The sequence below is a fragment of the Entelurus aequoreus genome, linkage group LG06 (assembly GCF_033978785.1).
Source record: "Entelurus aequoreus isolate RoL-2023_Sb linkage group LG06, RoL_Eaeq_v1.1, whole genome shotgun sequence".
Classification (NCBI taxonomy): Eukaryota; Metazoa; Chordata; class Actinopteri; order Syngnathiformes; family Syngnathidae; genus Entelurus; species Entelurus aequoreus.
Window position 1 is genome coordinate 85,814,968 of NC_084736.1, and position 144,179 is coordinate 85,959,146.

The 144,179-nt window shown below is 38.3% G+C and overlaps 6 protein-coding genes across 11 annotated transcripts; 2 read left to right on the forward strand and 4 right to left on the reverse strand.

The window, feature by feature from the left end:
• Positions 1-587: 587 nt before the first annotated feature.
• On the reverse strand, positions 588-4,656 carry LOC133652766 (uncharacterized protein K02A2.6-like). The gene has a single exon (XM_062051818.1). It carries the CDS (start codon positions 4,494-4,496, stop codon positions 588-590), a length of 3,909 nt encoding a protein of 1,302 aa, XP_061907802.1. The 5' UTR covers positions 4,497-4,656.
• Positions 4,657-11,973: 7,317 nt separating this feature from the next.
• LOC133652706 (centrosomal protein POC5-like) lies at positions 11,974-42,801 on the forward strand. 2 transcript variants are annotated; one of them, XM_062051731.1, is made up of 16 exons: positions 11,974-12,094; positions 12,459-12,554; positions 16,428-16,569; positions 26,783-26,961; positions 27,239-27,415; positions 29,020-29,124; positions 32,005-32,184; positions 32,303-32,489; positions 35,461-35,645; positions 37,353-37,490; positions 38,575-38,739; positions 38,805-38,907; positions 40,762-40,835; positions 41,710-41,796; positions 41,876-42,046; positions 42,108-42,801. In XM_062051731.1, the coding sequence occupies exons 2-16, from the start codon at positions 12,471-12,473 to the stop codon at positions 42,234-42,236; spliced, it is 2,106 nt and encodes a 701-aa protein (XP_061907715.1). In that variant the 5' UTR covers positions 11,974-12,094; positions 12,459-12,470; the 3' UTR covers positions 42,237-42,801. The 2 variants fall into 2 exon arrangements, with proteins under 2 accessions (XP_061907715.1, XP_061907713.1); XM_062051729.1 differs by having other exon boundaries at positions 12,014-12,194.
• Positions 41,594-47,079, reverse strand: LOC133652707 (ankyrin repeat and death domain-containing protein 1B-like). 3 transcript variants are annotated; one of them, XM_062051734.1, is made up of 4 exons: positions 46,776-47,079; positions 46,364-46,598; positions 43,001-43,132; positions 41,594-42,912 (listed from the first exon to the last, which is right to left on the reverse strand). In XM_062051734.1, the coding sequence occupies exons 1-4, from the start codon at positions 46,821-46,823 to the stop codon at positions 42,854-42,856; spliced, it is 474 nt and encodes a 157-aa protein (XP_061907718.1). In that variant the 5' UTR covers positions 46,824-47,079; the 3' UTR covers positions 41,594-42,853. The 3 variants fall into 3 exon arrangements, with proteins under 3 accessions (XP_061907718.1, XP_061907717.1, XP_061907716.1); XM_062051733.1 differs by having other exon boundaries at positions 41,594-42,909; positions 46,364-47,079; XM_062051732.1 differs by having other exon boundaries at positions 46,364-47,079.
• Positions 47,080-49,910: 2,831 nt separating this feature from the next.
• On the reverse strand, positions 49,911-72,255 carry LOC133652767 (ankyrin repeat and death domain-containing protein 1B-like). Its single transcript, XM_062051819.1, has 11 exons — positions 72,213-72,255; positions 64,863-64,963; positions 64,700-64,798; positions 64,541-64,639; positions 64,131-64,235; positions 53,316-53,420; positions 53,130-53,228; positions 50,580-50,678; positions 50,401-50,499; positions 50,230-50,328; positions 49,911-50,153 (listed from the first exon to the last, which is right to left on the reverse strand). The coding sequence occupies exons 1-11, from the start codon at positions 72,217-72,219 to the stop codon at positions 49,911-49,913; spliced, it is 1,155 nt and encodes a 384-aa protein (XP_061907803.1). The 5' UTR covers positions 72,220-72,255.
• A 4,413-nt stretch (positions 72,256-76,668) lies between these two features.
• Positions 76,669-91,215, reverse strand: LOC133652705 (DNA polymerase kappa-like). The gene is made up of 14 exons (XM_062051728.1): positions 90,838-91,215; positions 90,450-90,569; positions 90,232-90,384; positions 88,789-88,920; positions 88,527-88,677; positions 88,239-88,448; positions 85,303-85,427; positions 85,012-85,178; positions 84,912-84,944; positions 84,723-84,819; positions 83,038-83,209; positions 78,652-79,506; positions 77,296-77,344; positions 76,669-77,209 (listed from the first exon to the last, which is right to left on the reverse strand). The coding sequence occupies exons 1-14, from the start codon at positions 90,967-90,969 to the stop codon at positions 77,137-77,139; spliced, it is 2,469 nt and encodes an 822-aa protein (XP_061907712.1). The 5' UTR covers positions 90,970-91,215; the 3' UTR covers positions 76,669-77,136.
• A 2,534-nt stretch (positions 91,216-93,749) lies between these two features.
• On the forward strand, positions 93,750-142,691 carry LOC133652709 (ceramide transfer protein-like). Of its 3 annotated transcripts, XM_062051742.1 has the most exons (18): positions 93,750-94,374; positions 94,443-94,577; positions 105,220-105,336; positions 115,525-115,632; positions 115,712-115,850; positions 118,992-119,075; positions 119,186-119,343; positions 126,056-126,148; positions 126,236-126,322; positions 130,997-131,089; positions 131,278-131,355; positions 132,853-132,948; positions 134,855-134,987; positions 135,065-135,135; positions 138,546-138,674; positions 138,789-138,918; positions 142,176-142,306; positions 142,362-142,691. In XM_062051742.1, the coding sequence occupies exons 1-17, from the start codon at positions 94,285-94,287 to the stop codon at positions 142,301-142,303; spliced, it is 1,869 nt and encodes a 622-aa protein (XP_061907726.1). In that variant the 5' UTR covers positions 93,750-94,284; the 3' UTR covers positions 142,304-142,306; positions 142,362-142,691. The 3 variants fall into 3 exon arrangements, with proteins under 3 accessions (XP_061907726.1, XP_061907723.1, XP_061907725.1); XM_062051739.1 differs by lacking the exon at positions 131,278-131,355 and having other exon boundaries at positions 93,752-94,374; positions 118,989-119,075; XM_062051741.1 differs by lacking the exon at positions 131,278-131,355 and having other exon boundaries at positions 93,752-94,374.
• The last annotated feature ends 1,488 nt before the right edge of the window (positions 142,692-144,179 follow it).

Here is a 144,179-nt window from a genome sequence, read left to right on the forward strand (position 1 = left end):
CAATGTGGGGTATATACACAGGGCGGGCTTATCTAGCTAAGGGTGGGTCAGAAGCGGTATCATGTTTAGGACATCATGAACTTTAAGACCAACTATTTGAAAAAAAAACTTAGAGGAAGTGTGGTAACTTGTGCTCTTTTTCAAGGACCACTGGAAAAGGTTCTTAGCCGAAATACACTTTATTAAAGTACTGCAGAGTTACTATTAATACAGACACGGAGCCGACGTAACATTGCTGTCTATCGGAGGATCACGTACACCACCCAGAAGTCCTAGGGACATCACATAGTAAAACAGCACATGCGAAAATCATCCATTCCTTATCCTACAGCGACACCAAGTGGGCACTTGGCTATATTGCCGTTGTTCTAATGAGTGCAACTTAATAATGCTTTCATGAATGTTCACATTATAACACTTCTCCCCCTTTAGATTCCAACATTCCCAAAAATATAAATGGACTTTGAGAAAACCCAAAACGGTGGTTATCATTAGCTGGCGTACACATAAACTTAAAGTACTGTCTCAGCAACTGTTTAGCAATATAAACCTGAAAACATGAAAACATGGCAGATTTAAACTTTCAGTCACACATTCAGTCTGTCTGGAGGTTTGCGAGTGCGATGCGACCTTCGCACTACCTCTGGTGACCCAGCAGACACCACTGGTGTGGGTGACTTCGGTGGATCTGGTGTAGGGAGACTGGGAGAGGTCTGGATGTCAGTGTGAGAGTGTCCATCCTCTCCAGAGGAAACAGAAGCCTCTGTCCTTGTCTCAGACTCTGGCGAACCCACCCCTACTGCTGCTGGTCCAGCCCCTGGAAACTCAGTGGAACTGTCTGTCTCTGAGCCTGTATCCTGCCGCAGGCGCACATGGTCCTGATGTCTGCGGAAGATACGTCCATCAGTCAGCTTAACAACGTAGGAAACTGGCCCACTCCTCTTGAGAATAATCCCAGGTAGCCACTGCTGGTTGTTGTTGCTGCTGAAGTTTCTCACATAGACACAGTCATCTGGTTTCAACTGTCTCTCACGTGCATGTTGATCATGTCTTTCTTTCTGTTTTTCCTGCTTTCCCTGCACTTTTGCCTTCATGTCCGGACACAGCAGGTCCAGTCTTGACTTGGGCCGACGCCCCATCAGCATCTCTGCTGGCGTGCGCCCCGTTGTAGTCTGTGGCGTGAGGCGGTATTTAAACAGGAATCGTGAAAGCTGAGTGCTGAGTGAGTCACCTGTCATTCGCTTCAGGCCCTCCTTCACTGTCTGAACAGCCCGCTCCGCCAGTCCATTTGAGGCTGGGTGGAAAGGAGCTGTTCTTATGTGATGAATGCCGTTCTGTTGCATGAACTCACTGAACAACTCGCTGGTGAAAGTCGGACCATTATCAGTGACTAGTGTGTCAGGCAAGCCGTGTACTGCAAACACTTGCCTGAGTTTGTCGATGGTTGTGGGGGCTGTGATGTTGCTCATGATGTGGGCCTCAATCCATTTAGAATGCGCATCCACCATTAGGAGAAACATCTGCCCCTTAAAAGGGCCCGCAAAGTCCATATGTAGCCTAGACCAGGGACGGTCTGGCCACTCCCATGGGTGCAAAGGAGCAGGTGGAGGCATGTTCTGATTAATCTGACACTGCGTGCATCCTTTCACTTTGTCCTCCAGATCCTTATCCAGTCCTGGCCACCAGACATAGGATCTTGCGAGGCTTTTCATCCGCGATGCACCTGGATGAGTCTCATGTATTTCCTCCACAATCTGTGAACGGCCTGGGGGAGGTACAATGACCCTCGCACCCCAAAAGATGCAGCCATCTTGCAGACTCAGTTCAGTTTTACGTTTAGTATAAGGCCTCAACTCCTCTCCTTCTATCACACTGGGCCAGCCTTGTAAAAGGAAAGTTTTTACTTGGGACATGACTGGGTCCCTCTCTGTCCACTGTTTGATCCGGGATGCTTTCACAGGTGTCTCTTCCAGCTTTTCCAGTGAGAAAACAGTCTCTGCTCTGTACTCTATGGCGTACTGGTAGGCTGACAGTGTGAGCGCCCAACGTTGTATCCTGGCTGAGGCCAGCGGTGGGATACATTTGGTCTCACTGAACAGGCTCATCAGTGGCTTATGGTCTGTGTAGATCTTGAATGCGCGACCATAGAGATACTGATGAAAGCGCTTGACAGCGAACACGATGGCCAGACCTTCTTTGTCTAGCTGTGAGTATCCCTGCTCCGCTTTTGTCAGGGTACGTGAAGCAAAGCCAACCGGCTTCTCTGATCCGTCCTCCATTACATGCGAAAGAACTGCCCCGACTCCATAGGGCGAGGCGTCGCATGAAAGTGTTATCTGTTTATCCGGGTCATAGTGAACCAGGAGCGTTGCTGAATGGAGGAGCTCTTTCACTTCCTTGAAAGCTGCCTCCTGCTCCTCACACCACTGCCATTTCGTGTCATTGTGAAGCAACTTGTACAGTGGGGCCAAAACTTTTGAGAGGTCGGGCAGAAACTTGCCATAATAGTTCACCATGCCTAAGAACGATCTGAGTTCAGTGATGCATTTGGGGTTTGGAGCTTCCTTAATAGCTCTCACTTTGTCTTCCACTGGGCAGAGTCCCTGTGCTGTGATCCTGTGTCCCAGATAGGTCACACTTGGTGCTAGAAACACACATTTGCTGCGCTTTAATCGCAGCCCTGCTTCTGAGAGTCTCTTCAGCACCTCTTCCAAGTTAGCCAGATGCTCCACCTCCGTGGCCCCTGTGACCAAAATATCATCTAAGTACACTGCTACATGCGGAATCCCCTGCAGCAGAGTGTCCATTGTTCTTTGGAAAATGGCAGGACTGGATGCCACTCCAAACACCAGGCGATTGTATTTGAATAAACCTTTGTGTGTGTTGATCGTGACGTACTCTTTTGAATCCTCGTCGAGCAGTAGCTGTTGGTAGGCCTGGCTCATGTCCAGCTTTGTGAACAGCTTACCCCCTGCCAGGGTCGCAAACAGGTCGTCTATGCGTGGCAATGGATACTCCTCCAGCTTAGAGACCTGATTCACTGTGACTTTGTAGTCCCCGCATATCCGTGCAGTTTTGTCCTCCTTTAACACTGGAACAATGGGTGCTGCCCACCTTGAAAACTGGACGGGCTTGATGATGCCCAGCTTCTGTAATCGTTCCAGTTCCTCTTCAACTTTGCCTTTCATGGCATAGGGCACTGCTCTGGGCTTGAAAAACCTAGGTGTGGCTTCAGGGTCAACATGGAGCTTTACTGTCATGCCCTTAAGTGTTCCCAGCTCATCCTTGAACACATCACTGTATCGCTGCAGAGTGACCTCTGTTGTGCTTGCATATTTTATTTCATGCCAGTTGAGTCGGATTTTTCTAAGCACATCGCGGCCCAAAAGATTGGGCCCTCTGCCTTTAGCGATCACCAGCCTGCCTTTAGCTTTTTGACCCTCTGCTAAAATGTCCACATAAACCACTCCCAAATGAGGAATGGGCTGCCCTGTATAGGTCCTAAGTTTGAGCTTTGATGGGCGGATGGGAGGCTGGTTAAACCCCCACGTCCTCCTGTAAGTGTCTTCACTGATAACGGAGGCTGTAGCTCCTGAATCAATCTCAAACTTAATGTCCTGCCCTCCTACAGTGACTGTTGCATAGTAAGGCTCAGGTGGTTCTTCATCCGTTTCCACACCAAACATGTTAAAAGAACACACAGCCTCTTTATCTTCTTCATCTAGGTGATGTGTGGCTGCCTGAGCCTGCTGCATTTTTCCCAGCTCCGGCTTGCCCTTCCCCTTTGAGCTTCTGCACTTTTTGGCTAAATGTCCCTTTTTGTTACAAGCATGACAAACAACGTCTTTAAATTTACAGTCATTTGCATAGTGTCCCCCTCCACAACGAAAACACTCCACTTTTCTTTCATGCTTACCAGTCTCTCTCCTGACATGGTGCACTGCTGCTGTTTGTGCTCCTCCATGTCCTTTCTGGATATCCTTGGCATTATTAGCAGCCATCTCCATGCCTTGGGAGATTTCCAGAGCTTTCTTGAACGTCAGTGGTGGAGTTTCCCCCAGCAGGCGGCGTTGTGTGGCGTCATTATTAATGCCGCACACTAATCTGTCACGTAGCATATCATCTAACACTGCCCCGAAATCATAATGTTCTGACAGCTGCCGTAACTCGGCTACAAAGTTAGCCACAGACTGACCTTGCCTCCTGAAGTAGCTGTGGAACTTGAATCTTTGGACTATCACAGAAGGTTTTGGATTGTGGTGGTTTCCCACGAGCGTGACAAGATCATCATATGGGATCTCTCCCGGTTTCCGCGGTGTGGCCAAGTTCCTTATCAACTTATAAGTCTTTGCTCCACACGCACTCAGGAGAATAGAGCGCTTTTTATCCTCTTCTGTAATCCCATTAGCAGAGAAAAAGTGTCCCAACCTTTCTTCATACTCCGTCCAGTCCTCGTGTCCCTCCACAAATTCACCGACAGTCCCATATGTAGCCATCCTAGCTTGAGGCTCCCTCTCCACGCAGCTCTTCTGTAGCTCCGGGTGCCTTTTTTATTTCCTCTTCAAGCTGCTCCTCTGCAGCCGCCGACACACACTGCCGTCCTCCGTTCTGCTTCACTGCTGCGAACTGCGTCTCTCCTCTGTGTTTTTCCTCGGCGCCGTCGGTCACGCACGGCCGCCTAGCTTACCTAGCACTCTTAGCTTAGCTTACAAAACAACAAACCGGAGACACACGAAAAAAACAAAAACCAGTTCACCTCGTCGCCAAAAATATGTGGTAACTTGTGCTCTTTTTCAAGGACCACTGGAAAAGGTTCTTAGCCGAAATACACTTTATTAAAGTACTGCAGAGTTACTATTAATACAGACACGGAGCCGACGTAACATTGCTGTCTATCGGAGGATCACGTACACCACCCAGAAGTCCTAGGGACATCACATAGTAAAACAGCACATGCGAAAATCATCCATTCCTTATCCTACAGCGACACCAAGTGGGCACTTGGCTATATTGCCGTTGTTCTAATGAGTGCAACTTAATAATGCTTTCATGAATGTTCACATTATAACAGGAAGATTAAAAATATGTCTCTTGTTTGGTGGTCATTAAAATACTTTTGGGATAAACAATGTCATGATCTCTGTGACAATTTTGAGGCATTCCTGTGTTTGGTATTCCTTCCTGTCTTGTACTCTTATTTGTGTTCCACTTCCTGTTTTGGTTTATTCTGGCAGTGACTTTACCACTGTTTCAGAGCGCTGTTCACCACACCTGTTTTTGATTAGTGATTGGGGACTCACCTGCTTCTGATCACTAATCAGGAGTGTAAATCTGTCAGTGTCACCTTCCTTGCGGTTTGTTTATGGTGACTAATGTTGAGGGTGTGCTTTCAGATTTTTGCCTTCCTAATACTAATTAAAAGACCTTTTCTGCACTTTGCCTGCCGTCTGCATCTTCGGCCACCAGCTAGCATACGCAACAGTGACACACAATACTGTTATAGCTGTATAAAAGTAAATTTTGCATAACTGGGGACCTTTTAAATCAACACATAAACAATTTGCCAGTTTCGATTCTGTTTACCATTACAGGATCCTGAGTATTCTAATGTACCTGAGCTAAAACACCACGGGAAGAAAACAAAATGGGCTGTGATTATTGTCCTGGAACAGATTGAGCAGACTAAGAGAGAAGAACGTGAACTAAATTGTATTTCCAAAGACAACCCTCAGTGCATTTCTTTTGCTTAAGAGAAAAGGGGGAGAGTGGTTTTAAAAGGTAGTTCCTAAAACATTGTTACAGAAAGAAAGTAGAATCGTCTATCTACAATCAGTTACAAGATAGTTTCCATTTCGATAAAAACAAAAAAAATCCAACAGGTAATAGCACCTTTCCTAGTTTTCTTTCCTACCCACAATGCAATTTTTACCAGAAACATAGAGGCCCCTGTGCCACTGCCTTACTGTTTTATGGGATTTTTGTTAAAACAGTGGATATTCCTTTTAAGCAATTCCTTGATATGTTACATATGATACGATACACCAAGACTTCAAAGATGCTTTATTGTCGTGAGACATACGGAAGCATTGAGTGGGAGCATGGATGTCAACAACATTGCAGAGACGAGCACAATGGAAGCTACACCAACAAAATGCGAAAAGGAATTGGCGCCAACAAGAGGGAAGGGTAAATCGTTTGGTTTGGATTTAAAAAGATACCAACCGAACAATGATAATCTGCAAAACATGACGCCAATAAGTCCTTACTGACGACTTGAACGCGTCTAATCTTTTTTATCACTAGAAGACACGGAATGAAGCACAGCATAGAAACAATGTTAAAATGTGACAGAATACTAACCTCAAAACAACCATGTGATGAAAATAAACACACACACCAAACAAGCCTGACAGAGTTCTTGTCCAAAGGCACCGTCTGTGACAAGCAGTCCCTCAAATACTGAAAGATATTACAGATGCCACCTCTATTTCCGTATAATGATAAACTGCAAAACAACTCCCGACGGTTAATATGACCGTTTTTAATTAGAATGATCGTAAAACCGTGATTGATAACACTTTGATAAACTCACAGACTGGTCGGTGATACCGCTCATTCACTGGAGAACCATGCTAGCGATAGCTCATTACCTAACCTACATGTTAACACGAATACACAAGACATTAACATTCCCCATTAAGAAACGACATACCCCATTATAATCTTTTATACACACATTGTTGTCTGAGTAACTAAACTCTTCAATTGTGTACATAGAACCTACAGACTGTGCGATCTTAGAACGGAGTTATCAATCCATAATCCAAGGAATAATGGCAACAGAACTCGCATGATGTCACATAAATCAGTAGTGATGCACCCAAATCCGTTTTTTTATTTACCATTAAAAGAAACACTCCAAAACCTTTACATATTAAAATGGAGGAATATATTTAAACACTCAAATAAAAACAATACGGCTCTTAAGAAGCTAGAACGATATTTAATATTTCTTCTGTCTATGAAAGTATATTGTGTGTCAACCAATTTTTTTTTTATGAAACCTGGTTTAAAGATTTCATTGTGTGTTTAAGTACTTTTTGAGGACATTCAACAATACCGGGATAGTAAATATAACCGTGGTAATTTTGGTCACAATTAATACATTACTTGTGTAAACATGGCCCTAGTCAACAAAGTCAAAAATAAAGGCAGGCACTAAAAATACTTATTATTTTTTTCAATTGTCTTATTCTTTTTATATATGAAATCAGTGTGTTATAAATAAAAGGGAGAATATGGCGCCCTCAGTGAAGTTTTAAATGCCCTTACCTCCCATCTGCGATTTACACTTGTTTACAAAAGTAATCAAATAGCATTGTTTTAACCTTTGTCTTAAATGTCGACATTAAAATATTACCACCAATACAAAAGACTCATCTGGAGAAACAACAACAGTATTACAGGAAAGTAAACAAAGACAAAACTTACTGAGCTCCTTTGAGGCAGAGGGTGCAGAATTGGAGTTCTTGAGGCGGCTGCAGTGATATTTGTTAATCGTGCACTTTGATATTTCAAAAGTGCATCTAAGGAGAGAAGAGGGGTGAAGGAGTGGTACTACAGTTATCATGTCAGAAAGGTTGAAAACATTAATACAATGTACAAGTGGTAGAAAAAAGATGGATAGATAGTCTGCTATGCATAGTCAGCATAGTCTACTATGCTGCACCTATAATTTCATTAAGGGCCACATCAAGTTATAGCTACCCTGTAAAAGTGAATATATATGAATATAAACATATAATCGCCTCATGATATTATTACACAATTGCCTATGCAATTTATTATACGTTTGTATGTTTGATGTACAAATTAGTATTTTTAGTTTTAATAATAATAATATATTTTTGGCTTGATGAGATAATATTAAAGTTTAAAACATATGCTATTAAATTTTCTGTCAAAATGGCAAGAACAAATACATTTAGTAAGATATTTGATATTTTATGGACACATATTGTTTGCCAAATACAATTAAGTGGCTGGCCAGATCCTTAAGTTTGATCCATGTGCAATATACCATGTATTTTTTTTCTCATATGGATACACAACTTGATTGCCTTTACAGTTAAGTTTTGGTTAGCAGATGTAAAGAAGCAGTAAACTGCAGTGTATTGTGGTTAGAGTGTCCGCCCTGAGATCGGTAGGTTGTGAGTTCAAACCCCGGCCGAGTCATACCAAAGACTATAAAAATGGGACCCATTACTTCCCTGCTTGACACTCAGCATCAAGGGTTGGAATTGGGGGGTTAAATCACCAAAAATGATTCCCGAACGCAGCCACCGCTGCTGCTCACTGATCCCCTCACCCCCCAGGGGGTGGAACAAGGGGATGGGTCAAATGCACACCTAGTGTGTGTGCAGTGTTGGGTTAGTTACTGAAAACCAGTAACTAGTTACAATTACTAGTTACTTAATTTCAAAAGTAACTCAGTTACTAACTCAGTTACTTACATCAAAAAGTAATGCGTTACTGTGAAAAGTAACTATTTAGTTACTTCTTTTTTTCTTCTTTTTTTTTAAAGCTCCCATTAATGCCCTTTTAGCCTTCATTTCAGTACTGTTATTGCACTGGAGAATAATACAATCTGTTGATCAACTTGACATGCATTTTTATTTTCATTTTAACATAATTAATGAAAAACAGTGCAACATAAAAAGGCATTTCTCCTTTCTTTAAACTTGGACCAATGACCATTAATAAAAAACAAGTTAAAGTGCAACATAAGAAGGCACATCATCTTCCTTGAAACATAGATAGTGAAATAAAGCCTGACATCTGGAGTGATGCTGCTGTCTTCCACACTTGGAGCCATGGATTGTAGAATCCTTGTTTTCAGTGGCAGGATCATTGACACAGATGGTGAAGTTTCAGTGCTCAGTAGAGATGTAACACTTTTGAGGGGTTTAGGCACCTGGAGGACCTCCTCTGCCACTCTCACATCATCATCAGACAGGTTGATGATGTCTTTGACATTTGCCTTCAGGGTCTTGTGGGTCAATGCAGAGTATATAGCTGCCTGCTGCTGCAACATATCATAAGTGGAGTTCCACTTCGTTGGGACATCATGTATGAGCTTTATGAGTAGGCAGCTTTAGCATTTCTTGCTTTGTCTTAAGCACATGAGCAGCTGTTGTGCTAGGAAACCTCCTTCCTGATCCATCCTATTGACTGAGATTCCCTTCTGTGATGCCAAATTCACTACATGTGCAAAGCACCTACCTGTGGTCCCAGTCCTGCCTCATTCACTGCAATTATTTGATTTTTGGCATTATCACTTGTGACTTTATCTTCCATTCCTCCACTGCTTGTGTCAGTACCTGCGCAATGTGACTCTCGTAGAGGGGGCGTGTCTTCTCATCTGCCAGACTGCTGTGATAAAGTGAGCGCTTATCGTCACATAGTTCCCCAGGACGTCCACTCGTCTGTCGTGAGCGCAACAGATGATGCTCGGGATAGTTCATCCACAACTTTTTTCTTCTCCTGCTCATAAAGATCTGGCACAATCTTATCGCTGAAGTGGGTGCGCGACGGGATGTCGTAACGTGGCTCAACCACGTTCAGCATGTATTTAAAACCCTCGTTTTGCACAACGGAGTCTGCACCTATAATAAACACAACGATTAAATGGCGCGGGGCGTTCAAGCTCCTCTGTTACTCCGCTCGCCATGACCACGCTGTGTGTGGACTGAACGTGCATGCGAACAACCTTTTTGTTTTGTTTTATATATCAAACCGCGGATCACGTGTGTGCCTCCCCTTCCCACAGCCACACCCAGAGACACACAGACACGCCTTTTTTCTTCTCTCTGGCTTATGACAGAGGAAGATTTAGAAGAACGACACCGCAGCGCATCTGTTTCTAGCCGATACTACATAAAAAATAACGTGAAATAACGCAGTAACGCATCATGTAGTAACGGTAACTGAGTTACTGAATATAAAAAAATAACGCGTTAGATTACTAGTTACCGCCGAAACTAACGGTGTTACAGTAACGCGTTACTTTGTAACGCGATAGTCCCAACACTGTGTGTGTGTGACTATCAGTGGTACTTTAACTTCAACTTAACTTAATATGGCATGTGGAACGCTAAGTTAAAGTATTAATAATACTAAAAATTAGTGTCAGATAGCTATAGCGAGCCACCTCAATGTACAGTAGATACAGCAAATAAATAAAAGTGTGGATTGAGCCAATGTAAACACCTGCTGAGTAGGTTTATCGCTAAAAATGATCTATGACTGTATGTCATAGGGGTGCACAAAATTATTATTCCCGATTTTAAATCGATTTCTCCATCCATCCATCCATTTTCTACCGCTTGTCGCTTTCGGGGTCGCTGGAGCCTATTTCAGCTGCATTCGGGCGGAAGGTGGGGTGCACCCTGGACAAGTCGCCACCTCATCACAGGGCCAACACAGATTGACAGACAACATTCACACTCACATTCACACACTCGGGCCAACTTAGTGTTGCCAATCAACCTATCCCCAGGTGCATGTTTTTGGAGGTGGGAGGAAGCCGGAGTACCCGGAGGGAACCCACGCAGTCACAGGTAGAACACGCAAACTCCACACAGAAAGATCCCGAGCGCAGGATCGAACCCAGGACCTTCGTATTGTGAGGCAGACACACTAACCCCTGTCATACCGTGCTGCCCTTAAATCGATTCCTAATTTTCAAAAATCGATTTTAAAATAAAAACAGCTAGAGCTTTTCTAACCTGTAACCTGTTTTGAAAAAGTGTCTTTATAATTACTTTACCAACTAATACACTGACTTAAGATATATATATATATATATATATATATATATATATATATATATATATATATATATATATATATATATATATATATATATATATATATATATATATATATATATATACAACTGATTGATTACTGATTAGCAAAGCATGTCGAGGCTAATCGCTCAGAAACACGCGAGTCATCAGCTAGCATAGTGCGCTAAATAACTGATGCTTTACCTTTTTCTTTATCTGATTCTTTATTTAATAACTGTCATGTTTACTTTACCTTTTTCTTTATCATGCTGTTCCTTCTCTCCTTTTAGTTTTGTTATTTCATATGCTCTGGTGCCGACCGAGATGCTGGTGCAGTTTTACTCAGCCATCATAGAGTCCATCCTGACCTCCTCCATCACAGTGTGGTTCCCCGGCACCACAGTCCAGGATAAGAATAGACTGCAGCGCATCGTACGTGCTGCTGAGAAGGTGATTGGCTGCAAGCTCCCATCCCTCCAGGACTTGTTCTCCTCCAGGACCAGGAGGCGTGTGGGTCGGATCACAGCTGACTCTTCTCACCCTGGACACACACTATTCTCCCCTCTCCCCTCAGGCAGGAGACTACGCTCCATCCAGACCCACACCTCCCGCCACCTGAACAGTTTTTTCCCCTCGGCCATCAGGCAAATGAACAATAACTCCTAACAGCAGCTCCTTGAATTCCTTGAATCCCTTCTAAGTCTATCTGATAGCTCAGTCACAGCTCTTTTTATTACCAAATATGTGTTATATGTGTTTTATGTCGCACGTTTGCACCAAGAAAAATTCCTAGTTTGTGAACCCGTTCTCAAACAATGGCAATAAAACTATTCTGATTCTGATTCTGATTATTTATTTAATAACTGTCATGTTCACTTTACCTTTTTCGTTATCATGCTGTTCCTTCTCTCCTTTTAGTCTTGTTATTTCATGTGCTCTGGACAGTTTAGTTTGTTTTCGACATTATTTTTTAAAAAAAAATTTAAACAAGGTTTTCTGGAGTCACGTGACAAAATCACATCGCAGACTTCAGCTGCGAACTCCGCCCAGCGGCTGCGCACAGTCAACTCAGCGTTCTTCCGCTTATTGTTACCAGGAAACATTAGTACCAATCGGAGGCGCGCTTGCAAACGCTTGCTATAAGAACAGCCAATCACAGCCTCTGTTGTTAGCGCATGTTGGTTCAAACGATTTAGCAAGCTTTCACCAACTGACGGGATATCACAGGACGCTAAAGCTAATAAGTGCGCTTTTTTGTGTTCATAATAGAACTAAGTGTGACAGTTAGTTCACGTTTGTGTCCTGTCTACATAGGAAGGTTTTTTTTGGGTGCAAATAACAACAGTAAGTTGGATATATGGCTAAGCTAGCCAGACAAATGTTTAAGAGTTGGCAAAAAGTAATTTATCACGCCGTGTTTCTGTGCTGCCCGCCTGTTTAAAAGCGTCATCTTCTTTCTTTTCATCACTTTGTAGCCATTTTACCTTAACATCTTTATATCAGGGTTACTTCCTATTGTTTAATACTATTAAATAATTTACAGAGGAATAGAAATGGCATGTCATGCTTTTCAGTAATTTATTGTAAATGGTTGTTTTTCTGTACCAGCTACTCTTTTAGATGTCTTCAGATGAAGAGCCAAGTGTTCCAATTTTGCCTAAAGACTCGACATATAGGAGCAACTCTGTCTCCTCGCAGTTTCAAGTGAGTAAACACAAGAATATGTATTGGTTTCTTTACAGTAAGGTGACCAAAGGTCCTGTTTTCCCAGGACATGTTTACGTCCTGTCTTGGTCATGCTGTTGTTTTTTTAGAAAGCGATGGATTTGTTATAATTGGCATCGTGTTTAACTAAATTGACCAACATTAACACAGTATTACATAATTGGTTCTCTGACTGAGCTCTTAATGCAAAACACTTGTATCTCAAATCCGATTGGAATGAGAAGAGGTGTCTTAGCATGTTTTGATGCTGCGAAAGTCTCCGATAAAAGTTACTCAAGACTACTTTTTTTTTTTTCCGCTGAGCTTGTATTCTATTTTACTAAAGCATTTAGTGCACAGGTGTCAAACTCAAGGTCCGGGGGCCGGTTCTGGCCCGCCACATTGCAATGTGGCCAGCAAAAGCTTGGAAGTAAAATGCACCAATAAAGCACTTCATCTTTTCTTACTAAGGCCATGTCCACATGAACACAGATACTTAAAAAATGCATACTTATCTCTGCGTTTAAGCCTCTTGTCCACACGCAGACGCATCCTTTTGTCTTTAAAAATGCAGACTTTTGCAAACGCTGGCCAAAGTGTAGAGATCAACAACGCTGATTTGCTGGCTTTAAACACACTATAAGAGGACTTAATGTATGTTTGAACGTTAACATGCTGCTCTTTTCACTCAACAATAATAAAAAAAGATACATCAAAATGGGCTTTGCGACACTCCCGCCGGCGTTAATGACAGTCAGTTGTTTTGGATATGATCGCTGTTAAACCTCCACCTGATGGGACAACTTTGACAAACAAGACTTTTTGCTCTGTGTCATAAGAAATATCTTATGTTTTTAGTCCTTGTTTAACGACAAATCATGAAGCTAACTTGTGTGTCTTGCTTCCATTTTTGTAGATAGTGTGTCCAACCATGCATGTGCGTAAAAAGCAATTAAGCAACTAAAAAATCAACATAATGTAGCGTCCTCCTTGTAGTGTGTACTGATGTTAAAGACAATATACACTTCATTACACATGTACCATATCACTATATCGATGATTAAATACTTTATAATTCCACAAGAGTTTTGCAGCGGCACACGCACGTCCGCCTGCTTTATATAGGCACTTAAACAGCAAAAATATGTAATGTAATGTGAAAAACTCTAAACATTGAATACAACTCAGGTGTGTCCAAACGTCTTCTACTAAGGGTTGCATACTGAAAAGTCAAAGTATGTAGGGGCCATTTTGATTTTTCATTTTGTAAGAAAAAAAAACACAAAAAAAGGACATTAATTATCCATCCATCCATTTTCTACCGCTTGTCCTTTATGGGGTTGCGGGGGTATACTTTAAAGATAAAATTTAGGGTGAGCTTTGTGTTTTAAGTGAAAGTAGATTATTAGTTATTAAATGGATGGATGGAGTATCAAATGTCAGTTTTTCTCATGACATTGTCTTTTTGCTCTTATTTATTTTTACTGTTTGTATTTACCTGTGTAATAATTAATAGTACACATTGTCACCTATAACAAAGCGGACACTAAGCTTTGTCCTTAAATGTATGCATGTATAGCATTTTTTACAAAAATCAAAATACATCAACATACTTTGACTTTTTATTATGCGGCCCTTGTTGGAAAAAGTTGCGACGCCTCTGTATTATTAACATATTTTCCTAACATGTCTGTATGCTTGTCCACTTCATTTATGATTTCAAAAGCAAGTATGTTATCCATCAATTTGTTTATATAAAATGGAGATGCGTAGGGAATTTTGTAATAACATAATGAGTCGGTTACATATTGTAATTCATATATATTCACTGTAACATGTGGCCCTCTGAGAGCAGCCAGAACTACAATGTGGCCTTCAATGAAAACCTATTTGACGCCCCTGATTTAGTGTAACAATTAATCTACATTTTATGATTTCAATGCACTCAACCGTAATCCAAACACAGAAGTGAAAGGTGCACCTTTTTGCAAGCGGCAAAGCGCGCCAGCATGCAGTTGCTGCAGTGATGTCGTCTCACGGCGAAGAGAAAATAGTCTTGTCTTGTTGAGAGAGCGGCTTTCCATGGCTTTGGACCTGGTATTTCCATAATGTTTTTCTTCGTGCATTTATGCTTGCTATTTTTCCGCTTGTGGCTCTACAGTAAATGAATGCCATTACATTTCCCCATGCTATGGAATGGGCCGAGGGTGAAAAAGGAGTCGGTATGCATGCGCGTTAATCAAGCATTAAAAAAAATTGCACCGTTAAAAGTACCTATAGTTAACGTGTAATTATTGCATTAACATTGACAGCCCTAGCTAATTGAAATCCATTTAATTAGTTCTTGGCTCCCCAAAACAACACAAGTTTACTATGTAACATGCCTTTCAAAAAGAAAAACTAATGTTTAGATAAGAAATATTGTATGAAAAACAATACAATAGAATGTACTTTTAACGACTACCGTAGATTTATGAAGTAATGTAATAATAATGTACAGCATTTACCTTGGACAGTGGACTTCTACGGTATCTCCATTCGGCAGCTATAAATGCCACACTTTCCTAGTCGTGACTTGGGCAAAACACTTTTCCCACCTACTTCCAGTGCCACCCACACTGGTTTAAATGTAACGTAGATAATGGGTTTAACCATGTGAAGCGCTTTGAATCACTAGAGAAAAGTGCTATATAAATATAATTCACTTTACTTCACTTCACTGAGGACCAAATTGCTGTTATGGCTGCCCTCAGAGGGCTGCTTGTAACTGTGAATATTTCATGAATGCAAATGTATAGGGATTCAATTATTATACAATTGCTTATGCATTTGATTTTTATTTACACTGTAAAAAAATATTTAGATTTTGCAGTAAACTGGCAGCTCAGTCTCCACAATTTTAACATAAAATGTACGATGTTTTTACAGCCATATTACTGTAAATGGAAAACCTTTTTTTTTACTACAGAAATTCTGCCAGTTTTGTACCGTAAAATATATTGTCATTTGATGGATAACTTGCTCAAGCAGATATTTAATTTTTTTTACTAAAAAAAAAAAAAAGTTTGAAATTTATGATTAGACATTTATATCAATATTTAATTCCTGAGATTTTAAAGTGATTATGTATTTGGTTATAGATGGTATTTTGTAATATAACCGTTTTCTATCCATACAGAGGACTTTTACTAAAATGAAACGGCATATTTGACCAAACTTTGAGTATCATTCGAATATCTCAATGCCGATATTCTAGAGAGACATGCTCCCCATTGGAATTCATGCACCCCTTGCATCTGCGCATGTGTACAAATCAAAGGAATGCGGAAACGTAATTGCACATAGAAGGAATCTTACACGTGAGTACAATCGTTACACTAAATAACGCTATGTATTTTTAATTATTTAATTTATTTATATCTTACACCACAAACTGTAGAACGATCTGATGTACCGTTTATTAGGTTATGGTTTCATGTGAAAAAAAATCAGAAATCAAGTGGCCCAAGGCATGATGGGAGCACTTTAGGTTTCCCAGCAAAAAAAAACCTATAACTTAATAAAATATCAATTGTATTGTTTGTGTGAGAAACATGTACATCAAAAGACAAAATAAAAAATATACAGCGATATTTGCGGTAACAATTTAACTCCACATTATTTCGATTTATACGCATACTCAGATTCAGGGGATGCATAATTTGTAATGTGAAGCACGTCTTGCCAGAAAACCGGCCCCAGTTTCAAAATATAGTCACTCTGCTTCATAACCTATTGCACTGACATTGCACATGTTTATCATGTAAAAAAAAACAAAAACAATCCCACAGTTTAATTGTAGTCATCCCTGTCTCCTGTTTTGCGGACCACCAGGATGAATATGAGGAGCTTCTCCAAAATACTGTGGTCTCACCGAGATTTGAGCCTGTCTCCAACACTCGCGTCCATGGAAGGAGCGCCTCACATCTGTCTATAGAGGGTCGCAATTCACAGAGGAATTCGCAGCAAGTTGGAGGTACTGTAGAGTGTTTATTTCAAGTGGATTTATAAAAAATGGTGGGCTTCCAAAACTTGTTGCATCTTTCCGACAGACCCGTCAATGTAAGATCTTCACCCTTGACTCTTGACCAACCCCATTTTAGAGCTCATGGTAAATAAGTTAAGACCAGTTAAGAACAATACCTATAAATGTTGCATGGAACATGAACCCATTTTATTAGAGGTGTAACTATTCGTTTTCACGATTTAATTCAAATCATAATTCGAGGTTGCCGATACAATTCAGAGACGATAATATATTTTAGAACGATATGATCCGAAACAATAGAGTAATTTAAAATTGATTCAATTACTTTTTAAAGGCCTACTGAAACCCACTACTACCGACCACGCAGTCTGATAGTTTATATATCAATGATGAAATCTTAACATTATAACACATGCCAATACGGCCGGGTTAACTTATAAAGTGACATTTTAAATTTGCCGCTAAACTTCCGGTTCGAAACGCCTCTGCGGATGACGTATGCGCGTGACGTAGCCCGGCGAACACGGGTATGCCTTCCACATTGAAGCCGATACGAAAAAGCTCTGTTTTCATTTCATAATTCCACAGTATTCTGGACATCTGTGTTCGTGAATCTGTTTCAATCATGTTCATTGCATTATGGAGAAGGAAGCCAAGCAAGCAAAGAAGAAAGTTGTCGGTGCGAAATGGACGTATTTTTCGAACGTAGTCAGCCACAACAGTACACAGCCGGCGCTTCTTTGTTTACATTCCCGAAAGATGCAGTCAAGATGGAAGAACTCGGATAACAGAGACTCTAACCAGGAGGACTTTTGATTTGGATACACAGACGCCTGTAGAGAACTGGGACAACACAGACTCTTACCAGGATTACTTTGATTTGGATGACAAAGACGCAGACGTGCTACTGTGAGTATGCAGCTTTGGCTTTTTTTTGCGTATGTACGTAACTTTTTTAAAATATATAAGCTTTATGAACCTTGGGTTAGGTGAACGGTCTTTTGGGCTGAGTGATTGTGTGTGTTGATCATGTGTTTGAATTGTATTGGCGTGTTCTATGGAGCTAGGAGCTAGCAGAGGAGCTAGGAGCTAGCATAACACGTACCGTACCGGACGTGCGCGTCACGTACGTAACTTTTTAAAAATATATAAGCTTTATGAACCTTGGGTTAGGTGAACGGTCTTTTGGGCTGAGTGATTGTGTGTGTTGATCAGGTGTTTGAATTGTATTGGCGTGTTCTATGGAGCTAGGAGCTAGCAGAGGAGCTAGGAGCTAGCATAACAAACACGCAGGTGTTATTATGCAGGATTAATTTGTGGCATATTAAATATAAGCCTGGTTGTGTTGTGGCTAATAGAGTATATATATGTCTTGTGTTTATTTACTGTTGTAGTCATTCCCAGCTGAATATCAGGTACCGTGAGTATGCAGCCTTGGCTGCTAAACATTCGATAACTTGACCGTATGTGCGCGTCACGTACGTAACTTTTTAAAAATATATAAGCTTTATGAACCTTGGGTTAGGTAAACTGTCTTTTGGGCTGAGTGATTGTGTGTGTTGATCAGGTGTTTGAATTGTATTGGCGTGTTCTATGGAGCTAGGAGCTAGCAGAGGAGCTAGGAGCTAGCATAACAAACACGCAGGTGTTTTTATGCAGGATTAATTTGTGGCATATTAAATATAAGCCTGGTTGTGTTGTGGCTAATAGAGTATATATATGTCTTGTGTTTATTTACTGTTGTAGTCATTCCCAGCTGAATATCAGGTCACCCTCGGCTCTCACAGCATCTTCCCTATCTGAATAGCTTCAACTCCCCACTAGTCCTTCACTTGCACTTTACTCATCCACAAATCTTTCATCCTCGCTCAAATTAATGGGGAAATTGTCGCTTTCTCGGTCCGAATCTCTCTCACTTCATGCGGCCATCATTGTAAACAATAGGGAACTTTGCGTATATGTTCAACTGACTACGTCACGCTACTTCCGGTAGGTGCAAGCCTTTTTTTTATCAGATACCAAAAGTTGCAATCTTTATCGTCGTTGTTCTATACTAAATCCTTTCAGCAAAAATATGGCAATATCGCGAAATGATCAAGTATGACACATAGAATAGATCTGCTATCCCCGTTTAAATAAAAAAAATTCATTTCAGTAGGCCTTTAACCAATAATTCTACCAGTGTGACTGAGGGCTGTGAATCTTTGGGCACCGCACGATTCGATTCTTGGGGGTAACGATACGATTCAGAATCGATTCTCTATATAGATAAACAGCTCTGATCAATTTCTACATTACTTAAAAGAAAACTGGTTTTGTTTAGTAAAATGCTTCACAAATACAAATAAGGCAACAAGAGAAGTATCCAGCACTTCACTTTTCTGAAGTAGACATGTACAGCTAATGTGGGCATCTATAGTACAGGCCAAAAGTTCTCATTCAATTATTTTTTTTAATTTTCATGACTATTTACATTGTAGATTGTCACTGAAGGCATCAAAACTATGAATGAACACATGTGAAGTTATGTACTTAACAAAAAAAGGTAAATATTCTAGTTTCTTAAAAATAACCACCCTTTATTCTGATTACTTCTTTGCACACTCTTGGCATTCTCTCCATGAGCTTCAAGCGCACCTGTAATGTGAAAACCATTTCAGGTGACTACCTCTTGAAGCTCATGGAGAGAATGCCAAGAGTGTGCAAAGGAGGCTATTTTGAAGAAACTAGAATATAAAACGTGTTTTCAGTTATTTCACCTTTTTTTGTTAAGTACATAACTCCACATGTGTTCATTCATAGTTTTGATGCCTTCAGTGACAATCTACAATGTAAATAGTCATGAAAATAAAAAACTCATTGAATGAGGTGTGTCCAAACTTTTGGCCTGTACTGTACATCAGCAATATAATTTGCCTGAGTGGTTTGACAGGACAGATTACAAATAAATAAAAATCTATTTTTTTATTATTATTTTTTATTGTGTGTTGATGTATCCTTTATTGCAGTGTCTGCAGCGTCCTCTCCCTGTCTTCCTTGGGAAATGGGCAACTAAATCCTTGCGTACATCCAATGGGAGGTGTGCACATCTCTTGGATGGTCTCTTCTGAGCATTCAGAGGGGTTCCTGATGTCACTGTCTGTATTGCTGGGCTCCCTTTGCCTAAAGATGGCCGTCTTTAGGCCATCTTTGATTTGATGGTGAACTTGCATTTGGCTGTAAATGAGTCCAACAAATCCACACCTCCCATGTATGTGTTGTAGGCACCAACAATGTAAGGCCTCTCAACTTCAATGTAGGTTCTGTTGGCTTTGTCCCAGCGTTGAATCTTCTGCACAGGTTCAGGTCCAGCAAAGGATGACAAGTGTGACGGCCCTGCTGTTATACCATTTGTCAGCACAGATGTGATTCCACTCTGACGTCATAGCTTCCTCTCCCCTTTTTCTTCAAACTCTTCTAGTCTTCAGAGTTACAGTTGGGTAGGTGCACCTGCGTGGCTGTTCCCACGTAATGAATTCCCCGCTCAAGGAGCTTCACTAATAATGGAACACAGGTGAAGTAGTTGTCTGCATACATTTTGTAGTTCTGACCTTCTGGAAGTGTGGAAGCAAGTTTCATCACAACCTCACCTGACAATCCAAGTTCATATTTGGCTCGTATTCCGTTGACACTGCCTTGGTAAACATCAAAGTCACACATCATGCCAGAGATTCCAGTTCTCACCCACACTTTGAATCCCCATGGGTTTGGCTTGCTTTGCATATAATTCTTGATGCTGCTGAATTTCCCCTTGAAAGGAATCATCATTTCATACACAGTTGTGCTCTTCTGGTACCACCTGCAGGCATTTCTCTCTGAACGAATCAAGCCACAGTCTGAGTTTCCATAGTTTGTCTTTCTTTTCCGTCTCAGATACTGTCATGTTGTTTACAAAATGTAATGACGTCAACAGGGATTGGAATCTGTTGCGTGGCATCACATCAGCAACAGGTGGTGGACCAAGTGCTCAGGGTAGAAATGTTTTGGACAAAAGCGTCTGCTAAATTCCCTAAATGTAAATAGATTAATGGCTCTAATCATCATACTAAAAGGAAAACATGCTTACACTTACATCCACACTCCGCATTCAGGAACATTCTTTCCCCAGAACTGAATTGTCTGTTGATATCCTCCTTGTGGACAAAGTCATGGAATTTTAGGTCAGGCTGATCAAATTAACTACATTTTGGAGATTAAAATTTTTAAATCAGTCAAATTTGACCAGAACACAACACAAGGGTAGAATGTATATTATCCATGTATAAAGAAAATACTTCAGGCAGTTGTGTAGTGGAGGGAGTACAACCTGTTTGAGCTCAGGGGGCTCAAACAGCCAGCTATTTTGACTACCACATTCACCCAGTGATGTATAATTGCAACAATTATATAACAAGCTCTAAATGAAAATTGATGCATCTGTTCCACAATAACTACATATGTACATGCTCTAGACCAGGGGTCACCAACGCGGTGCCCGTGGGCACCAGGTCGCCCGTAAGGACCAGATGAGTCGCCCGCGGGCCTGTTCTAAAAATAAATTAAAAAAAAAAAAAAAAAAAAATTTTTTATTTTTTTAAAAAAATTAAATCTACATAAAAAAAACACAAGATACACTTTCAATCAGTGCATCAACCCAAACAACCTCCCCCATGCACACTCATCCACACCCACTCACACAAAAGGGGTTATTTCTTTCTGCTACCAATATTCTGGTTCCCACAACATAGACAACACATCTGCAAGGGACACAGTCCCTGAAGCACACATGATTGTATAGGCTGCTGGTTCACTAACCTTTTCATTAATTACTATTTTTTATGTAATTATTTTTATATTGTTTTACTTTCTTTTTTATCCAAGAAAATGTTTTTTATTTATTTATCTTATTTTATTTTATTTTTTAAAAAAGGGCCTTATCTTCAACAGACCAGGTTGTCAATGAAATTAGATTTGTTTAAAGGGTTTTTTAAACCAGGCCCAATCCAGATAATGTCCAAGTCGGACTCAGCAACACACACCTTCATTCATGTACACAGAAAAAAATTAGGGAACACAACAGATTGCATATCATTTATAAACAAAATTACATTTTCAAAATAAGCATTTATGTACAGTCCAGATTATGTCCAGGTCACTCAAATTAGGGAACACAACAACAGATATCATATAATCTATAAACATAATTATACTTTCAAAATAAGCCTTTGAGGACTTCTCATCTTTTTTTAAATGTTTTTTGGCATCATTATCGTTTTCAACCATGTAACTTTCTAAAGTTAGAAAATACTGAATAAATGTTTTAAAGAAAGTAATACTAAGTGAATATCTGTTTTTGGCCTTAAAAATAAACATTTTACCGAGTACTATAATTAAATTGACTAAATCATGATTGTCAATGAACTCTCCTAAAATAACAGAAACCACATTAAGCTTCATAAACAAACCAATCCTTAAACACATTTTTTCAACTTCCACCCAAAACAAAGACACAATATGACAATACCAAAACAAATGCAGGGTGGATTCAGGCTCCTGACAACAAAATCGGCAATCATCTGACTCTCTCATATTCCATAATTTTAACATTTTCCCTGTGGGTAAGAAGTTATAAATAATTTTAATTTGAAAATAACGATTTTGCACATCGATAGTGGTTTTATAGATTAGTTTGAATATGGCATCCCATGGCAACGGGCAGTCAAAAAAGTCCTCCCATTTTCCATTTGTGTTGTATGAGGCAGCCTTGAAAGATTTCTTTATTAAATAAAAATTATATATTTTTCTATTTATTTTAGTTCCTTTTTGCCAACTAGAATTTCTTATTAGAGTTTTACAAACTAATAATTTAGTAGTTCCATAATTAATTATTTGTTTCCATCTTTTCCCAATTACTCCAGTTAGTTGATAAAAATGAAAAGCTTTAGCAAGCATCACCATACATAGCTCTAAATTCATCATACTTCATAATTTTACCATTCTCATTGATAATATCATTGACAAAAATGATTCCTCTTTCAAACATATTTTTCCAAAAGAAAGGCTTTTCATCTATTACAATATTAGAGTTCATCCATATTAACTGCTGCAAAATATCGTCTCTTTTTTCTGGCACATAAAATTGAAAACACCACTATGAGTGGATTGTTTCCTTTATGAACCCCGCCATGTTTCCCAGCAGACTCTCTGGGAGGGGATCACTTGTAAAAAAGGATACAATTTATTTTGATACAGTACATGTTTTTTGTCCAACAGGACATTTGTGTACCACTCAATGTTTAAATACATCTTTGGAACAATTGATGCTTTTAAAGACAGACACATAGCTTCAAGGTTGAGAAGTTTCAGGCCCCCATATTCATACTCTTTGTACAAAACCTTTCTTTTAATCTTTTCTGGTTTGCCGTTCCAGACAAAATCGAAGACCCTCCGCTCATAAATCTTAAAAAAGTTTTGTGATGGAGCTGGTAATGACAAAAACAAATAAATAAATTGAGGAATAATTAACGAGTTGGCAATAGACATTTTACCATACAAGGTTATGGATTTCCCTTTCCATAATTGCATAATTTTGTCCAGCTTTCTTAGTCGATTATCATAATTTACTAAGCCTAGATCTTCCAGATTTTCTGGGACAACAACACCAAGTATGTTAACTGGTCCATCTGTCCACAAAACAGGCACTTTGCATTCCATTCGAAAGGACGTTCCCTTTAGATTTCCGATCCTTAACATTTTACATTTATCATAATTAAGCTTAAGGCCAGATTGCTGTGAAAATATGTCCAAAAGATTAAGAAGGTTCCGCAAACAATGAGGAAAAATCTTATCTTTGTGACTCAGCCTTTTCTGACATGAACTTCATCAAGAACAAACACAGAACACGCCTCACTGATGCACATCTGCAAGACTCACTCAGAGTTGCAGTGTCAAGTTACACACCAGAGTACAACACACTAGTTAACAGCATGCAATGCCAGGCTTCCCACTAACTGACAAAGAAACAGATAACAGATTTGGTGTCCAGTTCAAAGTGTGACATGATTTAAAAATTTGAGAGTTTACTTTTGTATTTTACATGAGTTATTATTTGTACAAACATGGTGCAAAGTAATTCATGATTTGTTAAAAAATGTTAGTGGCTAGCTAGTTAAAATGGGATATTGTGATTTCACAAGACTGTCTTAGAAGTGATCATTTGAAAATGTTCAATTTGAAAAATGTGCACTTAGAGAAAATATAAAAATAAAGTGTTGCATATTGATATTTATCTGTTTCTATATATATTTATTGTGAGAAATCATTAAGATGATCAGTGTTTCCACAAAGATAAATATCATTAATTATTAATAATAACAGAGTTAAAGGTAAATTGAGCAAATTGGCTACTTCTGGCAATTTATTTAAGTGTGTATCTAACTGGTAGCCCTTCGCATTAATCAGTACCCAAGAAGTAGCCCTTGGTTTCAAAAAGGTTGGTGACCCCTGCTCTAGACATTGTAATAACAACCAAAAAATATGTAAAATACATTTTACTTACTTGAATCTGATGAATCCAGTCCAATGAAACAAATAGATGTTGTTCGAAGGAAACCTTGAGAGGTTGTGTGAGTTCATGGCCAGAAGGCGTGACTTATAAACAAATGTACGATCCAATAGCATTGTGAGACTGAACAATAGGACCCAATGACTATGTAAATGTGGTAATAAATTACAACAATGTTTTTTAGGATGTTTAAAGGTAATGTAATTTTACAACAAGAGGTGTTACAGGGTTAAGAATAGGTACAAATAAGAATCGCGTTTAATCTGAAAAGTGATTTTTTTTTTTTTTTTACAGCACCCCTAGTGACTGAAATAAATACTGGATATTGGATACTGCAGGCAAAGTTTCTGATATTCCTGTTTCTTGTAAGGGAATTGGGTTTAAATGATATAAATTATAGATCCAAACCAGCAAGTAAACAACAATTAATGGCTAATGCATTCACATCTTATTTGAGTAAAGTGAAACCAACACTTTAGGTTAAATTACAAGAGGAAACCTTTTTTGCTCTAATTTTTAACATACAAGAAATGTTCAATAAAAGTACAGTAAACAACATATTAACCATAGATTTACCTACTACTACTGCTGTTGTTGGGCAGCACGGTGGGAGAGGGGTTAGTGCATCTGCCTCACAATACGAAGGTCCTGAGTAGTCCTGAGTTCAATCCCGGGCTCAGAATCTTTCTGTGCGGAGTTTGCATGTTCTCCCGTGACTGCGTGGGTTCCCTTCGGGTACTCCGGCTTCCTCCCACCTCAAAAGACATGCACCTGGGGATAAGTTGATGGGCAACACTAAATTGGCCCTAGTGTGTGAGTGTGAATGTTGTCTGTCTATCTGTGTTGGCCCTGCGATGAGGTGGCGACTTGTCCAGGGTGTACCTCGCCTTCCGCCCGATTGTAGCTGAGATAGGCTCCAGCGACCCCAAAAGGGACAAGCGGTAGAAAATTGATGGATAATACAATATTAATATCAAATATAAAGTGCAACCAACATATTTAAGGTTGAATTAACAGTAGGTTTACCTGAGAAGTTAAGTGCAACCTAGTATTTTCAGGTTAAATCAGCAGTGTTTTGTCCTGTTATTACAAATTTTAATAAAGAGAAAAGTCACAACAAATGCAAACGCAACAACTCTCAGCCATAGCACGATTGCAAAAGCCACAAAAGCATAAAGCTACAACACAACAACTTTAAGCCAAAACTAGGGCTTGGCGATATGGCCTTTTATTAATATCTCAATATTTTTAGGCCATGTCACGATACACGATATATATCTCAATATTTTGCCTTAGCCTTGAATTAACACTTGATGCATATAATCACAGCAGTATGATGATTCTATGTGTCTACATCAAAACATTCTTGTTCATACTGCATTAATATATGCTCATTTTAAACTTTCATGCGGAGACGGAAATCACAACTAAGTCAATTTACCAAAACTGTATTTATTAAACATTTATTAAGCAGTGGCACAAACATTCATGTAAATTCCAAAACAGAAATTGCAAGATTGTCAGAGATATTTTAAACCAAGCTATTAGTGCACTTTTGTGCATGATGTCACTAAGTTGTACCCGGGAATTCCTTTGTGGCTTCAAGGGGTCATATTATGATTTATTTTGTACATTTAAAACCCTTCTCTGTGGTCTACATAACATGTAATGGTGGTTCTTTGGTCTAAATGTTGAATAGATTGTTTTACAGCCCATCTTTGAGCTGCTTTTTGACAGTCTCTTCAGAATGTGACATTTTGTGGGCGGATCTTATTTATGTGCCTCCACTTCAACTGCGTCTTCTCCATGCCCAGTTTGTTGTAGTTTTTAGCGATTCCTATGGAGTCTACTGACAGATTTGAGTTAGAACTATATGCTGCTTTGTATTAGCGATGGCAACAGTGGAGAATGCATGTGCATGTACGAGTCAGTCTGCACCCCAACAAGATAGGGAAAAATAGGAGCTTATTGACTAGAGGGCGGACTACAATGGCGGACATGCGCAAGGCACTCTGGGAAAATTACCAATATATATGGATAATCCGGTGACATTTTTCCCAACTGGTGTACAAACTCCAAACGTCTCATTTGTCGGAAGTCGGAAAGAAGGCAAAATTGTTTTATAAATATCTTCGCAATGCCCCCATGGTTTGATTTCAAATTTTCAGGACTTGTGCAGGTCCAATAGGTAAGAACAGTTGGGTTTGCATAATATGACCCCTTTAAAGTTGGGTTGTGGTTTCATTTTTTTGTGTTGTTTGTGGCTTTTCCAATAGTGCTGTAGCTGAAAATTGTTGGCTTTCCGCTGTATTGTTTTGTGGCATTTGCATTTGTTGTGAACTTTCTCGGCCACCGTAGCTACTGTATCTGCCATTCTTGTTTTGATGACTGATGGCGATGAACCACAGACTCGCAGGCATACTTCAGTAACATTCAACGTCCTTATCAACATAAGTGTTACATTTCATATAAACATTCTTAAATCCAATGTTTTAATTTTTTTAGTATCGATAAAGTCGATTGATTGCCGAGCACAAATTGATGTAGTTGAATCTTAGGAATAATAAATACAGTATCAATGAATCGTAAAACCCCTACATTTTATTTTTGTTTTTCTAGAGCGGCTTAGACATGATTCCAGAGGTATTGAGAGCCCAGACAGGATACAAGATGCATCGGATCGGTCGCAGTCTAACATCAAAGGAATTCTCGAGTTCACTGAAATCGAGCTGTTCATCTCAGAGGAGAACATTGGCAAGATTGAGATCATTCTAGACACATGGAGCACCAAACTAAAGGTCAGTGTTGTCATGTATTGCTCCTTTTCATCCTAATGTATCAAACTGGCCAAAAATACATTATATGGGCTAGCATGTGAACTATATCAACGTCCCAAATAAGTGTAGCATTGAAATGAAAACAATTGACAAACAAATGTAATCTATAAATCTGCCAAGTATACTGTCTTGTACCTCTTTAAATAATTAACTTTGTGCCTGTATTTGTGACAATGTTGTAAACATGGTTTCATTACATAAACATTAATGTACCGCCCCCTGACTATATTTCAATAAGTCCAATATCCTGAGGGAGCTGAGGAAGTGGAGGGTGGCCTTCATAGATCAACACAAGCGGGAGTTGCAGAAGGAGAGGGAGATCCACAACGCCCAGAAAGAGGCCTTGAAGTTGGAGCTGGACAGCCTGAAGGATCTGCTAAACACCTATGAGATTTCCAACAAGAGAAAGGATGAGGTGACCACACTGTGCATCATCACGTAAATTCTCTTTTGTTATGAATACTGTAAATGCTCCAATTAACACCTTAGTTTACCAGTTGAAACTCCTAAAGTCACTGGGTGATTGTTCTGGTCAAAAAAAGAATGGCATTACCGGCCATGGCTGTTGGCCAACACCTAATGTAGCTTTGATTAACAGTGGTAGCTAATTGTGAAGTATCATGAGTGTACATTATCCAGCAGCTTAATATAGCTCTGCACACACTTTAAAATGTTGGTAAATTGTAAACCATTCTGTTGTTTACGATTAATTTATGATGACTGACCAGTTTGCTGCCGACCGGCTGTTACAGCATTAGTTCTGTTGCTGCTGTTTTGTTTAATGCTAGCATTTTAGCTCATTCTGTACATTTTCAACCTAATAATTCAGGATTTTATTTATATGCGCCATCTTGGAAATACTATGTTTCATTGTTAGCAATGCTAAAGTTTTCTGCAAGCATTTTCGCTAATTTTGTACATTTTCAACCTAATAATAAGGGATTCCATTACTCTGCGCCATCTTAAAAGTATGTTAACTGTTCCCATGGTGGTATGCTAACCCTATATGGTAAAGTTTTGGCTGATTTTGAACGTATTGCGTTATTAGGTGCCATTTTGGCAGTATGTGAACTATTCTCATGTTAGCATGTTAACTTAAGTTTTATCCTTGCATATTACAATTTTTTTTTGCGTTTTCTACCTAATAATCGGGATTTTGTCACTCTGTGCCATCATACTGTAGAAGTATGTTAATTGTTCCCATGTTAGCATGCTAACCTTTTGTGCTAGCATTTTAGCTAATATTGCACATTTTCACCCTAATCTGGGATTTTGTTACTTGGTGCCATGTTGGAAGTATAACTGTTCCCATGTTAGCATGCTAACCTTTTTGTGTTAGCATTTTAGCTAATATTGCACATTTTCAACCTAATCAGGGATTTTGTTACTTGGCGCCGTGTTGGAAGTATAATAACTGTTTCCATGTTAGTATTGCTAACCTTTTATCCTAGAATTTCTGCTAATTTTGCACATTGTCAACCTAATAATCCGAGATTTCGTTACTTGGTGCCTTCTTAGCAGTATGATGACTGTTCTCACGTTAGCATGCTAGATTTAGCATGCCAGTGTTTGCATGCTAACTTTTTATGTTCGCATTTTAGTATTTTATTTTACTTTTTTATTCTAATAATAATCTTTCTTTTCTCAACTTGGCGCCACATTGGAAGTATGCTAAATGTTCCAATGTTAGCATGCTAACATTTTATGCAAGCATTTTAGCTATTTTTTACGTTTTCAACTTGGTAACCTTGTGATCAAAGACAGCTCCTTTCCACTTTCTCTCGCACTCCAAATCATCAAGTTGAAAAAATATCTTTTGAGTTGTCAAACTTCAGAAATGATCGCCTTGTTCCAATTAACGCCTATCGCCTTGGCTGGTTAAAGTAAATAAATGCCCCAGCTATAATTGGAGCACATTATGGTAGTTAAAGTCTTGGTCTTTGTTTGGCTGTTGAGTGATAATGATGAAGAATAACACATCTCTTTGTGCATATTGTTTTGTGTTGTACTCTCCCTCAGGTGATAAAGAGTCTGACTCTGGTGTTGGACAGACAAAACGACAAGCTTGATAAGATGAAGGCCTTCACCCACTGGAAAATTCAGTTTATCGAGGCCAAGGAAGCGGTACAGTATACTGTTCATTTATGTCCCAACGAGATACATTAAGTTTGGAGTTATTGTCCATAACTCATTCAGTGCAAACAAATGTATGACTTTTTGTCAAGTGTTAATTAAGTAATTTGACCAACTTTCCTATTTTAACTACTTTGCTGTCAATCATACTGCTTTCATCCATGTAGAGTTAGTCCAAAAATTATTCATTTCTTGGCCACATTTTGAGTTAAAGGGGTACTGTTTGACATTGCCATCTATTCAGACTTATGTATTTGTTTGAAATGCTGTACTTTTGTTCTACATGATGTGAAAGTTTCGATAATTTTTTAATCTTGTGAACGGCCACTTTTGTTTGAGAGTGGGTGAAGGGATTCTTCACATGTAAGAATTATGTATCTTAACTGGAGTAAGGTAGCAATTGAAAAAAATAAGGCTATCGATTATTCTGATAATATATTGATCAGATTGTTCGATTAATCTGAATAAAACCCACTTTAGGGCCTTATTGTGTTTTTTTTAGGGAAAATTGTTGCAATAAACAAAGGTCTTTCTGCTTACGAAAACCTTCATTTTATTTCTAATAAACCGCATCCTCCAACATTGATATTGCACTTTTAACATGTTTGCATCAATGAAAAAAGTAAACCAATAAAAACATCAATTGTTCGCCACCACACTGATCACGTCACCCACACACCACTGCTCTAATGTGCACACTATTGCAGCAGCCGTGTGGAATTCATATCCGCGTATTCAACACGATCCAGATTTTATAATTGTGTATCAATATTCTGGGGACATTCAACTTTAATGATATTTTAAGCCATAAACAAAGGGCATAAAAACGTTTTGGATTTATATTGTTTGTACTTTTTTTGCTTACATTTCTGACTTCAGTCCTCAAAAATTCAATTTTTTTTACCTTTTTGAAGGTGTTTAAATCAGTTAAGGTTACAGGTTTAAATTATTGTATTAACTCATGTTATTAAAATGTATGCTAATACAAATGTATATTTTGATTGAAAACTTGATCAAAAGGCCTTCAAAAAGTTGAAATGAAAAACCTGTTTGATTATTTTTTTGGGGGGCTGATGGTGAAGAAGAGATTTGAGCAAAAAAAGTTAAAAAAATGAATGTATTGCATGTTTTATTTTATGAACCATTGTGTACATTGACTATGCATTGCCTTCTGTCTCAAAATTGATACAATTAAAAGTAAAGTAAGATTGGGCCAGTAAATTAAAGTACAGTATTCTAATAAAGATTAGGGATGTTGCCGTAGCTGAGATAGGCTCCAGCGCCCCCCGCGACCCCGAAGGGAATAAGCGGTAGAAAATGGACGGATGGATGCACTTTTTATTTTGCCTATCATTCACAATCCCTGTGTAAGATACTTTGTACCTTAATTAGATAAGGCACTGTTATTCTGAAATAATGAATTCAAGTTTTAAAGGTGTCATGTGTAGAAATGTGGCCAGAAATGGTACTGCAATCACAGTCAAAACTCTGTAGTACCCTCCCACTGTCCATGACTGAGGGTGCCAGACACGCAGCCGAATCCAAATCCTACTCAAAGGAACTTCAAATGGCAATCAACGAGTCCTACGCTGTAGGTTTTTCTTGTTTATGCTTCTTGTAAGATGGTTTACTAAGTAATTCTACCACATTTTACTGATGTCGATTAGCCAAATGTATTTCTAAAGTTATGCAGCAATAATTTTGTCGGGAGTCGGGACAGATTGTTTGCATTACCCTGCTAAAATGTCTTATTTGACCGCAGGGACCACCATCGAAATATATTATATATAATAATATATTATATATGGCATAGGCGCGCTGCATTCTCTTCCATGTACGCACATCCCCATCTTTCAGTGCAGTGTGAGATTCTATGAGCTAACCGTTATGCAAAAACCATGTTGCGCATAAATCATATAGCCTACTACCATGTCAATACACCAAGTCGAAAATCATTACATGTAATTCATTATATAGTGCCAAGCAAATACCACCCCATATGTGCCTGATGATGCACATACAGTACCAGAAACCGCAATTAGCGGTGCTAATGTTGGAACCCATTTCCTCAGCATATCAGCATATTGAGAACGAAATAGGCACCGACACTACCCATGTCCACATAGGTTTTAATTTTCAAAAATATATTTTGCCGTCAGTTTGAATACACATTGACATACAGGCTAACGGGCATTTATTTCCCCCGTTAGCCTATATGTTGATGTGTCATTGGCCGGGCTAGCATGCTAAGCATTCGTTGCAGGAACATACTAGCTTTGTTAGACAAGATCATAGACTGTATTGGACAATATAGTTTACATACCAAATGTCCATTTCCATTTATTACAAGTAATAAAAAAACGTAAATGCCTGACTTGCCTATCAAGGAGGAAATTAGCAAGTTTGGCATAAGATGAAAAAATCTTCTCCGCCTTCAATCGTCTCCATCTTTTAAAGGCATCCCCGATACAAATCCTTGTTTTGTTCCTGGCTTTGTCATGAATAAGTTCAGAATCTTAACGAGGCCTTTTAGATTTACTAAGGTCTGACATGTTTAGTAACTTTACCAGTGGCAGTAGCTAGACAAAGATGGCGGTACGTAACTGGCAACCTGGATGTGACACACTCACAGACTTTCTAATTGGTCAAACGGTAGAGGGCGGGGCATCGAAATGAAAACAATAAAACATTTTTGGGGCTGTAAATCTAATTTAGAAATGAGCATATCCCAGCTGAACTACAATTATCAGTTATGAAGGTATTCGAAAATAACATGATTTATTAATGCCTTTTGACATATCAGTGCCATTTAATGATGACTTGACATATGGCTCCTTTAAATCATTTGTGGTCTCTGGGTTTTCTTAACAGGCTCACGCTGTCAAGTTGGCGCAGCAGCACCACTGTATGTACCTGAAGAGGAAGATGTGGTTAGCATGGCGTGCAGTCGCTAAGAAAGAGTGGAAGATAAGGGTGGAGCAGGCTTGTCGCGAAAGAGCTGAGGACGTGTGCACCCGCCTGGCTGAGGAGTACGAGGCCAAGCTAAACATGGTGGGTATTGTCACTCGCTATCCTATGAAAAGGACCTCAAATAGTTGAGAAAAATGTTGTCGGCGGACATACTAGTAATGTATCACATATTCATTAAGTGGATTCTGTATGTTCTTAGTTGACTTTAGAGCACAACGAGGAGCGAGAGAAGATGCTGGAAGAGATTCAAAGACTGCAAGTGGACCGAGAACGCAGAGAAGTATCCATGAGGAAAGCATTGATGAGGGGCGTGTGTGCTCTCAACATGGAGACTCTCCAGCTGTTCAATGCCGGGGATGCAGAATCCGAGGAAAATAATGAGCACGGTATGCAATGAAGGGAACTCCTTTGGATTTTGTTGGTAGAACATTTGGTATTTGGTACAATTAGTCATTAAGGGTGGACTATATGGCCTAAAATATATATAGCATTTGATACACATCACAATATATCATTTTGACATATAAAATATAGTAGAACCATTTCAAAACGGGTTACAAAGGCTGCAAATTTGGCTGCTGACGTGACATTGCGTTCTTTCCGGTGTATTATATTGTCAAAACTATTGGTAATCTACTTGTAATTTACTGTTAATTTATGTTTACTTTCTGTTGTAACATGGTTCTATTTACAATTCAATTGAAATATAATAAGCACTTATTATTCTGTTGTTTGGATACTCTACATTAGTTTTGGGCAATAGTACAAATTTGAGTATCGATCCAATACAATGGTAGTAGTTAGTATTGGTATGACCAGTATTGGTCATACCAATCCTGATAATGACACTTCTAATTTTTTAAGATCCATGAATGATTACATTTTTGATTACAATTTTAATCAGACAAAAACACAGGTAATAATATCAATTAAATATTTAGTTTTTTTTATTCCGTTATTGCAAAATAATTAAAACATAAGCAAAAACTAATATTGGCTCCTATTTAAAGGGGAACTGCACTTTTTTTTAATGTTGCCTATTCACAATCATTATAAAAGATCAAAAGTCCGCTAACAATGAAGCTTAAAAAAGCATCCAAATACGGTTTAATATACAGTACACAATGTAAGTTTATATATGTAATGTAGTAACAGGCACATTTATAATATTTAATAACATATTTTGATCATTTTAAACATACACGGCACATTAATTTAAAAAACGCATTATGACGTTCGCTTTTTTTTTTCTTCAACACTGATTATTACTCACTGCAGACTTCATACATCACTTACTGTGCAATGTCTGTTGTCATTAGGATGGCGACTGCTGGGATGTTCATATATTCCCATTTAAATGAAGAATGTCTCATAATCCTCTCGAAGAAATGGGATGGGGCGGGGGCACCATGCGTTTTTTTCGTGTCGTTCTGGCCATTTTCGGGTCCTAAATGGCTGTCAAAAGGTACCAAATTGTCGAAATACCTACTCAGACGTCTACTTTCCAGGTGAGACGCATGATTTAAGATTTACAATACACTTACAGCAGGGGTGTCCAAACTTTTTCCACTGAGGGCCGCACACGGGAAAATTAAAGCATGCTGGGGCCCTTTTGATATTTTTCATTTTCAAACCATAACAAAATAAATGGATTTATTTTCATTTTTTTTACCTTTATGGTTCCTGGGGACCGTAAAGGGTCTAAGTCATTAAAATGTTAAAAACAAGTCAAATTATTATTTTTTTTAAATTTAATGCTTACAATAAATCTCTACAGTAGATCAACTTCAGGTTGATACAAAATAAAAATAAAAGGTTTTATGCCTTTTCTGTCAAAGACAACTTTGTTTTTTATAATAAAACTGAAATACGCAGTATTTCCCCCACTGCCCAAAACATTAAGAAAGCAATGTTTGATGTGAAGTAATTAGAGCTTTAAAAGATCAATAATGCAGGACACTATTGATTTTAATTCATTATTATTTTTGAGTAATCACAGTGAAAAGATAGATTAAATCCCATTAAATATATTTGGGATCCAAAAGGTGCCCCACTCATAAAGTGATATATTTTTATTAGTTGTTTTTTTTTACTTTCAAAAATTAAGTTACGAGATGAAGTTCAGATATAGCTGTCAATTTCACGTTTGAACTAATATTTTGTTTGTTTTATGCTCTTTTGTTAAAGAAAATATTGATGTTTTTGTATGGCAACCACACAATTTATGCAAAATTTTCCACATTGAACATTTTAAAGTTAAATATTTGAAATAATTGCAGCCTTGAATAGGTCTTTTTTTTTTTTTTTTTTTTGAGCAATGGCAAAAAAAGAAAAATAAAGATAGACAAAAGAAAAAAAACAGCCTGCATGGCAGCTTTGTGTCAACATTGCAACTTTTTCTAGTTAGATTTCACCTCATTCCACTTTTTTTAATGTGTTTTTTTTAATTTTTGCAATACCATTTCCAGAATGTGTGGCGGGCCGGTAAACAATTAGCTGCGGGCCGCGAATGGCCCCCGGGCCGCACTTTGAACACCCCTGACTTATAATAGCACTTATAATAACAATATCACTAATACTTGTTAATATTCAAGTCACGAAATGTAAATGAATATTGTTGGCGCTTTTTGAATGGTTATTTATTGGATTTTATGGGCAAAATAGTGGAGTTCCCAGACTTTTATTTACATTTATTCAATATTTAGAATGCATTAAAAAAAATTAATTCGTCGTCATGTCTTTTATAATAATTGTGGATGCTTGCGTGATTCCCCAAAAAGTGCAGTTCCCTTTTTTAGTCTTTTTGTTTTTGTATTTCCTGAGTTTTTGAACTATAAAAAACGATTTTGTGACAGTTAAAAATATCGATCTAATCACTGTAGTATCAACCTTACATACAGTGCTATACTTGGTATCGTTACTGTCAATACTTGTATTGATCTTGTAGCTTAGTGGTTAGATATGCATTTTTTTTTTTAAATCCTCCTACGGTGTGTAGTGTAGCACGTCAGGCTATCTCTTATCCTCTGGTCCTCCAGTGATAACAGTATATGTAAAAAAAAAAAAAATCAGTTAATTTGCTTTCATGGAGGTAAAGATTAGTGACTTGCATGCATCTTCGCACTGTGGAGAGGACGCTACATTGTGCTGAGGTTGCATTCAATGAAGCTAATTTGCGGGAAACGGCTAGACTGTGTCAACGTGCATTATCACTATGGTATTAAACTCTATATTATTTCTATCTTATATTGTTTATATCGCACAACGCTAACTGTCCTCAACAACCATGCATCTGTTGTAAAATTTGGGTTGTCAATTTCTTCGTTTTATTTACAATGACTAGTTTGCTTTTGACAGATCCTGATTCATCTCCTGATGATGATCCTGACCATGATCCTAGTCCTGATCCTGATCCTGGTCCTGGTCCTGGTCCTGGTCCTGGTCCTGGTCCTGGTCCATTGGCTCAGGCCCCGCAACGTCCTGGCCCAGGCCCGGCCCATTTTGACCGCTCAAAGTCTCCCGCCCACCACGACAAGGACCAGGTAGGACAGCAGAGGTTTTGAAAGACAAAAATGTTTCAGATTTCATCACATCAGTTATTTATTTAGCATTTCGGATCTAAAAAAAAATAACCGAAAACTTATTTTTGAATTATTAAACTATCTCTTATTTGGTTTCCTAAATATGTATTAGTCAGCACTGCGCCTTTACTAAAATAATCTCTATGCCTGCTCGATAACGAAGCAGTAGTGCTTTTCACGTGGACAACATTGTAATTGATTTTTGAAACCAATTTATTGTATTTATTCATTCAAAGTTGACGTGTAAACTCATGCAATTAATTACAAAAAATTGCTATAATGTATTAATGTAGATTAATCGCACATTTTAATTTTGATTGCACATGATCCTTCACCCTAACCCAGTGCTTCTCAATTTCTTTTTCATTTACACCCCTCACACCCAACCCTCAGGAAGGAGAAAACATTTTGTGCACCCCCATTCGCCGCAGTAACCATAAATAGTATAATTTCTCTATAAAATTGTTATAAGTACACCCCAGCATAACTTTGTATCCTTATTACCATTAAATAAACCAAAAAAGAAAGATGCGTAGATATTAGGGCTGTGAATCTTTGGGTGTCCCACGATTCGATTCAATATATATTCTTGGGGTCACGATTCGATTCAAAAATGATTTTTTTTTTCAATTCAACACGATTCTCGATTCAAAAACGATTTTTTCCCGATTCAAAAGGATTCTCTATTTATTCAATACATAGGATTTCAGCAGGATCTACCCCAGTCTGCTGACATGCAAGCAGAGTAGTAGATTTTTGTAAAAAGCTTTTATAATTGTAAAGGACAATGTTTTATCAACTGATTTCAATAATGTACTTTTGTTTTAACTATTAAATGAACCAAAATCATGACTTATTTTATCTTTGTGAAAATATTGGACACAGTGTGTTGTCAAGCTTATGAGATGCGATGCAAGTGTAAGCCACTGTGACACTATTGTTCTTTTTTTAATTTTTTTATAAATGTCTAATGATAATGTCAATGAGGGATTTTTAATCACTGCTATGTTGAAATTGTAACTAATATTGATACTGTTGTTGATAATATTAATTTTTGTTTCACTACTTTTAGTTTTGTTCTATGTCATGTTTGTCTCCTCTCAATTGCTCTGTTTATTGCAGTTCTGAGTGTTGCTGGGTCGGGTTTGGTTTGGGAATTGGATTGCATTGTTATGGTATTGCTGTGTATTGTTGGACTGATTAATTTTTTTTTTTTTTAAAAACGATTTTTTTAAAAATGAGAATCGATTCTGAATCGCACAACGTGAGAATCGCAATTCGAATCGCAATTCGAATCGATTTTTTCCCACACCCCTAGTAGATATACTGTACTTACAACAAGAATAACTTTATTAACATTGTTTTTTAGTCCGTAATAGAAAAAAAAGGTAAATCCTTATTAAAACTAACATTTTTAACAGACTTAAACAATTTGATACTGAAAAAAATTAGCTCAATAAGTAAAATTGATTAGCAACATTAATTCAGGAGCACAATGTATAAAAGTTTAACATGCCAAACAAAAATTAATAAAACAATTGTGCTGATTTAATTTTTTTATAAAAATGAGGACGTCAGAATTAATGGCTACAATGAGCATGTTTTGTTGTGTGCAGTTTTTTGAAGCGGGGTTTGAAGCAAGATACTGACTGACTTATTTTCCCTCAGATGGGTCCTGGTGCACCCATGCCTGGCCCTGAATTACCCACCTCCACTTTGCACACTCCAGCACAATACCCTGCAGCGCCGCACGCGCCAGCGGCTCAAAGCCTATTCCCACAAGGGGGCAGCACTGTGTTTCACAAGGTGAGCAAAAGGACATTGTTTTCTGTGAACATTAGGCAAGGCAAGGCAAGGCAACTTTATTTGTATAGCGCTTTTCATACACAAGGCAGACTCAAAGTGCTTCACAGACAACAAAGTGAAATGAAAGAAAATAAAAGCAAAATTAAAATGCAGACAATAAAAATAAAAACAGTGCAGACGTTAAAAGTTAAAAGATTAAAAGATTTAGCTGAAAGCTAAAGTGAACATAAAAGTCTTCAGTCTAGTTTTAAAAGTAGTCAGAGTTGGGGAAAGTCTTGACATCTTCAGGAAGTTTATTCCAGCTATTTGTTGCATAGTGACTGAATGATGCTCTCCCTTGATTTGAGTTTACTCTTGGAACCGCTAACAGATTGGTCTCAGAAGATCTTAGTGATCTAGATGGCTTATATAGTGGGAGCATATCAGTAATATACTTCCGCCCTAGACCATGTAGTGATTTATATGTGAGCAGGAGGATTTTGAAATCAATTCTCTGATGTACAGGGAGCCAATGTAAGGATTTAAGAATTGGTGTAATGTGCTCACATTTTTTGGTCTTTGTTAGAACTCTAGCAGCAGCGTTCTGAACAAGCTGTAGCTGCCTGACAGTTTTTTTGGGAAGACCTGCAAGGAGACCATTACAATAGTCTAGCCTACTGGTAATAAAGGCATGTACAAGTTTTTCAAAGTCTTGAGCTGACATGAGCCCTCTAAGTCTTTTTACATTTTTGAGGTGATAGTAGGCCGATTTTGTTACTGATTTGATGTGACTGTCGAAATGTAAATCAGAATCTAAAATAACCCCAAGATTTCTGGCTTTATTTGAGTTTTTCAGGGACAGTGATTGAAGGTGTTGGACGACTTTAAACCTTTCTTTTGTAGCACCAAAAACAATTATCTCAGTTTTATCTTCATTTAGTTGTAGGAAATTTTGGCACATCCAGTGTTTGACTTGCTCAATGCACTGGCACAGAAGATCTATGGGGCGATAGTCATTTGGTGATTACAACAAACACTAACATACAGTAGTAATAACAATGTACCAATTGGTGTTATAGTCTCTAAATGCTATTGATTTCGACAGGCCAGTGTCCCCACAGCAGTCCAACAAAAAACGGCAAACGTGGCAACAGCTCGTGTAACTGCGAAACATGCTTCTAGTAAGAGTATACGCAACAACGTAGAAGCCATGGCTGTGGCCCCGCCCATGAGCTCCGTTGCAGTAGACCACCATCAATCTGTATCACAGGTAAGGAATGTTTAGAATTCTCTTCCTTTGCTACAACGTAATAAAACGTTTTTCTTCTCTCCAAGCAAACTATGGGTCAGGCTACCGCTGCCAAATATCCTCGCTCCTCCCAGCATGCTTCCCGCGCCACCGGTGCCAGGACACACGCCAGAACACACATCGGCACATGTAATGTACACGCAAGTAGTCACATGACTACACACACACGTTCTGTTCGTATGTTGATGTACCTATACCAGACCTGGGCAAAATACGGCTCGCGGCCCATTAAGATTTTCAATCCGGCCCGCCGGACGTTCTACATAATTTTTTTTTTTAGACCTTTAACATCCAAACTGTCGCCGCCATTATGATGTGCAGTGCTGTTTTTAAATGACTGTAAGTCTTGGACTATAGAAAGTATTTCAGTGGTTGAAATCTGTGCTTTTGGGTGTTATACGAGTTATTACGGTAATGTATGTCACAGCAGTTCAGACGAGGAACAAAACAGAGTGGGCTGGGTTTGTTTTCAGAGCAGCCAGCCCAAAACGCAAGTGTCAGGAACAGATGCGGAAGAAAATTTGTACAACAAATGTCTGCATAAAAGTGATAATATAACATATTGTAGGTGTTTATTACACTTGTTTGTTACATTTTTGTTGTGTTTCTATGTTTCGATATGTCTATCGAGGAGCTGGTCTGAGAAGTTAAAAGAGGAGCGATGTTCATATGTTGTTAATAATGTTGTTAATATTCAGTGTTTTAGTGTTCATTGTTAATATTGTAAATCCCACTTACTTTATTTTCATGTACATTTTGGGTGTCACATTCAGAAAAAAAACTTAAAATTCCATTCCGTTTTTTTGAGGTGGTCTGTCATAACTATTTTAGAATTCTATCGGACATTGTGACTTTTGGTATTAGTGTTCCTGGAAAAAAAGAGACCCAAACACACATACTGTACAGCAGATTTTTACAGCTAAGTGTATATATAATTTATACACACATACACATTGGCCTCCCCAGACACATTTTTTCTCTCAATGTGGCCCCCGAGTCAAAATATTTGCCTAGTTCTGGTCTAAACAGTGTAATATAATACTTTATAGGAGTCTTACTTCAACCTTTTTATTTTGTTTATTAATGTTAATCAAGCCCGACACCAATTGTATTTTTCTTTTATTCTGTTTACAAAAACCACACAGAATATTGATCGGGTCTAACTACTACTAGTGGCCTAGTGGGTAGAGTGTCCGCCCTGAGATCGGTAGGTTGTGAGTTCAAACCCCGGTCGAGTCATACCAAAGACTGTAAAAAAAATGGGACCCATTACCTCCCTGCTTGGCACTCAGCATCAAGGGTTGGAATTGGGGGTTAAATCACCAAAAATGATTCCCGGGCGCAGCACCGCTGCTGCCCACTGCCCCCCTCACCTCCCAGGGGGTGAAGAAGGGGATGGGTCAAATGCAGAGGACAAATTTCACCACACCTAGTGTGTGTGTGACAATCATTGGTACTTTAACTTTAAATCAATTTTATTTTTTATTAAAAATAATTTATTTTATTTTATATAAATGGCTTAATACAACATAATACGAGTCTTACTTCAACTTTATTTTATTTTATTATTTCATCAACAAAAATCACACAATGTTAATCAATTCTTAGATCAATTTTATTAAAAATATTTTTCCATTCATTTTATTTTTAAAAAAATCACAGAATGTTGACCGAGCCTTAAATAATTTTTTATTTTTTTTTTTATAAAAAGTCAATTTATTTAATATAAAATCAATTGTTTACACAAGGTTATATCATACTTTATACGAGTCTTACTTCAACTATATTTTTATTTTATTCATTTGTTTTAGCATTTAATCGCACATATTGTTAATTGATTCCTCGATCAATTTTATTTTACTTGTTTTTTTCCTTTTCATTTATTCTTTACGTACTCATTTATTGATTGATGCATGTCTGCAAATGCAACAATTCTTGCAGCTATTGAAGTATTTTTTTAATGAATATTTGTTTTTTTGACAGATCCTGGTTCTGCCAGCCCGGTTGACCACTTTGACCACCCAGACTCACCCACCCACCCTGAAGAGGAAGACATAGTAAGTCACTATCTCGTCCATTATCACGTTACCATGGTTATAATTAGGGAAATTTTTGGCCTCAGATTCAATCCAATTTCGAGTCCCAGTCCAACAGTATACCATACAACTAAAATGTTTTATGGCAAGTAACTAAAGCAAACACATTTTTATAAAGATTATCTTATTTTAATTTAAATTTGCTAGTTTTGTTGTAAATCAGATTATGTATTAAATTTGTGGTATTTAATGCTACATATATATTTTTAACAAAATAAAGTGTCTAGTGCACAATAACTCAGCAATTAAATTAAATAATTTCAGTTTTGCCCTCAAAGCTTACCGTATTGAGACTTACTCCCTAAGTTTGAAAACAATAACAACCATTTTGTAATAGGAACAAGAAAAAATAAATAATCGAATCATTACTTCAGTATCGTTTATATACTGATAGTATTATATACTGATAAAATACGAGGTATCAATAGTATCGACATCTGGATTGATCATCCCTACTTTACATTAAAACTTTAGCTGTTAGCTTCTTGTGTCGTCCTGCATGGTTTGCTTAGCCACACATCTTCCTCTAGTCCTCCACTGATAATTATACTTGGAAGAAACAGTTTATTTACCGCCATGGTGTTGAAGATTAATACCTTAGAAGCAGCTGTGGATAGATGACGCGGTGTTCTGGCAAGACATGCACCCTCCTGGAATTCATGCAACTCCTCCTGCATGTGTATAACAAAAATACAGAAATGTAATGAAGTCTTCCTGAGTGTGCATCCCTTATAAGATGGTCCGATAAGTTAAAAAAGGCAAATATCAGCCAATGGAAAGAACTCATGATTGAGACTTTGCTAAAACTAGCACACAACCATTTCTTTTTCCCCAGATGGGCATGTGGCGCACCCGTGAATTTCTCCCTTCAGCTTCACACAGTTTATTCCCACAAGGGGGCAGCAGCACGTCCCACAAACAGGTCGAACCACAGTATTTTGCTCTTTGAAGAGTAATCCTGTTGTTTCAGTACATCTTCAAAGGTGTTCTTGTCGTCACAGGCCAGTGGGCGTGTGGTCACCTCCAGCCAACAGAAGGCAGCAAAAACCATTACCGCTCGCATTACAGCGCAACATGTTCCCGATAAGAGCGCACGTAGTAACCTCCGAGTCATGGGTGTGGCGCCGTCCATGTGTTCCATCGTGGTAGAACGCCACCAGCCTACTACACAGGTATGAGTCATGCAGGGTGAAGTATATCTCCGTATTCTAATGCACGTCTCTGTCATACAAGTTCATCGGTGGTCAATCGCCTGCAGCCAGATATCCTCGCTCCTCCCAACCAGGTCCTCGCACCCCCAAGACTTCCTCCAAAGCACACCCTGGCACTTGTAATGTACACTCCATCAAAGTAGTTGACTAATCACACACACACACACACACACACACACACACACACAAAAAGACCAGCAGGAGAGGTCCGTCCCACTTTGAAAACCCCTGACTCACTATGCAACAATTCCAGTTTTTTGTGGGTGGTGCTTAAAACCTTTAAAAAGTGATGTTTGATGTTTTTATTGTAGAATAATGCATTATTTTTTTCAGTGACATTTGCACTGATCAATTCATGTACTGTAGTACCTTGGCTTACTAGCCTCCGCGCCACTAGTAATGTTGCAATAAACCCTTTAATATCCGACCATAAGATGATTTCAATTAATTGCAATGGGGAATATTGATTTGTAGTACGAATATTTATGAGCTCAGTCACAGAACCGATTTAAACTCGTAAGCCGAGGTAGCACTGTACTTGCTGTAAAAAGACAAAATTAACTTCATAACTAAAATGTTCACTTTTATTATATTTTTTAAAAAGTGCATGTAAAATGAGTTTTTTAAAGGAAGCATACAGTGTTTGTTAGTGAGACCAAAGCCATCCTGTTTGTACCTGTCATGTGTTTTTTTGTAATAAATTATTTTAGAGCGTCTTTCTATACTGTACAAGCGTGTCTGACAATTGATGTAAACTAACATGCGCAATCATGAAACTCTGCAGTTTCTGCGGCTGACACTCTCTGATTCCATCCGCATCTGATCTGCTGGACAAAAATAAAGATAAAACAAATGCTCAATGAAACATTTATAGATGTTTTGGCCCGTTGAAGAATATATGGAAAAATTATCAACCTGCAGCTTTGCCATTGCCAGTGGTGGCAAGGGCCTGATAGAGTTCTACAGAAGGACTTTTCCGGGCCAACTCCTCTCCATGCAGCCAAATCAGAAGCATCCTGTTGCCATGTTCTTTGTAACTGTGTTGACCTGTCAACCACACCACACTGTCAGAACAACAAATCATATCAATAACTTGTACTGTTTTGGGCATATTTTCCCATAGGAAGTAATGGAAACAGAAATAATATACTTGGACTGGACAGGTAATTTTTAACAAATATTTTAAAATAATTTTAAATGCAAAAAAACATGACTAACTTTGGTAACAAGTCACATGGCTGTAGATCTAGCCACTATACCAGGGGTGTCCAAAGCTCGCTTTTTATTGGCCTTTGATAAAGTCTATCATTCCATTTTCTACCGCTTGTCCCTTTTCGGGGGCGTGGTCCCTGGACAAGTCACCACCTCATCGCTGGGCCAACACAGAAAGACAAGTATTCACACACTAGGAACAATTTAGTGTTGCCAGTCATTGTAAAAATTAAATTATTATTGAGATATGTCATTACTAATGCTGTCAAAATAGTTTTTTTTTTAGTTTTTTTAATCACTTTCTAATTTGCATTAATCACGAATAATCAAGTATTACTAGTAGTATTGGTTGTTTACATAATTTCAATTAAATGAAAAAAAAAAATCCAATATTTGTACACAAATGCAATTTTACTGCTAGAATACCATTAGATTAGAAGGTAAAGGAGCAAAATAAATTGCGTGATTAATCTGCGTAAATACATGATTAATACAAAAAATTGTGATTACCGTATTTTTCGGACTATAAGTCGCAGTTTTTTTCATAGTTTGGCCGTGGGTGCGACTTATACTCAGGAGCGACTTATGTGTGAAATTATTAACACATTACCGTAAAATATCAAATAATATTATTTAGCTCTTTTACGTAAGAGACTAGACGTTAGAGATGCGCGGTTTGCGGGCACACTCGCGGTGTCCGCGGGTAATCCGCGGGTCGGGCAGATGAATGACGAAAAAAATAGATTTTAAATAGATTCGGGCGGGTGGCGGTTGAACCAATTCGGAAATATATATACATAGTAAATGTATAAAGAGAATCCTACGTGTCCCAGCAACAAGTACCGCAAGTGAGCGCTCCTTCAGCGCAGCAGGGCGCATTTTAGAGGCCAGGCGCTCTCGCCTGAATGAATCCTGGCACTGTAGATGCCATTTTATTCCTGCATAGTGCTAAAAAAAAAAAGTAAGTAGACATACGGTTGGATGTGTTAAACGAATTAGTCTACGTTACCTAGGCTATACCAAATAAGCCCATGTCTAACCTATATTGAGTTCGGTCAGCTGAATAATTGTGATGGTTACTGTTGTTTGGGCGCACTACAATGCAAAGGAAATAAGGCAATTGCGTTGTTTATTGTGTTTTTTTTTTCTATTGGAGATATACTACTGTGTGTTAATTATTTGGCCTCGCTTTCAAGTGAAGCGCATCTCCGATTGGCTACAATGTAAGGCTATTTAGCCTGCTTTGTTTGTCGCGACCGTCTATTTTCATTATAATTCAATTATTATTATTTATTTTATTTATTTTTGTTTAAATAGGGATGACATACATATGTTGTTGTATAATTTAAGTTTGTGCGTGTGATTGACAGCCTAAGGCTTATGAGGAACATTTTTTATTTATTTTTTTATTTCAACTTAAAAACGTATGAGCCTATGCCTACAACATAGGCTATGTGTTTATCTTTATTTTCCTGCCTGTCGTTGACAATGGAGATTGTCTGATATTTTGTCATGGCTGCAGATCAATCAATAAAGGTTCATCTTTGTCGCAAAATTGTTCACTGTTTCACTGTGCACCCTGCCCTCGACTTATAAGATTTCATCGGATTTAGCGATTAGGAGTGACAGATTGTTTGGTAAACGTATAGCATGTTCTATATGTTATAGTTATTTGAATGACTCTTACCGTAATATGTTACGTTAACATACCAGGCACGTTCTCAGTTGGTTATTTATGCGTCATATAACGTACACTTATTCAGCCTGTTCACTATTCTTTATTTATTTTAAATTGCCTTTCAAATGTCTATTCTTGGTGTTGGATTTTATCAAATAAATTTCCCCAAAAAATGCGACTTATACTCCAGTGCGACTTATGTTTTTTTCCTTCTTTATTATGCATTTTCGGCCGGAGCGACTTATACTCCGGAGTGACTTATAGTCCGAAAAATACGGTAATCGCATGAGTTAACTCTTGACAGCCCTAGTTATTCGATATTACACTAAATGTCAACTATAACACTAACCTAACTTAGCATATATTGTTGATGTGCATTGGTTTGCTGTTGATCTTTGATGTACAAAATGACCCCTGCATCTTTCAGTTTTTCTGAATGTGGCCTTCGCTGTAAAAAGTTTGGACACCCGTGCACTAAACAGCCTGTTCTTCCAAAGTTATTTCAAATAAACTTATGAAAAGAATACAGTTGTGACTGTTTCCACTTCAAAAAAGGCTATGCACCAATCTGATAAACGTGGTGGAGATTGGCCGAGGAGACATCAAACTTGACTAAATAGCGGAAGTAAAAGTCGTAACAAGTTTCCGTATGTGACCCTGCGAAAGGATTATTACCTTTGCCAGAGGAGCGCTACATCTCCAACGTGAGGTTCTTTGTCTTTCTGAGGCCAAGCTAAAACAAAAATTGATTGTTGAACTGAGATTAAGCGAGATATGAGGTTTTTGCAAAACGTCATGCACGTTTTTTTCTCCTTCCTGAAAATGGTCAAAATCTGGTTTATGAAAAAATCTGAACCGTTCGGTTGACCGAACCGTTCATCTTGACTAAAGTTAAGATAGGGGTGTCGTGTGGATATAAAATATTGTTGCTTTTGCTTGAATGTCAAGAAGATGACAAGGTGTTTGATCAACAATCATCTGCAACCATCTTAAAGTGCATACTTTCCCTTTTGGTTTACCATAAACCAGAGATTCTCAAACTGTTACGCGGGCTCCATCTAGTGGTACGCCGAATAATCACTTGATTAAAGTTCAGTGTTTTATTTTCTATTCAAACAGTGTGTAATGTTACAGTGGCAAAAAATATTGAAGATAATTGTTAAATAAAACTTCGGCCTTGTTTTTAATAAATACTTGGGCCTACTCCGCTACTGTATTTTAATGTTGGTCATTACGGTGTAATTTGGGAGAGCTAAGTGTTTTCTGAGGTGGTACTTTGTGAAAAACGTTTAAAAACCACTGCCCTAAACAGTTGGAAAATACAACTCTAAAGCAGGAAGTACTTTTTGAAAGTGATGTTTGATTAAATTGAAGTGAGCTGTGGTCACCTGTCCACTGTCTCTCAATGGCGGACACTTGGTCCTGAGTGAATCCCCAGTGTTCAGCCAGGCTCTTCCAGTCTCCCGGCTTCAGGAGCTGGTAGGTCAGACGCCAGGCCATGGAGCGGAACTGCTTGGTCTCATAGCGGTGATCCAGTTTGAACGTTAGCGGATACTCGCTGAGATCCAGTTTGAGTGTTAGCGGATACTCGCTGAGAACACTGTCATTAAACTCTGGGTTAACCTGCAGGGAACATGAAAGGCTGTCAGTGGAATGATGAATGCCTCGCACACACAACTTATTGCAATGTAACACGGGCATATATAAAATAAATAATTATTCCACACCTGAAATGTGATTATGGAAAAATAAATGACGATGAATGTGGTTGATTGGCAAACAAAAAAGTCAGTTTCTCACCGTCTTCCATGCGTAATATCGTTCTGCCTTGACAATCATGTCCACCATGATCACCTCGTCTGCTCGGGCTGCCACACCCAGAGCCGTCTTGCCCTGCTACTCCAATATGTGCGCCAAATGTTATCATTGCAAATGGGAAAAAAATATATATTCATAATATATCATATATATTTTATTAATACATATATTTATATATATAAAAAAATTCTATATATATATATAATATATATACACTACCGTTCAAAAGTTTGGGGTCAAATTGAAATGTCCTTATTTTTGAAGGAAAAGCACTGTACTTTTCAATGAAGATAACTTCAAACTAGTCTTAACTTTAAAGAAATACACTCTATACATTGCTAATGTGTTAAATGACTATTCTAGCTGCAAATGTCTGGTTTTTGGTGCAATATCTACAGAGGTGTATAGAGGCCCATTTCCAGCAACTATCACTCCAGTGTTCTAATGGTACAATGTGTTTGCTCATTAACTCAGAAGGCTAATTGATGATTAGAAAACCCTTGTGCAATCATGTTCACACATCTGAAAACAGTTTAGCTCGTTACAGAAGCTACAAAACTGACCTTCCTTTGAGCAGATTGAGTTTCTGGAGCATCACATTTGTGGGGTCACTTAAACGCTCAAAATGGCCAGAAAAAGAGAACTTTCATCTGAAACTCGACAGTCTATTCTTGTTCTTAGAAATGAAGGCTATTCCACAAAATTGTTTGGGTGACCCCAAACTTTTGAATGGTAGTGTACATATTTTCTATATATTTACTTTAATATATATATTATATCATATATATATATATATATATATATATATATATATATATATACTACCGTTCAAAAGTTTGGGGTCACATTGAAATGTCCTTATTTTTGAAGGAAAAGCACTGTACTTTTCAATGAAGATAACTTTAAACTAGTCTTAACTTTAAAGAAATACACTCTATACATTGCTAATGTGGTAAATGACTATTCTAGCTGCAAATGTCTGGTTTTTGGTGCAATATCTACATAGGTGTATAGAGGCCCATTTCCAGCAACTATCACTCCAGTGTTTTAATGGTACAATGTGTTTGCTCATTGGCTCAGAAGGCTAATTGATGATTAGAAAACCCTTGTGCAATCATGTTCACACATCTGAAAACAGTTTAGCTCGTTACAGAAGCTACAAAACTGACCTTCCTTTGAACAGATTGAGTTTCTGGAGCATCACATTTGTGGGGTCAATTAAACGCTCAAAATGGCCAGAAAAAAAAGAACTTTCATCTGAAACTCGACAGTCTATTCTTGTTCTTAGAAATGAAGGCTATTCCACAAAATTGATATAATATATATTATATCAATTTTGTGGAATAGCCTTCATTTCTAAGAACAAGAATAGACTATTTACCATAATATATATATAATTTATGAATATTATTTGTTTTATAAATATTGCTACTCTAATAAGTACACCAAATGTTATCATTGCAAATGAAAAATACACATATATACATACATGCAGTATATATTATTAATACATACATTTATATATAATATATTTTTTTTCTCTATGTATACATATGTATATATTTTCTATATATTTATATATACACCATAAAAAAAATATTTGTTTTATAAATACATGTATGACCCATTTACCAAGTAATGTTATCGGTTCAAAGCTACAGTGCTGTTTTCTGTCAAAACTATTGGGACACCTGTCCATTAAACATGAAAATAAATGTTTTACCCTGATGGTTTGACTTGTGCGGTAGTGGCTGTTTTAAAACGGTGCTATATTAATAAATAAACCTGGTTAAATGAGACCATTAGAAATATGTTGCTAACCTAAAAAAGCTTAATGTAAATTTCCACAAGGATTGTAGTATTTGTTTTCCCACCTAGTGTTCACAGGTGTAGAGATCATCAGATGGGTAAGGCATGCTTTTACCATTATTTGAATGCTATATGATCCATGAATATTGTCAATTTATACAGTGGGGAAAATCCACCTATTCAGGGTTTTTCATTTCCATTTCATCTGCACTGAAAGAATAGACAGTAATTTCTGAGGCCAGACTGTTTGGGTTTGTATTGATTGGTGTGTCCTGGCATGCAAATCTTTATTAAATTGTAGCTCTCATTATTCTCAAAGTCTGCTCGTTCTGTCTAGTCCAGTGATTCTCTAACTGGTACGCAGGCTCTATCTAGTGGTGCGCTAAATAATCCATAAACTAAATATTAAAAGACTGCGTTACTGTTAAAACTGATTGTAATGTTATAGTAGCCAAAATATTAAATGAACATATTTTATAAATGTATCTTGTTTTTAATGAATATTTAGGCCTACTACGCTACTGTATTTCAATGCTGGTACATGGAGAGCCAAGCGTTTCCTGAGGTGGTACCGAAATTGTTTCCTTTATCCTAGCGGGGAGTAACATAGGTATGCTGCTTCAGTGTTTGTTTCTCTGCCAAGTGTTTAAGTCTGTGTTTAGTCTTCAACTGGAACGTGACGTCACGTGCAACAAAGGTATAGAAATATGGCGTCGTTTGATTTTATGTGAATCGATAAAAGTAGTTAATAGGCGTGGCTCAGTTGGTAGGGCAACTTTAGGGTTTTAGGTTCGATTCTGCCATTTTAGTCATTGCCGTTGTGTCGTTGAGCAAGACACTTTTCCCACCTGCTCCCAGTGCCACCCACCCTGGTTTAGTTGTTATTGTAGCTTAAAGATGTAGATGGGTTTCACTATGTAAAGCGCTTTGAGTCTCTAGAGAAAAAAGTGCTGTATGTATGTATATATATATCTATATATATATGTATGTATATATATGTATGTGTATATAATATATGTATATATAATACATATACAGTATATATATATGTACATTATATATATGTAATATTATATAACATATATTACATTATATGTAATACATATGTATATATATATCATATTATATATATATATTTTACATATATATATATATATGAATATATATATTATACATTATATATGTAAAATTCAAAGGTGTCTATAAAGGTATCAAATTTTGTTCTTGTGACATAAAAAAACTACAAAAAGAAGCAACAATGACAGTTTGTTGTTCTAAACAATTGTTTTGCTTTCCAAGTCACTTGTATTATGGCCAATTATGCAATCTTACAGCTTTCACTATCATTATGCAATTGCCCCTTAAATATATTTTAGTCCTGTGGAGAAAGACTGCAGAGATAATAAAAAAGCATATAACATCTGCCCTATTCATGTTGCTTTGAACTCTTACCCGGTCCTGGAGTGTCAGATCCACTTCAGCTTTAAGCAGCATGTCCACCACGTCTATTCTGGCCAGCTCCGCAGCCAGGTGCATGGCAGTCTGAGACCTCTAACACCAAGCATGTTTGTGTGCTCACTACATGAATACACTTTGGCTGAATATCATGTCTTGTAGACGATGGTACCTTATTGCTGGAGTTAATGTTGCAACCTGCCTCCAGGAGGAAATGAATGACCGCTATGTGGCTGTTCTTCACTGCCAGGTGGAGAGGAGCCTCCATCTCCTGTATGAGTGCAAATAACAGCCCTGATATGAACTATTAGTCGAGGAGATGTAAAATTACATTTTTGTTTACCTCATTCTGAAAGTCTGTGTAGGCTTTATATTCTAGGAGAAGTTGGACCAGAGCCGTGTCTCCTCTTTCTGACACTGGATGAAGAGCACTGCTTTTGCTCTGCAAGTCAAGCACATCTTCATAATCCACACAAGTAGCTCAAAGTGTCATTAAAAAGAATGCTGTTGGAGTGTTCATACTGTTGTTTGGATGTTGGGGTCACAGCCGGCCTGCAGCAATGCCAAGACGCACTGTTCCTGACCGCTGTCTGCAGCCTGGTACAGGGACGTCTCACCGTCCTGCCACACCCACACATCGGTCAAAGTGACAGGATGAACATCAACAGTATCAAGAATAAAGCATTGTTACTGTAACAGTAAATTACAGGTGCATCTCAATACGTTAAAGTATCTTTGAAAAGTTCATTTATCCCAGTAGATCAATTCAAAACACTGTAATAGCATATATTATATATAAACAAAATACATATAAAACATATATATATACAGTATATTTCTATATTATATATATACATATGTATTGAAAAAGAATGCTTGTGCACTAATCAATAGCTATCTTAAATCCTAATATGAACACACATATATTTATGTTAGCATTTAAACCAGGTCTCGATAGCGCACAAGCATTATTTTCGAAGAAAATGTGTAAAACATATATATATATGTATGTATATATACCGTATATATAAAGTTTATATATATAAAAGATTGTTTACAAATGTGTATCAAATTATATATACAATAATTTATACGTACACATGTATATTTACATACATAATGTACATACATATGTGTGTGTATATACACACATGTATATATTATATATGTGTATTTGTATATATAAACATGTTATATATATTTATACTATATATATATATACAAAATCCAAAACCAGTGAAGTTGGCACGTTGTGTAAATGGTAAATAAAAACAGAATACAATGATTTGCAAATCCTTTACAACTTATATTCAATTGAATAGACTGCAAAGACAAGATATTTAACGTTCGAACTGAGAAACTTTTTTTTGCAAATAATCATTAACTTAGAATTTAATGGCAGCAACACATTGCAAAAAAGTTGGCACAGGGGCATGTTCACCACTGTGTTACATGGCCTTTCCTATTAACAACACTCAGTAAACATTTGAGAACTGAGGGGACCAGTTTTTGAAGCTTTCCAGGTGAAATTCTTTTCCATTCTTGCTTGATGTACAGCTTAAGTTGTTCAACAGTCCGAGGGTCTCCGTTGTCGTATTTTAGGCTTCATAATTCGCCACACATTTTCAATGGGAGACAGGTCTGGACTACAGGCAGGCCAGTCTAGTACCCGCACTCTTTTACTACGAAGCCACGCTGTTGTAACACGTGGCTTGGCATTGTCTTGCTGAAATAAGCAGGGGCGTCCATGGTAACGTTGCTTGGATGGCAACATATGTTGCTACAAAACCTGTATGTACCTTTCAGCATTAATGGCGCCTTCACAGATGTGTAAGTTACCCATGTCTTGGGCACTAATACACCCCCATACCATCACAGATGCTGGCTTTTCAACTTTGCGCCAATAACAATCCGGATGGTTCTTTTCCTCTTTATTCCGGAGGACACGACGTCCACAGTTTCCAAAAACAATTCGAAATGTGGACTCGTCGGACCATAGAACACTTTTCCACTTTGCATCAGTCCATCTTAGATAAGCTCGGGCCCAGCAAAGCCGGCGGCGTTTTTGGGTGTTGTTGATGAATGGCTTTCGCTTTGCATCATAGAGTTTTAACCTGCACTTACAGATGTAGCGACCAACTGTAGTTACTGACAGTGGTTTTTGAAGTGTTCCTGAGCCCATGTGGTGATATCCTTTACACGCTGATGTCGCTTTTTGATCCAGTACCGCCTGAGGGACCGAAGGTCCGTAATATCATCGCTTACATGTAGTGATTTCTCCAGATTCTCTGAACCTTTTGATGATATTACGGACCATAGATGGTGAAATCCCTAAATTCCTTGCAATAGCTGGTTGAGAAATGTTGTTCTTAAACTGTTGGACAATTTGCTCACGCATTTGTTGACAAAGTGGTGACCCTCGCCCCATCCTTGTTTGTGAATGACTGAGCATTTCATGGAAGCTGCTTTTATACCCAATCACGGCACCCACCTGTTCCCAATTAGCCAGTTCACCAGTGGGATGTTCGAAATAAGTGCTTGATGAGCATTCCTCAACTTTCTCAGTCTTTTTTGCCACTTGTGCCAGCTTTTTTTAAACATGTTGCAGGCATCAAATTCCAAATGAGCTAATATTTGCAAAAAATAACACATTTTTCCAGTTCGAATGTTAAGCATCTTGTCTTTGCAGTCTATTCAATTGAATATAGGTTGAAAAGGATTTGCAAATCACTGTATTTTGTTTTTATTTATCATTTACACAACGTGCCAACTTCACTGGTTTTGGGTTTTGGATATATACAACACATGTTATACATAGTTTTATGTGTATTCATGTTGGCGTTTAAAAAAATATAATTTTGGAAAAGGGATGCACAATTACATAACCATGTTAGTTTTGTTGTTATTTTTGTGACTTATGTTTACTTATCGGGTCAGAAGCAGAAAAGTGTTTTTAATGATGTATTGAGTTTGTTTTCATTATGTGGATTTGTTAGCTGCTAAAATATTAAAAGAGTCCACCCTCCTCTAATGAGTTGTACATCTAGTGTAATAAAAAAGATGATAGTCCACCATATTAACTTCATCCCGGGTATCAAAGCTTAGCAGAAGCAGTTGGACGGCGTCCAAGTGGCCGTTCCTTGCAGCTAAGTGCAGGGGCGTGTCTCCTCTCTGGAGGGAGGAGAGCAGCTCGCATCAAAGAAAGTTTGACTTTCGGCTTTCATTATGTTTCATAATAATAATGATGACAAAGCAAACCTTGTTGGGCTTCATGGTGGCCATGTTGTAGAAGGGCTCCATTAGCATCTCCAACATCTGCACACAACCGTGCTGTGCCGCCATGGCGAAGGTACAGTTTCCTGACTGGGATCACAGCATGGACATATAATAACTGTATGCACCAATGTTACATAAATATGCAGCAATCTTACATCTTTGGGCTTTGAACATTTGTACGCTTTAAACCAGGGGTGCCCACAGACACTTTTTCTGCAGGCCAACTACTTTTCAATTGACCAAGTCGAGGGGATCTACCTCATTCATATATATAATTTGTATTTATTTATTTATGAAAGAGACATTTTTGTTAACAAGTTGAAGGTGTTTAATGATAATACAAGCATGTTTAACACATATAGATTCCTTTCTTTCATGAAGACAAGAGTATACGTTGGTATATTACCTGATTCTGATGACTTGCATTGATTGGAATCAGACAGTAGTGATGATAACGTCCACTTTTTCAAATGGAGGAGAAAAAAAGTCCTCCTTTCTGTCCAACACCACATGAAAGTAGTTGCTTTTTGGCATCTTATTTGTCCCGCTTCCACACTCCTTTTTACACACTTTACAAGAAATACATTGGTGGCAAACTACATAGCTTGCTAGCTTGTGCGCGCCAGCTTTCTGAGACTCTTATTTTGTTAGCGTAGGCAGGATGAAGCAGCGCTTTTATTGTGAAGACAGTGTAGTCGATCTTTATAGAGTTTTGACGGCAGGTACGGTGCGAGTCTGTTGGAATAAAAAGTGTTTCTCGCCTTCCTTCGCCACAAATGATTGGAGGATGCGGGAAAAAGTGTGGACACTTGTGATATGGATAACATCGGACTGTCTGCCCTGCAGGATACATTTGAGGACCAGTCATTACAAATTTAGAGTGAAAAGCAAATTTAATTTTCACTCGCATACAAAACATTCTAACTTGGATTGTTTCCCTGGCTTTAAGACTCTCACGAAGGACAGTGCGGCAAAGACACAACAAACTCCCTTCTTGTCTCTCATGGACACACTCCTGTTGTTGTTGACTTTGGACTGACTGGCAAGAACACCAAGGCCGTGGAACCGAGACACGCGGCAGGCTAACACACACACATGCATCCACAAAAAATATACGCCACACACACATACCTCCTCCATCCAACGCCCTTGACGCGAATCCCTTAGGTGTGATGGACGGCTGTGCAGCGCCTGAAGAGCTGCAGCCTTCCACCGTAGTCCCCACTCTCTCCCCTCTGTTGCAAGTCTTGAGATGTATGTTGTAATAACAGAATCCGAATAGTTTTATTGCCATTGTTTGAGAACGGGTTCACAAACTAGGAATTTTTCTTGGTGCAATCGTGCAACATAAAACACATATAACACATATTTGGTAATAAAAAGAGCTGTACTGAGCTATCAGATCTTGTTATAGACTTAGAAGGAATTCAAGGAGCTACTGTTAGGAGTTATTGTTTATGTGCCTGATGGCCGAGGGGAAAAACTGTTCAGGTAGCGGGAGGTGTGGGTCTGGATGGACCGTAGTCTCCTGCCTGAGGGGAGAGGGGAGAATAGTGGGTGTCCAGGGTGAGAAGAGTCAGTTGTGATCCGACCCACACGCCTCCTGGTCCTGGAGGAGAACAGGTCCTGGAGGGATGGGAGCTTGCAGCTAATCACCTTCTCAGCAGCATGTACGATGCACTGCAGTCGATGCTTATCCTGGACTGTGGCGCCGGGGAACCACACGGTGATGGAGGAGGTCAGGATGGACTCGATGATGGCTGAGTAAAACTGCACCAGCATCTCGGTCGGCACCTTAAGTTTCCTCAGCTGCCGCAGGAAGTACATCCTCTGCTGGGCCTTCTTGATGAGGGACCTGATGGTCGGCTCCCACTTGAGGTCTTGGGTGATGGTGGTGCCCAAAAAACGGAAGGAGTCCACAATGGAGACGGGGGTGGGAGAGTCAATCAGGGTGAGGGGGGATGGTGGGGCTGTGACTTTCCTGAAGTCCATGATCATCTCCACTGTTTTCTGGGCGTTCAGCTCCAGTTTGTTGAGGCTGCACCAGGACGCCAGCCGGTCCACCTCTCTCCTGTAAGTGGACTCATCGCCATCCGAGATGAGCCCGATGAGGATGGTGTCATCCGCAAACTTGAGCAGTTTTACGGATTGGTGACTGGAGGTGCAGCAGTTTGTATACAGGGAGAAGAGCCAGGGGGAGAGTATACAGCCCTGAGGAGTACCAGTGTTCGTGGTTTGACTGTCCGAGACAATCTTCCCCAGCCGCACGTGCTGTCTTCGGTCTGTCAGGAGGTCATTGATCCAACTGCAGAGGGAGTCGGGCACGCTGAGCTGGTAGAGCTTGTCTCATAGCAGTCTAGGGAGGATGGTGTTGAAGGCAGAGCTAAAGTCCACAAACAGGATCCTAGCGTAGGTTCCTGGGGAGTCCAAATGCTCCAGGATGAAGTGGAGGGCCAGGTTCACTGCATCATCCACAGACCTGTTGGCTCTGTAGGCGAACTGCAGTGGGTCCAGGAGGGGGGCGGTGATGTCCTTGAGGTGGGGCAGGACCAAGCGCTCAAAGGACTTCATGACCACAGACATCAGCGCAACCGGCCTGTAGTCATTAAGTCCTGTGATCCGTGCGTTCTTGGGGACAGGGACAATGGTGGAGGTTTTAAAGCAGGACGGCACGCGGCATAGCTCCAGAGAGGTGTTAAAAATGTCAGTGAAGACAGGAGCCAGCTGATCCGCACAGTGTCTGAGAGTGGAGGGGGAGACACCATCCAGCCCGGGGGCCTTCCGTGTATTCAGCTTCAAGAACTGCCGGCGTACATCCTCTTCTCGGATGGAGAGGGCTGTATAAATGTATACGTGCTTTGCTATAGAGGTTTTTTCCCACTCCAGACTGGACCCCCCTAGAAGCCCAGTCTAGAATGTATTTTTTTACTCATCCTCCCCCAGCGTTTACCTTTTTCCCATCTTTTACGGGGGGGCTTGTGGCATTCTTGTTCTGTAACCCTGTACACTGTTGGTCTAATCTTGAATGGGTTTGTGCTGAAAACAAAGTTTTGTTGTACTTGTGCAATGACAATAAAGACCTACCTACCTACCTACCTACCTACCTTCCTGTCGGTCACTTTTTCTTAATAATAATCTGGCAGCAGCCAGCGTCATCTCACAAGACCCTCAGGTGCCGTGAATGTCAATCAAGTGACGAAAGTGACGTCTTAGTAAAGATTGATGATCGCTAATTTTTAGGTGTATTTTTTCAATGCCTGGCTGGCGATCGACTGACACACCCTCCACGATCAACCGGTAGCTCGCGATCGACGTGATGGGTACCCCTGATTTAAGGCCACAACGTCACACAATACAGTTTAATGTACATATGTATTATACACTATCATGTTCATATTTAGTCGTAGTCATAGTATTTATTACTACTATTTTTTTTATTTCATATCAGTATGCTACTCCATTGCCCCAATATGAAATATTCCAATGTGACCAGAGAGTATTTTATTTATACAAACTACATCTAATAAAATAATGTATTATTGTAATTATGTATCTATACTGAATACCAGGTAATTATGTATTGTATTGTTGATCAAGAATCAGAACATTATATCTGAGTGATGGGACATTAGGACACTTTGTTTTTTCCTGCTCCTTTTCAGACACACACAATGGTTTTTTTTGCGTTTTCTTTTAATATTACTTTTTTTTTAATGGCAATTATGTAAATTTGAAGTATTTTGGTTTGTTTGTGTCTGAAAAAAAGGCCAACATTTTGCACACACCTTCTCATTCAATGTGTTTTCTTTATTTTCTTGACTATTTACGTTGTAGATTGTCACTGAAGGCATCAAATCTATGAATGAACACATGTGGAGTTATGTACTTATTATCAAGAAAAGTTTAAATAAGTGAAAACATGTTTTATATTCTAGTTTCTTCAAAATAGCCACCCTTTGCTCTGATTACTGCTTTGCACACTCTTGGCATTCTCTTGATGAGCTTCAAGAGGTAGCAACCTGAAATGGTTTTCACTTCACAGGTGTGCTTGAAGCTCATCGAGAGAATGCCAAGAGTGTGCAAAGCAGTAATCAGAGCAAAGGGTGGCCTTCTGTGACAATCTACAATGTAAATAGTCATGAAAATAAAGAAAACGTATTGAATGAGGAGAAGGTGTGTCCAAACTTTTGGCCTGTACTGTACATAATCTTGTCTGCCTTCTTCCTTCGATAGTGTTTCTCACCTTCTTTATCATAGTACTGCTATTACAGTATATCTAAGAATGCATGCACAACAACTATGTGCTCACGTGACTTTGTTTACGGTACATAAATAGATGCGATCAAGCTACGTTACCATCGATTGTTTGACTAAACTTACAGTAGCAGTGCGGTGCGTTCAGTGGCAGTCTGGAAACACGGACACTAATGCTCTCGTTGACTTTATTTGGACTATTAATGTATGCTACTACTTTTTTTTGGATAAGTGGTGTTTTATTTTTTTAATAATTACTGATATTTAGGGTGAACATTAACCCCAAAACAAAAAAATGGAGGTTCTAAGGTACCTCAATTAGTTCTGTGACGGAGCTCTTAACTCAAAACGCTTGTATCTCAAATCAACGTCCCCCATGGTTGGAAAAACAAAGTATTATCTATATGCTAATGCTAGCAAGTAAGACCAGATGTTTTGGACAGATCTTACAGGGTTCAGCGTGACATTTTCTACACCAACTAATAGCGGCGATGCTGGTAACCCAAATTTTTGCTTGCAACTTAAAGGCCTACTGAAATGATTTTTTTTTATTTAAACGGGGATAGCAGATCTATTCTATGTGTCATACTTGATCATTTCGCGATATTGCCATATTTTTGCTGAAAGGATTTAGTATAGAACAACGACGATAAAGATCGCAACTTTTGGTATCTGATAAAAAAAGGCTTGCCCCTACCGGAAGTAGCGTGACGTAGTCAGTTGAACATATACGCAAAGTTCCCTATTGTTTACAATGATGGCCGCATGAAGTGAGAGAGATTCGGACCGAGAAAGCGACAATTTCCCCATTAATTTGAGCGAGGATGAAAGATTTGTGGATGAGTAAAGTGCAAGTGAAGGACTAGTGGGGAGTTGAAGCTATTCAGATAGGGAAGATGCTGTGAGAGCCGGGGGTGACCTGATATTCAGCTGGGAATGACTACAACAGTAAATAAACACAAGACATATATATACTCTATTAGCCACAACACAACCAGGCTTATATTTAATATGCCACAAATTAATCTTGCATAAAAACACCTACGTGTTTGTTATGCTAGCTCCTAGCTCCTCTGCTAGCTCCTAGCTCCATAGAACACGCCAATACACTTCAAACACCTGATCAACACACACAATCACTCAGCCCAAAAGACCGTTCACCTAACCCAATGTTCATAAAGCTTATATATTTTTAAAAAGTTACGTACGTGACGCGCACATACGGTCAAGCTATCAAATGTTTAGCAGCCAAGGCTGCATACTCACGGTACCTGATATTCAGCTGGGAATGACTACAACAGTAAATAAACACAAGACATATATTTACTCTATTAGCCACAACACAACCAGGCTTATATTTAATATGACACAAATTAATCCTGCATAAAAACACCTACGTCTTTGTTATGCTAACTCCTAGCTCCTATGCTAGCTCCATAGAACACGCCAATACAATTCAAACACCTGATCAACACACACAATCACTCAGCCCAAAAGACCGTTCACCTAACCCAAGGTTCATAAAGCTTATATATTTTAAAAATGTTACGTACATACGCAAAAAAAAAGTTGCACACATACGGTCAAGCGATCAAATGTTTAGAAGCCAAAGCTGCATACTCACGGTAGCACGTCTGCGTCTTTGTCATCCAAATCAAAGTAATCCTGGTAAGAGTCTGTGTTGTCCCAGTTCTCTACAGGCGTCTGTGTATCGAAGTCAAAAGTCCTCCTGGTTAGAGTCTCTGTTATCCGAGTTCTTCCATCTTGACTGCATCTTTCGGGAATGTAAACAAAGACGCGCCGGCTGTGTACTGTTGTTGCTGACTTCGTTCGAAAAATACGTCCGTTTTGCACCGACAACTTTCTTCTTTGCTTGCTCAGCTTCTTTCTCCATAATGCAATGAACATAATTGCAACAGATTCACAAACACAGATGTCCAGAATACTGTGGAATTATGAAATGAAAACAGAGCTTTTTTGTATTGTATTCAATGGGGAAGGCATACCTCTGTTCCCCGGGCTACGTCACGTGCATACGTCATCCTCAGAGGCGTTTCGAACCGGAAGTTTAGCGGCAAATTTAAAATGTCACTTTATAAGTTAACCCGGCCGTATTGGCATGTGTTATAATGTTAAGATTTCATCATTGATATATAAACTATCAGACTGCGTGGTCGGTAGTAGTGGGTTTCAGTAGGCCTTTAAAGCATAACAAGCTCTTATCTCAAAACACTCTTAAGTTGAGGTACCAGTTTGTACAATCTTTTCGTCTTTGTTACATTTTTGCTACATTACAATAATGTTGACTCCAATTCAGGGGTCTTCAATATTTCCCAGGTTAAGGACCCCCAAACTGTGTTGTAAATTAAACTGGTCCTAAAAGCACCTTGCTATTGTGCAACACTAAGATATTCAAAGAATACAGTACAGCAAGACTAGCTAGCTGGCAGCTACACCGCTAATTACAACATAACAACAAAAGCGCTAATCGCTAGCTGTAAACAAGCACGCACATCACTAGCTGCCAGTTGGAGAGATGTGTCCTAAAAGCACCTTGTACCAAGTACCAACACTAAGATATTCAAATGATACAGCATAGCACCGCTATCTACTAATAAAGATTTCAATCAATCAATCAATAGCTAGCTGGCCACTAGAGCGCTAATTGCTATCTCGGAATTAGTGCGCTAGACCCCCAAAACTGATATAGAGATGAAGCATGGACCCACTACTTATATAGGCTGTATACAATTGTGTTTTAAATTAAACTGGTACTAAAAGTACCTTGTTGTTGTGCAACACTAAGATATCGAAAGAATACAGTACAGAGCGGCTATTACGCGCTGGCAGCGAGACTGCTAATTTCAAGCGAGCAATAAGAGCGCTAATCGCTAGCTGTCAACAAGCGTGTGCATCGCTAGCTGCCAGTTGGAGAGATGTGTCCTAAGAGTACCTTGTTGTTGTGAAATACTAAGATATTCAATGAATACAGTACAGTGCGGCTATTAGCTAGCTGGCAGCAAGACTGCTAATTTCAAGCTAGCAACAAGAGCGCTAATCGCTAGCTGTCAACAAGCGCTCACATAGCTAGCTGCCAGTTGGAGAGATGTGTCCTAAAAGTACATTGTTGTGCAATACTAAGCCATTCAAAGGATACAGTATAGCACCGCTATTAACTAGCTGGAAGCTACAGCGCTAGTTGTAGATAGCAATTAGTGCGCTCGATCCCCCAAAACTGATATAGAGATGAAGCGTGGACCCACTACTTATATATCCATCCATCCATCCATTTTCTACCGTGGGGGTGCTGGAGCCTATCTCAGCTGCATTCGGGCGGAAGGCGGGGTACGCCTAAGCTGTATAAAATTGTGTTTTAAATTAAACTGGTCCTAAAAGTACCTTGTTATTGTGCAATACTAAGATATTCAAAAAATACAGTATGGCGCAGCTATTAGCTAGCTGGCAGCTAGACCGCTAATTTAGGCTGGCCATATTCTGAAATCCCAAAAAGAGGACACATACAGTATATGCGTGCCAAGGCGGGCAGCACGCCAAGGCCGGGATTAGGTGAAAATTTGCCAATCATACTCGAACTTGCTTTATAAATAATATATTTATTTAAATAAAGCATTTTTCTCCTCTATTGACAGCAGTGTTGGTGCTAGGAAATTTCAAAATGGGGTTCCAGGGACCCATCAAGTCATAAAAATGGTAAATTTTTGGGGTCCCACTTTTTTGGAAGTGTTTTAAAAAAAAATTATAAACGTATGCTTTATCCTGTTATATCTCACATTCTTGTGTTTTGGAAAAAGGTTGTCATAAACGTTACTTAATTCATTAAAAAAATAATTAAAAAAAAGAAAACAAATTTGTATGCATATGTAAATGTATTCAGTTATAAACATTCATTCACTTTCTTCTTTCCTTCATGGATCTATTCCTCATTTCAAAATGTTTTAGTTTTTTTTTATGTTGTTTTTTTGTTTGTTTGTTTTCTGCCCTTTTTTGTCAAACAAAACTATGTTTTTTTTATTGCAAACACAAAATATGCAAAATCTTCCACCAAAAATATTTTTCAAAGTGGAATAATTGATGTGAAGTAATCGGAACCTTTGATAGGTCAATAATTCATAATAACATTGATTTTGATTCAATATTATGTTTTGAGCAATGACAGTTTGAAAGAAAAAAAAACAGCTTTGTTTTATTAGTCAACATTGCAACTTTTTCTAAATTACATTTCACCTTTCAGCTTTTTTATTTCACTTTTGTTATATTTTTGTTTATTTTAATAGTATTTTTAGAATGGGCCGCAAATGGCCTCCGGGGCACACTTTTGACACCCCTGCTATAGATAATAAAAAATTAAATCTGATTAATCTATGGATAAAAAGCAGAGCCTGGCGACGCAAGCGCGTTTATCATAACTCTCGCTCTCTCTGTCTCTGCCCCTCCCTCACGAATGCTGCTGCGCACCTTCACAATTTGTTTGGTTTTTAACCCCTTCTTAACCCTGGACGTACATTGAAAATACACGCAGCGGCATGCCGGACATTTGAGGCATTTAAGAAACTCCGCCCGGACAGTCCGGACAGGCCCGCAAAAGAGGACATGTCCGGGGAAAAGAGGACGTATGGTCAGTCTAGCTAATTACAAGCTAGTAATAAGAGCGCTAATCGCTAGCTGTCAACAAGCGCACACATCGCTAGCTGCCAGTTGGAGAGATGTGTCCTAAAAGTACCTTGTTGTTGTGTAATACTAAGATATTCAAAGGATACAGTACAGCAGGGATGTCCAAAGTGCGGCCCGGGGGCCATTTGCGGCCCGCAGCTAATTGTTTACCGGCCCGCCACACATTCTGCAAAAATTGCAAAATTAATAGTATTGCAATAATTAAAAAAAACATTTAAACAAGTGGAATGAGGTGAAATCTAATGAGAAAAAGTTGCAATGTTGACACAAAGCTGCCATGCAGGCTGTTTTTTTTCTTTTGTCTTTCTTTATTTTTCTTTTTTTTGCCATTGCTCAAAAAAAAAGACCAAAAATCTATGTTATAATGAATTATTGACCTATTCAAGGCTCCAATTACTTCAAAAATGTCACTTTAAAATGTTTTATATGGAAAAAATATTGCATATATTGTGTGGTTGCCATATAAAAACATCAAAGTTTTTTTTGACAAAAGAGCATAAAAACAAACAAAATAATAGTTCATACGTAAAATCGACAGATATATCTGAAGTTCATCTCGTAACTTAAGTGTTGAAAGTTTAAAAAAAAACTAATACAAATTTATCACTTTATGAGTGGGGGACCTTTTGGATCCCAAATATATTTAGTGGGATTGTATTAATATTTTCACTGTGATTACTCAAAAATATTAAAGAATTAAAATCAATGGTGACCTGCATTATTGATCTTTCAGAGCTCTACTTACTAAACACTGCATATTTCCAGGTTTGCTATAAAAAACAAAGTTGTCTTTGACAGAAAATCAACCTGAAGTTGATATAGAGATTTACTGTAAGCATTAAATAAAAAATAATAATAATAATTTGACTTATTTTTAACGTTTTAATGACTGAGACCCTTTATGGTCCCCGGGAGCCCTAAAGGTTAAAAAAAAAATCCATATATTTTGTTATGGTTTGAAAATGAAAAATATCAAAATGGCCCCCGCATGCTTAAATTTTTCCGTGTGCGGCCCTCAGTTGAAAAAGTTTGGACACCCCTGCAGTACAGCACCGCTATTAGCTAGCTGGCCACTAGAGCGCTAACTGCTATCTAGGAATTAGTGCGCTAGACCCCCCCCCCCCCCCCCCCAAACCGATATAAGGATGGAGCCTGAACCCACTGCTTATATATGCTTTATAAAATTGTGTTTTAAATTAAATTGGTCCTAAAAGTACCTTGTTATTGTGCAATACTAAGATATATTGAAAATACAGTATAGTGCAGGGGCAGCACGGTGGAAGAGGGGTTAGTGCGTCTGCCTCACAATACGAAGGTCCTGAGTAGTCGTGAGTTCAATCCCGGCCTCGGGATCTTTCTGTGTGGAGTTTGCATGTTCTCCCCCATACTGCGTGGGTTCCCTCCGGGTACTCCGGCTTCCTCTCACCTCCAAAGACATGCACCTGGGGATAGGTTGATTGGCAACACTAAATTGGCCCTAATGTGTGATTGTGAGTGTGAATGTTGTCTGTCTATCTGTGTTGGCCCTGCGATGAGGTGGTGACTTGTCCAGGGTGTACCCCGCCTTCCGCCCGATTGTAGCTGAGATAGGCTCGCTATCCAGCACCCCCCGCGACCCCGAAGGGAATAAGCGGTAGAAAATGGATGGATGGAGTATAGTGCAGCTTTTAGCTAGCCTGCTGGAAATTAGAGTGCTAATCTGTAGTGCGCTTGTCACTAGACATGCTAACATGAATATAATAACACAGTATAATTATTTACTCATTAAGTTTAATCCATCAAAAATTTCACGACCCCTGCAGTACCTCAGTGGACCCACTAGGGGTGGCAGACCCCCTGTTGAAAGTGTACCTTGTCGTCTTTTTCCAGTTCTTTCATCTGCAGGTCGTTGACGATGTACTCCACTATGTCTGTGTGGTTATTGACAGCAGCACAATGCATGATGTTCAGTCCTTCCTGTTGGAAAATAAAGTACATCTCCAGAGCGGGAGGGATTCATACGGCCCCGTTGCTAATCATTTGGCAATGCAGTCTGCTGAAAATGATGGAAAGCGCCACTCTACATAGCAACTGACGCTGTGGTGAAAGTTTGAATTGCCGCAAAACACATTAAAAGATATTACTTTTACTGCCGTCTGGTGGCTAAAGTGGGTAGTGCGCCCCCCCAAATTCGTCCTGTTTCATGTGTCAGGTAAACCACGACAAATGCAGCCATATATAAAGCTTGTCAGATCATACTTGGCATTAAAAAAATAAGTCACCTCATTCTCAATCTTCTGTTCAGCCCCGGCCCGCACTAACAATTTCAGGATGTCCAAACTGCCAAACCAGGCCGCTAAATGAATCGGTGCCACGCCAAACTGCCAGGCACAAAAAGAGGAGTCAAGAGTAGTCTTCTTTGCAAAGTCTGAGTCTCTCACCTTGTCCCTTTGATCCACTCGAACCCTGCGCCGCAACAGCAGCTCCACCGCCTCCTTGTTTTTGCCGGCAACCGCGTAGTGAAGGGCGGTCCTGCCGTGCTGCACGGGGCAAACCACATCACGATCTGTGCGGAGGTGCAGTCAAGAGTGTGATGAGACCCACCACATTCATGGCGTTGGCATTCAAGCCCTTCCCCAGGGTCTTCATGGCGGCCACGTCGTTGTTCTTTGCTGCCTCGATGAACTGCTTCTCTGTTTGCAGCACTACACGACACACATGGGGCGACACAAACACAGCGGCCATTTTTGCAAAAGTGGCAAGGGGAGGAAGCGTAGGATGTCAACAAATGCATATGAGGCGGGTCTTGACTTGTGATGAGTTTGTTTACTTCTTTACAGGAGATTTTTCTTCTCTGTGACTCCCTGTACCGCTCTGCTTCATACACATTGTGAGAATGAGATATTTTTAAGTGTTCTTTTTAATCTATAGTCATGTTTAAAGCAGCTAGTATTGTCCCATGTTGTGCGTCTTCTTGTGACCTCCTTGCTTTTATCTTATGTCCGCGAGTAAAGTCTTTGTTTTGTCTTAAGGGCTCCTGTTTTTTGGTTTACAGAGCTGTTTTGGCCAGTTCCTTATCTGTTTTGAAGAAGCAGCTGTGCTCCTTTCTGGGCGAGAGGGGCGGTTTTCGCTCTACATAAGTTTGTTTGGACTTAGAGCTGTTCTTGGTGATGCTATTGTCTCATTGTAAGGGCTGGTCTCCTGAAGCTTCAGTAAAACTTTGCCAAGTACCATTCTGTCTCTGGGGTCCTTTTCACTCAATACATATGTCATCTAGGGTTGTACGGTATACCGGTACTAGTATAGTACCGCGATAGTAATGAATCATATTCGGTATTATACCGCCTCTAAAAAGTACCGGTTCTCCCCCCCACCTCCCCACACTATTTTTTTTAACAGGCATGACTCATTTGATCTAAAAAGTGGCCATTAGGGTTGTAATGAATCATATTCGGTACTATACCGTCTCTAAAAAGTACCAGTCCCCCCCACCCCCCCCCCTTTTTTTTTTAACAGGCATGATGGGACGACGCGTCATGACATTGCTGGTTTTACGAGCAGAGGAGCATGTTCGGCAGCGCACAATCACGGAGTTCTTACAAGCAGACACAGTGTGTAGACAGAAAAGGGAGAATGGACGCATTTTGGCCTAAAAACTAACGATAAAGGTGAAGCTATGTATTTTGGATGTTTAATACATCCAAAGTACTGAAATGTATACTATTTGCAGACGACACAAATACATTCTACAGTAGTGATGACTATAATGAGCTCATAAATACAGTAAACACAGAACTAAACATAGTAAAAAAAAATGGATGGACCCAAATACATTTTCTTTGAATATAAATAAAACTAAGATAGTGATGTTTGGAAATCGCAACATAATGTCTGAACAGAAAATAAGTATTGATGGTACCCAAATTGAAATCATAAATGAGAATACATTTTTGGGAGTAATAATTGATAGTAAACTATCATGGAAACCTCATGTCAGACACATTAAAACAAAAATCTCCAAAAGCCTCTCAATTATAAACAAAGCAAAACAATACCTTAATGAAAATGCACTCCGTACTCTATACTGCACCTTGGTACTCCCATACCTTACATACTGTGTTGAAGTATGGGGGAATACTTACCACAACACAATTCATCCTCTGATCATGTTACAGAAAAGAGCAATGCAGATATTTAGAACATACTCATAATCTGTTTATGCAATCAAAGTTTCTCAAATTTGATGACCTTGTTAAATATAATACATTAATAATCTTATTTAAAGCATTTAACAAATTATTGCTGCCTAATCTACAACGTTTTTTTATAAGACGAGTCCAGGCTCATAACTTGAGAGGCTTTGGATATTTCTTATTGCCGAGAGCTCAAACCCCTCGTAAACGTTTTTGTGTGTCTGTATGCGGAGTAAAACTATGGAACAAACTGGACTTACAACACAAGCAATGCCAAACTATTAATCGATTTAAACTATTATACAAACATTGGGTATGGTTCAAATATAGAGATGAGGGACTTTAATTTGACCTGCTGTTGTACTCTGTCTCAAAGTGTTAACATGTGCTCAATGTTTCCTTACCAATATTGCTATGTTTTCTATTACCATTATTGCTATGTTGTCTATTACCATTGTTGGTATATGCATTATTCCTACATTGTTGATACAAATTATTGTCACAGTGTAATAATTATTGTTACCTGTGGTAATGCCACTATGATACAACATCTGTATTATAATCCTTGAACAAAGTAAGAGTGAAACTCATGTGAATAATCACTGAATGGAGAACTGGGAGTGGGATTGAATACATTATTTTCTTCCCACTCCCTTTCAGGCAAAACTGGACAATCATGCACTATATTAATTTATATTATTATGTTTTGTCAACTTGTACTTCTTTATGTCATTGCCTGAAATAAATAAATAAATGGGAAAAAAAATGAAAAAGCTATAACACTGAAATGCCCTCAGTAAGAGGTGCTTTAAAACATGGCTACTTAGGTAAATATCATATTACTTCATAAAATTACTGTAGTTATTAGTTGAAAACTCATGTTACATGTTAAAATTGTGCTGTTTTGAGGTGTGGGGGTAAGCACCGACTACATTGTTTTCAATTCATTTCAACGGGGGGAGGCGTTGATTTGAGATACAAGTGTTTTGAGTTAAGAGCTCTGTCACAGGACCAATTAAGTTCGTAAGTGGAGGTACTACTGAGAACAAAAGAAAATTGAAAGTCCGTCATATTTTTGATTAAAATAATATTTTCAATGGGACATACCTGTATGTTGTTATTAGGAACAACTTTCAAGTTCAAGTGTAGCTTTGAAGGAACAGAGATGACAATTCTATCCTTTGTCAAATTTGACCTTTTTAAAAAAATGCTAAATAAAAAACAAAGGCCCAAAATATTGTCTTGTGTGTATATATATATATATATATATATATATATATATATATATATATATATATATATATATATATATATATATATATATATATATATATATATGTGTGTGTGTGTGTATATATGTATATACATATATATATACACATTATATATATATATATATATAAAATGTGTATACATATGTATATATATGTATAAACATATATACACACACACACACACACACACACACACACACATATATATATATATATATATATATATATATATATATATATATATATATATATATATATATATATATGTATATACACATACATACACATACACATACATATACATATATTATTCTCTCTAGTTTAATGATGTCATGAAGTACCAGCCTGGAGTGGAGAGTGGAGGAGAATTTGTGAACAGTCAAGTTAACTTTCAGTTTCGATCCAACCTATGTGGACAAAACCATGAGGGACGGGCGACCATTTTAGAGATTGCTCCAACCTTTGGACAGCTCGATTCACTTATTCACTATTATTATTGTTTGTAATTAAATCCTAGTCATCTGTCATTAAGGCTGGGCGATTATAGGATCATGATCGATGATCGTGATTTTTGAGTTTGATCAAGGTGATCAGCTGTTAGCATTTTTACCTCGACCAAACATGGCGGAAATGTGTGTTAGAAGTTGTAGGGATGTAACAACGCTTGGTATAATCCTGCACGCAACAATCTACCTTTATTGATTGTGATCCTGTGTGCGTCTGTAAACGTGTGTGTGTGCGCGCGACCATCCCGTTCCACCGTCGCCAAAGTCAGACTCGTCACAAGGTAATTACTGTTCAATCAGCGTTGTGCCTCTTCCCCTTACACAGCTGGAAGTGCAGCCCAGAAGAGTGAGACTTGATTTTTACTGCAGCTCTCCAATAATCCTGCCCTGAGTGCCGACTTGCAGGCACTCACAGAATGTCCTCATGACTGAATAACTGTATTGGTGCCGACTGGGAAAATAGCCACGTCCACTAATTCATTCAGAAAAAGGCATTTTTATATCTAAATATTTTTAATCTGACTTTTTGTTTTTGTGTCTGCAAATATTTAACACATCAGATATAACATGTACTAAAAAACCCTGCATACAGACACTTTGTGTTTTAATTGTTTTTGAGTTTGTGGAGAAAAAAACATGTTGTTCCTGAAATAATCATTAAATGTGTTTTATGTGTTGGTACACATTAATTTATAGTATTCAATTCATGCAGTAGTAAACAGTATGTATGCAACGGTACTTGCTATAATCCTGCACGGGACAATCTGCCGTTTAATTTAAAATAAAAAAAATGTATGCTAATCAAGATCGGATGATATGGAAAAATTCATCGTGATATTTTTTTTTTTCTTTATCGCCCTGTCCGACCTCTAATAATTTTAAACCACCTTAAAATGAAAGGATCTGGGTGTACTCCTTAAAATTGAGGGTCCTAATTATAACCATATCTGTTTTTAAGTTATTCACGGACCAGCCGCTTGTGTTCAAATGTGCGTCCTCTTCTACTGATGTTTTCCCCAAGATGCTTGAGGACCTCTTATAATTTTAGACCACCTTAGAATGACAGGATCTGGGTGTACTCCTTCTTAAAAGGGAGGGTCCTAATTATAACAATATTCGTTTTTTAAGTCAATCATGGACCAGCCGCTTGTGTTCAAATTTGCGTCCTCTTCTACTGATGTTTTCCCCAAGATGCTTGAGGACCTCTTATAATTTTAGACCGCCTTAGAATGAAAGGATCTGGGTGTACTCTCACTTAAAAGGGAAGATCCTAATTATAACTATATCCGTTTTTAAGTGAATCACTGACCAGCCGCTAGTGTTCAAGTTTGGGTCCTCTTCTACTGATGTTTTCCCCAAGATGCTTGAGGAAGAGGAGATGGAATTGAAGAGCAGGAAAGTCCGGAAATGGCGATTTTATAATTATTTTTTGCTCATATTATTAAGTTTTGAAGTAGTGGGTAATCAAGGACAAATAGTAGTTTTACATGCCTTTATCCACACTGTCTATGCAGGGAAATGGGCTCCAGTTACGTAGATGACGTCACACCAACAGGGGGCGGCATATTGAGTCTGGCGATGGAAAGGGGGCTTCTAAAGAACAGCTAGTTATCTCCACATTGCTCTAAAATTATATTATGGGAAATGACTGCCAGATTCATTTTCGGGAGAAAAAAATATGTGAAATTCTGTCCATCTGGATGTTGTGGGTCCTTTAAGGACGGGACTTTAAACATAAAAAAGTAATACATGTTTAATTACTTCTCCCTCAGGCGTCATTAATTAGTTTTGTACTCACACATCTCTTGGTTGTCAAAGCTGTTGTCGGCCTCTGGCTCCGAGTGCTTGTTCATTACAAATTCGGTAAAGGCCTTCACCGGTTCCTGCTTCATCCACTTCCGAGGGTCCAGGTCCTCCCTCTTGGGGCTGTGTTTCTTCACCATTTGCTTCAAAGCCCAAATTTTCTTCTCCATTGTGACACTCTCTCGCGTCGCCAACACCTTAACACGACCAGGTCAGCACTTTTACGCGTTAGAGCATCGGTAACAAACCAGTAGCTGAAGAACGGGGGCCACGCCTGATATGAAGACGCATAAGACTACTTGAACAGCGCTGGAGGGCTGATCCATGTTTGCTTAGCGCACACCCATGTGACAATAACATGTTTACTTAACACACCACTTGTAGTTGTGTCAAAGTATTCACAATACTGCTTTTTCCTAATACTCAAACACACGCACTAGTTTTAAAAGAATAACAATAAGACCAAATGGGGTTTTTTTTGCAAAAGAACCCTTCCAATAGTCAGCATATTCAAGGCTGGCCAACTCATTTTCATTGAGCCTCACATCACAGTTTTGGCTGCCCTGTAAATGTATATTTATTACACTGAACAACTAACAACTTATGTTTTTGCTCCCATTTCTCATGAGTTGAACTCAAAGATCTAAAACTTTTACTATACGCACAAAAGACCTATTCCTCCCAAGTATTGTTCACAAATCTGTCTAAATATGTGTTAGTGAGCATTTGTCATGTCTGTGTTGATCATGTTTTTGTTTGGCCATGTGCTGTTTTGTTTTTTGGACACTTCCTTAGTTCCTGGTTTCACTTCCTTGTTTTGTTTGGTTTCCATGGTTACCCATTAGTTTCACCTGTTCCACGTTTGGACTCACACACACCTGTCACCAATCATGTCACTGTTATTCAAGCCTACCTTTGTTCATCACTCGTTCTGCCTGCATTGTCCTTATGTCACTCTGGTTCATGTCTCTTTCTGACCAAGTAAGTTTCCTAGTCCATGCCATAGCTTCTGCTAATTAGCAGCTTCACTTGAGTTTTAGGCACGCAAGCCTTTTTTGTTGTATTTTTGTGTTTGTGGTAGTGAGTGATTTATGTTAAATAAATCCAAGCCTGCCTTCCCGCTGTCGTCCGGAGCCGTCTTTTGCGTTGGAAGAACAACCCTGCAGCAAGCTGCGACCCCAATGTGACAGTATTTCTTCTTTGCCAAGATAATCCATTCAACCTCACAGGTGTGAATTATCAAGATGCTGATTGAACAGCATGATTATTGCACAGGTGTACCTTAGGCTGCTCACCATGATTATTGCTCAGGTGTACCTTAGGCTGCTCACCATGATTATTGCTCAGGTGTACCTTAGGCTGCTCACAATAAAAAGCCACTCTGAAATGTGCAGGTTTATCACATGGCACAATGCCACAGATGTTGCTAGTTTTAAGGGGGGGGGGCCTTTGCCCGTGAATTGAATGTTACCATAAGCCGCCTCCAAAGGCGTTTCAAAGAATCTGGCAATACATCCAACCGGCTTTACAACTGCAGACCAGGTGTAACCACATCAACTCAGGACCTCCACATCCAGCATGTGCACCTCCATGATCGTCTGAGACCAGCCACCCGGACAGCTGCTGCAACAATGGGTTTGCATAGCCCCAAAATGTCTGCACAAACTGTGAGAAACCATCTCAGGGAAGCTCATCTGCATGCTTGTCGTCCTCTTCGGGGTCTCGACCTGACTGCAGCTCATCGTCATAACCGACTTGAGTGGGCAAATGCATATTGTATGTATACTAATGTATATTCGATGGCGTCTGGCACGTTGGGAGGTGTTCTCTTCTCGGATAAATCCCGCTTTTCACTGTTTAGGGCAGATGGCAGACAGCGTGTGTGGCGTCGTGTGGGAGAGCTGATGTCAACGTTGTGAATCAAGTGGCCCATGGTGGGGCTGGGGTTATGGTATGGGCAGGCGTATGTTATGGACCATGAACGCAAGTGCATTTTATTGATGTCATTTTGAATGCACAGAGATATCCGTGACGAGATCCTGAGGCCCATTGTTGTGCCATTCACCCGATACCATCACCTCATGTTGCAGCATGACAATGCACGGCCCCATGTTGCAAGGATCTGTACACAATTGGAAGCTGACAACATCCCAGTTCTTGCATGGCCAGCATACTCACCGGACATGTCACCCAATGAGCATGTTTGGGATGCTGTGGCTCGGCGTATACGACAGCGTGTTCCAGTTCCTGCCAATATCCAGCAACTTGGCACAGTCATTGAAGAGGAGTGGACCAACATTCCACAGGCCACGATAAACAACCTGATCAACTCTATGCAGAGTAGATGTGTTGCACGGTGTGAGGCAAATGGTGGTCACACCAGATACTGACTGCTTTTCTTAAACCCCCCCCCTCCAAAAATAAAGCAAAACTGCACATTTCAGAGTGGCCTTTTATTGTGGGCAGCCTAAGGCACACCTGTGCAATAATCATGCTGTTTAATCAGCATCTTGATATGCCACACCTGTGAGGTGGGATGGATTATCTTGGCAATGAAGAAATGCTCACTAACACAGATTTAGACAGATTTGAGAACAATATTTGAGAGGAATAGGTCTTTTGTGTATATACTAAAAGTTTTTGAAAAATGGGAGCAAAAGTGTTGTGTTTATATTTTTGTTCAGTATACATTTTTTACTGATAGTGTCAATCATAAACTCCGGTACAAACAGTCCAGCAACTTGTCAAAAGTGAATAATTTCTTGTGTTTGAGTCAGGTCATTTACAAATGTAAACATGGTAGACTATAGACTACTAGGAGCTAGCAGATACACAGCAGCTAAGCACACAATAGCATACAGGCTAGATGTACGTATCTTTCATAAAACAATATCCTAGTGTAAAATAGTACATTTGTCAATATAAACAAGTATCAAATAATTATAGTTGCATATTACTTACACATTCAAAGTCTTCAACCAAGTATCCAGTAACAAACGTGTCCGCATCATTCAATTTACGGCATCAAGAGATTACCTTAATGAATTATTGTGGCCTGTAGGTGCCGCCAAAAATAATTACCACCCAACCTAACCTTTAGGGATTCCCCAAATGTGGTGCATAGTATATGTCCCGGGGACTCAAAAAGGTTTTCAGCCATGAAAGTCTTAAAAGTAAGTCATATAAGAATTTTTTTTTTTTTCAAGTTTAGATCTATCTTTTTAAAGTTGTATGCCCTTTTTGTCAAAGAAAACACTTTTTTAAATGGACAAAACAAAAACCAACAATTTACTATTAAACATTTCAAGTAAAATATTTGATGTAAAGTGATTGGAACCTTAAATAGGTAAATAATTCATAATAACATTGATTTTGATTCATAATAATTTTTTGAGCATTGACCGTTTTAAATAAAATTCCACCTTGTAGGTCCCTTGGACCCTCAGAGGTCCCACTCACACAATTGTTAAAATTTAGTCATATATATAGATATATTTATTTTTTAAATACTTTGAACACTTACATTTCTAAAACAACTTCAGATATATACATTGATCATAGATTTTTATTATGTTTATGTATTTTTTACACCCTTTTTTGTCAAAGAAACACCCCTTTTTCTATAGCAAAAACACATATTTTCCTCCCAAAAATTCAAAAGTCTAATATTTTGATGAGAGCCTTAAAGACAGCATAAATCCCTTACAGACGGTTATTAATAAATAGATTAGTGTTTTTTATATCTATCATTGTTCTCTGTTTGACTCATTTCACTTGATCAAACCTTTCCTAACATTCCACACCACAAAATAATAACAGTATTAGGGCTGTGAATCTTTGGGCACCACACAATTCCAATCAATTCTTGGGGGTAATTATTCGATTCAGAATTGATTCTCGATTCAAAATCAATACTTTTTTAATAACATTGGCTCCCAGTTCTATGAGTAACTACATTCCTCCATAAAATTGAAAAACAGCTCTGATGAATTTCTAAATGATTTAAAGATAACTAGTTTTGTTTAAAAAAAATCTAACCAAACATTTAATAAAGTAAAAAACTGCTAAAGCAACAAGAGAAGTATCCAACATTTTTTTCTAACCAACATTTGTACATCATATACGATCATCTACATCAACAATATGATTTGTCTGAGTGGCTGAACAGGACAAATGGAAAAAAATCAATAAAGAAATATAAAAAGTGATTTTTTTTTTTAGAATTGCTTAAGAATCGTTACAAATAAGAATTGTGATTTATTCCAAAATCACCCCCAAAAAGTATGTATGATTACTACTGATATCGTATCATTTATTAATTAATTAATCAATTATTTTTTGGTACCGGCCAATACTCAAGGTTTCAATATCGGTTTTGGAAGTGAAAAAATGATATAATATAAAAACATTTTTGGGGGATATCTTGTTGCATGATTAGATAATCTCAAACTATTTTACCACTGCAGAGTTACAGTCTGGATGAGGCTATGTATATACTTCAGAATCACATTATTAACCGTGTGACTATTTTTTTAACTACTTCTACCAACAGCTATGGTGGCAGAAGTAGTTAAAACATCCCCACATCTGCGGTACCTGCCAAAGTTTCTCATTGTATCCCATTGGGTTTAGTTTTTTCTTGCCCTGATGTGGGATCTGATCATGTGCAGCCCTTTGAGACACTTGTGATTAAGGGCTATACAAATAAACTTTAAATGATTGATAAAAAAAAAAAAGTATACAAACCCCGTTTCCATATGAGTTGGGAAATTGTGTTAGATGTAAATATAAACTGAATACAATGATTTGCAAATCATTTTCAACTCATATTCAGTTGAATATGCTACAAAGACAACATATTTGATGTTCAAACTGATAAACATTTTTTTTTTGCAAATAATAAATTAACTTTAGAATTTGATGCCAGCAACACGTGACAAAGAAGTTGGGAAAGGTGGCAATAAATACTGATAAAGTTGAGGAATGCTCATCAAACACTTATTTGGAACATCCCACAGGTGTGCAGGCTAATTTGGAACAGGTGGGTGCCATGATTGGGTATAAAAACAGCTTCCCAAAAAATGCTCAGTCTTTCACAAGAAAGGATGGGGCGAGGTACACCCCTTTGTCCACAACTGCGTGAGCAAATAGTCAAACAGTTTAAGAACAACGTTTCTCAAAGTGCAATTGCAAGAAATTTAGGGATTTCAACATCTACGGACCATAATATCATCAAAAGGTTCAGAGAATTTGGAGAAATCACTCCACGTAAGCGGCATGGCCGGAAACCAACATTGAATGACCTTGACCTTCGATCCCTCAGACGGCACTGTATCAAAAACCGACATCAATCTCTAAAGGATATCACCACATGGGCTCAGGAACACTTCAGAAAACCACTATCACTAAATACAGTTGGTCGCTACATCTGTAAGTGCAAGTTAAAACTCTACTATGCAAAGCGAAAGCCATTTATCAACAACATCCAGAAACGCCGCCGGCTTCTCTGGGCCCAAGATCATCTAAGATGGACTCATGCAAAGTGGAAGTGTTCTGTGGTCTGACGAGTCCACATTTCAAATTGTTTTTGGAAATATTCGACATTGTGTCATCCGGACCAAAGGGGAAGCGAACCATCCAGACTGTTATCGATATAAAGTTCAAAAGCCAGCATCTGTGATGGTATGGGGGTGCATTAGTGCCCAAGGCATGGGTAACTTACACATCTGTGAAGGCAACATTAATGCTGAAAGGTACATACAGGTTTTGGAACAACATATGCTGCCATCTAAGCGCCGTCTTTTTCATGGACGCCCCTGCTTATTTCAGCTCGACAATGCCAAGCCACATTCAGCACGTGTTACAACAGCGTGGCTTCATAAAAAAAGAATGCGGGTACTTTCCTGGCCCGCCTGCAGTCCAGACCTGTCTCCCATCGAAAATGTGGGGCGCATTATGAAGCGTAAAATACAACAGCGGAGACCCCGGACTGTTGAACGACTGAAGCTCTACATAAAACAAGAATGGGAAAGAAGTCCACTTTCAAAGCTTCAACAATTAGTTTCCTCAGTTCCCAATCGTTTGAGTGTTGTTAAAAGAAAAGGCCATGTAACACAGTGGTGAACATGCCCTTTCCCAACTACTTTGGCACGTGTTGCAGCCATGAAATTCTAAGTTAATTATTATTTGCAAAAAAAAAATAAAGTTTATGAGTTTGAACATCAAATATCTTGTCTTTGTAGTGCATTCAATTGAATATGGGTTGAAAAGGATTTGCAAATCATTGTATTCCGTTAATATTTACATCCAACACAATTTCCCCAAAAATATGGAAACGGGCTTTGTACATGTAAAAATTGTATATTCCGCTTGCTTACAGGAAGTTGCTCTGTGTTGCACACTGTGTCTGTGTTGTGCTGTCTTTCCTGTGTTTGTACTGTTACTGTCGAGTGTAATTCCAAATTGTTAGAATATATTTATCTATTAACCGTAAAGGTGCGCAGGCAGCAATTACACTAAACTACTAAGTTCAATACAATGCCACGAAATGGTCCGCAAGTTTGAGAACCTTGTTGAAAAAATATACAATTCCACGTAAATCTTTTTGTTAGTCAAAAATTCAAAAAAATTCAAATGCATTTAGCAATAAAGTACTTTATTGACACACATTATTTCCAAGCTTCCACGGGACACAGAAAAACAATGTGGCGGGTCAGATATGGCCCCTGAGCCTTGAGTCTGACATCTAACTGGTTGAAATTTAGCACAGAAGCTGCTTAGTTATGTAGAAACAAAATGTGTGATTTTTTTGTTGTTGCAGCATCCCTTTAGAAAACAGAAATATTCATTTATTGCTAAACATCACCATTTAAAATTAATAAATAAATAGAATATTCCCGAAATAGCATGTAATAAATATAATCATCACCCATTTGGCATATTAAACATACAAAATCTCAGGTTTTTCTTCTTCTTTGGATAATACATAATAACCCTGCCACATTATGGTTATAAAATATGTCCATTATTTTGATATGCATGATTTTTTTGTCAACAGGTTTGTCTAAACCTTTTTCCAGCATCTTTGAATAATAAATGAATGTCACCTGAAGAACCTGTCAATGGTGTTGAGACCTTTGGCCTTTTTGGCGGGCAACGATGACAATGAGTCATGTCTGGAAGGGATATGATCGTACATAATGCATGTTAGTAGGGAAAATGCTGACTCTGCATATTTATTTGAAACAATATTCTGTCCTACCTTTTTGTTTTACCTCTCCCCGCGTGTCTTGGTGGAAAGATGCTTCTGTCTGTGAACAAAAACACTCAACACCTTATTTTCTTGCGTCGGACAAAAAAAACCAAGAAAAAAACAAGCACAGCACACAAAAAATGACATTCATCCATTGGGGATCCAACAGGAGCACTTTAGAGAGATAAAGAGTGCAATTTCTAGGGGACGATTGTTTAAGGTGCTCAGACAGCTTTAATTACTGGAAACAAAATAGGTAAGAAAGTGATCCAGACAATTCCAAGGCCAGGGCGAACAAATCCCAGCGAAGTCAGAAAAGATCTGTTTTCACTGTAGGAATCAATACGAGTGTCTCACTGACTGTAAATCAAAAAGTCATAGGTCATCTTCGCAATTAGACAGACATGTGCAGCTCATACAACAGAGGGATGCATTTACGCATTGCTCAAGAAGAAAAATCATGAATAAAATTTGGTACTGCAAACAAGTGGTACAAACATTTACAGTTCAACCAAAATTTGGGATTTTGCACACCACAAAAGGACATCAGTAACTGTAAAGAAGAAAGATGATAAAGCATATGTATTTCAATATAAATGACTGCATTGAACCAAATATAAGATAGGTATAGCTAGGGATGTAACGGTAATTACCGTATTTTTCGGACCATAGGGCGCACCGGATTATAAAGTGCACTGCCGATGAATGGTCTATGTTCGATCCTTTTCATATATAAGGTGCACCAGATTATAGGGCGCATTAAAAAAAAAAAAATGCTAAATGGAAAACACTTCCTTGTGGTCTACATAACATGTAATGGTGGTTCTTTGGTCAAAATGTTGCATAGATTATGTTTTACAGACCATCTTCAAGCCGCTTTCTGACAGTGGCTTCAGGATGCACGTCTTATTAACGTGGCTTACCTTCGGCAGCATCTTTTCCCCGTCATTTTTGTTGTAGCGGTGTAGCGTGCAAGAAGTGTCAAAAGATGGAGCTAACTGTTTTAATGACATTCAGACTTCACTTAAATCAATAACGGAGCAGCAACTCCTCATCTGACTGTGGCTCACTACTGCAATAACAACGCCGGAAATGGGCCTTGTGAAAAACCGTCCGACTGGAACCCTCTAATAACTAAAGTTCCTTGGGTGAATAATGTAAACTCACTATATCGGTATGTTTTAGCGCTTTCATGGCGAGTTTACTGACAGATATAAGTAAGAACTTTACATTACTTTATATTAGAAATGGCAACAGCGGAGGATGAATGTCCCATAACAAGAAGATAAAGAAAAAGAAGAAGCTTATCGACTACGTATATGTCTGGTGGAACCCAATAATAATAATAATAAAAAAAAACCTCACCTGCTGTCACGTTGCTCTTTGTGCCTTCAGCAGAGGCTGATGAAGTTCCCAGCTCATGCAGCACTTCCTGGTTCAGGCAGACGTCAACATGGCGATTGAATATAGTGAGGTCACTCGTGTCCTGGGTCAGCTGACACACCGGGCAGATGAGGACGGGACCTTCACTAGCAGATGACCGAGGACGCTGCGAGGTCACTGTTCCACCGTCAACACTGATCATGGTTTTTGACTCCACATGTCCATTGTCCTTTACTGTGTCTTTGTGCATCTCAACCTCGGATGTTGCCGTCGAGTCAGACGAGTCCGACATATGGCGCTCGATGGAGCCTTTAGTGAGACATTGGTCTATATGGCTGTTGAAGACATTCAAATCATCTGTGCTCACCTGCCTGAAACACACGGGACAGGTAAGTTTGTCAAATGCTGAAGCCGATGTGGACGCTCCAGCGTCTAAAGGGACATCAATGTTTAAACGTGACATGTTACTCTTTGGCTCCTCCCTCTTAGTTGACGACTCCGGCCTTTTATGGGCATCAGCATGTGTGGGTGTGACAATGTCAACGTTCTGCTGCAGTCTCTTAGCATGAGCTCTTTGAAAGAAAGACTGCGGAGGTCTTTCACATGTCTGGTCTTCCTGTAAGCTCTTTTTCTGTGACGGCCAGGGAAGCTCCTTTTTAGTCGGACATGTTTGTGCTGTGAGAGGACAAGATGACGGATGATCCCCTTCAACGTGTTCATGATGGATTTCCTGGGTGTCGCCCCCAGCGTCTGCTTTGCCAGGCTGGAGGAAACCAATGATGCTCTTCTGCAGGTGCTTTTTATCATCCGTGGTGACAAAGGCGGAGATACGAACACCTGCAGTACGCAACAATAAGTTATCATGAGGACACCATGGGTAAACAACAATGGAAACTAGGGCTGCAACAAGGAATTGATTATTTTGATTACAAAAACGCTTCGACTAATCGTTTAATGAGTACAACTAATAAAAATGTATGAAATCCGGACTGCATAAAAGAAGGTAAAACTAGTTAAATAAAGGTAAAAGATGGTAAAAGACGGTAAAAGTAATAGTTCAACAGAAGGCAAGAGAATGTAAAAGGTATATAATAAGGTAAATAAAAGGTAAAATAAGGTGAAAGAGTTATATACAAGGAAAGAAGGTAATTAGAAGGTAAATACGTAAAAGGTAGAACAAAGTAAAACAAGTTAGATAAAGGGTAAAAGATGGTCAAAGAAGGTAAAAACAAAGTTTTAAAAATTAAAAGTAAGTAAGAAAGGTAAATAGAAGCTAAAAGAAGATAAATAGAGGGTGAATAAAACATAAAAGAAGGTAAAAAAAAAAGCTCAATAAAAGCTATTTGAAGATAAATAGAAACTAAATAAAACATAAAATAAGGTCAAACAAAAGTTTAAAAAAAGTTAAATATATGGCAAAAGAAAGTAAAAATAAGGTGAATCGATGACAAAAGAAGGTAAATAGAAGGTAAATGGAAGTTAAAAGAAAGTCAATAAGAGGCAAATAGATGGCAAAAGAAGGTAAAAATAAAAGGTAAAATAAGGTAACTGGAAAGGTAAATATAAGGTAAATCGATGACAAAAGAAGGTGAATGGAAGTTCAAAGAAAATAAATAGAAAGTCAATAAGAGGTAAATAGAAGGTAAATAGATGGCAAAAGAAGGTAAAAATATAAGGTAAAAGACGGTAACTGGCAAGGTAAATCAATGACAAAAGAAGGTAAATGGAAGTTAAAAGAAAATAAATAGAAGGTTAATAAAAGGTAAAAAGGTAAACAGAAGGTAATGAAGGTTATGGCAAGCAGAAAAATATTTTTTGATTTAAAAAATATTCCCTAAAATACGCATTGAGGCTATAAAGTGTTTTTTTTATCTGGTTACTCGATTAATCAAACTAACTAGATGATAGGTTACTCGATTATTAAGATAATCAATAGCTGCAGCCCTAGAGGAAACATACTGCAGATCATTACAAATAATTCATTTAATATTATATGAATTCATTTATCTGATCTGAATGTGACTTTACTATGTAAATGCAGTGTCTTTGCAGTAGAAATTCCACACAACACACAAATTGGCAGCATGAGTGAGAGCGGCGATCCGCCACAAGCCCAGGGTATGTGCTTAAATACCGCAAGCAGAAAACCTCTACTAAGTTAATAGGAAACCTGTTTCACTTTTATAAGTGCTGAGAAAACACAGCTTAGAGACACTCCTTCATCTTTTGGCAACACTTTGGCGTCCTGGTGAAAACCAAACCAAACATGGGCTGGTAGCCATTTGCTGAAAGCAGCTCTTTTTTATGATAAAATAAAAATAAAAATAAAAAGGAAAAAGGCATAAAAGGTTGAAATGTTGATAATAATAACAAATAAAAACCCAAAGATTTGTCTTTAGAGTAAGTTTAAAGTAGGCAAGATTGTTTTAGAAATATTCCGCCATGCCTGCATGGTTCACTTTCAAATGTTCCTGACTTGTGGCGATCCCATCCATGTTCCTGACTTGTGGCGATCCCATCCATGTTCCTGACTTATGGCGATCCAATCCATCTTCCTGACTTATGGCGATCCCATCCATGTTCCTGACTTATGGCGATCCCATCCATGTTCCTGACTTATGGCAATCCCATCCATGTTCCTGACTTATGGCGATCCCATCCATGTTCTTGACTTATGAGGATCCCAGTTACACAAAATCAGGTACCCACAGGTTGATATGTCGGTTTTGCATTATAGGACCCTTTTAACATAGAATTAGGGTTGTGCAATATAGATGATGTACGATATAAAATATATACATTTAGGCGATGATAGAGCTTTTGATATATCCTGATAATGCACATTCTAGCTGTGTTTGAAAATTTGACAGCGACAAGCGAACAAACGTCCACAATGCAAAGCCACTTTTACTGTAAGTCAGTAACCTTGCCTCCATGGCAGCAAATAAACTAGGTTTCTTACAAGTATCAATATCATGAGAGGACGAGAAAATAGCTAAATATGCTACACACTGTACAAGGATGTGCTAACCGCTAAGCTAGAGCTTTTGAACGTAAACAAAGGTGGGCCGATCGATACAATTATCGACAGTAACAATACCATATATAGTATTAGTGGATCCCACAGTGATTATATCAATATTTTGTATCATCACAAAATATTTTGTCGTTATTGTTATGGTTTACAAACTCAGGAAATGGACACAGGAGCACTTCAAGAACAAAAAAACCCAAAGATTTAAATTAAAGTAAATAGTATGAAATAATTGTATTATTTGATTGCTATTGCTACAGTGTCATCCTATGTAAAAAAAATAAAAAATAAAATAATGATGTTGGAAAATTTTTAAGTAGCCATATCAGCATTTGTATGACCAATATTGATCCTGTAACTACTTGGTATTGGATCGATACCCAAATTTGTAGTAGCCAAACAACGGAAGAATAAGTGTTTATTTGAATAGAAGTGTAGTTAAAACATGTTACTACAAAAAGTAAAGTGCTATCAACAGTAAATTAACAAGTAGATTAATAATCATTTTGAGAACTGGAAATGACGCAGTATGTTACCGTATACATCAGCAGCCAATTTAGGAGCCTTTGTAATCCGTTTCAAAATGGTTCTATTTTTATTTACATGACAAATAATATATTGCGATATATATAGATATCACAATAGGGTGCAATATATAGTGCAGGCTAAAAGTTTGGACACACTTTCTCATTCAATGTGTTTTCTTTATTTTCATGACTATTTACATTGTAGATTGTCACTGAAGGCATCACAACTATGAATGAACACATGTGGAGTTATGTACTGTACGTAACAAAAAAAGGTGAAATAACTGAAAACATGTTTTATATTCTAGTTTCTCGAAAATAGCCACCCTTTGCTCTGATTACTGTTTTGCACACTCTTGGCATTCTCTCGATGAGCTTCAAGAGGTAGTCACCTGAAATGGTTTTCACTTCACAGGTGTCATACTTTTGATGCCTTCAGTGGCAATCTACAATGTAAATAGTCATGAAAATAAAGAAAACGCATTTAAATGAGAAGGTGTGTCCAAACTTTTGGCCTGTACTGTATATCACAATATAGATTTTTGGGCCATATCACCCATCCCTATGATGAACATGTAATTTAACATATTGAAACGTGTATATAACTGCTAAATCTTAATAGTTTGAAAACAAACATTTGTGCACGGTTGGAAGTTGTAAAGTCAAACGAAATTCCATCTTAAACTGATTCAGATCATGCCTTTGGTTTCATTTTCAGATGCTTACATTGCTGTACGTCTTATCAGTTTTGATCTGATCCTGATTGCGCTGTTCAGTGCTGTTGTAGTACAACAAATACATATTTACCCATAAGCCTCAGCCTCAGCGCCTGTGGACTTTCATTGTCAATTTCTGTCTTCAGCAGGTCTTTGGCTGCGGCAAAGATCTCGTCCGCAGTGGTGACGCCGCACGGCAGCGTCACTGCCCTGGTTTTCACCTCAAAATTCACATTCTTCAGCTTCAGCGTGACGTTTTTACCCTTTGGAAGACGAAAGGGTACAGGGTCGATAGGTATATAGTTATATGCACACTGTTACAACGTGTTTGTCGCCCTGGGAGACTTGACAGCTGGCCCCTGCTGTCTCCTTAATGGCCCTCCATTCCCTGTTGCTATCAAGACGACATCAGGCACCTAGGCAGGGGGGTGATGACCGTGCCAAACAATCAAGCGTTTCCTTTATCCATTAAAAATAGGAATGAACAATCTGACATACTATACAGTGGAACCACGATTTACAAACTTAATTGGCACTTGAACAGGGTTTGTAAATGGAAAAATGTATATAGTGAAGCAAATATGTTGTTAAGAAACAATGTAAACATGAACAATGGGGTCCGGCTATGACAAAAGTTCATATTTTAGAAAGTTTGTACACTTTGAACACAATATAAATGATAAATGATAAATGGGTTATACTTGTATAGCGCTTTTCTACCTTCAAGGTACTCAAAGCGCTTTGACAGTATTTCCACATTCACCCATTCACACACCCATTCACACACACATTCACACACTGATGGCGGGAGCTGCCATGCAAGGCGCTAACCAGCAGCCATCAGGAGCAAGGGTGAAGTGTCTTGCCCAAGGACACAACGGACGTGACTAGGATGGTAGAAGGTGGGGATTGAACCCCAGTAACCAGCAACCCTCCGATTGCTGGCACGGCCACTCTACCAACTTCGCCACGCCGTAAAGTGTGATACAGTACTGTCGATCAAACAAACATGCCAAAAGGGTGATATTAACAAGCCAAAACAATGCCCTTTGGTGCCCACATAAACAATCAGAAATCTCAAACAGCCTTAACTTTAACGACCATATTGATACAAAAACAAACATTTAAAAAAGTAAAATTCACTTTCAATGTCATCGGCAAATGAGCGGCTGACGATAGGAGAAAAAGGAGTAGACAGAGGGGGAGAAGGCGCCGTGAGTGTGTACTCTTGAAAGAGACGCCGCTGTAGAAAAGGTAGTGTCTTCTCCTCCACTGTGATATAAGTCCGCTTTGGCCTATTTTTCTAGAAAAGTCTAGTCTTATTGCAATTAAAAACTTGCTGTGGTACGAAGCCTGCTTCATCAATCTCTTCAATACGGCAAGCACAAAATGAATAAAAAAGTGTCTATACGCAGACATGGTTTGCACACAGAAGCATACTTAGCTCGATCGATAGCTGGAGCCTATCTCAGCTGCATTCGAGCAGAAGGCGTCGTGCACCCTGGACAAGTCGCCACCTCATCGCAGGGCCAACACACATAGACAACATTTACACACTCGGGCCAATTTAGTGCTGCCAATCAACCTATCCCCAGGTTCATGTCTTTGGAGGTGGGAGGAAGCCGGAGTACTCGGAGGGAACCCACGCAGTCTTGGATAGTTCATATATCGAAAAGTTTGCAAAAGATGGGTTTATAGATCGAGGTTCCATGTATAAGAAATTATCCAATAAAATAGTTCATGGATAAAATGTGTGATGTATAAAATGTTTGGTACCTTGAGGTCTTCTCTTTTCAGGTCTTGTGCTAAGTCTTCACACAGTTCTCTGCATAACAAGAATTGCTCCTCAGGCCTGTTTAGTTCCTTAAATGTTCTGTACGTTGTAGGAAAAGTTTGGTGACAAAGACACAACAAATAAGTGGTTGTAGACACGTAGATTTTATTTAACAGAAGAAAAAAACCTACCTTTCTGTGCTCATGCTTTTCCTTTCTTCATTCCTATATGATATGAGATATGAATATCTTATGTTATAGATTTTGAAGACTGGGGATTCAAGTACTGTACCTCACAATGTGCGTGGAGCCCAGACCCAGGGACACCTGCATGAAGTGATGCCAGGCCGTCTCCGAGAACAACAAAGACAACAACGCCATCTGCTGACCGAGATGAGCACAGCTACTGATGCTCAGGGCGTTCAGCATCTTCTCGCTCACCTTCCCAATGCCTGACACCTGCACACAGAAACACGATGCCAGTTCAAATATTGCTGCGGCACGTCATTCGTCACATCACACCAGGAAACAATTGCACTCTTTTTCACCGGGAACAGTTTGTGTGAACTGAAGTGTGGCGTACTTTGCGAACTGGGAGGTCCTGGATGAAGTCCATGACGGCCTCTTGGGCGGACGGCAGTCTGTACTGTCCGTTGGGCTTGTTCATGTCACTGCACACCTTGGCCAGCATCATGTTTGGCGCAATGCCTGGAGGGAAAAAAGAAGCATAAATGAATATGGCATGTTTTGCTCCACAGCTGGTAAAACATAACATTGATACTAATGCAAGTATGTAGCTGATATTTAGTAGTGTTAGATTATGCAAAATTGGGAATACAACCTAACCACTATGACCCAAATAGTTCTGAATTGTCATTCATGTATATTTATTGATTGTCCTCATTATGGTCGGGAGTGTAGAAGTGTGGTGCACCTTGTCTCCAGTTAAGCAAACATGCAAGTTTTTGGAATGTGGGAGGAGGCCGAAATACTCACAGCAGGCTGTCCTGCCTTTATCAAATAAATCGCTCTTAATAGTTTTACTTTGTGCACTACTGTTTTTACGTATCATCACAGTGTAGCTTTGAATGTGTGGCTTGTACTTAAAAGTAATGAATTGCTTTTGGCGTATGAAGACAGAAAAAATCTGCTAATCTTTGGTTGATTCAGTAGTACCTCAATTTACAAGCTTTAATTGGTTCTGTGACGGAGCTCTTAACACAAAACACATCTCAAATTTAACGTCTCCCATTGAAATTAATTAATCAAATTTAATTTGTGTTTGGTCCCCCCAAAACTACACAATTTTAACATGTAACATGCATTTTAAAAAATAAAGCTTTTAGATTTTTCGCAGGTTCTGACTGTGTATTTCTCACCCTGAGGGTATTTTGCTAATTTCTTCAAATTGTGCGTAAAAATGCTGTGATTCAGGATGAAAATGCTAGCAAAACAAATACTACGCAATACAAAATTGCCTGTAGTTTTCTGTAGGCCTAAAACAAGCCCAAAATCACTACCGTGTCTATTTTGGGAGGAATTTTAACTGTAGACATCGTTTTTAGGTCCAGAACTATGAAATAAGAGCCAATGTTGTCAGCATTAAAGGGAACCTTTAGGACAATATTTTGTGCCATTTAGTTTTTTATTTTGCATTTTCAATGTATGACTATAATTCAAATTTGACAAAGGATATAATTGTCATCTCTGTTCCTTAAGTTAGCTGAAAAGTTACACTGGAACTTCAAATAAAACAAAATATGTATTTTTGCAAACACAATTTCGATCAGGCATTTGCCTGATTTAAAACTTTTCTTTTATATTTAGTAGTACCTCAATTTACGAGCTGAATTGTTTTGAGATGGAGCTCTTAATTCAAAACACTTGTATCTTAAATCAACGTCTCCCATTGAAATCAACTTTAATAAGTGCTCACACCCCCAAAACAGCACAATCTAACATGTAACTAACTTAATCAAATAAAAAATAAAAAACTTTTAGATAAGAAATACTGTATAAAAACGATACGATAAAATGTACTAATAACAACTACAGTAGTTAATGAAGTCATGTAATAAAAGTACTCACTTTGGAGAGTGGACTGCTTCTTTGTCAAACACAACATCAGCAGCTTTTCCATGTGTTCATGAATAAATGTGCACTCTTAAGATATTATTTCAACATTCTTGGCTGGCTGACACTGATACACTCGAATTGCTTTGCCAAATTGGCACCACGCTTGGTCATGATTGTGATTATTTATTTATGTAATTCAATAAATATCATCCGCTTCTTCTTCTCAGCACTTTCCTCCACACTCACTTTCCTGGCTCCAATTTTGGAAAAACTAAGTTATGTCGATACTAGCGAGTAAAGACCCGATGTTTTGGGCAGATCTTACGGGGTTCACTGTGACATTCGCTACACCAGCTAATAATATTGTGGTTTGGATATTATTTCAACGTCTTTGACTGGGGTTATGGTCGCTCTTCAGTATGGTACAGACACTTGAACGGCCTCACCAAATCAGTAACACTGTCGGTCATCTCAGAGCATTCAATCAATCGCAACTGGACTGTTTTGTTTGTCTGAGAAGATGTTTCGCCTCTCATCCCATCCTATTCGGATTGAATGCCCTGAGATGACAATAACCTGGAATAATGAGAACATTAATTTACACTGTCGGTCATGTTTTTGTTGACTTCTCTTCTTAATTAAATGAAAATCATCCGCGTCTTCTTCTCAGCACAGTCCTTCTCACTCACTTTCTTTGTTCTAATGGTTGGAAAACACAAAGTTATGCCGATCTCCAGCTTTAAGCTAATGCTAGCAAGTAGGACTAACTAAAACCTTTGCTTGCAACTTGAAGCATAACAATCAACCGAGAGAATGTTCATATCTCTTAAAAGTTGGGGCACTTTTAAGTCGAGGTGTCGCTGTGTATCGCTTTTCTACAACCCCTGCCACCCCTAAAAAATAAATGATATGCAAAGAGTGCCTATAGGCCTGTGAGAACGTTCGCTTTTTCCTTCAACAACAACACTGACTATTACTCATGGCAGACTTCGTGAGAGACAACACACATAATAAAACAATCACAATCACTTACTGTACAATGTCTGCTGTCAATGGAATGACGACTGATGAGATGTTCATATCTTCCGGTTTATAGGAAGAATGAATCATAACTATGGGTTAAAAAAAATGTTGGGTGCAAACAAGTGTCTTTTTGTGTTTTTCTTGCCTTTTTTGTGTCTAAGTTGGTTGTCAAAGTTTACCAATTTTTCAGTTTATGTCCACAACCTTCTACTATCCAGGTGAGAAGCATGATTTAAAATCTACAAATAACTTTTAACAGCTCTTATCTTAAAACACTCTTAAGTTGGGACACTCTTAAGTTAGTCTCTAATATGATCAAATAAAACTACAGATGAAAGAAACGTCTCTGGCCTTACAACTAAAAGGACTTAACGCAACACAGGTGGACAAGCAATGATTTAAATGTCGCTTTCCTCCCACCTGCACTTGCAGTCAGCATGGTCTTCTGCTCAATGCGGAAGCGCATCTCCCTGACAGCCTCTTCCACAGACGCCCCAAAAACCTCAGTGGCCGGACCGGTCGCATTGCCTGCTCCAGAACTCGACAAAGCCTCAGAAGAACTCGGGCTGTCCTCAAACAGCACGGGTGAGAAGCCTTTCACCTCGGATTCCTGGGTTTGCTCAAATTCCTCTGCACCATTAAAAAAATATACATCGATGTAACACAAACACCATCATTTATTAAGTTTTCTGGGTAATGGAGTCCTGCCTGTAGCCGTGCTGCTGGAGCAGTAGTAATGTGTCCGTGAGGCCTCTGGCCAGCTCTTCCTTTGTTCCAGGTGCTCTGTAAAGTCCATATAGGCTTCGTCCAGACTCACAGGCTGGAAAAAAGGATCATAATCTGCAAATATCTGCCTGATCTAAAAAAAGGTTTAGAAACACATGAGCCATTAGTTAAGGCAGTGAACTACAAAAAAAGCTGCATAGTAAGTCTTTCCAAGCCCGTGTTTATGTCGCAGTGTCTCACTCACCTCATTGCTCACTGATTTATATTTATTGAAATTGCATGGAACGATGATTAGGTCGGGGCAGAGTTTTTTGGCTATGAATCCAGGCATGGCGGCTCGAACGCCGTACTTCCGAGCATGGTAGTTGGAGGTGGACTGCAAAAAGGACAGTAGAGTTTTGACAATATAAGACATTTGCATTTAAACATAAATTAGGGATCAACTACACCAGTGGCCGCTTTTTAGATCAAATAAGATCCAATACAAAAATAATAATTAATATTTTGAATTGACACTGTGCAAAAGTGGTACTCTCTCGAAATGTAATACAGTGGAACGTCTATTAAGAGTGTTTTGATATAAGAGTTCATTGTTATGCTGTAAGTTGCAAGCAAAATTTTGAGTTACGGGCGTACCCGCCGTTAGCTGGTCTGGCAAATGTGACAGCGAACCCCGTAAGATCTGTCTAACCATTCGGTTTTACTCGCTAGTATTAGCTTGTAGCTAGAGGACGACATACATTTGTTTTCCAACCATGGGAACGAAAAGTGTGAGTGTGAAGGACAGTGCTCAGAAGAAGAAGTGGATGATATTCATGGAATTTTAAAAAATTATTAGTGAACGTCAATAATCGATAATCAATGTATTTATTGTAAATAAAGTAATGCAGACAGGTTTAAAATTTGGCTGAATGCATCGAGCCGCCTTGTCGAGAGATCAGACCAGCTCCTTTACCATCGGCCACTTATAGTCCAGTTTTGCACACATTTTCATAATTTAATAAATGCGATAATTTTTTTTTTTTTATCTTTTTTATTCCAAATTTATTGGGGTTTTTTTAAGTTGCTAGTGATACATGCTTATTTAGTGAAAGGAAAATAAATGTAAAACTGCATCAATATACATAAATTAAAGATGCATCAATAATCCATTTTTAATCGTATCGTAGCTCATGAATCATAATCGAATTGTGAGGTGACCAAAGATTCCCACCTCTAATTAATGAAGTAATCAAGTCAACTATCGATGAGTTTGTTCGATTAATGGAGTATTCTGATAAAACACACTTTATAGCTTCAATCTGTATTATAGGGAAATAGTTTACATTTCAAAAAAATCTGCTTGCTATAACTATCTTTTTTTTCCGTAAATGCACATTATCAACATTGAAACTGCATTTTTAACACGTTTGCATTAAGAAAAAGTAAAAATAACAGCAACAGAATATAAATGAAGACTTTTTTCCAATCGAATTAATCGATTAATTAGTGCAGTCCTATTTAACTTAATGTTTATTATTGTGGTGTAGAAGTGCATTGCACGAGAAGCGATTCTAATATTCTTCTGTTTTTATGTAAATTCATTGAATTCATTTTGACTTTTTGATGAGTCACACATCTTGCATCGCGTCTCAATCAACCATTGAAGTCTGAATGAATGATGACATAAATACGCTTTTCGACCTACCAGCATGCTCATGGATCCTACAGCCATGGGCTTGCCCTTCAGTTCAGGACAGTCTCTGGTCTCCACTGCAGCGTAGAAAGCGTCCATGTCCACGTGCACAATCACACGGCTTAGATTGCGCCTCTTCTCCAGCTCAGAGACCATCCTCTCCACCTATTGAGAGAGTGTTGAAGAAGTACCAACAGAACATCTGTTTACAGAATATTGTCCCGACTTACGTGAGCTTGTGCTTTCTTTAACTGTTGCTCTGTGATTTGTGCTTTTTGAAGCATCATTTTTTCAATGCGCTGGTTCACCTGCTCCTCTCTCCTCAGCTCATTCTCATAAAACTTGGAACCCTTCAAAGGAAGGGCAAGGGCAGAAAGCATTAGAACGATCTATCATAATAACCTGCACTAGTACATCTTCCCAGGTCTATACATCAGTGCATTGGGAATATGGGATTGTTACACAAGGCTGGACACAGTGGAAATCTCATTTGAAAACTGTCCACGGCACCTTCATAATAAAACATTTGTACTTCCCTGAGCATCCCTTTTGTGCCGTGGAGACTGCTGAATAGAAGGTGTTTCAAAACAACCCCTACTAGTTATGTGACTAACTAACCTTTGATGACTCCATGATGATCTTGTTGATGTTGTCTCTGTCAAGACCCTGCATACCAGCTTTGTTGTCATTGAGGGCCATTCTGGAGAGGAGTCCTTCTCCTCCTTTGGTGGATAAACTGCCATTTTCCATCCTGAGGATCTGACCAGTGACCACTGATGTTGAATTATAGTTTCCTCCAACAATAACAATCTCATTTGTTACTCAAAAAAGCCATGGAGCGTCATAAGCCATTATGAAAATATGCATATGTAAATATAAAGTAGGTAATTAGCTACTAAAATCGCGGACAAATATGTCCGAATTTCAACGTTTGAAAATATGAGCGGCTCTTTGGCGGTAGTTCCGGGTTCATGAATCGTTACCGGAAATGCTTAACTTCCTTTTCCTGTAGACTTTTCGTCAGCTGTTTTTAATTTTTAATGTTTTTCACTTTTTTATTTTCTCTCTTTGTTTGTAAGAACACACTAACAATTAATATATTGTCTGTTATTAAAAAAATTATCAAAAATTATTTTAAGATTCAATATTGAAAACCTCGCTGGGTTTTTTTCTCAGCAATGGAGTTGTGTTGACTGTTAAAATCAAATATAATTATCAAACTGTGTTGTGTGGAACGCCTCAAATTATGGATTTTGGAGAGTCATTGTTTATTGTTTATTGTTTATTTTTTATTGAGGATCCCCATTAGCCGACGCACAAACGCCAGGCTAGTCTTCCAGGGGTCCTTTTCAAAAATTCAAAGTAAAATAATAATACACAGCTCCAGTTAAAAAACATGCACAAATCCAATTACAAATAAAAGAAAGTAAAAAGGAAAAGAAAAAGAAAATTCTCAAAATAATAAAATAAAATAACAGTACACAGATACAGTTACAGAACATACGCCATACGCTGATCCCGTTATAATAAAAGAAAGGAAAAAGGAAAAGAAAAAGAAAATTAGAATAACAAAAAAGAATAACAGTAAACAGATCCAGTTACAGAACATATGCAAATCCAGTTACAATAAAAGAAAGGAAAAAGGGAAAGAGAAAAAAAGATATAGAGAGAAAAAAAAGTTCTCAAACTGATAACATGAAAGATTAACCCTTAACTCTAAAAAGTGACTTTACATGTTTCTTAAATGCTTTTTTTTTTATTACTGTGAATAGTCCTAATATTTAAATGAAGAATATTCCATAATGAAATGCCTCTGTATACAACAGTGCTTTTCATTGAATTAGTTATTGGTGGTGGTAATGCAAATAAGACCTTGAGTTGAAGCTTTGGTACTGTAGTGGTGAACATCAGCATTATAACCAATCTGCTTAAAAAGAGCTGTAGGGTACTTGTTATGAATAATGTTTCGAATAAATAACAATAAGAACATTTTATTATGTTTAATTATACGTATATACATATACGTCTATAAAATGTCAGATAAGTAATTTGCAAACCAAACATATACATAGTTCTGTGTTATTTCTGATTAGAAATAGCGTATATGGATATAAAAAATATGGATAGATGTTGATTAGGGCTGCGAATCTTTGGGTGTCCCACGATTCGATTCAATATCGATTATTGGGGTCACGATTCGATACAAACAAAAAAATTTTTCGATTCAACGCGATTCTCGATTCAAAAACGATATTTTCCCGATTCAAAATGATTCTCTATTCATTCAATACATAGGATTTCAGCAGGATCTACTCCAGTCTGCTGACATGCAAGCAGAGTGGTACATTTTTCTAAAAAGCTTTTATAATTGTAACGGACAATGTTTTATCAACTGATTGCAATAATGTAAATTTGTTTTAACTATTAAATGAACCAAAAATATGACTTATTTTATCTTTGTGAAAATATTGGTCTCAGTGTGTTGTCAAGCTTATGAGATGCGATGCAAGTGTAAGCCACTGTGACACTATTGTTCTTTTTAAAAATTTTTTTTATAAATGTCAATGAGGGATTTTTAATCACGGCTATGTTGAAATTGTAACTAATATTGATACTGTTGTTGATAATATTCATTTTTGTTTCACTACTTTTGGTTTGTTCTGTGTCGTGTTTGTGTCTCCTCTCAATTGCTCTGTTTATTGCAGTTCTGAGTGTTGCTGGGTCGGGTTTGGTTTTGGAATTGGATTGCATTGTTATGGTATTGCTGTGTATTGTATTGTTGGATTGATTAATTTAAAAAAAATAAAAATAAATAAAAAATAAAATAAAAATAAAAAAACGATTTTTTAAAAATGAGAATCGATTCTGAATCACACAACGTGAGGATCGCGATTCGAATTCTAATCGATTTTTTCCCACACCCCTAATGTTGATAGTCCAACTCATACTGACTGGTATACATACACAAGCTAGGGAAATGATATCAGTAGAAAAAACTGCATTTGATATTTATTTAGCACCCCCGCGACCCCGAAGGGAATAAGCGGTAGAAAATGGATGGATGGATGGATAAATGGCTGTAATGATAATGTCAATGAGGGCTTAATTTCTAATCATGTTGGAATTGTTATTAATATTGATACTGTTGTTGATATTATTCATTTTTGTTGGACTACTTTTGGATTGTTTTGTGTCATGTTTGTGTGTCCTCTCAATTGTTTCTGTTGATTGCTATTCTGAATGTTGCTGGGCCGGGTTTGGTTTTGGAATTGGAATTGTATTATTATGACATTGTTGTGTAAAATTTTGTTGGATTGATTAATTTAAAAAACAATAATTAAAAAAAGAAATAAATAGTGAATATGTGCACTTTGCATTTAATATGTTTTAAGCGGTAGAATGGATGGACGGATGGCGAGATAAACAAAATGCTTTTAATTTGAAATATATTACTTTTATTGTTCCGATAGTGATACGAGCTTGATGGTGCTCTCCTTCAGGTACACAGTAAAGCGTGGCTGCGGCTCCTCCCCCTCTACCCAAATGACAAGCTAGCGTGTCCACCGCTATTGCTAACTAGACCGCGGAAATAAAGCAGCAGCGCTGAGCCTTTCATCGTCATTCGTAGCTTGATAGTTGAACATATCGTCACAGTGGCTTCGCGCAGGCCATTTCTCAACCAACAGTTCTTTCGGGTAGCAGGTCCGGAGCAGCCGGGGGCGCGACCAGGAGCAGCCGCCACAAGTTAGACGAGAAGTTAACATTCGTAGTTGTTTTGTTTGACAGCTAACTGTTATATCGCTAACTAGCTTGTCTGCTTGCTCACCGGCGTCAGGTTCAAAGCAAAGTTGCGATCGCACGGTCACGATTGTCTCTCTCTTTACGATAACCGTCCTCCGCTGATCTTTAAACGACAACAGACAGATAACGCGACACTGCTGACTTTGTGTTGATTTCAAAGCTGTCAGCAGATTGTGCTGCGTGGAGACTATTATCTTGTTAGTGTACAGCCAGGCAGCTCTGTGCGTAAAACACACGTAACTTGCGTTCTTATCTTGGATTTAAATGTCCGAAAAGAGCTCATCGTCCGGCTCGGATGAAGATGTGGACCCAGAATCTGTGCAACCTGTGGAGCTGGGAGGCGTTTTGAGCAAGGTATATTTCTTTTGTAGCCGAGATCAATCCTGTGTGTAAGTTTTCTTGCTGTACGTGTTTGTTTACAGTGGACCAATTACATCCATGGATGGCAGGACCGATGGGTTGTGTTGAAGAACAATACTTTGAGCTACTACAAGTCTGAGGATGAAAGGGAATATGGCTGCAGGGGATCTTTGTGTCTCAGCAAGGCTGTCATCACAGTAAGTTACGCTAGAAAAACTTATTATAAGTCTGTGGTCTTACTGAGTGAAAATTAGTCAATTTATATTCTTTAGTACCATCTCAAAAAACACTTTCAATCAATCAATCAATGAATCAAAGTTTATTTATATAGCCCTAAATCACGAGTGTCTCAAAGGGGGGCTGCACAAGCCACAACGACATCCTCGGCTCAGATCCCACATCAGGGCAAGGAAAAACTCAACCCAATGGGCTACAATGAGAAACCTTGGAGGGGACCATTACACCCTGGGCGACCGGTGCAATAGACGTCGAGTGGATCTAGTTAATAGTTTGAGAGTCCAGTCCATAGTGGGGCCAGCAGGAGAGCATCTTGAGTGGAGACAGGTCAGCAGCGCAGAGACATCCTCAACTGATGCACAGATGAGTGGTGCACCCGGTTCCCAACTTTGAACAGATAGCGCGTCATTTGTGGTCACCTAATCTGTGCCCCCCCTCTCCACGAAGGAGAGTAGGGCAGAGCAGAAAAGAGACGGCAGATCAACTGGTCTAAAAAGGGTGTCTATTTAAAGGCTAGAGTATAAAAATTAGATTTAAGATGGGACTTAAATGCTTCTACTGAGGTAGCATCTCTAACTGTTACCGGGAGGGCATTCCAGAGTATTGGAGCCCGAATAGAAAACGCTCTATAGCCTGCAGACATTTTTTGGGCTCTGGGAATTACTAATAAGCCGGAGTTCTTTGAACGCAGATTTCTTGCTGGGACATAAGGTACAATACAATCAGCAAGATAGGATGGAGCTAGACCGTTTAGTATTTTATACGTAAGTAGTAAAACCTTAAAGTCGCATCTTGAGTGCACAGGAAGCCAGTGCAGGTGAGCAAGTATAGGTGTAATATGATCAAACTTTCTTGTTCTTATTCTTGGCTCTCCAAGTACCACCATAATGACCATTGTTAAAATACAGTAGCGTAGTGGGCCTACATATTAATTAAAAGCAAGTATATTTATTCTCATTTTCCTTTATTTAACCAGGTAAAAACTCATTGAGATTAAAGTCTATTTTGCAAGCGTGACCTAGACAAGAGGGGAGCAAAAAACTGGTTTCATAAATGCATAGACTAACAACAAAAACAGGAGCAGTCACACACTTTAGTTGAAAGTGTGTTTACAACATAAACATAAAAACACGCTTTTGGTAATAATTTAAATGTTTCAATAAAAACAAGTTAAAAACAAGTGCAGTGCCCAATAGAAACAGCTTCTTGTTCCTTTAAAATGGTGTGAAATTCCCACCAAATCATCAGTTTAAGTAGCCTCAGATCCTTTTGCAGTACAATCCATAAACATTAGGCAGCAAATCAGAAGGCTTTTTTTTACAGAGACTTGTGCCGGACTGACAAAGATGGACAGTTTGCTTTTGCATACAAAGTGCAATGGTGGACATGGTTGCCACAACCAGTAATAAAACGTAAGGCACAGTGATATAAAGTATCTAGTTTTTTCAAATGTTGGGTGCATTCATAAAAAGCAAGTCTCTATAATATAGCAAAGGCATAAAAGTGGTCAGAATTAAGTGTTTCCTAACTTGTAGGGAAAAACAGGATGTTACTAAAGAATAAAACCCAAATTAATTTTAAGTTTACCGATAAGTTTTTCTGTGTGATTTAAAAGACAAATTCTTATCAAGGACAAGTACTTATATGCCGTGACCATTTCAAGTTCAATCTTATGAGCAGTTGATATTTTTGGAATGTACAATGAGTCGTTTGCCATTTGAAAATAACATCACCTTAGATTTCTCTGCATTCAGCACTAATCTCAGATGAGTTAACAGGGACTGAACAACATAAAAAGCATAAAGCATAAAAATGGAATGCAGCATTCGACACATTATCACAGAGATTATTTACATAGATTGAAAACAACAACAGACCTAATATGGAACCCTGAGTTACACCCTTTAATATTGTTGGCCACTGTAACATTATATACAGTTTGAACAGTAACACTGTGTTTGAATATTAATTAAGTGATGTTTTGGCATGTACCACTAGATGGAGCCGTGGCACTGCCTTATATTCAACCACATCGATCTGTCCTAGGTATCGAGCCAAGATCGTTTTAAAAGGGAATCGATCGATTTTTCCGATATTGGAAAAAGGAAAATATTGGATTTAAGAACGGCAGACTTTATATGAAGTTTAGCACTTTTAATGATAAGTCTGCCTGGCGTCATCAAAACAAAAATAGTGGATAGCTACGATGGTTGAGAAAGGGCATAACAAACGCCACAAGACAATATGGTTAATTACCACACAACAACTTTCAGCTACAGCATGATTGCAAAACCACAACAAATACAAATGCCACAACACAATAATATAAAGCTGCAAAACAAATTTACAAGCCACAAACGAAGTGACAGCGTAGCTGGTTGCGGAGACGGACCAACTTGCGGAACACAACTGGCAGCCAAGGAAAGTCATTTTATTAGAAACAGAAAAATAGAAGAGATGGATTAAGGAGGCTATGAAAATTAGGAAGCGAGGAGCCATCAACAGGGATGAGGGGGCACACATGCTTCCGCACACCTGGAACGCTCTGTCGCCAGGTCGGAGATCTGATACTTTACGGCGGGTCAGGCAACTTTATTTAGCTGGACTCTGCTCTTAAAATGTTGGTTACTGTACTTTCATTGAAAAGTTATTGAAAATATAAAATGTGAGCAGAAATGGTTTCCTCTTGTTAACTAAATCTTAAGTGTTGGTTGCACTTTATTCAAATAAGGTTTCAATGCATTGGCCATTAATTGTTGTTGTTTTTCTAAAAAGTTACTGAATCATTTTGGATCATTCCAAAAAATAATATCGTCCCTGAATCGAATTGGCAACTACAAACTCTGAATCAAATCGTTAAAACCAATCGTTACACCCCTAGTGAAAAGGCTATATAGTTTTGCAGGAGTTGTTATTGCTTGATCCTACCTTACCTGATCCTAGCATGCAGTTATCTCTTCAGCCATTTCTCAAGATAGGGAGGTAAATATTAACTTTTTGCTGAGGATTTTATTAAGATAAAGGGCAAGATATACTCCAGCAGGTAAGCACACCAAAGCTGTCCTGCCCCAGCGGTCAGGGAGGTACAGACCCACTCTGTTCCAAGGCAAGTTATTGCACTCGCAACTTGGATTCAGTGTTTCTTGATGTATAATGTCATCTAGAGCTGGGCGATATGGCTGAAAACTGCATCACGAAAAAATGTTTTATATCGGTCGATATCGATAGTCATTGATATTGACCAGCGGGGAATATATATAAATATAAACATTTGTATTTAAAATTCAACCTTCATCTAATTATAATACCTTCAGCTATCAAGACAGAAAGGAAAGGAAATGTCAACGCAACCTTGAAAAACACTGAATGTAAACAAAATTCTAAAATCACATTGAACATTTGACAATAGCCTCTTAAAATTAAGGTGCAAAAATAAGGAATACATTAGAAATGCTTAATTAAGTGTAACAATATAGTGCAAAGCGTAAAAATGTAAACCGAGAAACCTGAGAAGGGTAAATGTGTCAAAGGTGGTGCGGTATTCCTAATTACGAGCGCATTGGTATGACTATGGTCCGTTTAAAAAAAAAAACAAAAAAACTGCCATATTGTCAAGGTGACTTTTCCTGATTTATCAAATATTTCTTTGCTCTCTGCAGCCCTTATTTTTAGTTTCTCTTCTCGCTACATGCAGAGAATCAACCGGGAGACACAAGATGGCGCAACAAACTTTGTAGTTGATACTGTTACCTCACCGAGCTTTGAGCGTGTCACTCCCACTGATCAGTGAACACTTCCTGTGTTGTACAGTGAGCGAGTGCCTTTGTACATGTAACCAACTTTGCTTCGCAACTTTCTGTTTTTACAGACGAATAAAAAAACGTGTATTTAACGTTTTTATTGAACACATTTTTATTGATATCATGTTTCTACTGCGATATATATTTATATCCTTTTATCGCCAAGCCCTAATGTCATCTTTCGGACCTTCTACTTGTGTTCTCCTCATGCAGGCCTCACATTTTTTTCCAGATAATCCCACACCCTTAGTTAAATATTTACTTGTTTTTCTGAGTATTCTACTACCACCCAGCACAGAGACCAAACAATTTGTTCTACTGTGATTTGTGCAATAGGATTAAAAGGCCTGCATCAGAATTAGGATCACAGGATCACAATGTGTGTTAATTTTTATGGACCGCCCTACTGTTTTGTCATTAGGCAAGGCAAGTTTTTTTATAGATCACAATTTATATGCAGTGCAATTAAAAGTGCTTTAAATGCTCTAAAAAATCTAATAAAAGTAATGAATTAAAATCAAAGAGGTCTGATAAAATACTTTCAGTTCTCATGTGCACCGATGAAAATAAGTGTTTTTAGCCTGCATTTGAAAATTGCCAAAGTTGAGGCCTGTCTCACATTTTCTGGAAGACTGCTCCAGATTTTAGCAGCATTGTTAATATGACTTAAACATGTCTGAGAAGGACTTTGGCACAAGACCATGAAAATACTTAATTTCCTGGTTCTAGTCAGGACTCGAGCAGCAGTATTCTGAATGTATTGCAGCTGCTTTACAGCTTGTTAAGAAAGCCCAGGGAGAAGGCCATTACAGTAGTTTAGCCCAGGAGTTCCTAACCTTTTTGAGTTCGGGACCCAACTTTTCCAGTGGCCTGGGTCCCACTCAAAAAATTACACTGTAATGTTTCTCTTGATTTTAATCTTATTCAATAACTACATTTAACCTACTTATACCGATTGTAGCTGAGATAGGCTCCAGCGCCCCCCGTGACCCCGAAGGGAATAAGCGGTAGAAAATGGATGGATGATGGATAGTCTAACAGGATAAACCTTGTCAAATGATACAAAACTATATGTTAATCACAAATATTATCAAGGGTTAGGTCAGGCTGATTACAAAAATAAATACTAATACAAATATACTGCAAAAGAAGACTGATGAAAAATACATTTACATACAATTACACAGTAATAAAATACATTTCACCTATATAAACACATTTAAATAATAATGAATATGTTTCTTAACTATACTGTAAATAAAATGAAAGTGCAAATTAAAATAAAGTATTTTTTGCGCTTTAGAAACCTCTTCATCACTATACCTCCGACTTCTTCTGTTTGTTTGATATTTGCATTACTGCCACAAGTGGTGGAAAATAATATTGAAACTGAGGGCTGCCGTAGTCCATAGACCACAGCTGAGAAACATATATATTTTGGAGGGCCACTGGGGGCTGCTCACGGCCCAAAAAATGGCCTATGGTTAAGAAACACTTGTCGAGCCTGCCGGAGACAAATGTTGTCGTTATGGTTGCGCGATATATGTTGTAAAATATGTAAGTTTGGCAGACAATAAAAATTGTCATATTGTGATAATGCATGTTGATGACACATTCTAGCTGTGTTCCTCAAATTTAACAGCGACTAGTGAATGAAGGCGCCTCAACTCACTGTAGCAAGCTAGCGGCTTATGTTCCTTCACAGTGCAACTTCTAAATCAATAATCTAAGCAAATAAACTGTTGTTTCCTTAAAGTATTACTATAACTTGAGGACTAAAGCACAAGGACTATCTAAACATGCTCCACTACATGCCATACAGTAGGACGGGGAAAAACATAGCTCTCCGCTAAGCTAGAGCGCTTGAATGTAAACAAATATAGACCGTAACGATAAGTATAGTATCAATATATGGTTAATGCAACAGGATTAAAGCGATATTTTGTATTATCACAAAATAGTTTTTTGTTGTTTGTTATTGTTTACATTCTCTGGAAATGGGAACTAATAGTAGTTTTTGCTTTTGTTTAGATATTTTGCACTATTGATTTTATTTAAAATTTTGTATGTAATAAAAGGGTATAAGGAAATAATTTTAATTATTAATTGATATTGTCGGATTATAGCTGTAGTCAAAAACTTAAATATTTAATGATCCTGAGAATTTTAAGTAAGAACATTGGTATGGCCAATTCTGCCTCTGTAAAGTAGCTACTTGGTATTGGGTTGTTACTCAAATTGTAGTATGATCCATAACTAATGTAACACATTGAAACGAATAAGTGCTTAGTACATTTAACAGAAGTATAGATGGATAGATTGTTAGAGCAGAAAGTAAGCAGATATTAGTAAATATGGTTTTGAGAAAATAATACAACTGTAAATGATGTAATATGTTACCTCATACAACAGCAGCTAAATTAGGAGCATTTGTAAGCTGTTTTGAAAGAGTTGTATGGGGAATAATATATTGTGATATACAGCTAGGTCCATAAATATTTGGACATTGACACAATTGTCAGTATTTCAGCTCTGTACAACACCACAATGGATTTGAAATGAAACAATCAAGATGTGCTTTAAGTGTACACTCTGAGCTTTAATTTGAGGGTACTTACATCCAAATCAGGTGAACGGTGTAAGAATTACAACACATTTTATATGTGCCTTCCACTTTTTAAGGGACCAAAAGTAATTGGACAAACTAACATAATCATAAATCAAATTGTCACTTTTTAATACTTTGTTGCAAATCCTTTGCAGTCAATGACAGCCTGATGTGTGGAACACATAGACATCACCAGACGCTGGGTTTGGTCCATGGTGATGCTCTGTTATAGGGGTCTTCACTTCCTGCTTGTTCTTTGGGCATTTTACCTTCAGTTTTGTCTTCAGCAAGTGAAATTCATGCTCAATCGGATTCAGGTCAGGTGATTGACTTGGCCATTGCAGAACATTCCATTTCTTTGCCTTAAAAATCTCTTTGGTTGCTTTCGCAGTATGCTTCGGGTCAGTGTCCATCTGCATTGTGAAGCACCGTCCAATGAGTTTTGAAGCATTTGGCTGAATATGAGCAGATAATATTGCCCGAAACACTTCAGAATTCATTCTGCTGCTTTTGTCAGCTGTCACATCATCAATAAATATAAGAGATCCAGTTCCACTGGCAGCCAAGCATGCCACTACCACCACCATGCTTCACTGATGAGGTGCTATGCTTTGGATCTTGAGCAGTTCCTTGCCTTTTCCATACTCTTCTCTTTCCATCATTCTGCTACAAGTTGATCTTTGTCTCATCTGTCCATAAGATGTTGTTCCAGAACTGCACAGGCTCTTTTAGATGTTTCTTGGCAAACTCTAATCTGGCCTTCCTGTTTTTGAGGCTCATCAATGGTTTACACCTTGTGATGAAACCTCTGTATTTCCTCTGGTGAAGTCTTCTCTTAATTGTTGACTTGGACACAGATACACCTACCTACTGGAGAGTTTTCTTCATCTGCCCAACTGTTGTGAAGAGGTTTTTCTTGACAAAGGAAATAATTTGTCTGTCATCCACCACACTTGTTTTCCGTGATCTTCAATGTCTTTTGGTGTTGCTGAGTTTAGCAGTGCGTTCTCTTTCTAAGAATGTACCAAACAGTTTGTTTGGCCACACCTCATGTTTTTGATATCTCTCTGATGGCTTTGTTTAGATTTTTCAGCCTAATGATGGCTTGCTTCACTGATAGTGACAGCTCTTTGGACTTCATATTGAGAGATGACCTCCCCACATTCCAAACTAATACCACACTTGAAATGACATCTGGGCCTTTTATCTGCTCTTTGTAAATGAAATAAATGAAAAAAAACAAGGGAATAACACACACCTGGCCATGGAACAGCTGAGTAGCCAATTGTCCAATTACTTTTGGTCCCTTAAAAAGTGGAAGGCACATATAAAATGTGTTGTAATTCCTACACTGTTCACCTGATTTGGATGTAAATACCCTCAAATTAAAGCTCAAAGTCTGCACTTAAAGCACATCTTGATTGTTTAATTTCAAATCCATTGTGGTGTTGTACAGAGCTGGAATACTGAAAATTGTGTCAATGTCCAAATATTTATGGACCTAACTGTATATTGTTACCGCAAAAGGCTGCAATATATATCGCAAGGCCATATCGCCCATTCCTAGTTGCCATAGCTAAGTAAGAATGTCGAACAATGACCCACACAGCCACTTCACATAAATATACATTTATAGTGTTCTTGCTGTCTAGGGACACTGTGGCATGTGTATCCAGGAATGTAGAAACAAATGTCTCCTGCTCTTCGTGCTGTTGTGTATGACACATTCATTAGGTGCAAACTGACACCAGAACTCCATATGTAAGCAAATTGCACAAGAAATATGATCTCCTGACCATTCCTACCATGCACTAATTGAAGTCAGATCAGTACAAGCTGCTTTGATGCTGCCCCTGAGAAGCTGATGTTTTTTTTCTGCTCGTAGGATTCGGACAAAACTGCTTAACCAGCTTCAAGGAAACTTTGAAGCAAGGTAGAGCAAATATTTCATATAGTTGGTTATACAGTAGTTTATTTATGTGACTTAGTGATTAGTTTCATTCAAAATTCTGCTCGTAGGGGAGGTTTAATTGTCATCATGCGTGACATCCCTAAGCAAATCTCCTGAGATTTTAGTAAATCATAAAACTTTTGCACTGTACCCTTTCGAAAGGATCATCTCCACAATCGTTTTTTGTTTTGTTTTTCTATTTTTTGTGGTAGCAGTGAGGTAGTTGGCACTAGCATAGCGACTAAACTGTTGCCAGTCTGTGTCATGGTTGCTCAGTAAATGACTCAAGCCACAATAATTAGTAGTCAGTAATGAAAGAAGAGAATGGACACTACATCATGAGAGTTAGGTTTGAGTAGGGATGCGTACTGAATTTGGTGCTGTTTTAAGTACCGACCGAAATTCGTAGACTCAAGCAAAATCAAATGGTGACATATTTTGATGTCTTTGTGGCGCGTGACGTCACGTGCGATTGCACCGGCTCAAGCTCATGCAAAATGCGCTTACTTGATGCTAATTTACATTGGATGTGGCATAGACATGCTACTGATTAGAATTAACGATTTCACATAGTGATTTCAACACCTCCAAATTTGGTAATTAAAACTACAACTAAGATGCATGTTACAATCAAACAGCTGGTGTGTAATAAGTACTATACTTTCAATTATAAATGCGTTGTATGACTCAACAAAATAAAAGATTGCCACATTCAACTTATTGGCAAAGACTACTTACTGCTAAGGCAACACACCCTACTCTATACATTCCTGCCATCTAATGTATTGGAATTGCAACTGCATTGCTAGTTCACTGTATAATATATACAGTATATAGTACTTGTAAATGAGACACATGAGTGTTGGAAAAGGACTAGACAGCGCAGTTCAGTGTTGAATGTTATAAAAAAAAAAAAAGTTTTTTAAAAATGAAAACAATTAAGGTATATTAACGCATTTGAAAACACATAAAAGTCCCGAAAATTGGTAGCATTGAGTACCGCCAGTATCGATTTCTTGGTATCCTGATTTGATACCATATCAATTCAAATGTAAAAAGTACCCATCCTGAAGTTAAAGTACACCATTTTTTTTCTATATTCCATATTTTGTATAAATAATTTTTTCATGTTTTGTCAGCAGTTCGTAAACGCATCAGCTGTAGTTTAGAACCGACTTTTTGTCAAAATCCTTTTAATCTGACTAAATATTTCATCTCAACTTGAACATTCCACAGTCCTTTTGTTCAGAAAACACCAGTGGGGGCTCAGCAGTGCTTGCTCAAGGGGAATGAGAATGTTCTCGGAAGATTGAAAGAAGTATAAAGTGGACAGTAAAAGCAGGGTTTTATGCACTGTGTCTGATACAACTCTGTTGGATTTTTTAGAACCTGAAATGGCGTCACAGCTCGATGCACTAAAGGTTACTACTGTGCACGCCGCCTACAGACAGATCAGATATTTATACCTGCTGCTGATAGATATTTATCACCTCTTTTAGATTAGAGGGAGTATTAACACAGCTATTCCAGTCCAGTGGTTCTGTTTTGAGTCAGGATGTATGTTGCAGATGTCAGCCAGCATAAGAGCACATGCATGCCATTTGAGCAAATCTAGTTAAATGTGGACATCGTGAGGTCGCGTCAGCTGACGGATGTGCCTTCGCCCGTAAACGATGCGATTTTAGTTAACCATGCTTTATTTTGCATCAGCGGCCTTTTGCAGAGCGGGGGTCTTTACCAGCTAAACGTAACGGTGAAATTCCGATCTTAAAGGAAACGGTGGAATTCTGTTCACATGCATGTGTTTGCTCTGGTTCCTGCCTTGTGCGCTCTGTGTCTGGAGGTGGGTGGGGCACATTGCAGGATTGAGGAGTGAAATAGTTTCACGATTTTGGATGACCGCAGAAGGTGAGGTCGTGACAACCTTTGTTTCAGGAGAAGGCAAGCTCTTGTTTAGTTACGCTTGTACACTGGAATAAGACATCAGGCTTTAATTAACATTCTTGTTTATTTTGTAGTAAAATCTAAAGCAATGGGATCCACATGTGCCCTGAATCTGTCTTGGCTAGGCAGCCATTGTCATAAAAGACAACTTTCAGATGCATCATAGCAAGAAGATTTTTTTGCTGTCTCCTCAGTGACAACAAAAGCTGAAATTTTACATTGTTTATTGTCACAAGATACTTGGTCTTATAGAAAAAGGTTTCTGACATTTATTTCCCTACTCATCTCTCTCTCTGCAGCCCCATGAGTTTGACGAGTGTCGTTTTGACATCAGTGTCAACGACAGCGTTTGGTACCTCCGAGCAGAAGACCCTGAGCACAGACTCCAGTGGATCGAGTCCATTGAGTTGCACAAGGTTAGTAAAAGGAAGCACAGTGATTTCTCTCTGCTTTTCTTCAAAGGTGACATTTGATGATTTCAGTCTACAGTTTTAAAACACTTCCTTGTAGTCTAGATAATATGTATTGGATATGCTTTATTGTAGTGTTTGCTCCACGGTCATTTTTTTTAGCTGTTTTTCAAGTCTGTCTGCAAGCTGTCTGTTGTTGAGGAGTTTCCCGATTGCAAATTAAAAAAACAAAACAGGTACCAACAGGTAAGAAGAGTTGGTTTTGCATTAAGGACGCACCATTATATCGGCAGACAAAATTATTGACTGATAATAGGCAATTATGCCAATTAATAATAATAATGAAAAATCAACCGATAAAATGTGCTGCTAATAAAAAAAGATAGAGGAGCCACCAGCGCAGGGTTTCTTTACCGTCTCAGAAGCAGACATTTGTGTTCCGTACAAATTCCACCGGGATGGAAAAAGAAGATATTCACAACAAATTTGATAAGTCACCTTAAAATTCACCATTGTGAAGTTTTTTATGAAAGCAGTAGTTAAGTTGCCTCTGCTGTAAGCCGAGACATGGCGTTAATAGCGGTGACCACAGCATTTGTAAAGCCACAGGGCTGATGAGAAAGCAAACGTTTGATAGAAAAGACCTTAGGGGGAAAGAACTTGACAACAAAATGAGTAGTTGTTTATGTTTAACTTCATGGTGTATCTGGAGACACAGGTAACTGTTAGTTACCTTTTATGATTTCTTAGTAGGGAAGAAATGCACTTTACTATATGAACCATGATTTCTTTGTTCTGTAATTGAATGTTGCCTTTCTAAGGGGCAGGCACTTTTTTCTTTTTTGCACTATTTTATGTCTGTCATGGAAAAATATAATTTTATTTATTTAATTTTTGTCAATTAAGACGTGTTACTCCACCTGTTTTGGTGTTGTTGCAGAATCTAATTAGCTTAGTTTCATTGGCCTATTTATGTATGTTATGTTGGACAGATTGTTTTTTGGGGTTTTTGTTTTTTATGAAATCATATTCAGAATGTTTGAGTTGCATGTAAATATCACTGTATTCCAACTTGTTTTTGCACTACGTATTGCTTCGAATGGTTTCCACGGGTCAGAATTACAATAGTAAGAGTATTTTTAACTCAAATTATAATTAATTAAATGAAGAATCATCAGTTGGCATTATTCTATTCCCTACAATTAGATTTGTATATTTTTGGTAGACGGTATACATTTAGGGCATATGGTTGAACTGTTAAATTAATTTCTACTTACAAAATCTTGTGTATATATGGTTATTGTTATCCCTGGTTACAGTTCAAATTCCCATTATCGTGCATCCCTATTTTGCATAATAGGGCACTTTTAAGGTCTAAATATATATATATATATACACCTAGTGGTGACGTGCCGACGTAGTTAGTTGCCAAACCCCGCGAAATGAGGCATCCAAAACTGCAAAGACGAAGACGAAACTCATCATAGGTCTCCTTTAAATCGGTCGTGTTGATTGTAAATTGTGTAATTTGTCGGAGCAGATGCAAAATACAGTATATCTGACACAGAATAATATCAGCAGGTTATCTCCATAACAATGTTCATTTAGATTTGGTCATTCTGTTTTTGTTTTGGATTTTCCTGTGTTCTTTTGTGTTCTGCCCAACCCTTGCAAATTACTACCTTCATTATTTCTCAACCGTTGGTTGCAATAACGCCCAGCTAATGCAATTAATACCACAGAGCCACTTTTTGACCTAGCTTACCAGTCTCTCAGGAACTTTGATAAGACGCAGAGGGGAGATTCTCCTGTCATAATGAGTCATCTCCCAAGAGCATCACAAATATGATATTGAATCTATGTTGTACTTCCATTATTCATATTTTTTCCTATTACTCACGACCAAGCTTGGCTGTACTAATTCACTGAGCTGGGTGTGGCAGAGCAATGACACACATCCACAAATCCTTCTTTATGTCTCTCATTTCCCCCTGGGAATGTTAGGAATGAATGTGTGCAAGGTGGGGGTATCCCCAGTCATGAGAATCTATGCAGCTGCTCATTCTGCAGTGATAGCTTGTAGTTATTAAACGTCTGCCCACGTTAATGTTGTGTATATATGCTGTAGATTGTGTGAAAGGTTTTGTTCACTCTAATCTGTGTTGAACTTGGTGATTCAGGGGGAAAAATTGTTAGACAATATGAATGTATCTTTGTAAATAATAGTTAACTATGAAGATATTTGATGTATTATTGTTGTATGGTGGCTTACTGAACTTGTATGGAATGATAGCCAGCTTTGCTGGTTATATAAAAAAAAAAATGGTGCTGAGGCAGAGGTTCATGCGGGTGTTCCGTCCTGCCAGCTGAGTGTGAGTGGCCGCAGGTCTTTGGTCCATTAGCGGCAGTATGAGAGTTTTTAAGGGTTATGTTTGGACTGTGCCCTGCAGTAACCTCAGCACCTAATGGAATATTACCTGCAGGGCTGCTGATAGGTGAGCCTGTCTGTACTGCCCCCAGCTGGGCAAGAAAAGACCTGCATCAGGGTTCACGTTGCTATTCAACACTGTCATCCATTCTTATGATTAGTGCTGTCAAGTGATTTATTTCTTTAATCAGATGACTCACACATTTAACTTTGGATTAATCGTGATATATCACAAGGTATTACTTGCTTGCTTAAATTAAGCCTTGTTCACACTGCAGGTCAATTCTGATTTTTTTGCACATATGCAACCTGTATTGGATTTTTTCATATCAGTGTGAACGGTGCAATTCCGATTTTTTTTCATATCCGACCCAGGCACCTTTGGTATGTGGATATACATCAGATATATATGCAATGCGTCCTCAATATGAACGCATTCATCTGACCAGAACTTCATCAAAAAGTGATTTGCCAAAATAGACTGTTACAAAGTAAATAGTTGACAACGGAGCAGAAAACTGGTGAAAACAATGTTTTAGGAACTCGCGTGAAAGTTCCACGACTCCTGTCTCCGACTGCTTGCCCAAAGACATGCTCTTCAAGCAGACATTGAAGCAAAATATCCCGTAAAACTGCGATCCCCAAAATACTTATCCTCTTTCTTCCTAATCTCCTACGCACAATATTTCCATACAGAAAATGTTGACTTTGATTGCACAAAATCCTTGAAATTGCCACAAATGCGTCAGGACTGAGATCAACTAGAGTTGAGGCCATGTTTACTTCTGCAAACACTGCAGTGTGTGCGACATCATGACGTCATGTTAGCATGCGGGTCAGATTGCATTCACAATAACCTAATCCTAACCCTTTTACCCTAACCCTAAATGGCATATTTTTGTGATGTGACGGTCACTAAAATTATTGGATTTGACAAAAAAAAATTCAGATTGGAAATCCGACTTTGCATTGTGATGGCTAGCCTTTGACAAACGAGAAAAAAGACCCCAATATTTGGATGTCAACAGTTTAATCTAAAGTCCAGTCAGGGTGTATATTTGAGTGAAATTTGCTACTAACGACTACAGTAGTTTTATGAGGTAATGTAATAATGTACAGGATTTACCTTGGCGAGCAGACTTCTACGGTATACCCTTCCAGCTGTTTCTCCGTCAAACACACAATCAGCAGCTTTTCCATATTTTAATGGGTAAAGTCTGTCGTTTAGATATTATTTCAACATTCTTGGACGGCGTTCAGTAAGATGCAGACTAGAAGTGATACGCTCAAAATGCTTCGTATTGTTTTTAATGATTTATTTCCCTAAAGGAGTCCTATTAAGTTCTGTATGTGATGTTACCTTTGTTGTGTATTTGGGATCCCCCTATATCCCAGAAATTTGACATCAAACCATGGAGGAACAGCGGAGATATTTGAAAAACAATCTTGCCTTCTTCCAAACTTGCTCCAAAAGAGCCTTTTGGAATTTGAGACTTAAGTGATGCATTTTCCCTTGGTTAACGTCAGTGGATATTTATATTTATGGTAGAAGTTTAACTGAAGAGCTTTGCTCAAGTCTGCCGTTTTTATTAGATAGTCTGTAAAACAAAATCTATGCCAATTTGGCCAAAGCACCACCATGCCGTGTTATGGAGACCACAAAGAAATGTTTTTAACGTAAGAAAAAACATCATAATATGAGCTCTTTAATTCAAAGAATATCTGTCAGAATTTACTGACAGTTTGGTTATGTTTGGGTTTTCCTTTGTGTTTGTGTTTATTTCCTGTCAGCGCTTTTCATTTAGTTCCACTCCCTGCATGTCTCCCTGACCGCTTGTTTCCCTCACCTGTCCCTGATTGGCAGCCTGGCACACCTGGTTGCAGTTGCCAATCAGGCTGCTATTTATGCCTGCCTCGCCCTCCAGTCAGGGCTCTATGACGGTTTCCTGGTTCCTGTTTTCCCTGCATGTGCACTTACCAGTTGCACTATTTCCTTTTTGACATTAAAGTCATGCTTTCCTGTGCTACGCCTGCCATCTCTGCATCTTGGGGTTCAAGACTGACAGCACCTGACAATATCATCCTTTTCTTCCAGACTCTCCTCCACACTCGCTTTCTTTGTCACAGTTGTTGGAAAAACAAAGTTATGTCGATGTCTAGTGAAAAGCTAATGCTATCGTGTAAGACGGGATGTTTTGGTTGAGTTTTAATGTATTTTTATTTCCCTGTGAAATTTTCCAGGCCAACTAATGGCGTGGATGCTTGTAACTCAAATTTTTGCTTTCAACTTAAATCACACGAGGCGTGCTCTTATCTCAAAACACTCTTAAGTTGAGGTACCATTAATGCAATCCTTTTTCCTTTTTAAAAAGTACAAGCATGTGTTTACAGGCACACAAGTCAGGTTTTTAACAAGCCACCAAAATGAAGTGCTTTGGTGTTAAGCAAAATACTTTTGGCCAGGTTGGCTTTATAAGTGGGAGTGTTTGTGTTGGTTGTGTGAAAAGTTGCTCTAAATGTAGCGACTTCAAGTGCGGTCCTCGATGATTAATGCATTTTTCAAGCCCTTGTTCTCGCAGCAACCACAATCAAGAGGGACACACAAAACTCTCCATCGCACCAGCAAGACTGTTCCATTTTGTCGTGTTCCTAGGGGTGGAAGAGTAGCACATTTTTTTATGCCCCCTCCGCGCAATTTGTCATCACTGCTTCAGGCTGCTTGCTTGTGCTTTATTCTTAAATGGATAATCCCAACAAGCATGGACAAAAAAAGTGAAACAAGTAAAGCAGAAGAATCTTGGAAATGTTTCCCCTTCCTACCTCCCCCCCCGTGTTTCTCTCTCTAAATCTGCAACAGTCTACTGTAGGCTGCGTCCATCGCCCACCCGTGTGATACATTTTATTACCCAAACAGCACCAGACCGCTCTGATCTTTCTCTGTAATGCATACATGCTTGCAAATGGAATCCCTCCCCGGCTCGCGCTCATGCACTCGCACGCTCACTGGGTCAGCGATGGATGCTGCGCATAAAGACGGGCAGGATGAAATGGTTTCACATATCCGGGTGTGTGGTCTTGTGTGATAGATGTGCGCGGGCTAAAAGCTGGGCTGCTTCACTCTTCTGAGGAATTCTCCATTTCATCTTTCAATGTCTTCTGCTCCTGTTCCAAACCAGTGGATGTTTTTTTCCTCCCTTTTTTCTGTTATCTTGATGCTCTCTCTCCTTAACAAACTCAACTGAGTCTCTATTGCTGTTCTTCTCCGCCTCCTCCTCTTGCTGCTTTTGTGCCAGTAAGGTGTGTCCGGGGAAACTGGAGTACTGGACTTGAGCGTCTGAACTGTCAGAACACACTGTGGTGTTTGGGAGTGGGAAACGCCTGGGCCATGTTGGGGCCAGCAAACCACCGGGGCTGCAGCAGTGTTCTGCTCTGCTTTGGCTGCTGGAATGGTCGAATGGTGGGCTCATTTCATGCTGGCATGCTGCCTGATAACACACATCATAGTACTCTTGTGCCACTATTCCGCATGTCTTGTTCGCCCTTATTCATAACGTTATCTATATCAGTACGTGCATGTTTACAATGTCAGCGTTACTCGCTCTGGAACTATTCGTGAAGATCAATTTGTCTTGAATTTGACTTCTGCATGCAATGACTACTGCAAGAATTAATTATTGCACATCTAAGGGTACATTAACTCAAGGGTTTTCCAGGCCAAGGACCCATAAATTGATGGAAAGAAGGCAAAGGACTCCCTACTTATAAATTTTGTATGCAATTATGATTGCATTTTGCATTAAACTAGTCCCTAAAGGTACCTTGTTATTGTGCAATAATAATGAAATTCAAAACAGTATTGTGCTGTTAATGCTAACTGGCAACTGGTGTGCAAATTGCTAGCTGGAGGGCTGTACGCTTATTTTTCACTTGGAGCACCAGTGCTACTAAATGGGGGGGAATTAGTAGCACAGGAAAAAAATGTGGTGCAATATGGAATGTCTTTAATATCAAAAATGTAATTAACACTCAAGCAATGTACGCATGTGCACTCCTACATATAAAAACAAAGCCATCATAAGGCCAATTGCAATCCTCAATTAAGCACAGGCAACAGCCCTACATTTTGTAGCATTGTTGCTAACACTAGTGTAGGGCCAGGCGATATGGACCAAAACCATACGATTATAGTTGGGCTGAATATCGATATAGGATATACAGTAAATTGCGATAATTTTTCTGTAAAGTGAGGTTAGACAAAGTTAAACACAAACAAGTGTTGAGTTGTTTTATTGAAACCATTTTTTTTTAAATGTTGGTTTCATGTGTAGATGCACATAAAAAAAATATTAAAAGGGGTCATATAAGGTTTGCATGTACTGAAACATGTGCATGTAGAACATGCAGAGCTGATCTACTAAATATGTGCAAAGTGGATTGCATCCATTAAGTGAGCAGAATAAGATGTGCAATCAGTTTTGCTTAATATTAATATGCAAAATGTATGCTGATCATGAAAACGGCCACTAAGGGAGGAAAATATGCAAATATTATTATTTAGCACGCGCAATGTAAATAATCAACACGCATCACCGTTTTGGGAGCACTGTTTCATTTTATTTAGCACGTTTCAGAAGGATTTGCAAACTGACAGTTCCACACATGGCTGCAAAATCAGTGCTTGTGCTGCATAGACAGACGAGAATCGTCCGTCCTACGTGTGTGTCAACATTTAGGACCGTAGAAATAAAAATATTAGACATATTGTCAATTCAGCTACATAATTGTATAATTTTAGAGCTGCTAGAAGACTTAATGGGCTGATTAAAACACATTCAATTGATGCGCTTTGGTGTCCTTAAATATTTTATTAAGGATGTTTGCTTTTTTCACATAGAATATATATCATTAAAATATTTCTTATATGAAAACTACATCAATATTGAGTGGCGTAAGTGTAGCCCCCCCACATGCAGCTTCAGCAGAAACAAAATGGTGTCAATGTAGATGCACTGCACAACTGCTTCTAAAATGCCCATAAAAAGTGGTAGATGTCTCCTGCTTGTTTGAAAACATAGCAAAATGCCACAGGTAGGAGCTTGTATAGCACATGCAAAATCCTCATTTCAATAAGGCGTTCTGCACCACTTTAAAATTGTACACAGTCTTAGTAAATCATACGCAAGACGCCCACTTACAGTACATGCGGATTTCCACGTAGTGTTTGGATCTTACTTAGTAAATTAGTCAATTAGGTTTATGACGTTTTGTTCGTGTTTGAAGACTTTGAGTGTCTGAGCTACAGCTCTGTCCCTCTTTGTGCATGGAGGAGGGACACACACAGAGTGATCAGTGACACTTCCGCATCAATCACTTGTCCCATTTGGTTATGGTTTAAGTTTATTTTGAACATGCTATACAGTTGGGCGAACAATTTACTCTAGTTTGTTCAACTTTGGATGGATTAATTTTAGGAGCAAAATGCAATTAAAAGGGTTAAAATTTGTATTTGACGTGTGCTCCTTTTTTTTCTTTTTTTTAATACTCTCATGACCTAGTTGCAAATGTGAGTAAATTGCTCTCATTGTACAGCCTTGAACTGGCAACTAGCGTGCTAATCGCTAGCTGACAACTAACGCATTAATCACTAGCTGGCAACTAGGGCGCCAATTGCTAGCTGGCAGCTAGAGTGCCAATTGCTACCTGACAACTAAAGCGCTAATCGCTAGCAGATACCTAGTACACTGATCGATGGATGACAACTAGAGCGCCGATTGGTAGATGGCTAATCACTAGCTGAAAATCGCTGAAGCACAGTCTTATTCTCTTATACTACACTGCCACACTTCCATTACAGTTTGGGTATGACTACACTGCCACAGTTCCATTACAGTTGGGATATGAGCATTAGCAAAGCAGAAGGGTCAAAACAGCATTAGTGACATACTTCCAAAAATAAGTAAATATATGGGAAACACTGAATTTGTTTAAAGATAGCAAGCGCTAAGAAAAAGTGTTGTACAGTATTCAATACGAACAATACTGAAAAAAGCAGGTATTGATGTTTTTTTTGCATATTGGTATCAACTTGGTATTAAAGTATCGAAACTTTTGACAACCGTAGTCACTTTATATGCATACAAGATACAGACATTGCATTGATTCCATTCCAGAGTTTGTACAACCTAAAGTAATGCACCATGTTGTTGTGTACACTTCAAAGTCCACTGTTAAAGTTGATGAGTAGATCTTATGACTTTGTGTTCTCTGACCAGGAACCCAAAGTGGTCGATAACTCCATACACAAATTCAGACTTTAAAGCTCAATAGTACCTGTTAACCCTCGTTCAAGTATGGGACTTCATTTCTGCATCTCCGATCCCTTTAAAGGTTTCTTCTTTTTCCCCAGTTAGGGTAATTTCTGCATCTCCGATCCCTTTTAAAGGTTTCTTCTTTTTCCCCAATTAGGGTCTTGTAAGTTTTTCCTTGTGGGTTGAGATCGGGGGATGCCGTTGTGAGTTGGAGTTTGAGGCCCTTTGAGTCACTCAGAATCAGAAATACTTTATTAATCCCGTGATAAATTGTGATTAGGTGCTACATAAATACAATTTTATTGATTGATTGAAGAATTACATGCTGCAGTGTCAACTGCTCTGCAGTGATCCCTTTTCTTCATGCCCTCAGTCTCCTGTTGAATAAAATGTTTCCTTACCATGGCCAACTGCCAAATTCAAGGAAGTAGGAAAGGAGACCCTCAATTATTAGCACTGTTTGTTCCGAGTGATCCATTCAAGGAAGCCCATGTTAATTATTTGTACATTGTATTTCAAAACCTAGTAGTAGACTACAGCTGGGCCGAGCTGGTACTGTACAGGGGAAAAGTGGTAATGGTTACCTTTTGAGTCCAATTATTAGATCTATGGGTACACAGAATCGGTACCTTTTTATTTAGAGTCAAGCTTTCGTTTCAGCAATTTGCAGGGCATGTTTTGTATAATCACTGGTAGTTTCCCTTATAGCTCTGTCCAAATCAATGATATTGACTCGAATTAAAAAAAATAAAAAAATGCACAACCACTGTGAGATGAACTCAAAACTTAAATTAGTTTTGCTGCTTGACCAGCAGTATGTGCAAATAAGTGAAAAGATCACTATGGCAACAAACCAGTAAAAAACATTTCATTTTCTTTGCTGCGTTACTTACTTGCTGTTGCTGCACCTCAATCAGTGCAAGCTTTGCAAGTTGCATTGCATCCCGTCTAAGCTTTCTGTATGTTATTGCCCTCAATGAGAGCAAAAATGCAAATGTGGGATGAGTGGGCATCCTTGGCATCTTGTCGCACATACGCCACATTTTTAACACATTTTTGTATTTTAGCAGAGTTGAGGAATCTCAATCATTTTTATGTTTATGTGACTTATTTCCTACTTATGTCTTTTTGTCTTGAATGCTAAGATGAGGTATGTCGTCATTCAGACAGAATGGGCTTTATGTCTGGTAGCAGTTGTCTGTTCATCGGTCCCATTGTTTCTCCAGTGTTTGGCTGTGTAGGTGGAGGTTCTGCTCTTTTCCAGCTCAGCATTGCTCAGTGCTGCTGACTGCGAGAACTGTTCTACCCTCTCTGTTTTCTTTGTGCCAGCTTCAGACTTTGGCAGCACGTCACTTAATGTCTCCAGTATTTTTCCTCTGTCTCTAGTACTCTTCTTTCCCCACTTGTCTTACTTACTTTTTATTCTGCCTTGCCTCCTTGTTGTCTCTCATTCTACAGGCGGAGTCCGGGTATGGGTCCGAATCTAGTCTGAGGCGTCATGGTTCCATGTTGTCTCTTACCTCAGCAGCCAGTGCCTTGTCCGCCACGTCCACATCCTCCTTCAAGGTAAGTGCACACTCCACCGGACAAATGCAATTAACGATCTGATGTTCTGAATCCTAAAATGGCATGTCTTCCGATTTAGAAGGGTCACAGGCTATGTGAGAAGCTAGCAGAGATGGAGACCTTTCGGGACATTCTTTGCAGACAAGTGGACACGCTGCAGAAATACTTTGACTCCTGCGCTGACGGTGTCTCCAAAGATGAATTTCAGAGGGACCGAGGTAATCTTTCCTATTAATGCACTATACTAATAGGCTTGTATTCTCTAAGGCAGGGCTATTCAACAAAATTGTTTTAGGGGCCACATATACGAAAAACTAGGGGCGGGGAGCCTTGGTCGGACCTGGCCCTTTACTATCATTCTTATTTTCTTCATGTTTTTGAGGCCTATGTCTTTTGTCAGAGTTACACGTTTCTAGGGAAAAAAGCCCTATGCCAAATACAAGTGTCCGCTGCAGTGGATGCTGGCCTAAATTGAGGCCCGAAACCGAGTTTTATATTTTGACTCAAACTTAATTAGATGCATATTTTGGATCTAGTTCAGAGTTATTTTGGATGCATAAAAGCATATTTAACATGATGAAAAGTAGGGCTGCACGATTTTGAGAGAAAAACAAATTGGGATTTTTTTTCTTCTTGCGATAGCAATTCGATTTGTGATTTTATTTGTTATACATAAAATTGCATAAAACTGCAAAAATAATGAGTGATGGAATACATGTTACTTTTACACTGTCAACATATTCATATCTCAAGGTTCCTCACATTAGAACAACATGCAATGATTTACTTTCAAAAATATTTGGCTTTATGCAGACAGACAAAGTTTTTGTCAACATCACGCTCTTTAAAGAACTATTTTATTAAAACTACTCAGTGATTATAATATAATGTAATCATAATATGTAATAATGCAGGTAACCATATAAAAGGATATCAACTTTTATTTCTGATTACTGTAGAATTGTTTACCATTGTACTGTAATTGGAAGGTAAATAACTTTTTTACCCTAAATAAATTAACAAAAAAATTGACCTAAATAGATCTTAAACATCTTAAAGTGCATTTTTTTTCCCAGATGGAAAAATGAGTTTGGATGTTGTCTTTTTGTGTATTATGCTCACGTGACCGCGACAGCATTTTTGTTCAGTCGTCCGTCTGATTTAAGTTAAACGGAACATTTGGCTGTATAATCTTTTTCCTCCTAATTCGTGTTAGTTTGCAGCACTCCTCACCGGCGAGGCTCTCTGTACTATGTGTGTGTTGGCGGTGGTGCACTGCTTTCGTCTTCGCCGAGCCAAAGATTGTTAATGACTGAAAAGAGGGATCACTCCGTTCAGTTAATTCCACTGCAGTGTTTCCCATAAACTGCCAAGATACCTGTGGCGGTGGGGGCGTGGCCACCATGACATCATTGAATAATTTGCATAATTTACTACAATGACATGATTTTCTCTAAAAAGGCTCAACATGTGCTGTTGACCTCTTGGCCAGGTCACCCTTGTGAAAGAGATCTTGATCTCAATGGGTTTTCTTATCTGGTTAAATAAAGGTTCTATCTAAAAAATGTATACTTACTAATTAATAATAACAGTTTTGTTTTAGACGTCCATCCATCCATCCATCCATCCATTTTACAATATAATTACAACACTTTATGTACATATTTATATACAGATTTGAACAATAAGTGAAATATATTTATAAATTGTGGTTCTTACAAAAAATATATCTTATAAAATATAAAAGCTAAAATGTCTCTTAAAGCTCTGCCCCTTTAATTAGTGCATACTAAATAATTTAACTTTAGCCTACTACTACAACCATATTATTTACCAGCAACATAAAGTGAAACAGAGGCAGAGGTGTCCTGCCACAGTCAGTAACAAATAAACAGAAAACAGTAGTGGTCAAATACAAATAAGGCAACAAGAGAAGTATCCTACACTTCTCTTTTGTAAAGTAAATCTGAACGGCCTATATGGGCATCTACATCAACTATATGATTTGCCTGAAAAGCTGGACAGGACAAAAAAAAAAAATAATTAAATAAAATTAAAAAAAATAAATAAATAAATAAAAAAATCTATTTGTGGCGGACGTAATTCTTTCATGGCGGGCCGCCACAAATAAATGAATGTGTGGGAAACACTGCACTGTTAAATAAACGTGTTGAGAGCGATGCAGAAAGTAAGACATCTCTTTTCCTATTTGAAACGAGAGACGAACAAACGCAAGGCTCAATAATTCTGACTGGCCAACATGTCTGTCACTCAAATGCTGGTCAACGGCGGAGAAAAAAGACAAACAAGACTCTTGCCGTTATTACCGGCACTAAATAAAGCCTCAATGTTAATTCGATTTCGATTAATCGTGGAGCCCTAATGAAAAGGTAAATTAGCAAACCTTTCTGGCTCAATTCCTACCGGGGACCAAACCCAGTACATCTTGCTTATGGAATGAAGCGGAATTTCCTATTACATCCTTAACAGTGACGCGGGCAGGAAGCGGCGAGGAATAAGTTTGCGGCAAAATGTCACATTACAGCAGTATTAAAAACAAAACAAGGGGAAAAATAATCTGTCCTAACTTGTACGGCTTTTTGTAAGTTGTTTCTTTGAGAGTCAGTCACTCTTGCAGCTTTCTGTAACTTTTATTTTATCACATTTTTTTGGAGAAGTCAGGGTTTCCCACAGATTGCCAATATACTTGTGGCGGTGGGGGCGTGGCTGGGACAGGGTCAATATCACATCATATAATTTGTATAATCACTGATGTTGTATATATTCTATTTAAAAAGAAAAAAACAATTTATATTAACATGTATTTGTTCTTATATTGTTTTTCTCTCTTTCTTAATGTTGCTGCTTATTGTACAATGTAAAACAGGCCGCACTTTTTTGAAGTTTCTACAGACTTCTCCAATCCTTTTTATTGACTTATTATTTTTTAAATAACGACTAGCAACAAATATACTATCTTTACTAGTGTTGTTGGAAAATGTATTTGTGTTTGGAGACTCTACGGTCACAAAACACTCGCTCTTGTCACACTTGCCTGGCACTGCTGCTTCAGCTGGACTTTTTCTTCTTTGAGGGCGCCACTGTCCCTCTTAATATTTGCACATTGCACATTTTGTACATCACTGTCCGGGTATATCTTTGATATATTAAAGTACGTCATCATCGCAGATGTACTGCTCCCGCTCCAGACAATCATGTGTGTCGTGCTTACGTCATCACAACATCTGTTTTGGCAGTGTTTTTTTGTGATCAAAGTCGTGGCCAAAAGGGCTATTTTTGATAACCCATTAATACAAAGGGTTTTCATAGATTGCGCTGACATGTTATTTTTCCAGTAGTGGACGAGGATGAAGACGACTTTCCTGCTGCCTCAAAAGCCGATGGTGATTGTCATCACAACAATAATGGCAGCAAAGAGAAACGTGAGTATACCACTGATAATGACCGCCTGTAAAAAAAATAAAAAATAAAATCTAGTCTTGAAGTTGTCACGTTGGCTTTTTTTTTTTGTGTTCTTGCCTGCCTGCACCAGTGTTCGCCCCGGCCAGTCCTAAAGGCATCAATGGCATAGACTTCAAGGGGGAGGCCCTCACCTTCAAAGCCACAACAGCCGGCATCCTTTCCACTATGTCACACTGCTTAGAGCTGATGCTCAAACGAGAGGACAGCTGGCAGAAGAGACTGGACAAGGTACTGAGCTGCTTTACACTCAAAGGGACTAAACCAGGGGTCGGCAACCCGCGGCTCTAGAGCCGCATGCGGCTCTTTAGCGCCGCCCTAGTGGCTCTCAGGAGCTTTTTTAAAAATGTATGAAAAATGGAAAAAGATGAGGAAAAAAAAAAGTTTTTGTTTTAATATGGTTTCCGTAGGAGGACAAACATGACGCAAACCTCCCTAATTGTTATAAAGCACACTGTTTATATTAAACATGCTTCACTGATTCGAGTATTTGGCGAGCGCCGTTTTGTCCTACTAATTTTGGCGGTCCTTGAACTCACCGTAGTTTGTTTACAAGTATAACTTTCTCCGACTTTCTAGGACGTGTTTTATGCCACTTCTTTTTCTGTCTCATTCTGTCCACCACACTTTTAACGTTGTGCGTGAATGCACAAAGGTGAGTTTTGTTGATGTTATTGACTTGTGTGGAGTGTTAGTCAGACATATTTGGTCAGTGCATGACTGCAAGCTAATCGATGCTAACATGCTATTTAGGCTAGCGATATGTACATATTGCATCATTATGCCTCATTTGTAGGTATATTTGAGGTCATTTAGTTTCCTTTAAGTCATCTTAATTCAATTTATATCTCATGACACACTATCTGTATGTAATATGGCTTTTAATTTTTTGCGGCTCCAGACAGATTTGTTTTTGTATTTTTGGTCCAATATGGCTCTTTCAACATTTTGGGTTGCCGACCTCTGGACTAAACAGACGGCATTAATGATAACCCGCAGTAAAAACCCAGACGGTTGATATACCGTTTCAAATGAAAATAAGCATAGAACCGCACTTTGAAAAACTCACAAACCAGTGATACCGCTCGTTTCCTCGAGAAGCTACATAGCGCGCTACTTCCTTGCTTAAATGCTAACAGGAATACAAGACACATTGTCTTTCCCCATTATGAACGTCATACTATAGTTGTATAAACACATTGCTGTCTCAGCAACTTAGCTATTCAATTGTGCACATACAACCTATTGGCTGTGTTCAGTCCGGAGATTTCTAGGGTGTCCCCAAACCTCTCATAAAAAACGATTAATAGTTTTCTTTAATTTAAAACAAATGTTTTTCTTAATTTGTGCGCTCAAAAGTACATACGTTTTTGCAGCCACCCACACACACATGGATTCGTGTTACTGTGCCGACCTCACTCAATATATTGTCTGTTGATTTAAAAAAAAAAAAAAAAAAATTTGGTTAAAGTATTCCAGTGTGTATAAGTACTTTTTGAGCATGTTCAAAAATAACATGATAATAATAAATGTAGTAATTTTGGTCACAATAACCGTGATATATCATTTTCATATCGTTACATACCGAAGACAGACAGAAGTCTAGTGTCCACTCAGTTTACTCAACCCACATCATAGACTACAGCCCACCAACTGCATGACTTAATGAAAAAAAACTGTGTATATTTTGATGAGCTTGGGTCAGAGACACTTCAGCTTCCTTGGGAGTGCTCTTTATTGCATTAGCAATAAGACACAATGACTTCCTAGGAGTTCTACTTAGAAGTGGAAATGACAGATGGATCATGACACAGAACACCAATCAAACACATTAGAACAAAGGCATCATTTAAAAGGGTACTTAAACACACGGGGGGACCATTACTAAATGGGGGACGACTTACAAGCGGAAACAACAAACCGCTAGGCACTAAACTATAAGTACTACCTCAATTCGTATAACAAGGAAGTGTAACGCTGCAATATGTTTCATACCTCAGTTTTAAGGTCATGGCTTTGGTTTATTTTGCTACAGTAAGGGGACTGCTTTGCTTTAAAGGACCTATGAGGAATGTTGTCTTTTCTCACTTATAAGTTACAATACTTGTGTTAAACAATGCCAAAGCATCAAATCATAAAATTCATGCATTTTGGCATAAGTTTGCAAGCAGTTTTGGATGCCCTTGTTAGTGGGGGTTTGCAATCTGGCTACGTTGTGACGTCACCATTAGGTGGAAGTACTTATTTAGACAACAAGTAAAGCTCTCAGCCTAAGACATAATGTACAGTAAGTTAAATATATATATATAATGGATTCCTGTCATTTATCTTTCTGTAATACATTGCAGTGAAAAGTGTCATAGTTTAGACATGGGTGCAATACCAATTGTAATACATTTGATTCAATACAAATTATTTGACAGCCCTAAACGACAGACTGGAGATTTCAAGTTTTCAAGCCCTGGCTTCTCTTTGGCACCATCCCGAGCCATGACTCCCGCTAGCCACAAACATCCAGAGTAGACATGTACACATCTGTACTAGTGATAAGAGATATGGCATTAAAATCAATATAGAAACTATATTGCAGTTTGATTGTATTGCATCCTGCTGCAATAACGATATATATTTGTTTTGTAAATGATGACATTTCAAAACAGGTTATTGTAGAGGCTCCTAATTTGGCTGCTGATGTATGCAGTAACATATTACGTCATTTACAGTGTAGTATTTTGTCAAAATTATTATTAATTCCATCATTATTGATTGTATTATTTTGTCAAAATCTACTTGCTAATTTACTGATAATAGTTGGTTACTTTCTGCTGTAACATAGCTACACTTCTGGTAAAATGTACTAAGTTAAAGTTAACATACCCATGATAGTCACACATACACTAGGTGTAGCGAAATTATTCTCTGCATTTGACCCATCACCCTTGATCACCCCCTGGGAGGTGAGGGAATCCTTTTTGGTGATTTAACCCCCAATTCCAACCCTTGATGCTGAGTGCCAAGCAGAGAGGTATTTTTATAGTTTTTGGTAAGGACTTATTCTTCTGTTGTTTGGATACTTCATAATAGTTTTGGGTGATACAACAGATTTGGGTATCAATCCAATACAAAACTGTTACATGATCATTATTGGCCATACCATTGCTGATACTTTAAATGTTCAAGATTGTCGAATGATGACATTTTTTATCACAACTACAACCAGACAAAAACACAGAACGACGGTGTAACAATATCAATTACATTTTAAAGTATTTCTTACTATTGGCTCTGATTTATATATTTAGTTTTTGCCATTAAAGCCCTCCTGTGTCCAGGGACTTACCGTATTTCCTCAGTTTGTAAACCATAACCTAAACCACAAAATAATTTTTGATAATACAAAATATCGATCTAGCAACTTTAGTATTGAATATATGCTAATACTATACTTGTTATCGTTATTTGCATCAATCCAACCACCTTTTGTTTACATTCAAGAGCTCTAGCTTGGGTTAGCATATCTTCCTAAGGTGTGTAGTGTAACATATTTAGCTATCCCACGATCTCCAGTGATAATGCTACTTATAAGAAAAAGTTTATTTGCCGCCATGGAGGCAAAGATTGATGACTTAGATGCTGCTTTGCACTGTGGGAGGAAGTTAGCCGCTAGCGACAATTTTACATTGCGCTGAGGACGCGTTTGTTCACTTGTCGCTGTTTAATTTGCTTGACACAGCTCGAATGTGTCATCAATAAAAGCTCAGACATGGACTCAATTTATATCATTTATATCGTCTATATCCCGCAAACCCGACTCTGTACCGTACGTTTACGAATGTTCCATACTGAAAAATATGATTACTAATGTGTTAGACGCCTAAACATACGTGTTCACCTCCAATTTTACAGACTACCATTTTTGCCCTTTACATGTAAATAATTTCAAAAAAACTTACAAATTGAAACTTGTCAAAATTGCATATTTACACTCCAAAAACTAATTTGCCATCAAACTGCAAGAACCTTTTTGTAAACATCCCAGGAGAGTGAAAGCTTGTAAAAACAGAAACTCCATTCTGTTTCATGTGGTCAGGTCATGGTGTCTAATATCTTGTTCCGTAAATGGCAGTCATTTCCTGAATGGGCGTGTCAGTGGGCGTTGCTAAGTGGATGCTATCTGTCTACGTGTTCACAGCCTTTGTCCTTTGTATTCCGCTGTGTGACAACACTGAGCTTTACGGTGTTGACAGCAAGCTAATAGGAAACCTATTAAAAGGTCAATATTTTGCAAAAGGCTAAAGGAGGGCGTTCTTGCTCTCAAATCAATGTCTGGACATTTTCGGAAGACTCCTACATGCTTACACATACAGTAAATGCACCTGTTGCTTTTAGTAAGCATCAAGCCACAGTGTGCATGACTTATGGCGATAAGACACGCAATAATTTTTTTTGTTTGAACCTTTGAAACCTGTGTGTGTGTCGGTACAGGAATGCTCCTGGCTCTTGATCAACTCAGCTCATGTTGTCAAACCGGTTTATGTGTAATGGCTTGCTGCCCAACCCTAAAAAGTACAAAAGCCTAGGTAGTGCTCAGTGTGTCTTGGACTGCTCAAGTAAAACAAACTCACCTTTTTATATGTGGTTGTAAGTATGCGCTTTAGCTGCCAGTGTGGCGTTGGGAAGGAGCACTAGTTAGCAAAGCGTAGCCGTACGGGAGACCGAACCAGAAAATGACTGCTCGGTCGTTCCGGTTTCGGAAGCCTTCGCTGCAGCGGCGATCAGAGGTGCACAAGCACCAGACGCAACATTGGATACCTTTACAGACCTGCAGCCTCTTCTTCAAAGTAGGTCTGATAATGGCTAAGCAGTTTGTTCCTTGACCAGCGTCAACAACTATTACCACACTTTGTTTTTTCCTCCCAGCGACTCTGTCTGGTTTGGTTTGACAGCGGCCATAACCTCTCCACTTAAATATAGTGTGCTTTTTATTGTGAGATCATTTTGCTCAGCTGAGGCAAAATTCATTGTTTAAACATTGTTCTATATATATGCTCTCATTATCAGTGTAACAGGCAAAAATAAATACTTGGACTGGTTTGTCAGGTTCCTGTGGGTTTGAAAGCCTCAAATCCAAATAGTAATACACATACAATGAATTGCAGCAGTGTGATGTTGTTTCTAGAACATTTGTCTGCTGTCTTGTCTTCCCTTGTGGCAGGGAGGGAAACATTAGCTAAACCTGTATCTGCCGCCATGATGACTTTCTTCTTTTTGTGAAGTCACTGGGAATCTTTCAAAAGGGAAGAGATGGATTTGATGCAGGTGTGCTCACTAACTGAAGACATGTTGTATGTGACATTTTGGCTAACTTATTTGGATTGGCCAAACGTTAGAAACACTTTCCACACTTCTCAGTATGATGTACTGCAGTTCTACACCACAACATACTACAATATAGTATGTATAGTATACACCTGTCAATGAACATTAAACCTTAGAATATATAGGTAGGATCTAGCGCTGTTTTTTTTGGCCATCTCACGATTGCAATTTTTGAGCTGACGATTCAATTCAAGATTGATTCTTAATTCAACATGATTCTTGTAATACAGTATATTATTTGGTATGTAAATGATGATAAAACCTTTTAAAACAGGTTTCAGGTTACAAAAGCTCCTATTGACTGCTGCTGCAATGTTGACCTAAAAAACATATTTTAAAAAATGTATTTTGACAATTTTATTTACAAAAGTCACAAAATAATAATAATAATTTTAATAATCAATCTAATAAAAGAAAATCGAGCAACCCAAACTCTAACCCAATCCCAGTTTTACAGGACTGAGTTTAAAAATGTACAAAGCAATTGAGAAGACATACGAATACAATACTTATTAATAAATACAATACTAAACAAGGAAAACTTAGACAAACTTTATTGATGCCCAAGTCAAATTGTTTGACACAAAAAATAATAAAATGGTAGCAATAATAATATAAGTGATAGTTGTTTCATGTTTTCAAAATTTAAAAAAAAAAAAAAAAGATTTTAAAAAAAGAAAAATGTCGGAATCCCCACCTCCCAAATTTTTTTTTTCATAACCAGTTCTTAAAAAATATGAATCTATTTAGAATCTGAATAAATAAAAATCGTGATTCTGGTGTGAATCAATTTTTTTGAGCACTCCTACTAGGACTTATGGAATATCTCATTAAACGTGGTACCATTAAATTTGAATCTGAACAACATTGCAGTCGGACTATTCAACCAAGCTTGCTCCCAGTAGGTCACAAAAACACAGCTGGACAATTCTTTCTGACCTTGTGCAATAAAAATAATGTTTGTTTTATGCCATGTTATGTTTATCACACCACTATGTGCAATGTTTACACTATGTGCATGTCTGTTACTGTTATCAGAAATGCTGACTACAAACCTTTATCTATACTCAAACTGCAGCCCTGTGCTGATCTATTTTTTTTGCTGAGAAAATTGCATGTATTTGTTTTTCCTGTATATATTTTCCTTATTTTTACCTTAATTTGTGTTTAATTTACACAATCCATGCCCTTTGCTGCTGTAATGCTGTAAATTTCCCTGTTGTGGGATAAATAAAGGATTATCTCATCTTCGGCGTGGCGAAGTTGGTAGAGTGGCTGTGCCAGCAATCGGAGGGTTGCTGGTTACTGGGGTTCAATCCCCACCTTCTACCATCCTAGTCACGTCCGTTGTGTCCTTGGGCAAGACACTTCACCCTTGCTCCTGATGGCTGCTGGTTAGCGCCTTGCATGGCAGCTCCCGCCATCAGTGTGTGAATGTGTGTGTGAATGGATGAATGTGGAAATACTGTCAAAGCGCTTTGAGTACCTTGAAGGTAGAAAAGCGCTATACAAGTATAACCCATTTATCATTATTTATTTATCTTATTGTCTTGTGTTTTTTTAGGAGCTGGAGAAGAGAAGAAGAGTGGAAGATGCCTACAAATCTGCTGTGTACGAACTAAAGAAAAAGTCGCAATACGGCGGTCCTGACTATGAGGCAAGATGGCGTTGCCTCATTGATTAGAAACAATTTTCGGTGAATTAGTGATTCCCAACTTTACTGAATACTGTTGTCCTTGTCCAGGAGGGGCCCAACAGTCTGATCAAAGAGGATGAGTTCTTCGATGCAGTGGAAGCTGCCCTCGACAGACAAGACAAGATAGAGGAGCAGGTGCGATGTTGGCTCACATCCACTTTTGAGTTGATGCATTTTATGATGACACTCTTAGCCTGTCTTCATGCGTCACCTTCTTATTGCTTCCTATTGTGCATCCATTTGTATGAACACGGGGCCTATTCTGGGCAGCTAGAGAGGTGAATGGTTTAGACTGCAGGGCAAGACTGAAGGCAGGTTGAATACCTCTGATGGACAAGGAGAGTGTATGAACTGCTCACCCAAGCAATGGATAAATGGAATTCTGATATATATACTGTACTTCAGAGCCTGACCTACTGCTAGTGTAGCTTATTTATGAGCTGATCAAAATGTTGGACACATTTCGTATTGGTACTTTACATTAGGGCTGTCGATTTATATTTGTAATCTCGTACAGTAATCCCTCGTTTATTGCTTTTAATTGGTTGCGGACATGACCACGATGAAAGAATTTCCACAAAGTAGGAATAATTATTTATAAATTGAATATTTCCATAGCTATAGAAATATAAAAATGGTTTAATTCCTTCTAAATACAATTTTTAACATTGTGGCAGCCCACTGTAGTATAGTTAGGATTTTATCGATACAAATATTGATATTTCCTATCGATACCGGTATTCATCGGTACTCTTATCTGTCTATGTATATAGTGTAAAAAAGATGTGAAAAAATTATTTCTTTATTGCCTTTTTTATTTGCACAAGAGGTTGTACACCACCAACATCATGTAACATCCCACAGCAGGATAGCCTTTTATCAACACCTGATTTTTAAGTCTAAAACAAGTCAACTATGTTTGCAGTGCAAGGTTCAATGCAGTTGTTATGTCATCATATTGTAAAGACCACACAGATTCATTACTATGTTTATATTCATTACAACTAATACTCAGCTGTAAACAATGTTTTTGTATGGCATTCATGTGCAGAGCTCAGACCTTTTACATGATACATCATATAAAATAAATCATATAAATCAATATTACATTTTTCACTTTTTTTAGTGAATTTACATTGGCCTGTGGATTACTGGATTGCTAGCAGTACGGTTGATGAAGCGCGGTAGTGGTGGTCGTGAGTAAAGCGCGTTCACTTCAAACCGACACTAACTCTAATATTAGTTTGGGACTTTTGAGGAGGAAATATTGTTTGTTGGTTTTGTGTTATGTTGGTTTTGTGTGGTGTTGCTTCCTTATTTGTGATTATTCCAAGCTGATTGACAGATCATACCCGTGTCTTTAATTATGACCTTTAGAAATACTAATAGCCGTATAATTTGTCTAGAATTCGAACGGTCTTCCTGGACCGAACTGATTAGGAACCGGTACCAGAAAAATACCTGTACTTGGTATACATCACTACCCTGTAGTCCACTCTTTCCATCCAATAAAGTCATGCTCCTTGTAGCCACAATACTGAACAGCATGATCTGATTGGTCTCAGTGGTTAATACTACTTTGGTATAGATATTTTTAGTTAATTTAAACATTTTTATGCTTGAAAATGCTTTACTTAGAGCAAACAGTCATATAATATGCTTGAAAAAATGAGTACAATTAAAGCTACAAGCAGCATTGAGCGGGCCCTCGCCCCCGTTGCTCTGAGGGATTCACGTGAGTCGGCCGGCAAGCATGACGCTTGTGGTCACGTCCTTGCACGCCCTGACCCACAGCCAAAAATTACGGGACCCCCAAAATATAATTTTTTCACCATACCTGACACGCCTGCAAAATATGGGGACATTCGTGCATATTAAGGGCCTCCAAAAAAGGCGTCTAAATATATAGAAGGAAAAACACAGCAATTTCAATACGGCCCTTGCGGGGCTCTGCATCGCCCCTGCAGGGTTTGCTCCGCTGCTCAGGCTGAAATTAAATTAAATAAAACCACTTCAAACTATCATCAGCATTTGTAGCAACTGACCAAGATCTTTGACATACTTTGTTAAAGTACAACTCTTTTTTTTCGCCCAAAAAAATCGAAGCGAAGTTTGGCGGCATACCACGCCCACATCTTATCGCAAAAGAAAAATGTGTTCACAATTTATCATCGCCTACATGTGTGGTATCTGTCATTTTAACCATGACTCATTTGGTCTACGGCCCTGGAAGGAGTTTGTTAAAGTAGGACACCTTTTTTTGGCCGAAGAACTGAAGATGAAAACCAAGCAGGCCGACTTTCTGTTCAGTTTTAGGTATGGATTCCTGAGACTTTTATGTGCGTCCCGTCGTGATGGATGTTTCCTGCTGTGCTTGTGTCGATATTTTTTTCTAATTTTAAAGGTGGCGCTAGAGCCAATTTTGAAATTTTATTTTCAGGGTGCCCAAAATCAAAAATTTTGGGCCATACCTGATGCCCCTGCAAAATGCATGTTAAGGGCCTCAAAAAGGCGTCCAAACATATAGAATAAAAAAGACAGCAATTTCAATCGGGTCCTTGCGGTACTCTGCATCGCCCCTGCAGGGCTTGCTCCGCTGCTCTAGCCTTGAAAAAACAAAAAAATCTGTGATCTGGCAAAAACGCAGTATTGTGTTTTAGCGAGGGACGACTGTAATTATCAATTAGTTTAGTCGATTAATTTAGTAATCAGATGTAACACACTCAATAGCCTCAATGTGTATTTTAGGGAAAATACCATATTTTTTTGCCTGCCATATCATTGATACATTTTTTCCTAATGAATGCACATCATCAAAATGCACTTTTAACATGTGTGAATTATAACACAAAAAAAGTATTTTTGCTTTGCTGACACAAAGATTATAACACCCATGCTCTCATGTGTACTCCATGCAGTGGCTGTGCCAAAACTGTCATTTTTATTAGTTATACTTATTAAACCAGGGGTGCCCACATATTTTCTCCAGGCGAGCTACTTTTCAATTGACCAAGTCGAGGGGATCTACCTCATTCTTATATATAATTTATATTTATTTGTTTATTAATGAGACGTTTTTGTTAACAAGTTAAAGGTGTTTAATGATAATACAAGCATGTTTAACACATATAGATTCCTTTCTTTCATGAAGACAAGAATATAAGTTGGTGTATTACCTGATTCTGATGACTTGCATTAATTGGATTCAGCAGTAGTGATGATAACGTCCGCATTTTCAAATGGCTTGCTAGCTTGTGCACGCCAGCTTTCTGAGACTCTTATTTTGTTACCTCAGGCAGGATGAAGCGGCGCTTTTATTGTGAAGATAGGAACTGTGCAGTCGGTCTTTAGAGTTTTGACGGCAGGTACAGCGCGAGAGTCTGTTGAAATAAAAAGTGTTTCTCGCCTTTCTGTCTGTCATTTTTTCTTAATAATGATCTCGTAACAGCCAGCATCATCTCACAAGATCCTCGAGTGCTGTGAATGTCTATCAAGTGACGAAAGTGACGTCTTGGTGAAGATTGATAATCGCTAATTTTTAGGTCAATTTTTTAAAAACCTGGCTGGCGATCGACCGATTGCTCGCGATCGGTAGCTGCATTAAACCATTAATTGAAGCAGCCAAATACAAATCAAAGCTTTTTTCCATCTTTTTTTCTTTCTAATCAAAATTATCGAGTTAATTGATTAATCTTCGATGCCCAACTTTATATATTGTATCCCACTACATTGAGTCATCACTGAGTTTTTTTGTGCACAGATTAATGTGGAATTTGGATCATGTTTCGTAAAACCGTACTTGATGTCTGTATTTATTTGATTTTTTTTTTTTTTCATAGATTAAATGTCATGGTTTAAACCAGTGGTTCTCAACCTTTTTTCAGTGATGTACCCCCTGTGAACATTTTTTTAATTTAAGTACCCCCTAATCAGAGCAAAGCATTTTTGGTTGAAAAAAAAAGATAAAGAAGTAAAATACAGCACTATGTCATCAGTTTCTGATTTATTAAATTGTATAACAGCGCAAAATATTGCTCATTTGTAGTGGTCTTTCTTGAACTATTTGGAAAAAAAGATATAAAAATAACTAAAAACTTGTGGAAAAATAAACAAGTGATTCAATTATAAATAAAGATTTCTACACATAGAAGTAATCATCAACTTAAAGTGCCCTCTTTGGGGATTGTAATAGAGATCCATCTGGATTCATGAACTTCATTCTCAACATTTCTTCACAAAAAAAGAAATCTTTAACATCAATATTTATGGAACATGTCCACATGTCTCAGCTGCATTACTGCTACGCTTTAACCAAGCCTCCATTGTTTTCTACATGGATAGTTGATTGACAGTTGGTGCCGTGTGGCACCGCCAGGTAGGGTGAAACCATCATGGCATGGGGGAAACTCTGGCTTTATGGTAATGAATGGAATAGCCTACTTGATTAGATGTTCAGTTTATGAACTTACATTCATATATTGTCGAAGTATTATTCAATAAATATATTTATAAAGGATTTTTGAATTGTTGCTATTTATAGAATATTTAAAAAAAATCTCACGTACCCCTTGGCATACATTCAAGTAACCCCAGGGGTACGCGTACCCCCATTTGAGAACCACTGGTTTAAACAATCGGTGCATTACTAGTCTATTAATGTATATGCATAATTGAACACCCTAAAGATAAAATCAGAGGGACCTGCCGAGGATTTCGCTAGCGATGTTTCCTAGCTATGCTCACTAATATGTTGGGTTAAATGCAGAATCTAGTTAGCATTCTGTCTAATCAAACTCTTGTCCCCCTCAGTGCCAGTCAGAGAAGGTCAGGATCCCCCGACTGACTCCAGTCCCCCCAGGCGATGTCTTTTCCAGCATCGGCACACACCGCTTCGCTGCCAAGGTTCTAGAGTCCGCTTATATCTTCTCATGTTCTTCCCTGCCTCTAAAATTCACTTTTTATCATGTGATATATGGCTACCTTTAACCTAAATAATCACGAGCTGATGATTCTTTCCTCTGGCTTTTTGCTTTTGCTGCTTCTCTCGCTCTGTTTTATTCTTCATTCTCATCCTAATGTCTGCTGCACAGGCGCATAGCTATTCCTCTTCCCTTTCCTCTGTCGAGCTTGTCAGTGCTTCAGATGACATTCACAGATTCAGCGCTCAGGTACTGTCGGAAGGATTTGCTGGGAAACCCTTTTTTTTTCTTGACTCCTCCCCTGCATTAGCAAACACTCCTTGCAGAATTGTATACTTAATGCAAGCGTTGGCAGCCTTCAGCAGGTTGAAGCGTTGAATCATTAATTCAATAAGTCACGGAGCCTAATATTTTGTATGTTTGCTTACTTTTTAATGTTTGCTCCACACATTCTCAGCACGTCTGTGATAACGTTCCTGCTACTGGGTGCCAGCTACACTGCTACATCCCATTAACTTAAACATTCACTGTAGAAACAATTAAATCAATACCATTTGTAAGGAAAAAAGGTAGGACTGAAGGTATTTAATATTTTGCATTATTCGATTATGTGGCAAATTCATCAATTATTATGTTTGTTATTATATATTTGTTTCACCGAATCTGTGCCATTTGTTTGGTGTACCTCTCAAAAAAACTCCACTCTAAATCTGTTGTCTCGGGACACTCCTACTACAGTGGAACCTCGATATACTCACCCCTCTAATTGCAAACTTTTCGATTTACGAACCTTTATGCCGCAGCCTTTTTGTAGAGGGTTTAGCCACCTTGTCACATTCTGTTTACACATCCATTACTCAGCTGCCACTTCTCAGTGCTTCAGTGTGTGTTTCTTTTCTCGCCATTCGCCAACTTTGTCTACTGTATTTTGATTACTCTACATGGGTACAAAAAAGCCAACAAATCAACCTGGAAAGAAGGAGGGAATTGCTATAGACTTAAGACTTAAACAGGAGAGGTAACCCCAGAAAAAGAGGACTCTCTTTCGGCGCAGTAACATGCTGCCCCTCCTCCCCGCCCCCTACTCTTTCTGTCTCCGCATCATGTCTCTGCCTTGAATCCGTTCGCCACCTCTTGTCTGATGTCTGATGCATGCCACAAACATTCAGGGACAGCAAGGTGAAGAAGTGTTTACTTTTTTTATTTTTATTGAAGCGACATAGTTTACGTTTTTGAGAGCACCTAAAGAGAATTTTGTGTGTGGGTTGACTGTTCAACTTGCCGTTGTTTTGAAAATAACAGATTGTTGAGCCGTGACCCCCTTGACATTATAGTCTCTTCAAAGTGTGCATTACTTTTCGAAAATTGGGACGTTTGTCCAGACTAAAACCAGTTGTTAATGTTTACATTCTTACGGAGAACTACTATTCAAACTTTTTGTTTTTTGAACCATGTTTAGGAACAAATTATGTTCGTACATCGAGGTTCCACTGTGATAACATAAAAGTGCAGTAACATCACATCACATCAGTAAGATGAGGATAAACAAATAAATCACATTTTGACTAATCACGGAATGATACCAAATTGCATATGTTTCCCTCGGCACTAACAGTTCAAAAGAGAAACTTTTTTTTTCCTGAGGGTTGCCTCATATAAACGCTGAGCACTGCATGATAATTCCCCACAAACAGTCCTCTTTCAGGAAATATGAACCACAATAACTGTAATCAATATGTCTGCTAGGTGGAGGAGATGGTGCAGAATCATATGACGTACTCTCTTCAGGACATGGGCGGAGATGCAAACTGGCAGCTGGTCATCGAGGAAGGAGAGATGAAGGTGAGCAGCTGAGTATGAGTCATCTTGTTTGTTGGGTTACCTGTAGACTTACCCAACATCCTTCACTTTTTTGCAAATATGAGCGATATGAATGTAACATGCATCAAAGTATAAGGAAAAACCATTATACAAGGCTAATGCTTAGTTTGAATTTGATTGTTGTTTTGACAAAATTAATACTACCTAGTGTTGAGGCCCAAGACTGTATACATATACAATATATATATATATAAATATATATATATATATATATATATATATATATATATATATATATATATATATATATATATATATATATATATATATATATACACATACACTATATTGACAAAAGTATTTGGCCACCCATCCAAATGATGATGATCAGGTGTCCTAATCACTTGGCCCGGCCACAGGTGTATAAAATCAAGCACTTAGGCATGAAGACTGTTTCTACAAACATTTGTGAAAGAATGGGCCGCTCTCAGGAGCTCAGTGATTTCCAGCGTGGAACTGTCATAGGATGCCACCTGTGCAACAAATCCAGTCGTGAAATTTCCTCACTCCTAAATATTCCAAAGTAAACTGTCGGCTTTATTATAAGAAAAGTGAAGAGTTTGGGAACAACAGCGACTCAGCCACAAAGTGGTAGGCCACGTAAACTGACAGAGAGGGGTCAGCGGATGCTGAAGCGCATAGTGCAAAGAGGTCGCCGACTTTCTGCACAATCAGTTGCTACAGAGCTCCAAACTTCATGTGACCTTCCAATTAGCCCACGTACAGTATGCAGAGAGCTTCATGGAATGGGTTTCCATGGCCGAGCAGCTCCATCTAAGCCATACATCACCAAGTCCAATGCAAAGCGTTGGATGCAGTGGTGTAAAGCACGTCGCTACTGGACTCTAGAGCAGTAGAGACGCGTTCTCTGGAGTGATGAATCACACTTTTCCATCTGGCAATCTGATGGACGAGTCTGGTTCTGGAGTTTGCCAGAAGAACGGTACATTTTGGACTGCACTGTGACGAGTGTGAAATTTGGTGGAGGAGGAATTATGGTATGGGGTTGTTTTTCAGGAGTTGGGCTTGGCCCCTTAGTTCCAGTGAAAGGAATTTTGAATGCTGCAGGATACCAAAACATTTTGGACAATTCCATGCTCCCAACCTTGTGGGAACAGTTTGTGCTGTCATGTTGGAATCCTCTTCCAACATGACTGCACAAAGAAAGGTCCATAAAGACATGGATGACAGTGTCTGGTGTGGATGAACTTGACTGGCCTGCACAGAGTCTTGACCTGAACCCGATAGAACACCATTGGGATGAATTAGAACGGAGACTGAGAGCCAGGCCTTCTCGACCAACATCAGTGTGTGACCTCACCAATGCGATTTTGGAAGAATGGTGGAAAATTCCTATAAACACACTCCACAACCTTGTGGACAGCCTTCCCAGAAGTGTTGAATCTGTAATAGCTACAAAAGGCGGACCAACATCATATTGAACCCTATGGGTTAGGAATGGGATGGCACTTCAACTTCATATGTGAGTCAAGGCAGGTGGCCAAATACTTTTGGCAATATAGTGTGCGTGTATATATATATATATATATATATATATATATATATATATATATATATACACACGTATATATACACACGTATATATACACACATATATATATATATATATATATATATATATATATATATATATATATATATATATATATATATATATATATATATATATATATATATATATATATATATATATATATATATATATATATATATATATATATACACACACATTTACATACACACACATATATCTATATATATGTGTGTGTGAATGTGTGTATGTATAAGTGTATATATCCATCTATCCATTATATAATATATATTTTTCCCCCCCAATATTAACCAGGTGTACAGGAGGGAAGTGGAGGAGAACGGGATCGTGTTGGATCCTCTCAAAGCGACACATTCTGTCAAAGGGGTGACAGGACATGAGGTGTGCCATTACTTCTGGGACACTGCAGTGCGCATGGACTGGGAGAGTATGTTTGTTTGTTTTTAATGGAGTCTATATTTGACATGCTTAAACAACATTACTCATCGAAAATGTCCTCCTCAGCCACAATTGAAAACTTCAACGTCGTGGAAACGCTCTCCGACAACGCCGTTATCGTTTATCAGACACACAAGGTAAATCTTCATGTATTTCTCTTCCGCATGTTGGCGGTAGTTATTAATAACTGGTGGGAGGACCAGTCTTTTTCATTTTAAGAGCATGTGCCTTAGTTTTCCCATGAGCTTTTGAGTCACTATGTTAGGTTTTTTTTTTTTTGGCCTGCAACACATTCTAAAGACAAAATAAAAACATCCCGCAATAGAACATTACACAAAAAACTACAATATGCAATTTTAGGAGAAATTGCGTGTGAATGCTGAAATGCGCAAGCCGAACTTAAATGCTATTGTTTGCATGCGTCAAGTACCAATTCATATGACTGTGAAGCATACGCATGTAAAATTAGTCTATGCATGCTAACTAGGGGTGTGGTAAAAAATCGATTTGAATATCGATTCTCATTTTTCAAAAATTGTTTTTTATTTATTTTTTTCATTTTTTATTTTTATTTTTTATGTATTTTATTTTTTATTAATCAATCCAACAAAATAATACAAAGCAATACCATAACAATGCAATCCAATTCCAAAACCAAACCCGACCTAGCAACAGTCAGAACTGCAATAAACAGAGCAATTGAGAGGAGACACAAACACGACACAGAACAATCCAAAAGTAGTGAAACAAAAATAGATATAATCAACAACAGTATCAATATTAGTTACAATTTCAACATAGCAGTGATTAAAAATCCCTCATTGACATTATCATTAGACATTTACAAAAAAATAAAAATGAACAATAGTGTCACAGTGGCTTACACTTGCATCCCATCTCATAAGCTTGACAACACACTGTGTCCAATATTTTCACAAAGATAAAATAAGTGATATTTTTGGTTCATTTAATAGTTAAAACAAATTTACATTATTGCAATCAGTTGATAAAACATTGCCCTTTACAATTATAAAAGCTTTTTACAAAAATCTACAACTCTGCTTGCATGTCAGCAGACTGGGGTAGATCCTGCTGAAATCCTATGTATTGAATGAATAAAGAATTGTTTTGAATCGGAAAAATATCGTTTTTGAATCGAGTATCGCGTTGAATCGAAAAAATCGATTTATAATCGAGTCGTGACCCCAAGAATCGATATTGAATCGAATCGTGGGACACCCAAAGATTCGCAGCCCTAATGCTAACAGTTAGTGTTTGTCGAGTACCTAGTTATATGACTCTGGGGTGTTCGGCTGCATAATTGGCTAAAAAAGTTAGCATGCTATTGTTAGTATACTCGAATGCTAAAGTTTGCATGTGTCAAGTACCAAGCTATATTATATGACTTGAGGGGTTTGGCTTTACAATCAGCAAAAAAAGTTAGCATGTTAGAATGCTAACATTAGCACTCTAAATATTAACATGTGTTAAGTACCAAGTCATAAGACTCTGAGGTGTTCAGATATAAAATTGGCCAGAAAATGTATTGCATTAACTTTGGCATGTTGTAAAATACCAAGTCATATGACTAAGGTGTTCGGCTGTAAAATTAGCTAAAAAAGTTAGCATGCTAATGTTGATAATGCTGCTTGAGGCTGAGCCAATCAGTTGCCATGATACTGAACAGAGCAGTTTGATTGTTTTGGTCTATTCTAGGGGCCAATACTTCTGTAGTATTGGTATTTTGGTTCATTTAGCCATTTTTATGCTTGAAAATGCTTAATTTAGGGTAAAATGATGTGGAATAAACTTCAATCAATCAATCAATCAATCAATGTTTATTTATATAGCCCTAAATCACAAGTGTCTCAAAGGGCTGCACAAGCCACAACGACATCCTCGGTTCAGATCCCACATCAGGGTAAGGAAAAACTCAACCCAGTGGGATGACAATGAAAAACCTTGGAGAGGACCGCAGGTGTGAATGAATGATGGGTTTTTAACATGTAAAGCGACTTTGGGTACTTAGAAAAGCGCTATATAAATCTCAGGTATTATTATTATTATTATTATTAGATGTGGGTAACCCCCCTCTCTCCTTTAGGGCGGGGGGTCAAACTTTGTTGCCACAAAGCCGAGATGTGGATGTTGTGTTCAGGTAGTTTAGCACAAATAAAATAACCTATATTGTTTTGAATCTTTAATGTAGAAAATGTATCAAAGTGGCCCCTGCATCTTTCAATTTTTATTTATTTATTTTTATCTATGCGGATCTGTCTGGAAAGAATTGGACAGCCCTGCTCTATGTAATAACTGGTGGGAGTGAGTAATCAGTGTAATTTGAATGATAATGTGGGCGTGCATGTACTTGTGAGCAAGCTGACTTTGTAGACTTTCAATGCATTTCTATTATTCTGGTGGCAGGAGTGAACACATTCATGACTTTTTTTAGTCATTGAGCATGTGCCTAATGATCGCCTAGCAGGAAGGCGTCATTAATCATTGTCTGACATTCATACATTCATTTTGCATTGTTAACTTTGATTTTAATGTACACATAATGGGAACCTTTTTTCACATTTGAATCAGTACTGGCAATCAATACCTGTACTCAACTCAACTCATTGCCGATAATGTTGTGTGTGTTCAAACACGTTTTTCTTATATAACATTTAAAACTAAGCTGGACTGTCCAATTGTTTTCTTACATGTTTGAGTCTCATTTGCTAGTTCTATATTGGGACTTTCAATGCAGTTGCCATTCCAAGACGTTAGATGGCAGTGGTGTATTGACTAAGGTGTGTTTTCCATAGTCAGGAAGTAGTCTTTGCCGTTAAGCTGATAAATGTGTCAATCTTAAGTCTTTTGTTGAGTCCTACAAAGTGTACTAGTACTCTTATTATACTTATTACTCAACGCCGATTGTCACGTGCATCTTAGTTGTGGTTTTTATTACCAAATTTGGAGGTGTTGAAATCCATCCATTTTCTACCGCTTATTCCCTTCGGGGTCGCGGGGGGCGCTGGAGCCTATCTCAGCTGCAATCGGGCGGAAGGTGGGGTACACCCTGGACAAGTCGCCACCTCATCGCAGGGCCAACACAGATAGACAGACAACATTCACACTCACATTCACAAACTAGGGCCAATTTAGTGTTGCTAATCAACCTATCCCCAGGTGCATGTCTTTGGAGGTGGGAGGAAGCTAAAATCGTCATGTAAAATTGCTAACGCTAATTGATAGCATGTCCATGGCAAATCCAGTGTAAATTAGCATGGAGCTAATGCATTTTGAAAAAAGTGGAGTCTTACTGTACTTTTGAGCACATTCTTCTTGGTTTATTGCCTTAGAAAATGGTAACAATACCCAGTGGTAGTCCGGCTGAGTCCGCTCTGACTGCTTGTTTCCAAGATTTTAGATGAATCGGTACTTGATCGTACAACAGACTTCAGTCGGTGCCAAAAAAAGTACAGAATTCATTACCCATCCTTGGTTATATTGCATGCGATGCCTTCTATTGCCAACATTGTGTGTGTTTGTGTTGTAGAGGGTGTGGCCTGCCTCTCAGAGAGACGTCCTCTATGTGTCAGCCATTCGGAAGATTCTGGCGACCAATGAAAACGATCCCGACACCTGGCTGGTCTGCAACTTCTCTGTGGACCACGACAAAGCGCTGGTAAGCTCACCGTAACGTGAAATCGTGTTAGCAAGCCAGCAGTTGTGTGCTTCTCTGTTCTGTTGTTGATTGTCGCCGCAGTGTTCATGCTATGACCTTTTTTTTTCTGTCCAGCCCACAAACCGCTGCGTGCGGGCCAAAATCAACGTCGCCATGATCTGCCAAACTCTGGTCAGCCCACCAGAGGGCGACAAAGAGATCAGCAGGGATAACATTCTGTGTCGGATCACATACGTTGCTAACGGTGAGTGCATGTTACTGCGTAGTACTTTGTTTTCATGATCTAAACAAGCCCTAGACTTTTAAGTGAGGCTCGGCAACACATCCTCAGTGTCACCCGAAAAGTCCTGCCTTTGAAATAAAAGCATGTCAGTAAAATAAGTCTTTCCACCAGCACACCTCCATGTGGAGTTAAGTGCGCTCATGAACCATATTATTTTATAACTTGTACTTTGCTATTTTACTCTTTATATGTGTATGTACGTGTGTTGGCATATATACTATGCTTCTATTGTGAAATGACTTCCGGTGCACCTGTAGTGATTCAGTCTGGATGGCCACTTTACAAATAACAGCAGTAATGTAAAGTTTATGTTACTGCTGTATATTCCTTGTGAAACAGACATATTTCCCCTTATTAATTAATTTCCTATATTTTATCTTACGTAATGTTGTTCTCCTTTATTTTCCCAATATTATGTTCCTCTATATTTCCCTTAACTTTCCCTATTATTTTACTTAACTCTCATATATTTCCCTTATCTTCACCTATTATTTCCCTTATTTCCCCCTATTTCCTTTATTATGTCCCCTATATTTACTGTATTTTCCCCAATAGTTCCTTTAATTTCCCTAATATTTTGCTTATATTCCTTTATTTTACCTAATCATTTCCCTTATATTTCCTTTATTTTCCCCGATAGTTTATTCATTGTCCTCTATTTTTCCCTTTACTTCCCTCATTGTTATCCTTATCTAGCTTAATTTCCTTTATATTTTCTCTAATTATTTCCCTTATCTTCCACTATTATGGCATTTAATTGTCTCTATATGTTCCCCTTTATTTCCCTTAATTTATCCTGTATTTTCCCTTACAATTTCTCTTAGTTACCCCTGTTTTTACCTAATATTTTCCTTAATTTACCTTATATGTTCCCCTTAATATTTCCCTTATTTTCTTGTATATGTTTTATACGTCCAGTATATTTTACTTAGTCTTCCCTATAATTTCCTTATTTTTCCCTAATATTTACCCGCATTTTTTCTGAATTTCCCTTAATATCCCATTTGTTTTTTCCCCTAATATCCTCTCTAATTTTCCCCCTATATTTCCTTTAATGTCAACTACTTTCTCCTTATTTTCCATGCATGTTCTCTTTCTAAATGCAAATACTGACAGTATGCATTAATTAATGTCCACCCCTGGCAGGATTATAATACCTCCGCCCATCAGTTCCTAACCCTCCACAAACCAGGAAGTAATCTGCTAACTAAGAAACAAACACAAAAATTGCACCAGATTTCCCTTAACTTTCCTACATCTCCTTTAATTTCCTGCAATGTTATCCTTATTTTCCCTAATATTTATTCCCTAATAATTTTCCTTATATTTCCCTCATCTTCCACTATTATTTCACTTATTTTATTTTATATATTTCCCTTAATCTCCCTTATAATTTCCCCTAATATTTCCCTTATTCTCCCCATGATTTCCTTATTTTTCCCTAATATTGTCCTTAATTTACCCTAATTTTCACCTATTTTTTCCCTTATTTCCTCCTACATTTTCTTAAATTTTCCCTATATTTTATTTAGTCTCCCCCATCATTTCCTCATTTTTCCCTAATATTTCCCTTCATTTCCCCTATATTTTTCTTTAATCTCCCATATTTTTTCCCTAATATTCTGGGGGGGCAGTATAGCTCGGGTGGTAGAGCAGCCGTGCCAGCAACTTGAGGGTTGCAGGTTCGATCCCTGCTTCCGCCATCCTAGTCACTGCCGTTGTGTCCTTGGGCAAGACACTTTACCCACCTGCTCCCAGTGCCACCCACACTGGTTTAAATGTAACTTAGATATTGGGTAGTCAGGTGCGGCGTATAGTCCGGAAATTACGGTAAATGTAATTCACTTCACTTCACTTCACTATTCATTCTAATTTACCCCCCATATTCCCCTTATTGTCAGCTCTTTGCTCCGCCCATCAGTTCCTAACGCTCCACAAACCAGGAAGTAATCTGCTAAGTAGGAAACAAACACAAAAAGTGCACTAGATTTCCCTTAACTTTCCTTATTTTGCTTAATTTCCTTTACATTTTCCCTAATAATTTTCCTTATATTTCCCTCATCTTCCACTATTATTTCACTTAATCTCCCATGTATTTCCCCTAATTTTTCCCTTATTCTCCTCATAATTTTTCTATTTTTCCCTAATATTTTCCCTACTTTACCTTATTATTTCACTTATTTTCTTCTATATTTTCCCTTATGCATCCCTTATTTTCCCCTGAAAAACCTCTTAATTTTCCCCTAATTTTCCTAATTCTCCCCATACTTTCCTTATGTTTCCTTAAGATTTTACTTAATTCACCCTATAATTTCTCCTAATATTCCCCCTATGATTTCCCTTATTTCCTCCTACATTTTCTTCAATTTTCCCAAAATTTTATATACCGTATTTTTCGGAGTATAAGTCGCTCCGGAGTATAAGTCGCACCTGCCGAAAATGCATATTAAAGAAGGAAAAAAACATATAAGTCGCACTGGAGTATATGTCGCATTTTTGGGGGAAATGTATTTGATAAAACCCAACACCAAGAATAGACATTTGAAAGGCAATTTAAAATAAATAAAGAATAGTGAACAACAGGCTGAATAAGTGTACGTTATATGAGGCATAAATAACCAACTGAAAACGTGCCTGGTATGTTAACGTAACATATTATGGTAAGAGTCATTCAAATAACTATAACATATAGAACATGCTATACGTTTACCAAACAATCTGTCACTCCTAATCGCTAAATCCCATGAAATCTTATACGTCTAGTCTCTTACTTGAATGAGCTAAATAATATTATTTGATATTTTACGGTAATGTGTTAATAATTTCACACATAAGTCGCTCCTGAGTATAAGTCGCACCCCCGGCCAAACTATGAAAAAACTGCGACTTATAGTCCGAAAAATACGGTAGTCTCCCCCATAATTTCCAAATTTTTCTCTAATATTTCCCTTCATTTCCCCTATATTTTACTTTAATCTCCCATATTTCTCCCTCATATTCCCTCTAATTTCCCCCTATATTCCAGCTCCTCCCATCAGTTCCTAACGCACCACAAACCAGTAGGAAACAAACTACACTGTTCCGTAGCCTTGGTGGAGGTTTGAGTCCACATTTCAGTCCTCATGAGATCCTGGCCAAAGAATCCCAGTTTTAGAGAACTTCCTCAACACGGCAGAAGACACAAACGGGATATTTGCTCATTGAGTTCTCTCTCACAGTCAACCCAGGAGGTTGGGCTCCGGCCTCGGTCCTGCGAGCCGTGGCCAAGAGAGAATACCCCAAGTTCCTGAAACGTTTCACCTCCTACGTGCAGGAGAAGACGACGGGGAAGAACATCTTGTTCTGAGAGGTAACATCCTCACATCTGATGCTCCATCACGCGCTCACGTGTCTTCACTCCTCAGAGAGGACAGCTTGGCCAACTTTGCAAGAAGCTGCGTGAAGTTTGCTCTCCATGCCAGACTGAGCAGGTCCTGGAGCCTCCTGGAACACGAAGCTGGCTTGAATCTTCAGTATTTGTCCTTCCAGCTTCATCTGTGGCTCAACTTCCTTTTCTTGTAGATACTTTTTGTACATTTCCCATGATTATTACATATACTTGTCGTGTTTTGTTTTTTTATTGGGGAGGGGGGCCTAACTACTAGCATGGCCGCTACTTGTCCGCTGCTACAAACTGGAACGTCCCTTCTAGTGACGACTGCGGTCTGAGGGAAGGCCGGGCGTTTCTTTTCCCCTTCCTACGGCGACGTATTGTACAGAGAAGTTAGTTTACCAAAGTGCGAAATGTGAATCGACTGTTAAACACGCTGGGGTCAGACGACGGTAACCATGGAAACTTGAAGTCTCGTTGACACGTGGATGATATTTCAGTAGGAGATAATTATTCCTGTCAAAATCATGTTAATTTCTTTTCGTGTGTCGGCCCCTTTTAGCCCTGAGCGTCAAATTATTTGACAGACAAAGTCGGAATCACCTTGGACCGCAATTTAGCTTTCCAACGCTAAGAATGACATTTTGTGACACGCTGCCGTGCAGTGACTGAGAGTATGGAACTACCCCTAAGGAGGCCTTAGACCGTCTGGTGATTGTTACGCTAAAACCACCACATGTGCATTTATCAACACTCGAGTGTGTGTGCATGTGTGTGTGTGTATGTGTGCATGTGTGTGTGTGTGTCGGGGTGGGAAGGTCAGCATTTCACATCATGATCTTACCTCAAGATTACTCCCTTTTTTTTTTTTTGTCATCAAATATTGTCTGCATTGTCATCAGATTAATTATGCGAGGAGGCGGAGCTTAGGAAGGATCCGGACGATTAACGCGCAAGCTCGACTCGTGAAGAAAATAGTACGTGTTTTTATTCATTTGGATGTCGTGTCACTAATCCTCACACTTTGTATGTTTCTAAGTCGTACATCAGAAGTGTTATTTGCACTAAATGTAATGCAAGTCGACAATGTTCTGTAAATTAAAATTGCTACACAACAAAAATGTGCTGTGGTGGGATTTTTTTTTAATAAAAAAAATTAAATGTATCCGTATTTATACTTCGCTTTCTTTCAGACCACTTTGGTTGTCTTGAATTAAGTTACATTTGCCCCCAAAAAAGTTTTTCATACTGTATATAGTCCTTAAATTAGCTTTAAATGGTTAAGTGAAAAAACATTTAACATTGAAAAGGTCTTTTTTCAACCCACTTTGATGTTAACGTGTATTACATTTGATTTTTGATTGAAAAAAAAAACGAAAACATTTTTACAGTAGTTTTGGGGAAATTGACAAGTTTTGGTTAATATTTTACCAATGCCAATCAGCATAGCACATCTCTAAAAATGTATTAAATGTTTTTATGGCAAAAAATAAATTACCATGAATTTTCTAAATAAATTATTAAATTTAGTTGTATTTTCGTCTGCCCAAAATGTTATAAAACCATGCAATTTGAGTAGAATAGTTTTAAGATTTTTACCATGTGTGCCAAAATGATCATGTTATTTCAATATATTTATATTTCCATTTATGCCCCCAAAAATTTGGAAATATTACACAATTCCTAAATATTTAAATTAGTAAATAATTTAAAAACATTTTATTTCCATGTACTCAAAGCATAAGTTAATTACATTTATATATTTAAATTATGTATTGAATAATAATTTTAAACAATCAATTCGTGCCAAGCTGTTAAAATCACAATTTCAAAATATTTAAATAATTTTAAA

Coding starts and splice junctions, on each gene's coding strand:
- LOC133652766 (XM_062051818.1), bottom strand. CDS start 4,496: ATGGCTACATATGGGACTGTCGGTGAATTTGTGGAGGGACACGAGGAC.
- LOC133652706 (XM_062051731.1), top strand. CDS start 12,471: ATGTCTTCAGATGAAGAGCCAAGTGTTCCAATTTTGCCTAAAGACTCG. Junction 16,570..26,782: donor GAATTCGCAGCAAGTTGGAG/GTACTGTAGAGT, acceptor TTGTTTTTCTAG/AGCGGCTTAGACATGATTCC. Junction 40,836..41,709: donor ACCCTGAAGAGGAAGACATA/GTAAGTCACTAT, acceptor CTTTTTCCCCAG/ATGGGCATGTGGCGCACCCG.
- LOC133652707 (XM_062051732.1), bottom strand. CDS start 46,676: ATGCCCGTGTTACATTGCAATAAGTTGTGTGTGCGAGGCATTCATCAT. Junction 43,133..46,363: donor CATTGAGAGACAGTGGACAG/GTGACCACAGCT, acceptor TGTGGTTGACAG/GTCAACACAGTTACAAAGAA. Junction 42,913..43,000: donor TGGCAATGGCAAAGCTGCAG/GTTGATAATTTT, acceptor ATTTTTGTCCAG/CAGATCAGATGCGGATGGAA.
- LOC133652767 (XM_062051819.1), bottom strand. Junction 64,640..64,699: donor GAGTGGATCAAAGGGACAAG/GTGAGAGACTCA, acceptor TGTGCCTGGCAG/TTTGGCGTGGCACCGATTCA. Junction 50,154..50,229: donor ACATTAACTCCAGCAATAAG/GTACCATCGTCT, acceptor GCTTGGTGTTAG/AGGTCTCAGACTGCCATGCA.
- LOC133652705 (XM_062051728.1), bottom strand. CDS start 90,969: ATGGAAAATGGCAGTTTATCCACCAAAGGAGGAGAAGGACTCCTCTCC. Junction 90,570..90,837: donor TCATCATGGAGTCATCAAAG/GTTAGTTAGTCA, acceptor CTTCCTTTGAAG/GGTTCCAAGTTTTATGAGAA. Junction 90,385..90,449: donor TAAAGAAAGCACAAGCTCAC/GTAAGTCGGGAC, acceptor CTCTCTCAATAG/GTGGAGAGGATGGTCTCTGA.
- LOC133652709 (XM_062051742.1), top strand. CDS start 94,285: ATGTCCGAAAAGAGCTCATCGTCCGGCTCGGATGAAGATGTGGACCCA. Junction 132,949..134,854: donor TCGAGGAAGGAGAGATGAAG/GTGAGCAGCTGA, acceptor AATATTAACCAG/GTGTACAGGAGGGAAGTGGA. Junction 138,675..138,788: donor TGGACCACGACAAAGCGCTG/GTAAGCTCACCG, acceptor TTTTCTGTCCAG/CCCACAAACCGCTGCGTGCG.